At 44.7% G+C, this 144179-nt stretch overlaps 1 protein-coding gene across 2 annotated transcripts; it reads left to right on the top strand.

Annotated features, from left to right (window-relative positions):
• Window positions 1-30769: 30769 nt before the first annotated feature.
• E2F7 (E2F transcription factor 7) lies at window positions 30770-90374 on the top strand. 2 transcript variants are annotated; one of them, XM_078674254.1, is made up of 13 exons: window positions 30770-30865; window positions 33232-33324; window positions 35947-36219; window positions 39141-39312; window positions 39963-40247; window positions 41087-41245; window positions 55517-55654; window positions 56855-57046; window positions 57266-57350; window positions 76358-76838; window positions 78591-78852; window positions 79073-79479; window positions 85988-90374. In XM_078674254.1, exons 2-13 carry the CDS (start codon window positions 33232-33234, stop codon window positions 86156-86158), a joined length of 2718 nt encoding a protein of 905 aa, XP_078530380.1. In that variant the 5' UTR covers window positions 30770-30865; the 3' UTR covers window positions 86159-90374. The 2 variants fall into 2 exon arrangements, with proteins under 2 accessions (XP_078530380.1, XP_078530378.1); XM_078674252.1 differs by lacking the exon at window positions 30770-30865 and adding an exon at window positions 32753-32861 and having other exon boundaries at window positions 85988-86288.
• Window positions 90375-144179: the final 53805 nt, after the last annotated feature.

The following is a 144179-nucleotide window of genomic DNA, read 5'->3' on the forward strand; positions in this document are numbered from 1 at the left end:
CACTGTACAAACACCTTTCTTGTATATCTTTTAACTGACTATAGTGCTGTTCTACCTAAAACAACATCCGAGGCCACACATAGGAAACACATGACAACTAATTTACTACCTGCACCGTCGCCAGAGCGGTGGTAGAGGCGAATGAATGTTGCAAAGTTCATGTTTGAAGCTATTGCTTCTGTTAATTTCCGCTGAATGCAGCGATATAATCGAATGTACTAAATTGAGACGCTTCTGCATTTTAAATAAATACACTTCATGAACTTTGAAGCGTCTGACGTTTGTTGCATGATTACTTTCCAAATATGTTGATGGCTTAACTCGTCACGGCGACCTATAGCGAAACTCTGGCGCGGCTCACTCTATTACTTGGCTGGCTCGCCCACCTCTACCAGACTATCACCTGTTCTCACTACTGAGTGGACCCTAGTTAGACCACTTAACTGAGTGTCAGAAGAGGGAGCAGTCGTTGTTGTATGACGATGGTTAAACAGGTACATTCGACCCGGAGTACCCAACCAGGGCCGCCCTAGAGGGGCTTCCGAAGATAGTGGCATGCAAAGTCGGCTACACATTGAGTGTGGGTACAAGGCTCGCCACTCTCGAATGCCCCTAACATACATCTGAGAAAGGAGACTTCCTCAAGTTTCACAGAATCCTCAAGCCTCGTTTCTTTAGCTGGGTCTATGACTAATTGATACAATAGCCGTTCTTGATGCTTCCAGTCATCTGCGGCACAGGCAATATTCAGGCCCCTCCATAACTATGCATAGTGAATACTGAATTTTTCCTAAAACGATTAGTTGGCTCACGCCAGTTTATTTGAGCAACACAATATGGCACGATATTCATACTACCTATGCTTTATCATCAGACTAATCTTACTCGCACTAACCTCACTGTTGATGTGTAAACTTTACAAAATCCATGTACTTTACCTTGACCCATGCGATCACGTGCTTGCATCCCCCTCACCTCCACCCCCCCGTATACGGCCACTTTAAGCACGACCCTAATTGACACCTGACTCTGTTTTGACCTACATATTGCAACCTTCAGAAGTCCTGTGCAATTTCACCTCCTACAAGTCCATGTGATGTAGCTACCATCTACGGTCAAAGGTGTACACGAAAATAAATAAATCATTTGAGAATGGCATCTGGACTAGACAAAACAAACCTTTTTCTTGTTCGTAATAGATATTAAAGGAATGTCATTTTTTGTAGATGTTCAATATATTAAATGTTCTCTGTTGCGCTAAACTTACTGGTCTCTAGTAAGAAAAACGTAAGACTCCACTTAAAGCCAGAAATGTATTTGGTGAAAAGATGTCACTGTAGGAAGGTTCCTTGTGTTATCAGCTATAAACGTGTGTGTTGAGAAGTCGTGGTACGAGATCCTGTCTGTAAAAGTCCCTCCAGTGTGTAATACTCAGCGGGAACGTCATGAGTCCAAATCAACGAAGAGACAGTCTTACACCTTTCAGTCTCAGTGTACTTTCAAGATGGGCCTTGCCTTTCACTCGTTTTAATTGGATCTCTTTCATTGTCCTGTCTGGTAGTAGCTGTCCCGCCCCTCAAATTATTTGTATCTCTGCCCGGGCACGGCATGTGCGAACTTCACATCATTCTTATAAATCACGGGAACTCTCAAACAAGAATATTTACTGATTTTTCCAGAGTGGATAACAAAGCAACAATTCCTATTATTAACTGTAGCTTTGGAATCCAGGTAATCACGTAAACTTCACATTGATATGTTCGGGTCAATGTCCCTTTTGAGTGTTGTTAGGAGGGCACCAGAGGACATTTTTCAGACTGTCACCCCATCCAAAATGTTAGGGTTTTATATCCTAACGTGCTTTTTAGGGCTCGCCTGCTGATGCGCTTCAGCGCATAGCTGGCGAAGCTCTATAGGGGCTTATCCAGTGTTTATCCACTGGCGATTCCACTGGCGATTCCTTCAAGTGCATGTGCTTTTTAGGTCATTGCGCTTGCGCAAGCCCTAAAAAGCGCGTGCACAATGCCACCAGCCGCCTGCCTGCCTGCCTTGCATTACCACATCAAAGGCAGCCCTCCGAGCGCATTTCTCACCCCCTAATTATTCACGGCCGGCCGGCAGGCACATCAAAGGCTGCTGCTGCCGTGACTCGCATTTCTCCTCCCTCCTCCCCTATCACTGCCCAGGCCGGCCGTACTTTCTCTTTACAAGGGCGCCCATTCCTGAATCACTTGAAATCTCTCCACATTATTTGCATTTTGTTAATTAAAAAAATTAACTTCAACACAGCGTTGCACATTTTTCTCGACTTCGGAAGGATGAGTCCCAATCTCATTTGTACAAAGTGTTGTAATGGGATTATTGGAGAGTTAGAGAAACGTGCTCACAAGTTACATTTTTATGCAAATCATCTGAGTAAATAAACAATAGCATGGTGCCGTTTGCGTCCTTGACTTGATCTGGTTTTTATTTTTATTTTGCTATTATTCTCACAAAGGCTAAGAAGGTCTGCCTACTTTAGTATTAAGTGCTATACGTCGCATAAGCAACAGCTAACCATTCACTCACCCACGCAACGCCACTCACCCATGCAACGCCACTCACCCACGCAACGCCACTCACCCACGCAACGCCACTCACCCACGCAACGCCACTCACCCACGCAACACCACTCACACACGCAACGCCACTCACACACGCAACGCCACTCACACACGCAACGCCACTCACACACGCAACGCCACACACGCAACGCCACACACACACGCAACGCCACACACACATGCAACGCCACACACACATGCAACGCCACTCACACATGCAACGCCACTCACACATGCAACGCCACTCACACATGCAACGCCACTCAACCACGCAACGCCACTCACACACGCAACGCCACTCAACCACGCAACGCCACTCACCCACGCAACGCCACTCAGCCACGCAACGCCACTCAGCCACGCAACGCCACTCAGCCACGCAACGCCACTCAGCCACGCAACGCCACTCAGCCACGCAACGCCACTCAGCCACGCAACGCCACTCACACACGCAACGCCACTCACACACGCAACGCCACACACACACGCAACGCCACACACACACGCAACGCCACACACACACGCAACGCCACACACACATGCAACGCCACTCACACATGCAACGCCACTCACACATGCAACGCCACTCACACATGCAACGCCACTCACACACGCAACGCCACTCAACCACGCAACGCCACTCAACCACGCAACGCCACTCACCCACGCAACGCCACTCACCCACGCAACGCCACTCACCCACGCAACGCCACTCACCCACGCAACGCCACTCACCCACGCAACGCCACACACACACGCAACGCCACACACACACGCAACGCCACACACACACGCAACGCCACACACACACGCAACGCCACTCACACACGCAACGCCACTCACACATGCAACGCCACTCACACACGCAACGCCACTCACACACGCAACGCCACTCACACACGCAACGCCACTCACACACGCAACGCCACTCACACACGCAACGCCACTCACCCACGCAACGCCACTCACCCACGCAACGCCACTCACCCACGCAACGCCACTCACCCACGCAACGCCACTCACCCACGCAACGCCACTCACCCACGCAACGCCACTCACCCACGCAACGCCACTCACCCACGCAACGCCACTCACCCACGCAACGCCACACACCCACGCAACGCCACACACACACGCAACGCCACACACACACGCAACGCCACACACACACGCAACGCCACACACACACGCAACGCCACACACACACGCAACGCCACACACACACGCAACGCCACTCACCCACGCAACGCCACTCACCCACGCAACGCCACTCACCCACGCAACGCCACTCACCCACGCAACGCCACTCAGCCACGCAACGCCACTCAGCCACGCAACGCCACTCAGCCACGCAACGCCGCTCAGCCACGCAACGCCGCTCAGCCACGCAACGCCGCTCAGCCACGCAACGCCGCTCAGCCACGCAACGCCGCTCATCCACGCAACGCCGCTCACCCACGCAACGCCACTCACCCACGCAACGCCACTCACCCACGCAACGCCACTCATCCACGCAACGCCACTCATCCACGCAACGCCACTCATCTATATGCAAAACGAAAAATGTCAAACTCTTCTATTGCGAGACCTATTGCATTTTCAATGCTTGTTTCATATGGGGGCGGGGTGTGTATGTGTCTTTTGATCTTACGGTAATCTTTCATGTATTTTAATGCAAAATGGAGCTACCATCTTTAAAATGTTAACTTGAAAATCATTTTAACTGAGAAAATGTTGACAATGTATGTAACCAGGCTGAAGTGAGAACAATGGCATTCATATTTTAGAAAGCAGAAGTGCTAATGTGAATTGAAATAGAGTGATTCTGTATACAAGAAACATGTATAAACACACACTGTAATATGTGAGCCAGATGGATTTGCATGTTGTTAGAAACGGGGTTTCTGGTTGGCTAGGGTATGCACCTAAGCCAGGCAGAACCCATTACTCTAGTCAGGGTAAGGGAGTTACACACCCAAGATAACCCCTGCTCACCCCCTTGGTAGCTTGGAAGAGCAATCAGGCTTATCCCAGAGGCAACGCATAAAACATTTGCACAACACACACACACACACACACACACACACACACCAGTGACACACTATGCACACCACAAAAGAGACTCCACACAAGGTTATATCAAAATATCTTTTGTATTATACATAAAACATTAGACCACCATCACATAAATTACTTTGCCAACTAGGCAATTGTCATAAACATAACATAGATTATAAATCACATTAATCAATTCAATTAAATTTCGTCTTTATTCAATCATATTCAATCATAAAAGACACATATAGACAGTACAATATAATAAATGGCGTAAAATGACTTTAAAAAGTTTTAAAAGGCATGTCATATTGAAATTCCATTAAAATGTAAAAACATACCAATACTATAAAAAATAGTTATGATTTAAAAAAAAGGAAAAGTTCATGGTAAAAAAATGTTTTAATCCATAATAACACAAGGTTTTGTTAGACACTTCATTATTTTAAGCAAATTTGCTTAGAGGAGAATAAAAAAAAAAACAACACACAGTGTAATCAGGTTACATAATACCGTGCAGATTAGTCCTTCTAAGGGCCCACGTCCAGCTGAAGAATTTAGCCATAGCAATGCGACTTCAGTAGTATCTGTTTTTAGAATACGTAAAGCTGTTTGGCAAGATCTTGTTCCAATTTTTTGGCAAACCGGCTTGAGCCATTTGTGACGAGGGCCCTTATATGCAGGGAACACAAACAGGACATGCGGTAGGGTCTCTTCCTGACTTGGGCAGATGTGACATTTTGTATCTTGATTGTCCCCCCACTTTTTCGTAAAGGATTTTAGGGGAAGTGTGCCCACTCTGAATTGGTGAAAAAGTTTTTTGTCCCCAGGACACGTAATAATGTCCCAATAGGCCTCCAGCCTCCAGCGCCAAAGGAGACCTACGTTACCACGCCTGTCAGCTTCCTATCAAGGAACTTCTGACTGGCCGTTGAGCGAAGAACCTTTTTTCCGACAATTGTCACCCTCAACCTCTGTAATTGCTGTGGAATGGGGTGATTTAAAGGACACCGCACATCTGCGGTGCTACACGCACCTATATCTGCAAGGTATCGTCCAACATTTGGAACCCTTGAAGAGCAATTCTAACATTTCTTTTACAAATGCGTGGGACGATCAATCTTTCTTTCATCATTTTGCTCAAGAATTCCCTAGGATCATGATTGCTCTTCAGGTTTGATGTTTATCTTGGTATTTGCATACGGACGCATACTGTACTCGGGTCGACTTTGAAAGCCCAGATATACTCTTCAAGCCCTGACGAAGTTCGAAACAAGTTGGCTGTGTGCCGCTGTTGTTTTCCAAAGAAATTGAATACTAAGGAAGAATCTCCAAATAATTTAAATTTTTCTTGATTTATGTATTTAGTGCAACTTCATTTTGTCTTTATGCCTCCAACTTATATTCACTCTTATGGTCTAAAAAGAGGCCTGTTAGGGAAGCACTATTGACCAAAGACAGAGACTTTTGACAAACCATGTCCCTATAAAAGGCTTTAAAATCTTTTTTTGATGGGAAAGAGTTCCCTTCTGGGTCCTCCCACAGATGGTTGAGGCCCATATCTGATAATGTAGCCTTAATCTTTAGTAACCATATGATTTTATTGGATTGATCAGCTTCTCTAATATACTTAACAGCTTTTGCGTAAGGTGCTAACTCCGGGGTAGTCCAAAGTCTTTGCCAATAGGCAAGCGGTCTAAAACCCGCAGCCTTCTCAAAAGAAGTACAACCTAGATCTAGGAGTAAGGGTCTAAGAGGTGATGATTGAGGAAGGTCGGTCAGTGCCCTCAGAAACTTGTTCTGGGCTAGGACTAATGGAGCTAAGTTTTCGAACCCCATAGTTCCGCCCCATAAATTATTGAAGCTTTAACCTTCCCTTGGTAAATAGTAAGGCCAGTCCAACTGGTTTGGTTTGGGATAACCGGTGTTCTTTTAAAAGGGCCCTTGCTAATTGGTTGTGCCTTAAGACTAATAAATCAATCTTTGGCTTCCAATTCATCCTTTTGCCCATAGTAACGCCCAGATATGTAAAGGAGTCAGTTTGCTCCAAGGACGCATTATTAATTTCTACTCTGGCTTTCACTATTTTATGTTTGTGCAAGACCATGAACTTCGTCTTGTCAACATTGACTATTAGATTATGGTCATTGCAAAATAAACTAAATCTATCGAGGGCTTGTTGCAGACCAGATTGTGTCTTAGACAAAATGAAAGTGTCGTCTGCAAACATTAAAAGCAGAACCCTCGATCCAGCGCGAGTAGGGGCGTCCGTAGGATATTCAGGATAGTATGAGATAACATTATTTATGAACAATGGGAAGAGGGTAAGGGCCAAAACACACCCCTGCCGTACTCTCCTGTTCACAGGGAAATGTTTTGTTACCTCACCCTGTTGTCCCCATCGGACTTAGGCATATGTAGACTCATGTAATTTTATAATAAATGATAAGATCTCGGCGGGCATTCCTGCTTCCCTAAGTGTGTCCCACATCTTAAGGCGGGGCACTAAATCAAATGCAGAATTAAGGTCTATAAATGCAGCATAGAGTGACCCCCCTGCTAAGACCACTGTATTCCACTATATCAACATGAATCTAAAAACTTGGTCGATAGTGCTAACGTGAGAACGAAATCCTGCTTGGTAAGTGGATACGATTTTGTTATCATCTATCCACCTATTTACCCTACTTAGCACTAATCTAGCCACAATTTTTTGTAAAGTGTCTGTAAGGCTTATGGGCCGGTAATTAGTTGGGCTGGCACAATCCCCCTTTTTATAGATGGGGATGATTTCAGCCCCACATCAGGATTCCGGAATGGGGGCACCTCTAGCCAAACCATTGGCAAGAATAAGAATATATTTAAGTCAATTCTCCCGGCCAGATTTAAATATATCCGCCTGGATACAATCTAGGCCCGGGGCCCTGCCTGCTGGTACACCATCAAGAGCCCTCTCAATTTCCACTAGGTTAAAGGCTAGACTGAATCCGGCACTACACATGGCTGATACCTAGTGCTATCTTTGGACGATGAAAATTGAGTCTGATAATGTGCAACCCAGACTTCCAGAGGGACATTATTAACTGGTACTGGGCTGGCATTACCACTACCCCATTTGATTAATTGCCAGAACCAGCACCAGTTTTTCCCATTGCTTGCATCTAGCAAGTCCCTCCATCTGTTTTCATCATAGGCCTTCTTTGCCCTTTGTTGGGTTACCTTATATTCAGACCTTAATTTCCTAACCTCCTGCGTGGATCTCACCCTTATGGCCTGCGACAAATGCCTGTAGGCTATCCTACATGCCCCATCATACCATTTTGCTGATTTGTGGATAGGGTGCATATTGGATCTTTTTATGTTTTTTGTAAAGTAGTTTTTAAGCATAGCAAACAGTGCCTCATGAGCCATTGTAAGAGCTGTGAGACTGGCCTCATTAGAGTCAAGATGAGAGAGGGCTAAAAGGGCATTTTCAAGGATTGACTTTATCTGGATCATACTTCCCTCATCCTCAGAGACCTGTGCCCATTTTAATCTTCGGCAGTCGTGAGACATGATTACGTCTGCCGTTACAATATTTGTACTACCCCTTGACATTGAGTGACCCTTCACCTCCAATGTCAGTATCAGGGGATCGTGATCACTCTCTGATCTTTTCAGAACCTCCATATCCTTAACCGTAACCAGAATTCTAAGTTAATAAAAAAGTAGTTAATCCTTCTACTTCTTAGCCCATTATTAAAAGTGGGGTTGCCTTTACTATCTGATTTAGATTTTCCATTAACAGCCCGGAGCCCCCTCCCCAGTGTTGAGCTTTTTAATTGTTGGAATGCCTCTGTCCATTTATTAATTGGGGGGGGCGTTAAGGACGGAACACCCCAGATCGCATCCTCGTCACTAGTAAGGCTTCGGTCTTCTAAGCCGATTGGCTCGAACGTGCAGTTGCAGTCCCCCGCAATAACCCGGTAACTTGTCCCTTTTAATGATTTAATATATGAGTCCAAGCTAGAGATGGTTGGTGAGGCTTCCCACCCACCATCCCTCTTGCATAGACATTAATCAATATAAGCTCGGGCTCGTATTTTGATTGCCTGGATATCTGGGTTGTCAATCCCTAGTTCTTCTACCTGAAAACCCGCCTGCTGTCTCACCCAAATAGTTAGTCCTCCTGAGGGTCGCCCTTTAGAACTTGCAATTGCTGGTTTGCCAAGAGCCAAATAGCCTGGATGAAAAATCGTGCTCAGGGACCAGGTCTCCTGAAAGGCGATGATATCATAGGTCTCTATGAAAGTAGACCAATCAGAAGAGATAGTCTTCGATAATAAACCAGCAATATTCCATGATAATATACTTAATGTACTAAGATCTATACCTTCTCGCTGTTATATCGGTATCAGGACCTCAGTGTGCTCAGACCCACTAGTTGTAACTAACTGAGGGCTTGAGTCAAGCACAGGGGAAACAGCGGGTTGGGTAAAAGGGTTCTCTATCACAGGTAGAGCTGCAGATAGCAGTCAATCGCAAGCATCTAAGCCGGACAAAGGGGCACATCTGTTAGCTAGGTTTAGGTCAAAGGGGCTGCCTATAAGCTTGTAGGGTGCACATCGACCCCCCCCCCTCCCTAATGGGGAAAAGTAACTGGGTCTGTAAAAAAATCCTAGAGGCAGGAGGGAGATTTTCCCAGAATGGTACCCTTGATTTCTACTCCCTAGGTGCTCCAGTAAGAGTCTAACAACATGCTCGTTGTTGAAATTGGCAACTACACAATCGCCCCACCCGTCCTTCGTGGAGTGTCCAACCCATAATGGGCGTCTTGCCATTATCATTTGATTACAAATAGCCCAACCCCATACCCTGACTTCCTTCAATTGTACAGTAAGCCAGTGCATTGTTTTGGCCATTAACTGATCAGTAGATTCTATCTGCCCAGCTTGTAAGGTTGGTGCATTCCTCGAGACCACCACCAGAGGGGCGGCGGCCGGTGGGAGATGTAAGACTCCAGGACCACTTTTGGCTGAGCTATGGACTAAACCATTATGCACGGCTAAGGGGTCTCGACCAGTAGGCCTATGAACAGAAATAGATTGATTACCTAAACCACAGTTAGAGTGGTTTTGTATGGTATTACTTGCTGTTCTAACCTATGGTCTACTTCCCTCCCCCCTTGGGGTTCTCGGAATGTGCTGAGCGAATTCACTAGACGTATTCCCTATCTCACCCGCATAGCCACCCGAAGCTACTAAACCAACATCAGGATCTGTGCCCACCCCGCCATTCCTGCTGGATGGTAAAAGCATTAAATTAGATGTTGAGGGAATGGCGGGTGGAGGATTAGGGATTACAGGGTTACATAACACATTTGTTAAAGTTTCGGAGGGCTGGTTAATTTTTGCCAGAGATTCCTCAATGGTACAAAGATTGGACACAACATGCAGTTCAAAATTAGTTAATCTTTCCTCTATCCATGTCAGTCTATCGAGGATTGGGGAAAAGGATGCCGAAATTAAAGCCCCCCACTTTGACCCATAAAACCTCGTAAGCTTTGGGCAGGGGAACACCCAGTGAGTATGGATTTAAAGCACCAGAGGTAAAAGTAGCGGACTGAGGCTCAGTTATCATGGGGATGTCAAAGTTGCTGTCCCACCATTCCTATTTGTCTTTTGCATTTTTCTGCCTTAAGGGCCCCCTCCCCTCTTCCTCTTTGTTGATGGCTCCGGAGTTGGTTCCATAGTTTGAGTTTTGGGTTTGGGCACAGACCTTGTAGTAATGCGTGGAGTATACCACAAGCTGTGCCCTCTTGGACCAGCTCAACAGGCGGAGGGCTATTTGGAACCTCCACTATTGTAGAAATATCCAGAGGCACATGCGGGAACTGGCTAGCACCTCCTACCAGGTCATGGGGATCAGTGCCTGCGGCCAAACAACGTTCAGGTGTGCGTGCAGACTTCAAACAGCCCAGTGATGATCGTTTGGTTTGCAAGGGATCTAGAGATAGGTGTCACTCAGTCAATGCAATCTCATAGGCTAGGACCGAGCTGTCTCTGATTAAAAATTGGTCCAGAGTACCTACCACGCTACCGCCAGTTAGTGCGGTTCTACACTTTTCCTCGCGAGTATTAATTTCAATCTGGGCACGATAACAACAAGAAACCCAAAATATTAGTGACCCCAAGGAGCCAACAATAGGCAGGAACTGGCTAACCTGAAGAACCGCAGTGTTTGGAGGGGGGGCCCAGCCCGGTCTCTAACAGGCTCAAGCGGGCCCGCCCTTGGCCCGGGCTTCGCCCGGCGCGCGCCTCTGCACGTCCCGTGAAGCGGAAGCGGCGAGCAGTTATGTAGTGGTGTCAGGCAGGCTCAGGTGCGGGCAGTGACCAGTAGGCACCCTGGGACTTGCAGTTCCTCTCGATACGGCGTCCTCCTTAGCACACGAAGCGGCTCCCACGAAGGGGGAGCGGCGAGCAGTTAAGTAGTGGTGTCAGGCAGGCTCAGGTGCGGGCAGTGACCAGTAGGCTCCCTGGGGCTTGCAGTCCCTATTGATACGGCGTCCTCCTTAGCACACGAAGCGGCTCCCGCGAAGCGAGAGCGGCGAGCAGTTAAGTAATGGTGTCAGGGAGGCTCAGGTGTGGGCAGTGACCAGCAGGCTCCCTGGGACTTGCAGTCCCTCTCGATAAGGCGTCCTCCTTAGCACACGAAGCGGCTCACATTAATCACTTTGCCACTAGACAATTGTCATAATAATACATGGATCATAAATCACATCGATCATAAATCACTTTGCCAACTAGGCAGGGGTCATGATACATTTAGTGCAATAAAGCAATACTTATAAATTGCACATATCGTATGACTATCATGATAAACACCACCTTACACCATCCCTGTACTTATCACGCAGTGTCTACAAGTGATACTTTTCACCTTGTCACCAGGCATAGAGTGCCACTGATTATAATTTCAGGGCATGAAATGCCACATATCACCTCATTAGGGTATCAAGCAAAATTCCATAGTTTGTAAAATACTTTGATTACCCCATTTCTCCCTAAGCATACCCGGTGCAGCAGTCTTGCACTCCTATTAAGTATCATACGGTATGGTTGTACTCGTTACCAGGGATAAGGACCTCTGTCGAGGTTCCACCCATCCCTACAGTTAAATCACTGTTTCCCCGGGTATGTTACTACATGAAGAAAAGCAATGCTGCCTGAGGTTGGGGTCAGCCACTCCATGCCGTCGTCGGTGAGGATACCTCGCTGGGTTGCCCGCAGACAGAATGGCCCCCAATTACAGCTGCCTGTAACTGCGGTGCAGCTGTGACGTAAAGAATGTAGCCTCGATCCTGCCTGGGCCTCACACCGACCAGGCGGCACACGGAGCACTCCCTGCTTTCTCGGGTGGGTGGTGCTGCTCCTCTCGGCGGTGTGTGGCCATTTTGGTCTTTTGCAGCTGGGGTGGCTAATAATGCCTTTGCGTTGCCGTCTTCTTCTTGTCGGTGGCGTCAGGAACTCTGGGCAGCCACGTTGGTCGCCTGGCAATGCAGCTGACTCCTCTCTGACGAGTGGCCATGCCATCCTCTTCCCTCCTGGACAGTGAGGGCTCGTGCTATGGGAAATCAGGCAGTGCCGCACTCGGCTTAGCCAGTTGCTAGGCAACGCCTGGCCTTCCTGCGGTGCTTATTTTGCAGACGAATGGCCGCTTTCAGCTTTTTCTCCTCTCTTGGGCTCTTTCCACAGCGGTTAGGAGCTCAGCCCAGAACTCGGGTACGGGCAGTGAGCTGGATTTCGGAAGCGCCGCAAATTACACTGGGCCTTCAGCAATTAAGGCCTCATGTGATCCTTTTTGCCCCAGGAACAGGCACACTGGAAACTTACAATAAAATAAAAGCCCCAGGAAGTTGCAAATACACACAATCTTCCATGTGCTAGATCTCTTTTCAGGAGGAAAACACAGCGCTCACCACAAGCTGTTTTGCCACTTGGTGAAAGGACAGTCCAGACCTTTGTCCTGCTCCATACAGGAGCAGCAACTGCAGGCTGTCCTACCCCACACACCTTGGGGGCAGCGCTCCTCATACAGCTCCCAGCCCTCCTTCCAAGCAGGGTCCTTTTCGACACAACAAGGATGTTTACTGAACTCTTTTATATCCGGGAGACTTCCAACAGGAGGCCAGCACACACATGCCCTTGGAGATTTCTCACAAGCAGGATACCACAGCAGGGCAAAAATAGTCAGTCCTTTTCCTCCACCACAGACAGAAGCAGCAACTGCAGACCGACCCTCCACTCACACGGAAAAGGCAGTGCTACTCACAGAGTTCTTCTGCTCTTCTTCTTGGCAAGGGTCTCTGAGCCCAGTCCAATCCACTCCATTCCTCCCTGGTCCACCATGATCATAGGGGTGGAGACTGCATTGTGAAAAGGAGGCAAAGCCTATTCAGGTGCTAGCAAAAACTCCTCCCACGACCCTAAATGCAGACCAGCTCTATTCAGCCAAGTGATGAGCCACCCAGGCAAAGTAGGACACATCCCAATCCCTGTTGTGACTGTCTAGAGTGAATGCACATCCCCAGCTCCTGTCACTCCAAAACCAGACGCTGAATACACAAGCGCGATTACTTACCCATAAAGTTCTCAAGGCACGGGGGGGGGTGGAAGGGTGGAACAGATGGTCCACCGGAGGCGCCGTGGTTCAGTCAAGGAGCCAGGTCTTAAGGTCCTTCCTGAATTGAGGCAGTGACGGTATTTGCCTGAGGTGGAGAAGCAGGGTGTTCCAGGTCTCTGCTGCGAGGTAGGAGAAGGATCCTCCTCTGACCATGGTCTTGCGGATATGTGAGATAGTAGCCAGGGCCAGTTGGGCGGCGCAGAGGTCTCTGGTGAGTGTGTGGATTGCGAGGCGGTGGTTAAGGTACACAGGTCCCGAGTCATGTAGAGCTTTGTAGGTGTGCATGAGGAACTTGAAGGCGACTCTTTTGTTGACTGGAAGCCAGTAGAGGTATCCCAGGTGGCCGGTGATGGGGCTGCGGCGGGGGATATTGAGAATGAGTTTGGCAGAGGCGTTCAGAATGTTCTGCAGTTTCTTGAGGCATTTCTGGGTGATGCCGGCATAGAAAGCATTGGCAAAGTCAATTTTGCTGCTTATGAGTGCGTGAGTAACCATCTTTTTTGACTCACGGGGATCCACATAAAGAGCAGGCATAGCGTGGTGAAGCAGGGTGATGAGACAGTATTGATCTGGTGGTTCATGGTGAGCAAGGAGTCTAGGATGATGCCATGGTTTCGTGCATGCTCTACGGGGGGTCCAAGTGCTGCGGACCACCAGGAGTCGTCCCAGGTGGATGGGGGTGGAGCCCATGATGAGGACTTCGGCTTTCTCTGAGTTTAGCTTAATCTGTTTTTCATTTAGGTGACGACAGACTTCATCCCGTTGTAGAAGTTGGTCGTGGCGGGGTTAGTTGGTGAAGGAGAGAATCAGTTGGGTGTGGTTGGAGACAATGTTGATTCCGTAGTTTCTGGCTAGGAGCATGGCCATGTAGATGTTGAAGAGAGTGGGGCTCAGGTGGGAGTCCTGAGGCACACTGTAATTGATCTCTGTGGGTTCGGAGAGGAACGGTGGTAGTCTGACTCTCTGTGTTCGGACGGTGAGGAAGGAGCGGATTCATTTCAGGGCTTTGTGAACTTTCTAAAAGCAGCATTTTCCAACACACAATTTAAAAACCATGTCTACCAAAAGGTGTGTTAATAAATTCTGAGTTTAGAGAGCCTACTCAAATTGTCTATTTTGTCTCTATTGAAAGTTGTGCATGTAAAATGGTTACAGTGCAGCCCCAATTGTAGCCTATAGAACAGACAGCCTTTCAACAGGGAAAAATTAAATGCACAGTATTTTGCTATCAGCACATGTCACATGCATGTCCTACCTTTCACATACACTGCAACCTGCCCACTGGATTACTTTGGGCCTACCTTAGGGGTGCCTTACATGTAAGAAAAGGGAAGGTTTGGGCTTGGCAAGGTGGTGCACGTGCCAGGGCAACATGGCATTTTTTCAACTGTGCGCACATACACTCTATTAGGAGGTCTGATGTACATTTACAGGGCTACTCATGTGGGTGGCACAACCAGTCCTGCAAGTCGGCTAGTAGCATTTGATATAGGCCCTGGCACACAACGTGCAATTTAATAGGGAGGTATCAGTAAATGAAATATGCCATTCATGGATAACCAATCATATTCAGAATTTACACAGAGAGCATATGCACTTTAACACTGACAAGCAGTGGTGAAGAGCCCAGAATCGTATAGCCAACAAAAACAGGGTCAGAAAAATAGGAGGCAAAGGGTAAATAGTTTGGGGATAAACTGGTCCAAAAACCAGGTTTAATACATGTAAACAAACTGTCAGCATTTTAGATTTTAACAAAACTATTTTGCTACCTTTTGTTATGAGTTTTAATACAATGTTGTCTGGTAAATAATCGTGTAATGTGTTCTACGGGTGTGCACCCTGACTATCGACAGCAGAAAAACGATGTGACACAATATTGAAGACAAAATATCAACAAAAAGGAAATGAAAGGCAGGTAAGTCTACATTTTCTATACCTAACTGTGAGAATCTGGCCTGGTATATGATATCCACTTATGTAAGTGGGTACCCTGCACCCGCCCAGACAACCCTTATAGTGATTTAAGAGGTCTTAGGCAACCTTAGAAAGCTCTCTAAGTAATAGCTGTGGAGAGCAGCCTTCAGGCTTAGTCCAGAAGGAGTGTAAAGTAGCTTGTTTTACCAGAATGCAATCTTATATGTATATATTAAGTGAAAAAGAACCATACAAGGTATTTATAAAAAGATGTATTTATGATATAACACTCTCTAACACATACAAATATCTCCTACCCGGAGAGATGCACAATGCACACAATACTTTGCAAAGAAATCAAGTAAAGAACACAGAAAACACAGTGGACCCCTGGGGGGGACCAAACAGTATACTAAGAAAGCAGAATAAGAACCACAAATTGGGTCAGGACATTGTCAAAAGGACGTAGAAATGCTAGGGACCCAAGGAATCACCCAAGGTGAGTGACTAGGAATCCCTCGGAGAGCTTGTACAGTGTGGGAACACTTCTGCGTACTCCGCACAAATCAACGTGTAAGTCGCGGTTGGAACTTTAAGACTGAAGGACCCTACCAAGTGGACCCTGAAGGATCCCCATAGAGGACAGAAAGTTAGAGAGTCACCCCACCTGTGGATACCCTAGTATCCACGTTACCTACACCAGGGAAGCCGGGCACATAGGTGTGAAGTGGTGTCGGGTACCGCCGTCAAACCCAATGGAAGACTTCAGGGAAGTGTCGCTGCTGAAGATGGAGAAAGTGTCCGGTGGAATCTGTAGGTGGATTCTAGTTGTGATATACCTGCAAGCAGAGGCGACAGAGTCTATGTCACTCAGGAGTGACCAGGAGATCTGGATGACGAATGCCCACCAATGTCGAGAGTTGCAGGAGAGTTGACAATAACCTTGACTCTGCAGCTGTGAGGACCAGGTGACACTGAGGAAGAACAGGAGCCGTGTACAAGCTGTCCCACGTCAGATGCCGGGGGCTGAGGGACGGTGTCTAGCAAGAGCACTAACAAGCCTTGACAAATGCAACCAACACAGAAGTCAAAGAAGGTGCAATGTCAGGACCAGCAAGGTCCAGGGGACTCACCACAAGTAGGGGAGTCAGGGAAGGCTCCAGCCAATCAGGTGAGCCCAGAAGAAGCAATGATGACCCTCAGGCCAGAGGCACTGGAGTCGCAAGAGGACCTCGAGCAGCTCAACAAAAGATGCAGCCACGGTGCAGACGATGCGATGTGGATGAAGGCTTTGGTCTCTGGAGGTGCTTGAGGTTAGGGCTACATGGAGCCCGAAGATCTTGGTGGAAGGAAACCAACATGCCTTTGCAACTGCAAGTTGATGTGGTGCACAGGGGTTCGGTTCATGCGGCTCCCGCAAGGGATACTGGCCTCAAACTTGGTGAGAGGGCAGGGCAGACTTTGAGAGCTGTGGAGAACCACCACCTATGCTGCAGAACCTTTCGTAGTCCGGAGGAGCTCAGGATCAGCAGACCGGTCAGCTTAGTTGTGGTGCCTGCAAATGCAGGGAAGTGACTCCTTCACTTCAAGGGAGATTCCTTCAGGTGTCTTTGATGCCCACAGGCCTTGGAAGGTTCCTGTATGATGTACAGGCACAGACGATGCAGCAGACTGGAAGGTAGACCCAAAAGAAGTCCAGCGAAGTCCAGATTGCCCAGACGGTAGAAGAAGTGGTGTCTGAATTGAATCTTGTCCCACGATGAATCTAGGGGCCTACATCCAGGTAAGCCCTAAGTACCCTAAGGAAAGAGTTGGGACGATTCAGGGGGCCCTCCCAGTGGAGGGTCTGGTCTGGAGGGAGGTTACTCTCATGTCCTTTGTCCAGCTATGCGCCAGAACGGGAGCCAATGGCTCCCAGAGCTGGTTTTAACTGGACTATGCACAAAGGCACCAAATGTGCCCCTCGTGTAGACTAAATGGTGCTGGCATACGCACCCACCCGGTCCCAATACACTAAATCCTGTCTGAGAGGTGGTCACACCTCCCTGTAACAGGATGCCTATTGATCTGCCTTCCACTGTTCGAGCTTGGCTCAGCAGCAGGAGAGCAAAATTGTGTCTCTGGTTGGCAGCAACCATTTTGTGCTGTCCAGGTCTAGAAGACTGGAACCCGGGAACACTGAGAGCCTAACGCAGGGCTCTTCCAGTGCTTGGAATCCTAACTCCCGCACCGTTTATGGTGTGGGAGGTATGATCCCAACATATTTGATGCCAAACATGATAGGATTCCTTGCAGCCCAATTCGAGATGATCATCGTGAAATTACGCTGTGCCCCTCTATATGGTATGTGGCTGCTTCACTTACAACCCAGGAGAATGTACTCCCTAGGTTGTACAGTGTGTCCTGCTCATACAGGGGGACCCTCACTCTTAGAACAAAGCACCCTGCCTTCAGGATTGCAAAGGCCTGCTATAGGGGGTGACTAATAAGTTTTAAGTGCAGTGACCCCATTTATAGGAAATCTATATCTTTCGTAAGTGGTGCTAGCACAAGCTTACACAGGTTGCAATGGCAGGCCTGTAGTTGCAGTTCGAATGGTCTCCCATGGGTGGCATAATACATGTTTCAGCCCCTGGGGGACCTCTGGGGTACCTATGCCCTGGGTACCTTAGTACCATATTCTAGGGACTGACAAGGGACCCTCAATATCCAATCTGCGATGTACTCTTTAAGGGATAAAGCAGAGACACTGGGGTCCTAATTAGCAGGATCCCAGTCAGACTAGTCAAAAACAGCTTATTAAAAAGTGGGGGTAACCATGCAGAAGGATCCTACAGGCACACTACAGTTGATCTCTGTGGGTTTGGAGAGGAACGGTGATAGTCTGACCCTCTGTGTTCGGTTGGTGAGGATGGAACAGATCCATTCCAGGGCTTTGTGAACTTTCTAAAAGCAGCATTTTCAAACACACAATTTAAAAACCACCTCTACCAAAAGGTGCGTTAATAAATTCTGAGTCCAGAGAGCTTAAACTACATTTTTCTATCTTGTCCCTATTGAAATTTGTGCATGTCTAATGGTTATAGTGCAGCCCAAATGGTAGCCTATGGGACAGACAGCCTTTCAACAGTGAAAAACGATAAACACAGTATTTCGCTATCAGCACATGTCACACATACCAGTACATGTCCTACTATTCACATACCCTGCAACCTGCCCACTGGGTTACCTTGGTCATACCTTAGGGGTGCCTTACCTATAAGGAAAGGGAAGGTTTGGGATAACCAATCATATTCACAATTTACACAGACAGCATATCTACTTGAACACTGACCAGCAGTGGTGACGAGCCCAGAATCCTATAGCCAACAAAAACAGGGTCAGACAAATAGAAGGCAAATGGTAAATAGTTTTGGGATAAACTGGTCAAAAGAACCAGGTCTAATACATGTAAACAAACTGTCAGCATTTTAGATTTTAATAAAACAGTTGTGCTACCTTTTGTTATGTGTTTTAATCAAATGTCTAATAAATAATTGTGTAATGTGTTCTATGGGTGTGGACCCTGAATATTGACTGCAGAACATCGATATGACACAATACTGAAGACAAAATATCACCAAAAAGGAAAATAAAGACAGGTAAGTCTATATTTCTATACCTTACTCCACATACATGTACCCAGGAGTTTAAGCAGGTCAGCTCCTGCCGGTGCCCAGCACTGGCTGTTCTAAAAACCAAGTACTGAGTTTGGTCCACACCGAGCCTTTTGTTTTTGCCCTCCCCCACAGTGTGAAAAAAATCTGCCCTTGGTAGCAGTACCATTCATCCCCGGCCTTCACTGTACGTTTGAAAAGACTGCTTTGTTCTGCCTGTTGCCAAGATCAGTAGCTAATTCAAAGATGTGATCACCTGATAGTGATCTGAAAGGGCATGCCACTAAATCCGCAGGGGTGCAAGAGGCGTAGGCGTGGTGGGCAGAGCTCAGACTCTAAATGTGATATGCATACAATGATTAGATCCTGAAGACTGATAATAACAACTGCAAAAAAAACTATTGATGGACAGAATGCATAACAATGTCATACATTCACCCCAGTACAGAGATCTGGGCCTAAATCTATTGTTTTTTTGCTCACCATGCCATTCCAGTTTGGACCCAGCCACATGCAAATCAGTCCTGACCCTGCGCCCAATGGGAACAGTTCAGCCCGAACTGCCAGGCCAGGTCCTCCCTGGACTGGAAACAAGCATCCTAGGACCGATTTCGGGGTTTCACCTCTCTTCAGCCAGGATAGCTTGATTCCAGTGGCATGGAGAGCACGTGACTCACGTCTGAGCATACCCATCCCACTCAGGGTGACAAATGCAAAAAGAACTATTAATGGACAGAATGCAGAACAATGTCTTACATTCACCCCAGTACAGAGATCTGGGCCTAAATCCATCTTTTTTTTGCTCACCATGCCATTCCAGTTTGGACCCAGCCATATGCAAATCAGTCTTGACCCTGCGCCCAATGAGAACAGTTCAGCCCGAACTGCCAGACCAGGTCCTCCCCGGACTGGAAACAAGCATCCGAGGACCAGTTTCGGGGTTTCACCCCTCTTCAGCCAGGATAGTTTGATTCCAGTGGCATGGAGAGCACGGGACTCACGTCTGAGCAACCCGTCCCACTCGGGTGACAAATGCAAAAAGAACTATTGATGGACAGAATGCAGAACAATGTCATACATTTACCCCAGTACAGGGATCTGGGCCTAAATCCATCGTTTTTTTGCTCACCATGCCATTCCAGTTTAGACCCAGCCATATGTAAATCAGTCTTGACCCTGCGCCCAATGGGAACAGTTCAGCCCGAACTGCCAGGCCAGGTCCTCCTTGGACTGGAAACAAGCATCCTAGGACCGGTTTCGGGGTTTCACCCCTTTTCAGCCATGATAGCTTGATTCCAGTGGCATGGAGAGCACGGGACTCACGTCTGAGCATACCCGTCCATCATCTTGTGTGTTTTGCTGTTCACCCTATGTGGGAAGGGTATGCCCAAACGTGGATCCTGTGCTCACTAGGCCACTGGAGTCAAGCTATCCTGGCTGATGACGGCTGATAGCCAGAAACCGGTCATAGGATGCTTGATTCCGGTCCAGGGAAGACATGGCTTGGCAGTTCGGGCTGGACTGTTCCCATGAGGCACAGGGTCAAGACTGATTTGCAAATGGCCATGTCTGAACTGGGGTGGCTTGGTGAGCAAAATAACGATAGATTAAACCCAGATCTGTGACTGGAGGTGAATGTTTTGCCATTGTGCAACATTCCATCCATCATCTTGTGTGTTTTGCTGTTCACCCTATGTGGGAAGGGTATGCCCAGACATGGGTCCTGTGTTCACTATGCCACTGGAGTCAAGCTATCCTGGCTGATGATGGCTGATAGCCAGAAACAGGTCCTAGGATGCTTGATTCCAGTCCAGGGAAGACATGGCTTGGCAGTTCGGGCTGGACTGTTCCCATGAGGCACAGGGTCAAGACTGATTTGCATATGGCCATGTATGAACTGGGGTGGCTTGCTGAGCAAAATAACGATGGATTAAACCCAGATCTGTGACTGGGGGTGAATGTTTTGCCATTGTGCAACATTCCGTCCAACATCTTGTGTGTTTTGCTGAAGACTGATAATAAAGCATTAATTTTATTTTAAACACATTTCCATCTCTGCAGTTACTGGGATAAAGGGTTCACTGCAACTGATGAAAAGTCTAGTAAGTGGACTTTCTTTTCTTCAAGTTACTGGCACTCTCACTGTGATCAACATTTTGCTTTAACAGCCTACTTTAGTGAAGCAGAGAGCAATGGGACTTTGTCAGCACACGTGCATTAATTAACCTTGCTAGCCATCCACACTCTTCCCTTTCTCTGGCTGCCATGGAGGCTGGGTAACCATTGCCATTGCTGCTCGCTCATCGCTGAGTTTTTTACAAGTTCATACAGTATTACTGTAAATGTGTCAGCTGTTTAAAAATACTGAGTATTTTTCCCCAAAATGTATTTTCGGGCCTACTACTTCTAATCGTATTGTTGCTAGCGGTTTTCAGTTTATGGTTTGTAAAAGAGCTTGTTTATGAACTTGTGCAGTGCAGGATTGTAGTTCCCTCTATTAGACCACACCTTTTGTTAGATAGGCCACAACCATTTTGAGTCCCCCCACCCCCACTTTTTCAATCTCACTTAAAGAACTGAATGTATCTTTCTGGTACATATATCTTCAATGTGTGTGGATGTGGATTTACAAATAGTAAATAAATACTTCCCTACATGCAAGTACCTTTCAATATTTTGTTCCTTGATATTCTTGTACGACAACATTATGGTGTCAATATTCAATAGCACAAGAGATACTTAAGGGCCAGCTGATCAAAGGGAAGTCTGCCCCCCGGGCAGATTGGGAGTGTGTGATGCAGTCCAACGACTGCCATTTTGTGTTGGGCTATATATTCACCCAAAATTAGCCAAAACTTATATTTAGGGGTACAGCTTGGGCTACCAGACACCATTTTAGGTTCAGGTGACCTGGTGGCTGGTAGTCCTTGTCAGTGGTAATCTTTGTCAAGGTGCTATTGTGCTTACTTAGCAAATTTTGTCTGGTGGCGATTTGTAAGGTTTTGCACTTACCATGGCCGATAGCGATATGATGGTGGCGGAGGAGATTCGCCTTTTGAAAGAGGCGGGCAGGATGGACCTGGTGGTGGGGGAGGCGTTCCCCTGCACGCCTCGCCGCCTCTGCAGGGGTGGAGGCGGCAGTGTTTGCTTGTTCCCCGCTGCAATCTGTGCGGGTGCAGTGGCGTAACGGACACCCCCGCAGAGCGGGGGGCCCCCATTCTTCTATATATGAAGGGGGACTCCTCAGCTTGTTTTTCCAGGGTGTTTGTCTCCTGTAAAGCAGATGCAGTTTTCAGCCTGCTTTGAGCTGCTCTGTGCTGAAACGGGCTGACTCAGAAGTGAAGAGAAACAAAATAACAACTTTTGTTTCTCTTTCACTCCGAACCTGCCAGGCATCTTACAAGAGCTATACCCTCCTCCCCCCATTCCTCCTCACAGAAAGTGTCTTCCTTAGAGCACTGCTTGTCTGAGAGTTGAAGAAGCTGCACAGAACTTATTGGGGCAGAGATAAGGTTGCTACCTTTAATTGTAATAGACAAATATCTCCATCTGTTCACAATTTAACTTTCTGCAAAAAGGCCCCAATATGGTTCTGAAATAGAACTTTATAAGAAATCATTGTTATTAATTTGAATATGACCATTCTGTCTTTGTCAGTCAGGGATCACCAGGGCAGCTGTAGAGCACACTTAATGTGTTTTCTTCTTACATTGCCTGTGTAAACTATGAACTAATAAGGGGAAAAAATACCAATCTAACTTTTCTAACTGTCCTGGCCGAGACATTAAAATACAGCTCATGACCATATAAAACCAGTCAGGTGGTAACCATTGGAAGAGGATGTGTGCAACTGCAGAAACATAACCAGGACTCTACTTAGGGGCAATGAAGGGACAAAATATAGCTGGAATGTTGAACGAGTGGTGAAGGATTTGGAAGGGTGATTGCATATGAGTGATTGTGGTAGGTGAGCGCTAATTAAGTGGACCCCCTCCTATAAAAGGCTCTCCTACAACACCAGCCTTTTTTTCTCAATGTCAAGCACAGTTGGTCCTTGCACAGGTATCTTGTTTTGTTAATGGTCGGCTGTAAGGGGACAAGGATAGCATTTTTTTTAAATAGTCAAATGCAGGCATGGTGTTCTCTGCACCCAAGGGGAGTTGGTGTGTGCAGAGCTTAATTTGTCAAATATTAAGTGCCAGGGCCCTGACCAGGAGGCCACTGCAACTTGCACCACCCATCGCTCCTGTCATCGCTGCCAAAACAACTAATAGTGATCTCTCTTGCCAGCAAGTGCTACAGTTCAGATCATTCGAGGTCCCCAAAGCTAAAGGAATTACTATGGCGGCAGATATTAGTCATTTTTAATGTATATTGTATTTATAAACAACCGTTGTTCTGCTCATCTCTAAATCATGTGGCAGTCTGTCCTAAGTGTGGTGTTAACAATTAAGGGCCAGTGCGGAGCACCGGAAACAAATTAAGATCCAGTGTTGAGCACCAGAAACCACTGGCTCAAATAAGCACTGGTTTTGTGGGGACATAATATACTTCAATCCAAGCAGGTAAATTGAAAAGGTAATTCAATTACAAGTATTTTAAATGTATTACCCAAATCAGCAATTACCCATGCCAGTGTGGACTATCACAAACGTCTGCACTATTTTCTCTATGCGTTTTTTATTGTATGCATTGTCTAGAATATCACTAGTGGGACTATCTGTAGTGTCCTTGGAAGCAAATTGTAGGGGGGGCATATATTACGCCATAGTTAAACTGGTGGCTGTACTTTATGAGATGAAGTAGCGTCTGCCATACATTATAAGCATTTTGCAACTCACTGAGGAGTTCCGTGACCATATAGCGGAACGAGGCCGAAGGTGACTTACAATATCATTATCATCTATGGCAACAGGTACTTTATTCCATGTAATACATGGTCACACCATCACCTTTCCCACAAGCCACTTAACTCCTTGGTGTGTAGCTAGTGGTGTAACAATAGCCCCCGCAGCACCCATGGTGCGTAGGGCCCCTGGGCTCCAGGGTGCCCCCTCCTTCACTGTGCACGGGCGGCGATGTCCCTGTCCTTAAAGCTCCTGACTGGGTCCATGGTGTGGGGGGCCCCCCTCCGTGAAATTTTCAGGGGGTCCCCCTTATGTTTTGTTACGCCACTGGGCGGTTGTCGGGGGTAGTGCCCCAGGAGGGGAGCTCTTGCGGACGCTCTGGATGCAAGGAAGCAGCCACATTGAGGGCAGGAGCTGGGCCTCTTGTAGCGCTGTCTTCCATGGTGTCCGGGCGGCATCTGTGAGGACAGCAAGGGTTGCGTAAGGAGGGCGTGCTTCGTGGGACCGGCTGACGTGCTTCTGGAGGAGGCAACCAAGTTCGGGGGGAGAAACAGAGAGAGGCAGCCCCGTCACATTTTAGGTGCGTCTGTGGTGCCACAGGCACGAGCAAAAGCAGAAAGCAGCTGCCTCAGAGGAGCCATCCACCTTCGAAACAGACATGGAAGTGAGGGGCTCACGGAGGTGCGCGTCCTTGGTGGACCACCAGATGAGAGTGTTGTCACCGGGAGAGGGGAGGGCCAGGTGGGGAGAGTGGTTGGGGGAGGGAGGAACGGACTCCTCACACTACGGGAGAGGGAGGGGGATGACTCAGACTGGACTGGGAGGTAGGAAGTACAGGGGCAAGAGGGGACAGCCCAGATTGAGCAGGTTTAGATATTTTTGGCCACTGGGGAGGCACCGGCAGGGAGGGAGGGAGACTTGGTATCTTGCTTGGACGATTATTTGGGTACGGGTGGATATGGGAGGGCAAAGGCTGTCTCTGCCTTAGTGGCGGCCATGATGGAATGGAGAGATGGGGAGGAGGACCTGAAGGAAGAGGCTTTGGTGTATGAGGACTTTAGCGTGGTGAGGAGAACCCCCATCAGGGGTTGGACCCTTGGGGGAGGGAGCAAGGTGGGGGTGCCCCCTGGTCGTTTCCAGCTGAAAGGATGGGGGAGTAAGTTGTGGGGCTCTGGAGTGGCAGAGAAGAGGGTCCAGGTGAGGGGCACCAAAGCGGACTCCGTAGAGCTGGGGTGGCTCCACAACACCAAGGTGAAGAGAGGGCTGGCCCTGGGCGTGGTTTGCCCAAAATTGGCAAGGGATCCCGACGCGAAGGTCCGGAAAGACCTTGTTGACCCCAGCTGCCGGTAGGTCACAAACGGCCTCTGGTACACGAGATTCGGAAAAGGTGAATGGAGAAGTGAGAACCAACAGGGCAGGGTCGCTTTGGTCCCCCTGGACGCTAGGCGTTGCGGTCCCACAGCAAAGTTTGGAGAGTGTACGGCACTGAAGGTGCAGGGTGATGAATGGGAGTGTTTGGGTGACACGTTAGGAGGGGTTACGTTGGACTATGACAAGAATAGTTTGGAAGAGGGTGAGCTCCGAGAGGAGGAGCTTGAAGTCTGTGGGTGGGCGGGGCCTTCTAACGAGGAATCATGTATTACAGGTGCGCATGACCAACGCAGGAGGGAAAGAAGGGACAGAACTGGCCAGTCGGATGGCATCAGCACGGGCACTGACCTTGGCCCCAGGTAAGGTCACAAATAAGGCTCCTGCTCTTAAAATGGTCTCTGTCACATAGGTTGAAGGAAAAGAGAGGCAAAGACTTTACTGACATGGGAGTGCACATGAACAAGCAGGCGGGTACTGGAGGCATGGGAGGGGGCACAAGCAAAATGGCAGACTCAGGGTGAGGGGAGGAAGTAAAGACAGACCAAACAGCAAGGAATTTAAGTTTTAAAAATTGCCTTATATGGGTGTGACAAAACCGTTGGGTGCGCATTTGATGTTGGCCATGAAGGAGGACATTTGTAAAAGGGGACTATAGGGAGATGGTAAAACTCCTGCATACAGAGGTGCAGTTGAGGGAAGGTTCGAAGGAGGAGGAATATGAGCTGGCCAAGCGGCTGAAAGTTCCTCGTACAATAGAAAATTGGACGGTGGCATTCTTAATATTTGCCAGTGTTTATTGCAAGAAATATTTAGACCACTGCTTGGCCTTGTTTAAGTACATGGACGTGATTCGGAAGGCCCAGATTACAGGGAGTATACATGGGCGCAATACAAGGAGTTTTGGGCGCGATTGGCGTGGGACCTAGAAGCGAAATGGGGCGATTGGATTCAGATTTATGGCAGCACACTATGGGGGCTGCTATGAGGGGGGGGAACAATATTTACAGAGAGTGGTCTGCCTATTGAGTATTGTCCCTTCAGGAGTGTCCCAATTCGGATTCTGCTGGGTCATCTCAATTTCTTATGCAGGGTCGTATGGGCAGGAAAGTCCTTCTACAGGCGGTTGGGGAGGTCATTATCAAAGGAACTCTCTTCCTTATGGAATTGCAGTGGGGTCTAAGTGGCGGGTTAAAGGATCTCAGTGGGGGTTAAAGTGTATTTGAGGATGTGGTGCGCTTTCTTGCAGGACTTCAATGGGATTCCTTTGGCGAGACAGGAGGATCTTGATTAGGATTTCCAGATTTTTTTGATGAGGCAGAAGACCTGGGTTTTGGCATGTATTGGCAGAGCAGATGGTGTGTTGAGCAATGGCCAGAGGCATGGGTTCAATGAGGGAGGAGCATTACCTTTCTGGAACTCTTCACATTGGTGGCAGAGGTAACCCTCTGCGGCGCAGAGTTGACATATAGACAGTGGACAACATGGCTGTGGTACAGATGGTGAACAGACAATCAGCAAGGTACACGCAGGTGCTGAAATTACTGCGGTTTTCATGCTGGATGGCTTGCACTATGACTTAACTTTCAGAGCGTGCCACGTTCCAGGTGTGTACAATGACACTGCGAATGCTTTGTATCTTTTACATTGGGGAAGAATCTGTGGGTTAGCCAGGGACGCAGACAGAGACCCGACACACATGCCGGAGAAGTTGTGGTTCGTAGGCAAAGCCAGATGGTACAACTGGTGGTAAGATCATTTGCGGATTCAATGTGCAAGGCATATGTACAGGCTTTGAAGGAGTTATTGGCGTTGGACGTATGGCGCAGGGTGATGGGACGGGCATGCAGCGAGGATGTACTACAATACATTTTGGAGCTGATCGAAAAAGACTTGTCAAGGGTGACTATTGCTAGGAAGTTGGCAGGTTTAGTTTTAATGGGGAAATAGTTTTGGGGATATCCCCGTTGGTGAGGAATTTGGGGAGTAGAATCAAGGAAGGTTGGGCAAGGAAGCGGGCCAGCGGGGTGGATTAGGAAACCTCTGTCCAGGAATATGTTGCTAAGGGTGTTGGAACAATTACCAGCAGTTCGCCAAGACCCAGTGTAAACCTACCTGTTTTCAACGATAACGGTCTGGATGTCCTACAGGGCTTTCAGAGTATCAGAGTTCCTGGGGGGCAGAGATAGGAGAGGGCTTTTCTGGGAGGAAGTGACTCAAGCGCCAAGGAGATGGGAGGTGTGGATTCGGCAATTCCAGACGGATCAGAGGGCCAAAGGAAAGCTGGGCAGTTTGAGCGCTATGGGTACCCCAGGACTGTAGCCAGTGGCATGGGGTAGGCGCTGGGCGGAGTGCTGCGGAAGGGATATTGGGGTGGTTTTCCTTCATATACAGGGAGGTAGGGTGACAGCATACCAGTTACTGACGATGCCGCAGTCTGCGCTGGGTGCAGGCTGCGGATTATGGCACACTCTTTCCGCATCGGGTGGCCTCAGAGGCAGCATCCGGTGGTTGGGCACGGGAGGATATCATGTGTTGGAACGTTGGTCATCAGGATGCTTTAGGTGCTATGTGCGGGGACTAGTGAAGGAGGCTAGCACGTTGGAAGCGGCCCTGTGAAACGCTTACTGCTTCTTTGTTTCTTTCCAGGTGCTGTACAGGGCCATGCGTCTGAGGAGGTGGTGATTTGGATAGTGGACCATTCTTTTGTAAAATGGGCAACAATTTAAGCAGGACATAGGGGGTGGGCGCTACTTTGGGTTTTGATGAATGCTTGTTTCAAATTACCTGGAAAATAAAAGGGGGTATGCCATGGAGAGATTTGTTACACACATTACATGGGATGATGGTCGGGTCTCGGCACCCGGATGTATTGCTCATTCATTTGGGGGAGAATTATTTAGTCAGGGTAAAATTAGTTGCTTTGATGAGAACCATGAAGAGAGATTTGATGCAAATTAAGGACCAGTGGTCCTGTGTGCTTTTGTTATGGACAGAATTTGTGCTGTGGCGTTCTTGGAGAGGGGTTTCTAAACTGGAGGCAATAGACAGGGATAGAAGGAAAATTAACAGGGAGATGGTGTGTTTTTTGCAGGGAGATTGGACTTGGTAGGATTTGTCACTCTGACATTAGATTTGAGGCCTAGGACTTTTTTAGAGGAGACGGAGTACATTTGTCTCGCATAGGCATGGATTTGTATTTGTTGGAGATCAGGGAGGTTTTAGGTAAACTTTTGAACGTGAAACATTAGAGACAGGGCCCGACTGTGTGTCTTTTTCTTTCTCGCCCTAAGTGTGCCGGTTATGCCCTGACGTAGGTCCTGGGCTCACTGTGCCACTGGATTCAAGCTAGCCTGGATGATGAGGAGTGATGCCCCAAAACTGGTTCCAGGATGCTTGTTTCCGGTCCAAGGAGGATCTGACTTGGCAGTTCGGGCTGGACTGTTCCCATGAGGCACAGGGTCCAGAATGATTTGCATATGGCTTGGTCTAAACTGGGGTGGCATGGTAACCAAAAGAATGATGGAATTAACCCAGATCTATTGACTGGGGTGAATTTTTAGTTTGCTCTGCATTCCGTCCATCATTGTGCTTCTTTTGCTTTCTCGTCCTGGATTCAAGCTAGCTTGGCTGATGAGGGGTGATGCTCTGAAACTGGTCTCAGAATGATTGTTTCCTGTCCAGGGAAGACCTGGCTTGGCAGTTCATGCTGGATTGTTCCCCAAAGGCACAGGGCCAAGACTGATTTGCATATGGCTGGGTCTAAACTGGGGTGGCATGGTGAGCAAAAGAATGTTTGCTTTCTCGCCCTAAGTGTGCCGGGCATGCCTAGTCATGGGTCCTGCGCTCACTGTGTCACTGGATTCAAGCTAGCCTGCCTGATGAGAGGTGATGCCCCGAAACCGGTCCCAGGATGCTTGTTTCCGATCCAGGGAGGACCTGGCTTGGCAATTCGGGCTGGACTATTCCCAAGAGGCACAGGTCAAGACTGATTTGCATATGGCTGCGTCTAAACTGGAGAGGCATGGTGAGCAAAATGAATGATGGATTTAACCCAGATCTATAGACTGGGGGTGAATGTTTGATTTGCCCTGCATTCCGCCCATCATCTGTGTGTCTTTGATACCGGGGGGCTGAAAAGGGGAGCCGTTTCACAATCCCCCTTGTCTGGGTGGCAGTGGGCATGTAAAGTTTGGCAGGAGTTTGCAGAAGTTGCTTGGCATTGCCAGTTGGGGATCCATGTGCATGAGGAGGGTAGGCAGGTAGTTAAAGGTTCACTTTAGGACATTTGGTTACTTACAGGTTCATATAGATACTCATAGGATGTTGGGGTAATTTAATTTGGAAATGATAAACTGCAATAAAGTGAATGCGTTAGCTGCAGCGTGGGCTTGTTTGGGGGGATCGTTGGGGTTGCGGTGGGATAGGAGCTAGTTTTCTGGATGTATAGCGAGGTTTTAGTTTTGTAAGCCGTTTGACCAGGAAATGTGATGTGCATCTGTTTCAATAAAGCAGCCTTTTTCACACACAAAAGTGGTCAGTGCTTGTCTGCACCCCTTCCTCCCAATCGTCCTACGACAGCTTCCAAAGCAGTTATTCCTTCAAAAACAAGGTTGCATCCATTAAGTAACTAGGAATTGTAATCATGCATTACATTAAAAACTGTATCAATCCATGGGATTGAATGAAATGCCAAGTTATATTGGATAGGTGCAGTGTTACTATACAAAGCATCCAAAAAGTCAACAAGCCTAGCTATGTGTATTTGAAAAGCCATCCACTATATTGCATAGTTATCTGCAATAAGTAAAATATGTGTTGTGGTGCATTCACTATTCAATTTTCTTTGATTAGCCTTTAAACTTCAAATGTGCAGCACAGCCAAGGAGTCAATAAAGACAGTTATTGGGCATTATGTTTGCCTTATATACTAAAGACTATTAAAATATCAGGTGCGTTGCATGAGCAGCAAAACTGATTAAAAGTTAAAAGGGGACCGTGCATGCCAAAGCTTGATAACAACACAAGGGGGATGTTGTAAAAAAAAATTGCAATCACCCGTTAATTTGTCCTTGAGAGAGAAATATTTGAGGGGTACTAAAGAAACAACAACAATTTAAGATATCAACACTTTTCTTTGAACACTTGTCACGGATGTAAACAAATAAGTTGCACAAAGTGTTTGTCGTGTGAGAAAGGAAAGACAGAGGTTTCAACAGCTGGCCCCTATTATCACTCAGGCTGGTAAACCCCTCAGACACGGCTCCCGCCCTCCTCCCCCCAATATGTTCCTGAAAGGTAGAAGCTGTTGCTGGCTGCACCTCCATCTGCTCGATTATTTCTTCCCTCCTCACTTAAAGTGAGACGGCCAGTTAGAGCGGTAACAAAGGCCGCGGCCCCCCGAGGCGGCAGGATCACGCACCGCTCTGAGCCCGCCCGCTAGCACCGCGTCCTGTGCTCCCAACAGCCGCGTCCCCAGGTAGGAGGTGCGGGGGAGGGCAGGGAGCGCGGGGATCCGGCCGGGAAAGAGCCCGAGAGCGCGCGGGCTGTAGAAGCGGAGTAGGCGTGGCCTCGCCAATGCCAGCCCAAATGCTGATTGGCCGGTCACCCAACTGCAGCCCTCTCCTCATTGGCCGGATCTGAAAATCTCTATTAGGGCGCCAGAAGAGAGACTTTAGCGGGAGGTTTGGATGTCCCGAGCTGTCCGGGGACTCGTTAGCGACTGTCACAGAACTGGCGACTCGTCCGGACGCAGGCGGTGAGTTTGAACTGCTGCGAACGCCTCCACAGCTCATGGGACCTGGTATTCCTGCTGCTGAGCCCTCCTGAAGGGATGTGCCAGGGCAGCCCCTCTGCTGTCCAGGGAACTGCTTAGGCTGTACCAGGTCTCTGGTAATACAAGAAAGTTCGCTCAGGCTGCCCCAGGGTCCGCTTCGCTAGAGTGAAACAGAATCAAGTACAAGGCTGTCGCAGGGTCGAACACTCATGTGCTCTCGGCTTCATTTGTGCCTGAGACGCGTTTTACTGAGGTTCATGTTTCAGGACTGCAGCAACGGTGACAGACTAACTTCTGCCAATATTTGCTTTGTACACAGTTCGGTGTGTCGGTCTGAAAGAGCTAGAATCCTGTTGTGCCAGGGTGCTCCAGGACTGCCGCACTGCACGAGTGACTAACTGCTCAGGGTCACACATTAGAAGTACAGACTGGCACCAGAGCTGAGGCTGTGTCAGAGTTCGCACAGTACAGGGATCTGGCTGTGCCAGGACATGTTAGTTTAGAGTCAGAGGAGGGTGCTGGTCGGGTGTGCCTCTGACAGGTTCCAGAGTTAGGCTTTACCATGAGTGAGTCTGTGCCTGTATCAAGACTATAATGGGTCTGTGTCTGAATCAGGGCCAGACTGTGCCAAGGTATGACTTTCGCAGCGCTAGACCAAAGGGCTGGTTGGGCTGTATATTATGCGCGGGTTGCAAGAGTTCGACAGAAAAGTGTGAGCCCACTTGCAAAAACGTTTCCCCCTGCCAAGACTCGGGGTACTGCCAAGGCCATATGTTACCAGTGTTAGGTTTGGCATGATTAGGGTTGTGTTAGGGCTAGGGCTGTGCCAGTTTATGACGGACTCCTGTTGTACCAGGTTGGGAGGGAGGTCGGGTCACACTGAATTATACTGTTACAAATGTGGCCTCTACTGAGATCCCCTCTGCATGAATTCGTACTATCCCAGGTTCAGGTTTAGCAGGTTGCTTTAGTTGTTTCTTACTTAGACATGCCTATGCCACCGTCAGACAGTGCAAGGGCCAGGCAGTACTAGACTCAGGCTAAAACAGGGGTAAGACTTCCGCGCCTTAACTGCCAAGGCTGATGTGCAATAACTTGGATTGTGGTGTCAGCACTTTTTCAGGCTTTACTAGGCTCAGGTAGGTGCGTTTGCCAGGAGTCGCCGTGGCATTGCTCAGACACTGGCCGAAACCCATTGCTTCAGAAAATGTGAAGTGTCAACATCGAAGTGCAGCAGCACTCGTTCTGCACCATCACTATCAGGTTCTAATTTTATCAGAACTTGGTAGCAGACAGTAGAGGATGTCACACGATTGTAATATATTGAATATATAGCGGGTCATATCCCTGACGTGGAACTATCAAGGTTCATGTTGGACCAGGTTAGAACTCTGACAGTACCGATCTCAGGTCCTGCAGGGAGCTCCAGTTGCTCTTAGATTGAACTCAAGATTCACCTTTCCCCTGGCACTGTCAACGTCTCCTCCAGTCGCTGCTGAATTTCTTCCCCGTGACTGTTTTGGGGAGGTCCAAGAGTTTCCCTCGGTGTCCTATTACAGTGGCGCCTTGGAAGACCGGCAAAGCTGCAAACTTTTGTTCTTAGCGCCAAAACTAACCCCCTCCCTTCCAACCCGAGGTCAGAAGGAATGGGCAACGCAGCGCCTACACTGCCCGAGGGATGGGCAGCGTCTGCATGCCCCACCCCCTTCATCAGACTGCAGGTCACTTCCCCGCCACAACTCACTCTGCAGGTCGTCCTCCACGCCCCACACAGCCCGCACCCTTTCCCGCGCCAGACAGCCCTGCACTACAGGGTCATATTAGGTGGAGGCTGCTTTCTATGGGGTTTTTTTTCCTACTCGATTTGGGCGCCACCCCTTGGACATTTTCAACGAGTGAGAATTGTACAAGTCACGCAGGCCGAAGCGGGATAAAAAGTTTCTGAAGCGGGCCGTTGCTGGTACTTAGGATGGCTGCGGTAAGGGGTCGAATTGTCGTTAACTTCCTTAAAGAAGGGGGTGGGATCTGGCCATTTAACAGGAAACAACTTCGCTAAAAACGAAGTGTGTACAAATAACTACCTATTTCACCCGCTACCTTGTACAGTTTTAAGGGAAAACGAAAATTGCGGTGTGACATTGTGGCTACAGACGACGCAGGACAGATTTTTATGTTAATTGCAACTCGACTTGTTTTAGTTGTAGAAAACTTTATTAGCCATCTTTGTTATGCCTTAGTTCTTCAAGCTACATAATGCATATACTACCATTAAAATATCTTTAAAAATATTTGTTTTAGTTCCCGCAATCTCACAGGCTCCTGATGTTTATCACTTGGTTTCTTTGCAGATGGAGGTGATGAATTGCTTAACCCTGAAAGACCTAGTCAGCTCAAAAAAGGTGAAAACGGACATTGCCACGCACGGAAAGCATGCCCACAAGGTTAGCAAATTATGAAAAAGACATGTTTCTGTTAATGAGGGCACGATGTAAACTTTTTTCACATCATAGTATTGTATTTTTATAACTCATATTTTTGCCTCTTGTCAAATATTTAATGTCCTAGGTCGCCAGTTGTTTCAGATAGCTACGTATTTGTTCCAAAATGTTTTATCTTAAGGTTGCAAATGTAAACTCCAGTGTCAACTAGGCTCTAGTTTTTTCTACCCTAGGGCGCTTATACAGTAAAAAGTTCGACTGTAGTACTTCCTTGGCATTCACTTGAACGCAACTTTGAAGCGTACTTGTACAATAAAAACAACCTTTATGTTGCCTGGCCATCTTTTCGTGTCATCTCTGCCTTCTGTTGTGTCTGGTTTCAGACCAGATTACAATACCATTCTTCTCCATTAGGAGATAGCTGCCCTGCTGGCGAGACTTGTGTGTCAGGGTAAACAGATGCCTAACTCCACACTAGAGTGACACAATCTGATAACGCATCTTATGCAGAACAACTATGTTGACTTTATTTTACGGCTTTTAAAGTCACGTGTTTAGTAATCTCCAATTGTAAATACAACCGAGCCTCACCCTCTGATATATTTCTGAATGCTACCAAAAAGTTTATTTGGAAGTACAGATGAGCAACTTTGATCTTTGCCGCAAATGTTCTGGGGAGTGTTCATATTGACCCGCGCAGTTTCTCTGGTGACCAAGTGTCAAGAAAGTTTGTAGGTGCCATTTTTTTAAGCGCTGCCATTTTGAAGCAGAATGTGGCACACGTTTCCATTTCTTAAGCCATCTGCCTCAGGGTGTCCCAGGAATGGTTACATCTGGAAGATAACTCACCAGCAGAGTTTCCTTCACCACAGCTTTCCTACTGTAACAGAAATTCCACTTATTCTTTGGATTTTAAACCATGGGAATTTCTCTGACCAGCCAGTTCTAAAAAAAGACCATAAGCTGTGAATTAGATTTATATCTTACAGTAAAGCAGTCCCAATAATTTGTATTTTATTTCTATCTTTCAACATGCCTCAAAGTTCTGCAAAACACTGGCCATACTCGATGGTTACATGGCAAGGTTTCACTCATTGAGTTGCAGGTGTTTGATTGAGTTTAAAGGCTTGAGGATCATACCAATTTTCCTTCCCATTTCATAGGTAATTGCCTGGCTGTTAGACTGTGCAAGGTAGTACAATAAAAACATAAATAAATGGGAATGAATAGCTTCTTGGCTCATCTGGCTGCATAAATCGATTACAAAAATAAGATGTCTTTATCAGTTATTGAATGTTCCTAATAAAAGATGATATCGTAGGATGCATATGTCACTTATTAATTAGCTGTCTATTGTGTCCAATTGTGTAATGAATAGATGTGTGTAGGATATCCTCTTTTTTATTTTTATTTTTTTAGAGTTTTATATAGCGCAAACTAGACCTGAGACATCGGGTATCAGAGTGCTTTACGTGAGCACCAGTTTCGTTACAAATGGACACATTCATTTTTGTTAGGGACGGGGAGATTAAGTTATTTGCCCAGAATCATAGGATGTTGAGCTTCGTTGCAGAGACTAGAACCCGGTTCCTCAGCTTCGACGTCGACAACTCTAGCCGTTAGGCTACATCCTCTCCCCATCCTCTCTGATGTGCTTTGTTGTTTGTTTGCCATCTATAGTGTGTTTTGCCATAGTAACTTCTTTTGTCTTTCCCGTCTCAAACTAGTGTGATGTTGATGACAACAATCTCCATTTGTGTGTCTCAGTAGCATAGCAATAGGGTTATTAATAGAATCATAATATAGCACCAAAATAAATCAATGTCCGATAAGCACCATATCCAATAATGTCCCAAAATGATAAATTGTAAGGTGGTGTAGTGCCCCTTGTTCGTTCGAGTCACCATCTCATATTGAAATAAGAGCTCCTTTGTTAAGGATTCCACTAATAACCCAATCCTGATGAAGTCCGCAAGGACGAAACACGTTGGTTGCGCTGAGGTGCTATTGTTACAACTAATAAAACTTCAATAAAGTGAACTGAAACTTACGCACAAGACACTTGATGCATAAGATTGGATATTTAATCTTCAACATTTAATGATAGAATATTTCTTTCAAATGTGACATATTGCTGTAAATAGAGCAAAACTTGACTATAATTACATGCTCCTTGTCATTTGTGTTTGATTCAGAATTTTCTGTGACCTCATAGAAGTGGGGTCACGATAAGTAGAGCACTGGCAAAATACATTATAACACTATTATACACTAGTGTGACATTCGATCGCCCACACTGCTAGTGCTTCTCAACTATAGCATAGCAATAGCCTTCTGCAGTGCTCATCCCATGAACACAGAAATAACTGCAAGCTTGGGTATCTGATAGTCCATTATATTGTTGTTGAGCTGGGAATTGATGCATCAAGCCAGTGGATCTCCACACTTTGCCACATTTGTCACTATGCCCCTTTGCCAACGTTATTGTCAAAAACTAGAACCCCCCCATCTAATTTCTGTAAGGTCTACGGTGTGTTATGATTATAGGTATTGTTGCGAATTATCATTAAGTGGAATTTTCTATCCATCTAAGTATTTTTGAAATTATTTATTTCTTTTATTCAGGAAAACATGTTTGTTGATCGATCGCGATCAACGCCGATGAAAAATGAGCCAATTGATTTGTCAAAACAGAGGGGTTTCACCCCTGACAGAAGTCCAATCACACCCATTAAGCTCGCTGATAAGACCCAGTCAGAGCCGTGGACCCCCACAGCAAACTTGAAGATGCTTATTAGTGCTGCCAGCCCTGACATTCGTGACCGAGAGAAAAAGAAAGAGCTGTTCCGGCCAATTGAGAACAACGAGCAGGATGATGAAGCCCCCGAGGCAGGGCAGGTAAGCTAATGCTACTGTGCAGTGAGCCTGGTTTGTAACTATGCAAGGTGATAGCTGTTTCCTATGGCCAAATATGACAGCCTCTCATAAAGGTGAAAGCGCCCTCTTTGAGTGCTCAGGTAAAATTGCTGGCAATAGTCCTGGGCAAACATGCAAGTGGATATCTTCAATCAGGGGTGTTGTGAACCCCTTGCTTTAGCAGCTGTAGCAATGTTGCGGTTCTTTATGTTCCTCATCTGTCTGCAACTCGGCAGAAAAATAAGTACTAATCAATGATAAAAAGGAATACCAGTGACAATAGACGAGCAGGTGGCAGTAAGGAGGAAAGAAAGCAGGGTAGATAGAAAAAGTAAAGGAGTAAAGAATATTGAATGGAAGGAAGGGTGAAAGAAAGGTGGGATGGTCGACAGGAATGACGGATGAGTCTATGGATGAATCAGCGGGCAGATGGATTAGTGAGTGAAAGGATGAGTGAATAGATAGGTGGATGGACAGGCAAAAGGAATGCCGAGTAAGGGGTTAATCAGAGCAGATGATTGATGGATGGGTAAGTCAAAGGATGAATGCATGGATGTGATCAGTATGGATGGGTCGATTGATGGAAGGGGGAGAATGAATGAATGTAACAATTAATGAGTGACTGAATGTAATGGTGAAATAGTGGATATCAGCAATGGATGGGAGGCTGGGGCTCACTTGCTTGGTGCCATCAGACCTTTGGTTCAAAGTGATGGTATTTTAGTTTTCTGGTTACTCCCTTTTCTTCAATGCTGTTTTGTATACAATAGTGCTGTTAATTTCCAGTACACACACACAGATTGAGCTTGGCTTCCTGTACTTTAGTGGTTGCCTAGTTTCCTCTTTGTTAATTTGTAGTTGGCATGTTCTGGCTTGCCCCGTCGTCTGTTGCAATTTTGCAGGTCCTTTGTCTACACTCAGGACTCTCGCTTTAAAACACCAAGTCTTAGTTAAGTTGGTGTTTGCTTTTGTTTCTACTATATTAGTGATCATCATTGTTGGTGAGGATTGGCTCTTGCACAGTAGAATTGCGGCAGAGTTTCAAAAATATTCATAGCGTTCAAACTCAAATCATTAATTCATCAGTAGGTGATTGTACTTTTTATTTGGAATTGCTCTGAATATCAGATCAGGGTGTTTTATCAATCAAGTTTTGAAAACAACGAACTGTCAGTGAATGCTTTCCTATTGTTTTACAAAGTGTAATTCACGAATACAATAGATCCAGAGTTTTCCATAATATTTTTCACATAGCCCCATAAAGAACCACTGAAAACTTTTAATATTTTCAAAGGAAATCAAATTGAAAGGATCCTAGTGTTCAAGGTCAAGCAGGCCGTGTGAAATGTTTATTTTTGTGGATGAGTGGTACCCAACTTACCATCCGGACATTCAAACAGGATGTGTTCCCTTTGGGTGACATTGAGAAGTTCACATATTATGTCTTATTTGAAGACTGAAGTGGCGTGTGTCCAGACAATGCAAAGATATGCATCTTTGACCCAATCTTAGGGCCCTATTAGGATGGCGGACGGACCTGCGTCCGTCCGCCACCCCAGAGGTGGAGGGACCGTCCGCAAGGGCAGCGGCGTTCCCTCTGTGCGAATTAGGATGTGACCGCCACCCTGGCGGTCACATCCTGTATTTTTAACATTACGGCGGGTGCTGCTTGAAGCAGCGCCCGCCGCAATGTTAAAACTGCATGCAGTGCATGGTACCATAGGTACCCCCCATGTGCACCCCACACCCCCTTCACCCTGGGGGCCCGCAATGGGCCCCCAAAGAAAAGACCGTATGCCGCCGCGAAAAGGCATATCCCAATGCAAATCCTAATATGGCAGACGGTGTCTGATAGACACCGCCACCATGTTAGAGCTTTTCCGCCGCGGTCTCGCGACGGAAAAGCGGCGGACGGTCTCCCCGTCCGCGGATGACCCCCCTGCCATCCTAATCTGGCGGGGGGTCTTTTCACTCACCGCAGCGGTGAATCCGCATCCTCCGGGCCGGCGGTGGCTTCCGCCGGCCCGGAGGATGCGGATTCACCGCAATCCTTATCGGGCCCATAGTGACGCCCTGTGTGGTGCTCCTTTGTCTGTACATGTATGTTTGAAGTGAAATTTATTGTAGTCACCGTTTCCTTTTGAAAATAGCTTTTCTTCAATCAGAACAAAGGAATACATTTCCTAATGTTGCATTGTAAAATCAACTTTTCAAAAACATTAAATCCATATGAAAATGACCCATCTTTATCCACTAATTGTGCAATAGTCATACCTGCAAAGGAGCCTGGACTCAATTAGAGGGTAGTTGCATTTTTTTTTAATCCCCCAAAACCAGTAGCAGCACATTTTGAGTATACTTTACTGTCGTGCTACCTTACACTGTAGTTTTTGCATTATTCTTGTTACACCAAATGGGCTAAGAATCACGTCTCATGCATGAAGTACAAATAGTTTGTAAATTCTAAAGGGTCCAGGAAGAAATACATTGGATGACCTTGTATATCCAAGGTTCTGCGCTTTTACTCTCCCACTTTATAGCGCTTGCAAATGCCAGCCCCAAGTCGTAGATGAGATAAATAGATACAATTAGAGACCGACTGACCTTAAAACAAAAGCTCATCATCTTGATGAATTTAAAAGAAATCTGTTTGGAAATCAGTTATGCAGCATTGCGATTAGCTGATTTGTAGAGCACACACCACAACCGCAATGTGGCTCGTGATAAATATCAGTTGTTATTTCTCTTTAGGCTATGATTTACCCTAAGGTGTGGATCTCTCAATATTGAATTCATTTGCATAAAAAGTATGACAGTAAAAAAATGGAAAACAGGGCTTTAAATAACAAATGTTCTTTAGGCGCATCTGCAAGGTGCAACATTTTTCTACTTTTCTTTTGTAGGTGGAGGCAGATGCAGCAGATGATGGCAGCGTAGATGATTATGAAAAACGCCCCAGTAGAAAGCAAAAGAGTTTGGGGCTTTTGTGCCAAAAATTCCTAGCCCGCTATCCAAGTTATCCTCTATCAACAGAAAAGACTACTATTTCTTTGGATGAAGTGGCTGCAACTCTTGGTAAGTATGCCTGCAGTTTTCTCTTGCTAAATTTCGAGATTTTTTTAATTTTTCTATCACAGTCTCTAGAAAGTTAAAAATTAGATAGGTTGTTTACTGTGTTCACAACAATATGTTTTTTGTTTCAGTTTTTAAAGTTACGGTTCTATAACATTATCATGTTTTCACTACTTTGGCATCTCTACAAAATGAAATGGATTTGTTATTGTGAGATGAGGTCTTGGCATGTGCCTTCTGGCAATATTCCATATTTTTGATTGGTACAGAGCTAATTCATATTTGTTTTAACCTGTTGGTTGCAAAGTTCTTAAGCATGCAATACAATGTAAAGCTGATGACAAGCTCTAAAATGGGCAGAAGAATATGTGTGGTGCTTTACTAAACTGAATTATATTTTGCGTGTGGTACACTTAGAGCCGCAGAACAATCAATTAGTTTGACAAATGTAGTGTCATCATCTCTAATTTTGGGGGTGGAGTTGGACTTCTTGCTAAAGTACCAATCTTACCTCAAACACACTGCCTATGTTATTTGTAAATGGGAAGTACTTTCCAATAAATCCCTATTACTGTTGGTAATTGGGAAACTTATGAACCTAACTTTGGTTTAAATTCTTAACTTGCTTGTTTTTCCTTTTCTTTTTTAAATAGGAGTTGAAAGACGACGAATATATGACATTGTGAATGTGCTGGAGTCTTTAAATCTCGTTAGCCGTGTGGCAAAAAATCAGTACTGCTGGCACGGGCTTCATGGATTGAAACAAACTCTGAAAAACTTGCATTGCCTAGGCACCCTGCAGAAGTACGAAGAACAGATTGCTTATTTTCAGCACAAGGATGGGGACACAGAGCACAGGGTCGGCGAACGAAAAAAAGACAACATGACCTTTCAGAGTAGACACGTTCCTGACTTTGCAGAAGCAGATTACCATTCTGGTGAGTTAGCCTAATTTATTTCGTTAATCTATAAAACGCTTTTTTCTCTTTATTAATTCTCATTATTTTCTTTTGTATTATTAAAGCAATATGAACCGTTATTTTTCTAAAGAATATTATATTATTTTACCATAAGACACAGGTAAATACTATCGCTATTTAGTGCTAAACCAATTTGCCTTTTGTGTATATTCAACATTTTCAATTCATTTTAGATATATAGCCAAATAATGTCTTAACATTTGCATTTGGATCTACTCAGGGGTTGACAATTAAGTTCAAACTTTCTGTAGCCAAGTAGCTACTCAGAAATTGAGCACTTGTATGTTAGATTTATAAGTTATACAACATATTATGGTAAAGCTTGCACACAACATTTAATACTAGAGAATATGCCCATGTTGTTATTTGGATGAGCAGACCCCTTACTCTAGTCAAACTGAGGAAATCTGCTATTGGTGTTTAGTTGTTTGTGAAAGGAACACACTTTCCTAAGAGCAAAGGCAACCATGTGTTGTGCCATGCCATGAACATGTTAAGAGTGCATTCGTTTAGATTTGATGGAGAATATCTCATTTAGAAACTTGCCTCTGAACATCAACCTTATTTTGAAAAATAAAACTCGGAATGCTTGTGCAATAGATTTCCATGACCTAACTTGGGGAGGAGAATAAAGATTGGGGCACCACTTTCAATATATTTGAAGTAGATTTCCATCACTCTCTTTTAATTGTGTGTTCACAATAGTTTCTTTTTAACAATTTATGTTTTCATTTATACGTCTCAAACTTTTTTTTATGACTGCTATTGCTAATTTAGTGTCCATTTTTACATACCAGCATCTGCAAACAGCAGGAAGGACAAATCGTTACGGATCATGAGTCAAAAGTTTGTTATGCTGTTCCTCGTCTCCACCACGAACGTTGTCACTCTCGAAATAGCAGCCAAAATACTGATTGAAGAAAGCCAAGATGTGTCTGACCAAGGCAAATTTAAAAGTAAGATCATATTCAATTAACTGCAAGAGCAGAACCGATGACCAATTGTTTTGGCAGAAGGCTTTGTATTTTTTTCTCTCCATGGGTGTAGTACTCGGCAGTGACAGTTTGTAATGACTGCTTGATACGGAATGAACATTTAGTTGATCATATTGTATGACTATGAACTTGCTCACTTCAATACAGCCGCTATGCATTATCGTGATTATCGCTCTGGTCTGTGTTCCAAGATCAGATCAGAAGGTTTACTCGTATGTTGTATACAATCTAATGCCTAAGAACAATTATATATAAAAACAAGCATTTACAATGCAACGGTTTCGCCTTTGGAAAAGTTTGAGCTATTGGCATTGTAAATGACAACATTTGTATTTATGTGTTGGTTTTGAAAACAGATAAATAAATGGCATTGTCATTTACATTGCCAATAGCTCTAACTTTTCCAAAGGCGAAACCGTTGCATTGTAAATGCTTGTTTATCTATTTTATGCGTTTTTATATAGCGCGGACTTTACCCGAACGTACATTCAAGACACTGGAGAGTTTGACTGTTGAGACTGGTAGTTAAGGGTCTGAGGAAATGTTCCAAAAATAAGAAAAACGTGTTATCCATACCAGAAGGATATACTGGAGATAAACCATGCATAAAGCAAGCACTCCCACGTCATTGGGTGTAGTAGCGCACAAGACTGGAGGGTAGGCAGAATGAGGGGATGCGGTGCCAACATGGGAAAAGGGGATAGGAGGCCCATCAAGTGAATGGACAGCGCCTAAGGCACAACGTGGTAGCCACCAGAAATCCGTGCAATGATAGTGACTGGAGGACAACTGAGCACAGTCACAATGAAGGTAACGGGACTCAAGGGCACAACAGGTCGTGAGGGCACAGAGAAAGCAGGGACTAGGAGCACAATTGGACTTGAAAGGGCACCAGCCTTCTGGGCAGGAAGTAACCAGAAAAGAATATAGTATTGCAAAACAGAGATGAGTGTAGAGAACCGGGCACAACAGCATGGGGGAAGCAGCAACTGGGCCCGTAGAGCCAAAGACTCTAGCCAGGCTCATAAATCATGGGGCTTGGCGGGGCCGAGGAGCTTAGAATACAACACCGCAGAGAACCACCCCACATATCACTGCACCCGCAGTGTTATCTCTCGGTCGGAGAGGGAGGCCGCGGCTTCCCGTTTCCAGGGACTGTGCGTGGGACTCGCTGGGGACGCCTGGTCCTCCCCCAATGACAGAAGAGCTTCTGGCACATTATGTACCTGATGCGCGCCCCGCCTTCCGTCTGCTGGCGAGCTCCTCCTGACTCTTCACCGGGTGGCTTCAGCCTATCCGTCCAGAGAACGGCGTCCAAGCCCGAGGCAGCCGCAAGACCCCTGAGATCAGGACCAGAGATGGCGAGCAGGCTGACTTCCGTCGACGAGCGCCACCCGGTCTGTACGCAGTGTCACCACCGCGTCGCTTCCTGTGCCCCCCTCCTAGTGCTTAAGTGGGATGAAAAGGTGGGGGACTACAAGGGGGTGTGGCCATGGAACGTAACTAAGAATCTTAGAAAAAGGGGTGGGGCCATGTAGCTAAGGGCGGGGCCTAATACACGTGGACTGCGCGCTATACCGGAGGAAATCTTAAATTGACATTTTGTTTATCAAATCAATAATTAAAATGGACAAGCAGCAAGCTATTTGTTAAATGGTTAACACAGGACTATTTTTCGGTGCCAATACCAATAATAATTCTTGCAAGTTTTATTTTTTTGGGGGGACAAACGCTGGCGTTTTAAACATTGATCCGGTGGAAGAGGCAAACCATTAACGGGAACGAACAGCTGAGTCAGCGCCAATCTACTGGTCTGGCGTGGCTCTCTACAGACGCAGAGGAGCCGATCCATGAAAATATTTGGCTTGCAAATCTTGCAACACACAGCACACAAAATATGACAGTCTTCAGAATTAAAACCTGTTAAACATGCAACGCTTTTCACCATGGGTACTGTACATCAGATTATATCCTTAAATTACATATAATTGAGTTGAAGGGTATTTATTAAAAGTGTTCGTTTTTACACATGAATTTAGAAACATTTGTGCCACCTAAAACGGTAGCACAATAATAATTCATGCTGTCAGATAAGATCATACACATATATGCCAACATTTACAAGCACAAAGTGGGAGATATCTAAACAAGTCAGGTCCCGGCCGTGCTGTGATTGGCTGACGTCACGGGGGTGTCCCGGGCCGGCAGCCAATCACAGCGCGGCCCGGGAAATGACGTCACTGGGGTGTCCCGGGCCTGCAGCCAATCACAGCGCGGCCCGGGACACACGGCAACAAGGGGCGGGGCTTAAAAAAGACCCAGAAACGCCCCCGAATCGCGTTTTCTCTGGAAAACGTGATTGACGGCCAATCTCTTCCAATGGCTAGCCTCCATTTATGGAGCTAGCCAATGGAAGAAGGGGCGGTTTCAAGTCGCCACTATAGAGCTAACATTAGATTTTGCCCTTGGGCGGAGCAACTGCTACGCAGTTGCAACGCCAGGGCGAAACCTAAAAATGATGGCATGTAAAAACCTATAATTGTTATTTTGCTGGTCAAAGCTATAATCACAGTGTCCATCAGATGGTTAAAGGAAAACAAATGAGTCCTTGTTAAACATAAGATGGCTATCCACCCCAAGCCTTGAACCTAATCTAATGCTCCAAGTGTTTGTATGTGTTTAATTTATGTAACAAAAATATAGAATTGGGGCACAGGGAATTAGCGAAGTTACAGGGTGGTAGCAGCATAAGTGGCAGAATTGAGGGGCCAAGGTTTATTATAACAGATTGGGCAGCAACAGGGAAGATGTGGAAATGTTCTACAACTAAAATATCTAGTTGGGGAAGTGGAGATCCTATGGGAATTTTAGCAACTGGATGGTCACAGAACAACAAAGTGTTTGAAGAGATGTGCCATCCGCTACAACGGTAGAATGAAAGGAGCCTGCAAGATCTGCTAACCTTAAGCACAATCACCACTAAATTGAATGAGATGTCCCTCAATATCATTAGGTTGAACTGGGAATACTATAGCCTTATATCCAGCTGACAAGGTCTATATGAGTTATGTGCACGAGCCACAGACGAGGGCCTTTAACAACTGGTATAGCCCAAGGCAGAAGGGCTATAAGGCCATTCTCCCTCTGAGGGTAGAATGTTATACATTTAAAAGAGAGTAACAGAAAGATAAATATTGGAAAGTTGAAGCAGAAGTCTTATAACAGCCATTATGAGGCCTGAACAACTCCATTCTCTTCAGTAGAGCTTCAAACATTACAATGGGCTAATATTTGAGAACAACAGGAAGGTATATTATCGAGTTTTTGGAAAGATGGGGCAGCCCACTTTGTGGGCATTACCCTGTTCTAAAGAAGCCCTGTTGCATCCCAATCTCCTTAGTACATTTCAGTGTTCTTTGCTTGATCCACAGGAGCTTCCTTGACTGGATGTCTACATCAAAAAGATTCACTGCATAGCAGCTGTCAGAGCTCAGTAGCTCTTTTTGAAGGCTCCACATTTTAACAGTAATCACTTAATCACTCTTCTGGCTCTTGCCACGAGGAACAATCTCTTGCTAGACTTTAGACTAGAGAATAATTAAAAATGTTGTCTAATCTCAATATCTTTGCCAGATTCTAAACAACCTTGTAAGGCACCAGGCCTTTAGACTCTGTTCTGTTTAGTCTTCATACAGATCATGCATTCTTAGTCTCTTAACAAATGACAATAGCAACTAGAAGACTACAGTAATTTTATAATTTGAGGTTATATCATTAAAATGGCGTACTGTAACACACTTGGTACAATTATGAATCTACTAACATAATGATTATGTGGTGGTATGCTACCTGGATACCATTGGCATACTGTTGTCTGATTTAAATATCAAGCCGTAAGTATTGTTTGAAAATATAGTGCCCTGTTGGAGATTGTAAGAAATTGGATTATTATTTGGGGTGGGTGATACCCACTTCAAGGAGAAATCAAACCGCTTGTCGGGGTGAACCCTCAAAGCCACTAAATTAATCTGCGCTCAACCTCCTGGTAGCTATGGCACAGAGCAGACAGGCTCAACGTAATTCAATGTGTAAAGTGTTTGTGCAGTACCAAAACAGTAATAGAGTCAAAATGCGAAACAATAAAAGCCCAAAACGAATTAGAGAAATGTAATTTAAAAAACAAAATGACAAAAAATCAATAAGGGAAACCAGAGACTTGAGTGTTTCAAGATTTAAGGTAAATTAGCACCAAAACACAAAGCACCAATGATAATAATAATAATAATACTCCACATTTGTATAGCGCACAATCACCCGTTAGGGTCTCTAGGCGCTGGGGGCCGTCGGGTAGATTAAGCAAGCTATTGCCCAGAGTCACATGGTGCTGGGCTATCCTGCCGCCGGAGCCGGGGATCGAACCCTGATCCCCAGATTCCAGCGTCAGTCGCCCTGGCCGCGGCGCCACACCTCTCCCATAGATAGTTTATGGTTGCAGTAAACTAGGACCTAAGAACAATTTGAGACTGACCGCGATGGATCACGAGTCAGATTCACCAATGAGGTTCGTCCTGGTCAAAGATTTTACTTTCTGACTTGGTTCTTTAAGTCCCAAGCCACCACAGGAGTACAGTTCTAAATCCTCACTAGGACTTCATAGGAGGCACTTGGAGACTCACAGGGTGTCGGGCAGAGGCCAACTATATGGGCCACTCGAGGTATAGTTGCCACTGTGTAGATGGGTAATTCCAGGAAAAATCCTTTGTAGTTTGATGTATCCCTGTGGAAACAATCTTTACAACAAAGTCTTCACCACACAACCTTTACCACACAGGTATGTATTTGTATCTTTACCATATAAGTAAGTCTTTTTATTTTTATTAATAACATTATGTTATTTGAAAGAAGCATTGGCAAAGCCAATAGGTCACACCTACGCAAGAGCTATTGGATTTGCTAGTGTGTTTTAGCCCTGTTGTACGCCAGTGTTGCTGATGTTGAACATGGCTAAAAGTTTGTGGAGCGTCTTTGCGTGTAGTGTTGGGCGTGGAGTGATATTGAGTGGCATAGAGTGCCGTTGGGTGGAATGGCATAGTGTGTCGTGTAGTGGCGTCAAGTGGAGTGTTTTAGAGTGGGGAGTGTTGTTGAGTGGAGGGTCATGGTGTGGCATAGACTGTCGTGTTGTGGAGTGGCATAGAATGGTGTAGGGTGGAGATGCGTAGAATGGATGGAGTTGTGTATAATGGAGTAGAGTGGCATAGAGTGGCGTGACTTTAAGTGGGGGAGTGTAGCGTGGCAAAACATACAGTGGAGTAAAGTATGGCAAAGTGGAGTAGAGTGCCTAGAGTGGAATGGCACAAAGAGGCGAGGAGTGGCACAGAGTAGAGCAGAGTATACTTGAGTGGCATGGCATAGAGTGGTTTGGAGTGCTTGGAGTAGAGTATGTAGGAGTGGAGTAAAGTGGACTGAAGTGGAGTGGTGTAAAGTTTAGTGGCATAGAGTGCATTGGAGTAGAATGGTGCAGAGTAGAGTGCAGCAGAATGCAGTCGCGTAGAGCAGAGTGGCGCAGAGAAGAGAAGAGTGGCGTAGAGTAGATTGGAGTGGTGCAGAGCAGAGTGATGTAGAGTAGAGTGTAGTGGCATAGAGGTCAGTGGTGCAGAAATAGAATGTCGTAGAGTTCAGTGTCATAGAGTGTTGCAGAGTAGAATAGAGAGGTGTAGAGTGCAGTGGCATAAAGTGCATTGGTGTACAGTGTCATAGAGTTCAGTGGTGTACAGTGGCATAGAGAGCCGTGGTGCATAGTAGATTGGTGTAAAGTGCATTGATTTTGAGTAGAGTGGCAGTCAGAGCAGTGGCATAGAGTAGATTGTTTCAGAGTAGAGTGACGTGCCTCAGAGTTGTGTGGTGCAGGGTAGAGTGCAGTGATGCAGAGTAGATTGACAGAGTGCACTGGCATAGGGTATAGTTGTACAGAGTAGAGCCGCGTAGAGTGCTGTGGTGCAGAATAGAGTGGAGAGGTGCAGAGTAGAATGCAGTAGAGTTGCGTAGAGTGTAGTGGCATAGAGTATTGTGGCGCAGAGGTAGAGTTTCATAGAGTTCAGTGTCATAGAAGACAATGGTATAGAGTGGTGTAGAGTAGAATAGCATGGTATAGTGCGCAGCGACATACAGTGCAAAAGTGTAGAGTGTCAGAGTTCAGTGGTGTAGAGTAGAGTGGCGTAGAGCTCAGAGGTGCAGAGTAGATTGGCGAAGAGCGCATTGGTTTTGGGTAGAGTGGTGGAGAGCACAGTGGCATAGAGTAGATTGGTTCAGAGTAGAATGAAGCTGCGCAGAGTCGTGTGTTGCAGGGTAGAGTGCAGTGATGCAGAGTAGATTGATGTAGAGTGCATTGCCACAGAGTATAGTTGTGCAGAGTAGAGCGGCTTAGAGTGGAGTGGCTTATAGTGGAGTGGTGCAGAGTAGAGTGGAATATACATGGTTTGGTAGCACCCTGCCATTGCAGACAACACATTTCCAATTGAAATGACCATTGCATTTGCACAGACGTACATTTTTACTGATAAAAGTATACAGCGCACAAAGGGTAATATGTAGAAATGTCATCACCTAGTGTATTAATTTTGCTTTGATTGTATTAAAATATTTGTTTCCACCACACTTCAGAATTAAATAAAAAAGGTTTTCAATGTACTCTCCGAAGTTTTATACATTTAGAAATATCTGCACAGTTCATTTACAGGTATTTAAATTTTGATGCGTACTAGACAAAAGGCATTCCTTTCACAACAAGATACTCACATAAATCCTCTCACTTTGAAGTCAGAGAAAGGAAAGTAAACTCACGCTCCCTCTGAAAACAAAGCCTGACATTTGACCTCTGTGAATGGAAGCAAATGTGCCAAGTTAAGAACAAGATTTAAAGGCTTGTTTACAGAAAGCAATTACTTGTTAAAGGGTACAATAAAAAGGTATGCTCCTTGGGAGAGACTAAGCAAGCTGGACAGCCTAAAACATAGAATGCAAGAAAATGTGAGCCAATAGTAAGCAATGGGCAATATGGATTCCCACGGAAGCTTTGCAAATGTGCCCAAGATGTCTTTAGCAAACCAGATAGCTTCCATGTCTGGAAGGCTTCGACCTAAAAAGGGTTTAGGTGTGGCTAGTGGTTAAGTGAGATAAGGATAATCTTAGGATCTTGGCGTGGACAGTGATAAAGAAAGGTAAGTGTTTTTTTAGGGTTTTTACTTGACATATATTTACCATGTGAGGTAATGGCATGTGCGCAGTGCTTTATTTGTAAAATAAGAGCTGCTGGTGCTCAAAGCGATGCTCAGACATCCGCGGCTCACACTGTAAAAGGTCAGAGCACGAATAGCAAGGTTGCCCAGTCCTCCAACTCAGGCCTCTTTAATGTACTGTCAGTCACTCCCGCCACGTTATCCCACTCTTAAAGGTGTATGCTTTCTTTCTCGGTGACAGATTTTCTGTGTTTTCTTTTTCTCCATCTTTTCGTTTGTTTTTCCCTCTGATGGCCTTGGGAAATGTCTGATGTGGCGAAAGAACTGCCGATCCTCAAAAATAGGTGCTAGTGCCCCGCACCGTCAAGCACCAGCTTAAATTAAGCTTTGCATCTCTGTGGAAAAGGAATGCTTAATAATGCCATACATTCTATTTGAAGAAATTAGGATCAGCCGTGAGTAATCTAGCATTACCTTCTAATTGAGCCATCCTTTTTACAATTCTTATTTTATGTATGAACACAAACACACATTTTAATGCAATTCTACCCACAACCACTCCCACCATTTCGGTAAACCGACTTTTGTTCATTCAGGCTTGTCATTACTGGGAATAACACAGTTTCTAAAAACAGAACATCTGTGTCAGAAGAAACTTCACACCCAAATAATAGTGATGAAAAAATTGTAACACTACTTATTCCTGACATTAAAATGGCCTTTGCTTCTGATCAAGAGGCAGCCATATCTCTAGTTCCTCTGTCCATAATCCATAACTAAAAGGAGACCAATGCCTCTAACAAGCCCAAGTTCTTGTTATGTAATGCAGCAGCTGTGAGTGTAGCCAAACCTAGGGCCTAGTGGAACCACTCAAAGTCAGGTCTTAAGCTTTTCTGCCTAATTCAAGAAATGAGGAGGGAACTTTTAAGTGTATCAGCAGGGTGTTCCATGCTTTAGCAGTCCTCGCTATGGTGAGTCAGATTTTTTCAGGGCAAGCTATATGTAGGGCCTACTTGCCCCTTCGGGTGAGCTGACAAACAACAGGTGTTTTGTTCACTCTCAAAGTGAAAGAGCATTAAATATTACTTTAAATCTTGTCATATTTATACTGTTTTCAGAGACTGAGGTCAAAAGTCAGTTTACATCTACAATTACTTTTCTTACTTTGACTGCAAAGTTCGAGGATTTTGTAAAGTTAACTGTATGACAAACGTGCTGTACAAAAAGTGTGAAATGAAAGGCTGTAGGATGTCATGTTTTATTCCAACACATGTTTAAATACTTAGAAAATGAACTGTACAGACATTTCAAAATCCATTTCACTAGTTATGGAAGCCCTTGTTTTGTAGTTCTGTGTAAAAAAATATTTTAAATGGATGAAAACAAATCGGAAGACTTTATTTGGTGATGTGCAAATGATAAATATGTTTGCTGAAACATAATTTCCACAGATTCTTGTTTATTCACTATATAGTTTTATAAGTTAAAACTGCTGTTAGTGGCAACGTTTTTGCCCATTTCAATGGAAAAATGTGCTGTCTGTAAATGGCAGTGCACTACCACCTCATGCTTTAGTAATATATTTATTAAAGTGAGTTTTTAAAGATGAATTAAGGAACATTCCAGACCCTGCCCTGATGGCAGTGCTATTGGTAAATTCCGAGGTAAGAGCCATGTGTACCCTGTAAGTGGGCTAGATTCCTGTTATGTATGGAGCAAACGTTTAGTCTATTGAATCAAACCAAATAGTTTTTTTTGTACAGCAGGTATGCTGGACTCACTTCCAGGAATCTCTCATATGTGATCATGAAGAAAAAGGTGGCTCTGCCAAATAACATTGTTGCTTAGGATGGCATAATGAGACAAGTGAATAATTCAAGTACATTACAGTTAAGTAGTGTAGATTATTCAAGTTACTAGACCTGCAGGTCTAGTTATATTTTTATGATTTTTTGAAGCCTGTTTAGGAGTGATGTAAGAGAAGGCTTGAGCACCAAATCTGGTTTTCCCTATACATGGGATGTGTAAAAGTAGTAAGCTTGGGTGTAGTTCGCAGAGTTCTGCTAGTCGGATCTCCGTGAAGGGACAGAAAAACTCTGCCAATCTACACTGAGTGCCGCGAAAAGCAGAGTGGGTTATATCGTGCTGTTTGCACTGATTTTTAGTGCTGGATATTTGCCCCGCGCTTTAAAATCTGCACGAACGGCATTTCACGCAGTGAAAGAGGACACTGCTTCTTTCTGCCACTCGAGTAGAAGGTCTACTCAAGCAGCAGGTTCCTCAACGCAAACAGAAGTTTTCTCAACGCGAGTGAGTGACCATCCATGACTGCCCGCGTAGAGAAATCTCGCTGGGAAGTGGTCTAGCGTTGAGTTTTCCTAGCTGGCGCTCGTCAACTTACCGTTGGCGAGCAAGGAAAAAACTACACTCAGCTACACTGGGCGGAGTTTTTCGGAACTCCGCTAGCTCCGAAGAGCACAAAAAACTCTGCAAACTGAGCGAGTTCACTGCCCAGGCTTAACGCGTAGGAGTCTGGATGAGTGAAGGTGACTGAAAGGTTTGTGAAAGCAGATACGATTGTTGAGGCATGCTGGGCCAGTGTTACGCATTACCCGGAAAGGGTAGAAGAGGATTTTGAATTGTGCTACTTTATGTAAGGGAAGCCAGTGGAGCTTCTTCAGGTTTAGTGTGATGGGATAATGGTGTGGGAGGTTGAGAGTGATTCTGGCCACTCCGTTGAGTGGTCTTGAGCCTTCGGTGAGTTTTTTTTGTTGATTCTGACATAGAGGGCATTCCTGTAGTCTAGTTTGGTTGTGACGAGGGCGCATTTGTGACGGTTCTCTGGATGCTGATTAAGAACCATTTGAAAATCTTCCTTTGCATCTTCAGGTGACGCGAGCAGTGGACGGAGACATCGTTGACTCGTGTGGTCATGTCAAGTTGCAATGACTATCTCTGTGTTCTTGACGTTGGTGGTGAGGGTGGGGGCTAGCTCTGAAGCCACCAGGTGGAGCACCATGGTGAAGTGCTCTTCCCGAAGATCATAATTTCAGTCTTGTCGATGTTCAGCTTCAGACAGTTGGTCTTCATCCAGTGCACGAAGTCATGCAGGCATTGATCTTGATCCAGGTATTGGGCATCTTGTCTGTGAGGGAGAGAATGTGATGTGAGTCCTTGGCATTGGAGAGGACGTTGATGTTGTGAGAACAGACGATGCTGGCTGAGGTGATCAACTATGCGTTAAAGAGGGTCGGGCTAAGGGAGGACCCTAGTCGAACCCCACAAATAAGCTTGCTGGTTTCCAAGGTGTATGGTGACAGGCTAAATGACTAGGTCTTTCAAATTAGGAAGGAGCAGTTCCATGGAAGTCCCTGTCCCTGGATTCCGAGGTCATGTAGGCATTGGATGAGGAAAGGTTGGGAGCCTGAGTCAAACGCTGTGGAGAGGTCCAGAAGGATGAAGGCCACCGTGTCGCCTCCACCAAGAGTCATAAGATAGTAATTCATAGAGGCAGTGAGGGCGGTTTCCATGCTGTGATCCGGTCTGAAACCAGACTGAGTGGTGTTGACGAGTTGGTGGTCATTGAAGTATTCAGTGAGATGTCTGTTGGTAATTTTCCCTAAGACCATGGCCTTGAACAATAGCAAGGAGATCGGTCTGTAGTTGGTGAGGGTTGAAGGGCTTCTTCAGCAATGGAAGTATACTTGTATGTTCACAAGCATCTGGGAAGGTCGCGGAAGACCTGGAGACATACAGAATGGATGCGAGCAAGGCGCTTATGGGTTACGGTCCTCTGGAGTGGCCGTGGTGAGTGCAAGGGTCCGATAGCGCCCATGATGGGGTGGACTTCAGCGTGGTGGCAGCAGTTTCCTCAGGGGTGATGACGGGGCAATGTGGTTAGCATTAGTTCTTTAGCTAAGATCATGTGGTGTTTAGCAATGTCTGTTGGTTCTGGCTGCTGGTTGAAGTTGCTATAAAAGCAGTGGTTTTGTTGCTGAAGATTTGAGAATGTTTAGTGCAGAGGTCCTGCGAGGGGTGCTCGAGTTTGAGTCAGCCGCTGTGAGGTAAAGTACTTCACAATGTCAAAGATTTCACTGCTTCTGTTTTTGCTGGCATTGATGCGGTCTGCCACAGCAGAGTGTTTGGTGGTCTGTATCATTTGGTGGTAGCATCTCAGAACAGATTTGAATGTATTCCTGTCTGGATTGTCCTGGCTCATTGTCCATTTGTGCTCAAGTTGTCTACATTGGTGATTCATCAGTCTGAGTTCCATCGTGTACAAACTGACCTGAGGTCTCAATCTTTTTGTATTATTGTATCTAAGGAGGGCTAGGGAGTCGTCGTAGGAGGTGATTCAGTTGTTGAAATTCTTAATGACTTTGGGGAGACTGTGTTCAGGTCAGTAGGTGTTGAGAGCGGTGTTTCGGTCATTTTCACTGATGATGCTCTAGTTTTGGTAGTCTGGTCTGACTGGTGTACATGAGTTTGACCGGGATGGGGATGCCGATCTTGTCATGTGTGTGGACTGTCCTGGAGATTGGTGTGGGCTCTTCGACTCGGATGTTATTGAAGGTGGGGAAAATAGGGTCCAGGAGGTGTCCGGCGAGGTGGGTGGATCCCTTTATTTGCTGGTTGAGGCTCAGACTCAAGGTTTTCGATAAGTTCTTTTGAGTTGGGGTAGACATGGTTGTTCAGATCAAATTTCAGGTTTCCAAGTAGGACGTAATCACTCGTGTTGAGGGCGAGTGGTCAATGGAGTCCGTGATGGTATTGGTGAAGTTGGTTTGTGGTTCAGGTGGTCTGTAGATGAGAGTGCTTCTTAGGGTGAAGTAGGCTGTGATGTGCAGCTTGAACGACAGGTAGTCAAAGTTTATTTATTTAATTTTATTTATTTATTTATTTGAAAGGTTTCATATAGCGCTGGCTAGACCCGAAGGTATCGCTTTACATGAGTATCAGACCATAGTTGCAGGTTATATCATTAAAAGATTACACAGTTTCAGAGCATAGTTACAAGTTACATGTTAGGTCGAAAAAAACAATAGACATATAAGTAAGGGAAAGAGCAGGCATGGGGAGATTCAGGAGAGAGTGGGTAGGAGCAGGGGAAGGAGACATAATGAAGGAGGGAAAGAGGTGGGGAGGGAGAGAGACAGAGTATGAAAGAGGAGGGGATGGTGAAGGGGGCACAAACCAGAGGACAAGTACAAGCTGCACCCTAAGTCTGGTAAGCTGTGATCCCAGGGGAAGTGGAATCATTCCCACATCTCCGTTGCATGAGGCTCCCTTGACGCACTGGACTCTCTCAGAGACTCCAAGGCCTTACTACTGGATCCTTCCCCAACAAGGGGAGAGCGAGTGCTTTGGCAAGGGGGGCCATACCATCACCTCAACTGTGAGTGGCTCCCTTGTCGCTGTGGACTCTCTCAGAGGGGTAACTGAGACTCCCGAGTAGGAATATTGGATCTTTCCCCAGCAAGGGAAGAAGGAGTGCTTAGACAAAGGGCACAAGGGACAGGGGGCTAGGCGGCGAGATTCAGGGGAGAAGGGGCTAGGAGCAGGGGAAGTGGACAAAGAATGAAAGAGGGAAAGAGGTAGGGGAGGATGAGAGACAAAGCATGAAAGAGGATGGGGACGGTGGAGGGGACACAAACCGGTAGACGAGTAAAAGCCGCGTCCAAGGTCCGGTAAGGTTTGATCCCAGGGGAAATGGTACCAAACCCACATCACCGTTGCGAGAGGCTCCCTTTACGCAGTTGACTCTCAGAGGGGTCTCTGAGACTCCAAGGCCTACTTACTGGATCCTTCCCCAACAAGGGGAGAGGGAGTGCTTTGGCAAGGGGTACCATACCAAACCTCAACTGTGAGTGGCTCCCTTGGCGCTGTGGACTCTCTCAGAGGGGTCACTGAGACTCCAGGGTATGAATATTGGATCTATCACCAACAAGGGGAGAAGGAGTGCTTAGTCTAAGGGCACAAGGGATGGGGGTTAGGAGGAGGGTCGGAACTGGCAGGTCAACAGAGGGGGAACATAAGACAGAAAAAAGACAGAAGTTAGAGGACGACTTGTCCGTGAAGGTGGTGCAGCTGATTACTTTCTTGTGGATGTGGTGATTCTGCCTCCGGGCTGGTGGGGGGTTTTGACTGGCGATTTTAGGTTCAGATGCGCTGTCAGCCAGGATTCTGTGAGGAACATTAGTTCTGGAGCATTGTTGTGCAGCAGGTACCAGATCTCTGGTTTGCTTGAGTGGGCAGGTGTTGAGAAGCATGCATGTGAGTGCAGGGTGTTGTGTAGGTGGTTGCAGGACTATGTGAGTGTGAGACAGCGGGCTGTTGGCTTCTGTCGGTAGGGTTGCAGTGAGGGTTGGGCGTGGGTAAGTGTACAGAAACGTACAGGAGAGCACTCCCTCGGTTTTCTGTGGTGGAGCAGCAGTAGGTGTTTAGGGCATGAAAGGTCGCAACGGGGTGGCAGTGGGAGGGAGGACCAGGGTCTCTGCTCTCCTCACATCTAAAAAAGAGGATGGATTTTGAAAATTATGTCCTGTTGCAAAGGAAATTTCGAACATACTTTGGTCTAAAAAAGAGGACCTGGCTTTAGAATAAATTAATTCTAATGGAATTTAGCTGTAAAGCTTCCCACTTGTCAAGTCTTTCAGCTGAGGTAAACACTAATGAAAAGGCTAAGTTAGCTGGCACATGGCAAAACAAGCATATGTAATGTTTCAAATGGAGCATTCTGTAGACTCCTAAGAACTAAAAGAAAATCCCAGGATGAAATCTGGGAACAAACAATCGACCTATGTTGTTTCATAAGTTTTAAGCAATCTCCCTGCTAAATTTTCAATTTTAGAGAGGTTGCATAAGACAGTTAAGTATACAAAATATTTATTGAAAACCAATGATTTCCCTGCTGAGCTCTTTTCTGGAAATGTTAGGATAATTGATTATGCTTTTGTTCTTTTGTAGCATCCATTTTTAATCCTTTTTTTTTTTTCAGCGAAGGTACGTAGGCTGTACGATATTGCCAATGTTCTTACCAGTCTGGGTCTCATAAAAAAAGTACATGTCACAGAGGAGAGAGGTCGCAAGCCGGCATTTAAGTGGATTGGCCCTACTGACTTCAATGCCCTTTGCAGTAAGTGGGGTTTTATTTCATCATCACTTAGAAACGTTGTAAAAAATGATATGCATCATAGAAACAAAATAAGGGGGCAGCTAGGTATAACTTACTGCACCACCCAGTATAGTCACATACAAATTTTCTCAGGTGTATTGCCTACCTCAAATGACCAGCTGCGACATGGCTATAGACCAGAAATAATTTAAATAAACCAATAAGAGGCAATAAAACTCTAATCCATGGGACTAAGTATATGATATCAATATCAGCAGTTGGAGTCCACAGCTCCCAGTTATGACAAGATAGTTCTTAATATTCTTATTCAGATTCACAATCTGTAACCAGGCATATAGCAGCAGCCAACGCGTTTCGCCCAAACACAAGGGCTTCTTCGGGACAGCGTCGCAAATAGAAGAAAATCAATCACAATAGAATATTACAAATATTTGCCATAGCTCCACACGTTCTCTGCAACTTCAATTTCAGAACATACTTCTGTTATTCTGCACATAAGACATCCTCAAGGTTATAAAAGGCAGTCGGGCCAAGTATTCAAACGTAATACCGTGTGAAACATCGCTTAGAGGAGGCGCGACAGGCCTTATATCGCACTGAGCCAGCGAGGGAACTAATAGAACTCCTACAATTTTTCGAAGTAGGAACTATGACTGCTCCGTGACTTATAAAGATATATTACGTTTGAGTACTTGGCCCGACTGCTTTTTATACCCATGAGGATGCCTTAAGTGCAGAATAACAAAAGGTTGTTCTGGAATTAAAGTTGTGGAAATCGTATGAAGCTACCGCAAATACTCGTAATATTCTATTTTGATTGATTTTCTTCAATTTGCGACTCTGTCCTGTAGAAAACCTTGTGTTTGGGTGAAACTCTTTGGTTGCTTCTATATGCCTGGTTACAGATTGTGAATCTGAATAAGAAAATAAAGAACTATCTTGTCATAACTGGGAGCTGCGGACTCATTTAGCTGATATTGATATCATATACCTAGTCTCATGGAATAGAGTTTTATTGCCTCTCGTTATTTTGTTATTATATGACATGCATCATGGACACACCCTGCTTTTATATTTTTTCTTGGACTGTAAAAAAAGAGTTACCCTACACGCATTGTATTAAACATTCTAGAAATTACAGCTACTGCAATGGGAAGGAAATATATTTTATTAATGTGTAGAATTCTGTTTGTCATTTAGGTGACCAAAGGATTGAAGTCACACCTACCACATTGTTTCAAGGAATTCATAATGACCCCAGCTCCCAAAGTCAGACCTCAAATCTAATGCAGACGTTTTCGCGCCACACCTCCTTTAATGATGTTCATGTTCCCGAAGAGGGAAAGAGGAAGGTCAGCTCAGAGCCCAATAGCCCCGACAGAGACATCAGAGGTAAACACATACAGGAATGTGTATGTCCTTGCATTGCATTTTAAAAATATAATTAACATCTAGTGTTACTAAAGCCCAATTTACCAAAGTGCTATTTATCCAAAATGCCACAGAAATATTCACTGAGCGGGAACTGGGTAGCTCGTTGTGGACTGTCAATGTCTGTGTTGTTTGACACTTTACAGCAACGTTATTCTTCTCTTGTTCATGCTTTTTTAGACAATGGTGTAAGTTTGGAGGACCTCCCAACCAAAAAAGAACGCCTTGTGGCTGTCTGCAGGAAGGAAAATGAAGAAAATGCAAAGTAAGCTTGTGTATTCCCATCATTATTTTTAATTGTTCATTTGGCGCTATGAATGTTTGTTTAATTATTCTTTAATACTGTTGCGTTTGGTAATATTTGAATTGGTTCCATACATCTGAGCAGAGTCAGTGATTGTGGCTGCTGTAGGAAGCTAGCAGATTCCTGCTGTGGCTCTTGTTTTCTGCTTCCTGCTGATGTCCTAGATTTATATTTTTATTATTATTTTTACCTTCTCCAAGTATCCCCTGAAGGTCTCATGAATTTTCGTGTTGTTTTTTATCACCTGCTCAGCTCATTTAATTTGGGTGTGTATATAATGCATCTCAGTAAAGTTAATAATTTCAATGTACTTGTGTAAACTACTTCTAAAGAGGCCGCTGGACTGGATCTAGTTTTGGTATCAGAAGACATATTTTTGTAGCAGCTTAGGGATTTGTCGGTGAACTACTGCGCATTACCTACCACGTAGAATCTACAATAGCAGACTCTTCAACAGTGCAAGTGGAGTAGTTCAGGTCTCGGTGTGTACATATTTTTACTTTTTAGCGGAGAGTGCTGCACCAACGACACAGTGACTCGGAGAACCATTTTATTTGCTATCATGTTAAGCGTGATATTTTGTGCCCAAGTTACTACATCATTTATGTCATGTTAACAATTGTTTATAATAATAGAAAAAATAGAAACCCATCTCATCATCATGGCTCCTTCTTTTCTTTGCTCTGTAGCACAGTTGTAAGGAGTGTTAACAGGCCCAAGTCACTTGAGTACCAGCTTACATTTTTCTTTCAATGTTTTTCCCCGTAAGCTGCAGCCTGTCTCTTGGTGTACAATTTTTTTTTTTTAACCGAGTTTTATATAGCACAAACTTTACCCAGTATCGGGTATCAGAGCGCTTTTGTATAGCACCCGTTGCGTTACATAAGGACACATTCATTTTTGTTCGGCACAGGGAGATTAAGTGATTTGCCCAGAATCACAGGATGTTCAGCGTCATTGCTGAGTCTCAAACCCTGTTCCCCAGATTCGAGGTCGACCGCCCTAGCCGTTAGGCCAAATCCTCTCCCAATACCTCATCCCAATAACTCCTAATCCCATACCTCATTTGTGACAGCATGTCTTAAATCCAGAGGCAGGTCTTCGTTTGTCAAAACTGGGAACAACTCAACACTCAAATTTTCTGAACCAACTTTAATATCTGAATCCTCTTGTATTTCAAATGAGAGATTAACTGGTGTACAATAAATTACACTATTCATTTTACAAAGTAAATATCTTCATAATAATCATATAAAATAAATTGATGCTTATTCTACATCGGACCCATTTTAGCTAGAACATGTGCTGTAACCTGGTTAACAATTTGTTACTGCTGATCCTTAAAACGTTTGCCTCTCTTCCTGAGAAAGGGAATGTTTGGGACTTCCACAGAACAAACTATAGAACGGAAATTCCCAGTATCAATCAAAAATGAAACAGGATGGCTGCTGGCTTTTGCGTCAGTGTATGAGCTACTTTGTTATATCTCTAGGACTGCTCCAAGCATGCAATCCGAATCCCCCTAAGGCATCGTCGTTATGAACTATTCCCTGCCATCTCATCATTCTGTATCAAAGGATATTGTTGGTACCCAGCACTATAGAACATTTTGTTTCTCATATTTTGCTGTATCACTGGAGCTGTTGGTATTCAAAATTGTGAGAAAGTGCCATGTTTCTTGCCTTGGTATGCCCCCACTTTTTTTCTGAACTGCTGATGTGCTTTGACTGAGTGTGCCCTGGGTTCCTGCCAACCAGGTACCCAGGGCCTGTGTTCCTTCCCTAAAACTGTGTTGATACTAAAACCCAATTGGCATCTCTGGCTGGCCACCTATCAGCCCCTAGTAAATGGTCCCATAGGTAACAGGGCCTGGCGACCAGAGAAGACCCCTGAGGACTGCAGCACTTATTGTGCCACCCTCAGGGGCCTTGTACCCTGACACCCACACACTGCCTTTGCAGGCTGAGTGTCGAAGTTCAGAACGAAACAAAGAGGTGACATGGCACACATCCCTGTGTGCCATGCCCACAGAACCCACTGCCCTGGCATACTTCAGTCACCCCTCTAGCTGGGTGCCCTACGCCAGAGGTGTGGCCACAGGTGCATGAGCCCTGTGCCCCTTCAGTACCCAGGGCCATTCCTGGGCACTGTAAGTGCTGTGATGCCATTGAGAGTATATGGTGCTGAGAGGTTGTCATAACGAGATCCACAGCACCATAAAGGCTACACTGATGACTGACAAGTTTGGTACCAAACTTCTCAGCACATTAAACCTGCACTGATGCCAGTGTGGGATTTAATGTAAAATGCATCAGAGGGCATCTTAGAGATATACCCTGAAAACCTAACCTACAATCCACATCTGGGCTGAGAGGCTGCCACACAGCAGACATGTTGCTGGACCCCTGGGTGGAGAGCCCCCCCTCCCCTGGGCCTGCAACAATGCACATCCTGGGCGAGGTGCTAGGTCTCCTCCCCCAGGATGGGCAGGGGGAAGCTTCAAAGGCATGCCGCCTCTGTGAGCTTCTCCAGACCATTTGCTGTACCCAGCAACTGGCCCCACCAGTTCTGACCCCCACTCTGGCGGGGAAAACTACGTCCGGAAGGGGTGTGTGCCAGCCTATGCCAACCCCACCCCTCAGGTGGGGGAGACGAGGTGAAGCACGACCCCGGGCTCCGGCCATCTTTAAGATGGGGAGCCCTGCCCAATCACAGCTAGGATCCTGCCCCCCTCCCACAGGAGAGGGGCAGGCTAGGTGGTGTACCCACCCCAGGACAGGGACCTATTGGTCCCTGCCCTACCTGTAACACCTCTAATTCGGTATTTAGGGGCTCTATGAACCTTCCTTCCTCAGATCCAGATTACGAAACAAGAAAGAAGTTCAAGGAACACAAAGACCTGCCGTGCAGCTGCTAAAAAGAGGAAGACACCAACTGATTTGGCCCCAGCCCTACCGGCCTGTCGACCCTCGAACTTGCTCCTGTTAAACCCCGGCATCTCCAGTGGCCAGCAACCTTAAAAACCCCGGAGGACCTGACTGCCTTGTGACTCTGACTACCTGGGTCTCCCACGAGCAGTGGTACTGCTCAAAGCAAGTAACCAGCCCTGGCATCAGCCCGGAACCGCAAACCCTGCACCCTCTGCACCCGCCAAGCCTGGCCTGTGACGGAGTGAATCAAGACCCCGAGGACGTCCCCCCGGCGATTCTGACTTGGAATCCAGTGCCCAAGGACCCTCCTCAACGAAGCCTGCAGCCTCAAGACAAAGGACCCCTCCGACCGTGACCAGCAGGGGGTAAGATTTCCCGACCTCAAAAGACACCCCTGCACCCGGCACCCCACGGCCCCCTTTGTCCAACTCCTGGGTGCCTACCTATCCTCCAAGATGCCAACTTACCCCTCGAAGTGTTGGTCGCTCCAGAAGATCCACTGTCCCCGAGCCTGCAGCCTTTGTTCCCTTTTCAAGATCCTCGTTGAATAACATTGAGCGCCCGACGGCTCAAAAGCACTCTGCACCCTGCCGCCTGAGTGCCCCTGGCAGTGCAACCGTTGCCCTATCCTACTTCCCCATTTGCCCTGAGCAAGTGACCAGGAGCCCAGCTCCCACAGCCGCGTGGCCTGCTAGCCAGCAGCCACCAACCGAAGGCCCCCTGCCTCTCATTGGATAACATTGGGCCTAACTACCTCTGCACCCTCCCGCCCCTGTGCCGCTGAGGGTGTACCAACTGTACTTATCTGACCCTGGGGGACCCCTGAGTCTATGCCCAGAACCACAACTTCACCAGTCCAGTACTCACCAGGAAACCGGTAACTCACTTACCTGCCATTGAATAACATTGACTGGTTTGACTCGAAAAATCTTCTAAGTGTCTACTTTTGAAAACGTAAAATATTCAAATAAATCATCTGAATTCCGAAATACTCACTTGTGATCAGGAGAGGGGCCAGTACTGTACCCTGTAGCCCAGTACTGAACCGCAAAAGTAATCCCTAGCGGGTTTACTAGTAACTTGTATTTTCTCCATAGGAATCCATTGTCTGCTTTTCTATGAAATTCACTAGTAACTTGTATTTTCTCCATAGGATTCCATTGTCTGCTTTTCTATTAAATTTCTTCCAAGTGTCTACTTTTGAAAACTAGAAATATTCTTTAAAAATCATACGAAATACTGAAACGTAATTACTTACCTGTTTTAAGTTGAGACCCCAGTGCTGGCCCCAGGAGCCCAGTACTGGATTACAAAAGTAACGAGATCGTACTTTACCTGCAACCTGAATTTTCTCCCATTGGATAACATTGCCAGGTTTCTGTTGAAAAGTGTGAACTTTTAAAATAGCTTTTTATTCCTGAAAAATCACTACAATACCTAAAACGTTTTTGCTAAGCTGTTCTCAGCTTAGACCCCAGGACTGAACCTAGAAGCCAGTCCTGGAATTACCAAAGTAATCTACAAAGTACTCACCTGTGGTTATATAAGGAAATCCATTGAGCTCAATGCTAAATTGTGTGTAGAATTGTGTTGCCTACTGCAACCCCTGTACCTATGGTATTTACAAAGTTAATTGCCTTTCTGCAAAGTACTCATCTGAGACCTCTCATATGGAGAACAGTACATTTTGATACCTGTTGGTTCTAGAAATAAAACAACTATATCTCTTGATATTTGGCCTGAAGTTCAGTCTTTGAGTGTGTGAAACCTATTGCTGACTGAGTGTGTGCAACAAATGCTTTACACTGTCCTCTGGTGCTGCCTTACTGCTCGACCAAGCTACCACTTTAGAGATAAGGTCACACCTGGCTTTAACCTCTATTATATCTCTGGGGTTTGTGGACTCTATACACTTATTCCAATATATATCTTTCTCATTGTGTAAATTTTTCAAAAAACTCTATCACAGCCATATATATCAGCCATATCACCTCTCAAGAAGATGGCCGCCTGGTAGGAGCTCCTGTGAAGAGCTCCCAGTGCTTGGGATCCCTTGCGGGCTTCATCCCTGTTAGCACCCACCAGGTCACCAGTCCGACGGAACGGAACGAAACGTAACGGAACCGGAATGGAATCAAAAAAGCATCAAACCCGAACTGCATGACTATTGGCTCGACTGGGGTCTGGAGCCTGTGGAGCTGCTGCTGGACACTCGACCGATTCTGTAATGGTGAAGCACCGGGAAGACGGCGAAGGACGCGGGATGTGGGGCCTAGACTAAACGGCACTGAAGCGGTTCGTGGTGGACCCCCCCCCCCTCCAGCGCTGCCCTCTCTCTCTACAGCACCGGAGAGCACTTCGGAGGACGCTGGGTTTGGGGCCAGGACTGAAACGGCTCTGAAGCGGGTCGTGGCGGACCCCCCACCCCCTGCATGGAGAGCGGCGTCTGAGATCTGTTGCTGAAATAGCCTGGAGGCTTGGCGGACCCCCCCCCCCCTCAACCCCTGCATGGAAAGCGGCGTCGGAGATCTTTACCTGCAATAGCCTGGAGGCTTTGGCAGTCTGAGGCGCCTGGCACGCCTGGAGGCACCCCCACTGGCACAGCGGTGAAGTCCGGAATCCTGCTGCAGGTCCGCGGTGAGCCTCACTTATCTGAGAGGCTCACTCGGCTGAACCTGTCCCTCTCTACATCGGACCCTCGGAAGCTGGAGGTGAGAGGGAGGGTGGAGACGCTGCCCAGGGAGCCACCAGAGTGGAGTCCCTAGTCTAACAGCGAGACCAGAGGGAAACACACAGCGCCGTCAGGTGTGACGGAAGGGGCTGCAGCACTAAGGCTCAGAGCGCCCTGCAGGCAAGAGCGGGGATTCCTCCTCTGGGGATGTGACACCCTGCGGTCCCCCCCCAACGGCTGCCGCCGGGACCTTGGGAGCAGCTCTCCGGTTCCTACAGTCACAATTACCCCCCACCCCACATCAGAGGATTCCTACAGTCTTGAGGGCAGTGGAGGGCTCGGGGACGCTCTTTAATTCACCAGGAAACCTGCAAACCCCCCCCCTAACTCACAGGCTTCACGACAAAAAAAAAAGGTATTTCTTTTGACCATCGCTTGTACTTTTGCAAAACCCTTTGTTCAAAATGGCGGGGTGCTAAAAAGAAAGGCAATAAATCACCTGTGCCTTCAGATGCCCACGAGGCCCCTTCAAGATAAGACTCCCTCACAGCAACTCTGGAACTGGGCTAGCTTGAAAACGAAACTGCCCTCCCTGCTCACAAAGCCACAAAAATAAAAAGAGGACTACTGTCTCTTCTCCTCATATGGGGCGGCCATCTTTGCCCAGTCTCTCTCTCGGGTGGCTAGCTTGGGTTTACACCCTTGTGTTTACTCCACTTCCTTGATAGAGGGTCTACCTCATCACTACCTCAACACTATATTTTTACTTGTATTATGTTCACTAGTGACAGAATGTCTGTTCTCTCCTGCAGTATTATACCTCTACCTGTCTTTTTGACATTTTTGCAGTATTATACATTTACCGGTATGTTAGACATTTTTGTAACTGGCGCTCTGTTCACTTTCACGTGTAACACACAGTCTGCTACCTCTTTATTTGGGTTCATACTATGTGTATCCACTACCTCTTGTGTTAGAGACAGTGTTTTTGCCTCTGTTAATGTTTAGACAATGTTTTATCTATATTATATTTTTACTTGTATCTTGTACACCTTATAACCTGCACCCAGTTCACTTTCTCTTTGTGACGCACCGATTGCTACCTCATGTACTCTGATTGCTCACTAATGTAAATGCTACCTCGTATATCACTATTATATTTTTACTTGTATTTTATACACTTGTGTAACCTGCACCCAGTTCACTTTCTCTTGTGACGTACCGATTGCTACCTCATATATTTTGATTGCTCACTAATGTCACTAATTTCATTTTTGATTCTGACTGCTACCTCATATACTCAGTCTGCTCACCATTGTCACTATCGTTACATGTAATTTGTTGTTTGCACTTGTTTTTTGCTCCTGTTATCATTATTGTACACCCTCCTACGCCTACCTCTACCCAACATGGATCTCATCGGCAAACACACATATAAAATCATCTACCCACCATTACCCAACAAAAAAGCCGCTAAGCGCTTTAAACATAACTTCCTTAGGACCCACCCTGAAACCCCCTTTGTCGACACCTATTTCTCACCGGTGAATGGATCCATGAATATTGACATCATCTTCCACACCACACGAAGAGTCCAATGGAGAAAAGTGTTCTGCACCTTACTCACCGTCTCCTCTACCAGGAAATCCGCTCATGGCTCAACACTCTCCATCACACCATCTCAACTCTTCCCAGGCAGAACCACCATCACTATCTACAATAACGGGATTGTCCTAATTCAATCCACAGACAGGAACCTGGAACTACTAGACAACATGTTCCCCACCTTCAAACAGCACCTCTCCAACCCACGGACCCCCACTCACAGCACCCCCAGTCCTCACATCCCTAACCGCACAGCCTCCAATCACAACCCAGCTAACATAGCTCAGCCCCAAAACGACACGCACCTCTCCGCTACCCCCAGCACCTTAATCACCCACCCACCTTCTGTAGCTACCCCACACTCCTTAATCACAGACATAGATCTCTCCCCCTCTACCCCCTGCACCTTAATCACCCACCGACCTAGTGTAGCTGCCCCACACCTCTCAATCACAGACATAGAGAGCCCCCATATACACCAACCGCACCCCATCACAGCTGAGAAACATCTCACAGCTCTCCCCTCCCCAATCCGCGGTAATCAGTCACCCTCCTGATCATACTTCCCATTTCATACCACCCGCTCATATCCCCCAAATTCCTCCATGCACTAGCGAAGATCACCCCCCTTTGCTCACTCCCGTTATCCCCACCCTCCTCACCCCCCACCACACAACCTCTGCGAACGTCGCAGATGCTGCTGTAATCGATCACCCATCCGATCTCACTTCCCCACACCCCTCATGCATTGGTGATTATCATCCCCCATCACACATCCCCAATACCCCCACCCTCCTTACTCCCCACCCCACTCCTCACACAACTCGCGCAGAACCCACCTCCACCACCTTGAGCATACCTCCCGCGCCCCGCGACATGACCAACCCTCACCCCCATTCCCCCCCCCACTCTCACTCCCCACTACCCCACCCCATCGGCCAGACTCACGGAACACACCACCTCCCTCAACCTAACCCCTTATCCTTTATCCCCTCCCATTCTTAGCCCTCACCCCCCTATTGTCACTCCTTCCTTCTCCAGTCTACATTCATCCCCCAACTCACCCACACCGCCTTCCACAAGCGCCATCACTCACGCTATCAACCGCCCCCTGTCCTCATCCCCGCCCCCTGTTCACAAACTCTCTCTTCCTCCGAACGCTACCCCACCTACTCGGACCGCAGAGCCCTGCTCCATCGCGCGCACATCCCGTCACATTCGATCCAGTTCCCACCCCATTACCCGACTCAAACACTCACCCACTGCTCTCACTTCCAATTCCATCCCCAATCCAACACTGGACATGATCATCTCCACCCTCCTACAAGTCAAGGAAGAGCTCCACACCATCAAAGAACTTCTTCTCACACACCCCAGGCACCCACTACCCTACACTTTCCCGCCCAACAAGGACTCCATTCGCCCCTCAAACCGTTCCACCCTGCTCTCCCCGCGCTGGCCCTCTATCCCTGATCGCAAGGCCACTGGCCGTCCCCGTCGCACCCTAAACACCCTCTCGGGCCGAGACTTACACAATCTACTCTGCTCTTATGGCCCAGGTCCCACAAAACGCTCACCCACAACACACCTCCCCATACCCACGATTCTCACAAATCCCCTCAGGCCACCCACACTGAGCGACAGAAGTTCTGTCCCCTGTAATCTCAAAAATATCCCCCTCTCCTTAGAACATTCTCCCACCCTCCTCACCCCTAGACTAAAGTGTTTCCTGCTCAACTGCAGATCGGCCCGGAGACACTCCTCTGGCATCGCGGAGCTCATCTTATCAAGGGGCATTGATCTAGCCATTCTGACTGAAACGTGGTTAACTGAAACATCCACACCTATAATGGACATACTAGTCCCCCCCAACTATCTCATTATTAGACTCGACAGGAATGGCAAGACGGGCGGGGGAATCGCATGCATCTACAGGAGCAACCTAGCTGTCACTGAAGGCCCCTCCCCCTCCCTCTCCTCCTGCGAACTCATCTGCCTTGATATTACTAGTGAGGGCAAACCTGTGTGCTCCCTTCATGTTATTTACCACCCACCCGGTGACAACTTCATCTTCTCCCAACAACTAATGGACACGATATCCACCAACGCCGGTCGACAGCTCAATCAAATTTACCTGGGAGACTTCAACCTCCACTGGAATCACCAGAAAGACACTGTGGTGAAGAGCCTTAAGACTTTCCTCGACACGCTTGACCTCACCCAAATCTGCAACGGTCCGACACATGAAAAAGGCTCTATCATTGACCTTATCATCGCCAAAGAAGACTCTACCCAACTAGTCGCAATCGAACCATGCGACTGGTCAGACCACCACATCATCACCTTCTTCATCAACGAAAAGGTCAAACTTAACCCGGCGCAACCTGCCAAAACCAAGATTTGGAAGAGGGACCTGAAGAACCTTAACCCAAAGTCCTTGCCTGCCCACACAGGCAGTCTCCTTCTTCCCCCGACGGACGTCTCTGATGTGCATTCATTGACCAACCTCTACCTAGACTCCATGTCTACAATAATCAACGAAGCCGCACCCTTGCAATTGAAGAGAGTCTCCACCAAGAACTCGAACCCATGGTACGATGGCAGACTCAATGAAGACAGACGTGTGATGCGCTTAGCTGAGCGCGCGTGGAGATCTGACCCCTCAGCACTGAACCTTAGAACGCTTAAGAATAAGAGAAACGCTTACTTCAGAAAAATCAAACGCTCGAAATCAATATTCTTTAGCCAACAGCTGGATCAAGCTAAAAACCGACCAAAAAAACTGTTCGAGTTAGTCAAAACCCAAACCAAAACGCAACCTCCACAACCCAACAACTTAACAAAGGCTATCCCAAGTTGCGAAGACTTCTCTGCTTTCTTCAAGCAAAAGAACAACACTATAAGAAGCGATCTCATCAAGGATGTAAGTCGATTCGCCGGCTCCATATGCATAACTAACACTCATGCTAAAAACAACGCTTCATGGACGTCCTTCGACACCTATTCCGAAGAATCAATTCACAAGCTGCTGGTCACCTTGAAACCCGCCAATCATCACACAGACCCCCTACCTGCCAATGCTGTTAAAGTCCTCACCCCCCTGTTCCTCCCACTCTGGACTAAAATCATCAACTGTTCCCTGCAACAAGGGCTCATCCCAGACTCCCTCAAGATTGGGCAAGTCACGCCTATACTCAAGAAACCCACAGCTGACCCGGCCGACCTAAACAACTATCGTCCTATCACCAATATCACCACTCTAGCAAAACTGTTAGAAAAATGCGTACAACTCCAACTGACAAAACACATTGAGCAGTTTGACCTCCTCAACTCTCACCAATCCGGATTCAGAGCAAAGCATAGCACGGAAACGGCCATGACACACATAATAGATGATGCCCTCCAAATCCTTGATCACAATGAGTCTTGCCTCCTCATCCTTCTTGACCTCTCTTCAGCATTTGATACGGTCAAACACGAGAATCTACTGGAGCTCCTAAATTTCAGAATGGGCATATCCGGGACGGTTCTCAAATGGTTCACGTCCTTTCTGCACAACCGTTCTCAGAGGTTCAAGATCAACAACGCACTGTCCTCGCCTGTGCCAGTAACACTGGGCGTCCCGCAAGGTTCCTCCCTATCCCCCACATTGTTCAACCTCGTCATGGAACCACTCACCACCTTGCTTCAATCTTCTAAGGTACATTTCCATATGTACGCCGATGACACTCAGCTCTACCTCAAGCTTCAATCCCTTGAAGACATCAAACTGTTGAATGCCACACTAAGAAACACCCATGCTTGGCTGGCCGACAATCACCTCAAACTAAATGCTCTGAAAACTGAGTTCCTTCTGATCTCTCCTCCTGCGAAAAAGGCCATCACCCAAACCTGGCTCAATCATCTAACCGCACTCAATGTCCAACCCACCATCGTGGACTCAGCGAAATCCCTTGGCATCACACTGGACTGCAATCTCGACATGCAGCAGCATATAAGCATAGCAACTAAAGGAGCCAACTTCCAAATCAACACGCTGAGAAAACTCAAACCCTTCCTTCCACCCAAGGACTTCCAAACTGTGGTACAAGCCTTAGTCATTCCTCGCATAGACTACGGAATTGTGGCTCTCAGCGGGCTCCCCCTGACCACAACGGCTCCCCTAAGAGCCTCCCTGAACGCGGCCGCGAGACTCATCACTGGCTCAAGAAAACACTCGCATATATCCCCTGACTTAAAAACCCTGAACTGGCTGCCTATTGAAGCCAGAATTCAGTTGAAAATTGCCTGTATGACACACTCGGCCGTACACCACAAGGCACCCAACTACCTCTCTCATAAGCTGACCATATCAGGAGGCTCAAGATCCAACAGAAGCACAAACACTCTCCTCCTGAAACCACGGAGATTCCGGAAGGAAAAAACATACAAACGCTCCTTCTCTGGAATGGCACCTAGGATCTGGAATGCACTCCCACCAGAAACCAGGCTTATCCCGTCCACTATACTCTTCAAGAAAGAGGTGAAGGCCATCCTTATGGCTAAATACACCTGAACACTATTGATACTGGAACAATGACAGTATTTGGCTCCCACATTATCGGCTGTCTGAATACTTATCTATGTCAGTCCATTTTTTGTCTGCTTCTGGATCTAATTCATTGCACGGATGCTATACTATTGATTTCCAACTTGTTTATTGGGTTGTACACTAGGTCTTGAGTGCCTCAATAACCTGCAACGCACCCACTACTGACTACTACTTTGCTTTCAACATTGTGTTTACTCACCCTCTGGGGTGCTATAATCTTATCCGTTTAGACATTGTACTGCTTCCATATTATTGTTTCTTGATTGTTATTACTCTGTATACTCTTGTATGATTGATACCCTATTTTTGCATCTCACTGTCTACGGAATCTCATATTGATTTAAGAGTCTTGTTTATCCTACCTACTGTTTCTGTAAAGCGCTCTGATATCTGCAAAGATCTTGTTCGCGCTATATAAAACTTTAAAAATAAATAAATAAATATATATGTCTGCTATTTCTGTAGCTGGTGCATTATTAGGACCAACTGTAGCTGGTTCATGTGTTGGCCATACTACCACAAACGTACACTCCAACCATAAATCTCCAGTAACCACAATTTGAAACACTGAATTCAAATCCATTCATAACATCGGCTAAATGTGTGCAAACTTGTGTATTTCATCATACCACTTCGCTGGATGCTCTTGCAAATTTGTAAAATTATGTGTAAATGCATACAAATCAGCTAGTGTCCATGACACATGCACAAAATTCCCTCCATTAATCTATCTCAAAGGACACTCCAAAACTGAACCTGCTACAAATTCAGAATTACTTGCAACACCTCTTGCCTTACTCTCAGTCCCTTTCATTCCCATTTTATTTGCTGTCCCTACCTTCCATCTTTCTCAATACTTCTTCGAATCATTCCGATCTTGAGTTCTTTAATATGAGCTCTTAACGTAATCAAGCCTATTGCCTTAATTTCACAGTGCGTCAGATATTCATTGTGTGTCAAATCCATTTTATAATTTAGTTTCACATTGTTCATCTTGTGGATGTCAACCTCTAATAAATCACCTAATTACACTAATCTATCATGTGCCGCATTTGCATATCTGGCTGCTTCCTTTACCAAGTATCTAATTTCATCAGCATTGTAAGTCAAAAGTATATTTTAATCTTCATTGGCCTGTAACATTTTGCTGAATTCAATTTTCAGAATTCCAAGGCTAATCTCGCTCCTCTGCCACCACTGTTCTCACAGGTGTGACAGCCTGAGTCTGAGATGGTAAATCTTTACTTGTACTCCGCACTGCACTACCGCTGTCATCACCAACTCTGTCAGTGCAGTTGGTACAGCTCCAGTAGGGGTTTGCACCACGACGCAATCCCCCAGCACCTGTGTCCATCCCTGCAACATTAGAGGTTGTATCAACTGCTCAGTCTGAATATGGAGGAGGTCTAGAATGCAAAAGCTTACTTATGTATTGATTATCTCTATCAGTCTCATCTGCTTGCTCCTCTTTCTTTTTCGTTTTAGATTTATCTTGCTCCTCCTTCTCAGTGACTATGCACAGAATGTTTTCACACACTGAATTATTTCCACCCTCCATCTTTTCTCCTGCTGATCCTACTTATTCTAAAGCCAATGTCTTAATGATCTCTTCACCTCCTTTGCTGCTTTCTTTCTCCGTAGCCATGTTATCCCATTTACGAAGCGCCTCAAACTGTCTAGGTCTGGGCGTCGGCTTCATTTCATACATGGTCTGTCTCAAGAAATCTAAATGACTAGCATTACGGGTAGCCATTAACTGAAACTGTCAATCTTAATCATGTGCAGTATATTTGTTTCCATTCTAAATTCCTAGCACATGTATACTACCCGATCTCCTTCATCATCTAATTGTTCTATCATTAACACGCGTCACTGCTTACTACTGCCTTGTATTGGTAGATGGCTCTTGTTACTGGATGGTTAGGGTAATGTAGGCACAGGAAAAAAACAGCTTTTTCTATGAAAGAAAAAAATGTATGCACTGTGACATTTTGTGGACAATCAAATGACCTCATTATCCCCTCCCTCGCTTCTTTCCCTCCCTCGATCTTCCTGTTTTTTCTTTGTGTTACCAGGCGCGTGTTCCATTTGCCAGCTGTGTGCGGTGCAGCGGTTACTTAATGGTTTTCTTCCGCGTTATTGTGGATGAATTTTGGCACTGTGAATAATATAGTTTGTATATTGCTGATCGGGCACTACGGAGCTGGCCCGATCAGCGTGTCAGCTGGTATACCCTGTGGCGGTGGGAGCCGTGGTGCGGTTCTCGCCAGCATGTCTGTTCCGAGCCAGGAAGACAGTGTGTGGTGACTCACAATGGCAGAGGCTGCGCTTCAGGGATGGCGGCCAGATGGAAATCTGCAGCGAGTGGGGGAAGGCGTGGCTCCCCTGCTGGCTGATTTTCTGAATTCTAGTTAGGGATTCGCGTGAGGTCGTTTTTACTTGCTTTTCCTGATGTAGTGTACATTGGAGATTGGTTGAATGTCATACAGCTAGTATTATTGGTAAATCTGGCATGGCGATATGTTACAGTATTTGGGATTAGTTCCTTGTAGTTTTTTCTCCCTATGTAGAGGGGGCAGCCTTTGCCGTATGCGTTTTGATGGCAGGGAAACTAACATCTAAGAAAAGGCATGTCTTGTCTTCATCTGAGGAGGATGAGCCAATTACAGCTCGGTGGAGCAGGTCTAGGGGTTTGGCTGAAACGCTGGTTTTGATCTCAAAATCAGAGGTCCAAGCAATGCTAGAAGGGACAGTGACCAGGGTGTTGGATGACAGAGCTAAGCCCAAAGGCAAACATCCGGGTGGGGGTGTTGCGGTTTCTCCCTCTGGGGATTCAGAGGCTGACCTCCTGTCCACCTCTACTGGGAAGTTTATGCGTAGAGAGGAGGTTCCATAAATTATGCAGCACATCCAGGAAAAGTTTGACTTTTCCTTCTCAAGGAGCGGCAGAGTGCATGTTTCCCTAATATATCAAGCCTCCTGTCTTTACAATGCTGTTTCATGTCAGGATTAAGGACTTGATTACTGGAGAATGGTGGGACTTTGAACGATCCTCGCTTCCCAGGTTTTTGCAGAAGCTGTATTCGCTGAAGGAAGGCGAGGAATCTCTTCAGCATAATGTTATGGTGGATGCCATTCTGCCACTCTGATTGGTGATAAATCAAGAAGATTGTTCTTCTGATGCTACTGACAAGAAGTTGGAAAGGGTACTTAAGAAGGTGTTTTCCACTGAGAATCCGACTCTGAAAGCTGGTATTTATTCTGCTTATACTGCACAGTTGCTTGTTTCAGACTTTTAAAGTTGCCCATTGCAATTCAGGAGGAGACAGATTTTTCAAAGTAGCTTGTGAATATTGACTAAGAGCAATCGTCTGATATCTTTAGACCTTCGTCCGTGGCAGTAGGTTCAGTGGTTTTGGCTAGAAAAAATTTGTGGATGAGGGATTGGAAGGCAGACTATTCTGTGAAATCTACTCTGCTAAAAATTCCTTTTCAAGGAAAAATGCTGTTCGGTGATCAGTTGGACAATTGAGTACGAAGGCATTCAAGGATTGTAAGCATGCCATGTTGTACAAAAGGAAGCCATATTCCTCTCAATGCGTCTGGTATCAGCCTTCTTCTTCTTCCTTTCATTCATCCGGGAAGACTCTGAGGCTATTTTCTCAGCGTAGGATGAAGTTTCAGCCCAATAAGTCATCTGACTCAGCGAGAGCCAAAGGGCAGCAAGGTTCCTCCAAGCGGGAGTCCTGACAACTATGGCACAGGGACATTCCAGTGCGAGGCAGGCTTTTGTTTTTTTAGGAGGCCTGGGAAAAGGATGTGAAGGATTGATGGGCCTTGAATATTGTCAGGAACAGCTATCTGAGAGACTTTGCCAGTCAGCCTCACGAATGGGGCACCATCGGTATGCCTGTCCCCAAGGATCCATAAAAGATACAAGCTCTTTTGGAAGGGGTTCAGGCCCTTCTGGTAAAAATGACAATAGTTACTGTACCCATGGCAGAGTGGTCCAAGGGATGTTATTCAATTTTGTTTCTCGTACAGTAGGTGTCTAGAGATTTCAGACCAGTTCTGGATCTAAAACGGGTAAATGGGTGGATCAGGATGGTTTATTTTAAGATGGGCAATTTTCAGTCCATAATTCCATTATTAAGAGTCAACGACTTTATGACTTCCATAGATCTTCAGGACGCTTACTTGCATGTTCCTATGGCACAGGCACATCAACGATTTCTGCGATTTGCAATAAGGGAAAATCACTTTCAATTTGCATTCGGCCTGAAGTTCACCCCCATGATGTTGCTTTAGCTCACCATCGAGGAATCTTTCTTCATCCCTACCTAGATGATTGACTGGTTCACGTTCACACCATGTTGTTGGCTCTCAAACACACAGGGTTTGTTCTTGCCATTTTGCAGGGGTACAGTTTTCTTATAAATCAGGTGAAATCCAACCATGTGTCAGAACAAGACTGTCCGTTTATTGGGGCAAGGCTTTGTACCGGTTTGGGCGTGTCACCTTACCAGACGTGAGAGTGGCCAAAATGTGAGCATACATTTTGGATCTTTTGGCCCAGCCCATTCAGGAGGCGGCTAGTTGGCTGCAGGTTTAGGGGTATTTGGCAGCAAGCGTGTTTCTGGTTCCCTAGGCTCGTATCATTTGCACAAGGTGATGGCTCACATCCTGGCCTATTGGTCTCCCATTTGTCGACCCTTGTCTTTTCAGATTCCGTTCTCTCCTCAAGTCAGGAGGGACCTGACTTGGTGGCTAGACAAGGAACATATCCTGAAAGGAATCCCTCTCTCTCTTCCCACTCCCAGGATTGTGTCAACTGATGCCAGTGTGTCAGGTTGATGGGCCTGGATGGGGGGATGTCAGATTAGGGTGTCTTGTTACCCGTCTCAGGGCAGGAGGTCTTCAAATTAGAGAGAACTGGAAGCAGTCTGTCTCTGAAGACTTTCTCTCAGTATCTGAAGGGGCATTTCTCACCAGACAGACAATGTCAGCAATGGTGTATGTGAACAGGTGGGGCAGGTCTCTTTCTCTAGCAAGGGTTGTGGTCAAGTTGTTTAATTGACTTTTGTCAGTGTCTGTAATTCACATTCTGGGGATGTCCGATACTCTGGCAGACAATCTCAGCAGGGCGATTACGTTGTCAGTGGATTTTTTTGTCTCCAATAGGAACTTTTTGTGGAGATTACAGATCATTGGGGAGTCCAGGTGATAGATATCTTTATGAGCTCTCTCAGTGGCAAAATGCTGATGTTTTGCTCATAGGCCAGGGAGTGTCTGGTTTGGGCGCTGGATGCTTTCGCTTGCAGGTGGCCTCAGAGTCTGCCTTACGCCTTCCCTCCCTTTCCGCTCATTCACAGGTTTCTTCTCTGGGTGCGGAGGGAGAGTCAGTCATTCACTCCTTAATTTCCTATTCTAGTGGAGATGAGGCAGGAGGAGTAGTGGATGTTGCCACTGAATCCCTCTCTCCTGTTGTTCCCAGTGTTGCAGCAGGATGTTCTGTCTAGGATGAGGTTAGTGGCCTGGAGGTTGAAAGGTTAGGCTTGCTGGATAAGGGTATTCCGGCTAGTATGACTCCGACTCTGCAGGCTGCTAGGCACTCGTCTACTTATACATTTTATTTTTGACACTGGCGTGCCTTCAGTGAGTGCTGTCAGTATAAGGGTTTGGACCCTACTTCGTTTGACTTATTGAGGTGATGATATTTCTTCAGGATGGGGCGTCTTTGGGGTTTGAAGCTTCAGTGGGCAGCTATTAAAGCTTTTAGGAGTTCTTGGAACAATCTGTCAGATTCAGAAGGTTTAGTGGGTCCTCTGTTCAAGGGTTTGAAGAATGGTCTTCCTTCTCCTAGTAAGCACTTCCCTTCTTGGGATCTAGCTTTGGTTTTGGAGCCTATGATGGCTCCGCAGTTTGAGCTCCTGCATTCCGTTGATATAAAGTTATTACCGCTTAGAATTGCTTTTTGTGGACTGTTTCTTTGGCTAGGAGTTTGAGAGTACTGGGTGCCTTATCTTTCAAGAATCCTTTTTGTCTGATTTTTGATTGTAGTCATTTTGAGGGCCTCTCATTTCATCCTAAGGTTGATTCCCAGTTTAATAAGGACCAGGAGTTGATTTTGCCCTCCTTTTTTGAGTTTCTTTCTTCTTCTGAGGAAATGAGGCTGCATTGTCTGGATGTCAAGAGGGCTCTTCTTATATATTTGGATAGTATTGCTCCTGTCCAGCGTTCCGATTCACTGTTTGTGTGAATTTTGGACCTGTGAATAAGGGGTTGAAGCCTTTCACTTCCTCGTTCAGCTGGTGGGTTCGGACATTGATTTCTGTGGCCTACAAGGCTTTGGGGGTTCAGGGTAGATGTACATGGTCTATGTCTACCTCATGGGCTGAGGTACAGGGGGCTTCCATTGCTGAGATCTGCAGCGCAGCCACCTGGGTGTCTCCTTTGACTTTTGCTACTCATTATAGGATTGTTCAGGAGGCTGAACTATCTGAAGTGTTTGGGTTTAAGATGTTGGCCACTATGACATCTAAATAGTGGTTCATTACTGTAGGCCTCATTTAGATCGAGATGGGTTACCCTATCACAGTGGTGACTGGTATCTTGTCCACTGAAATATAAATTACACTAAATCCTATGGGATTTATATTTTGCGGACGAGATATCCGCCACCGTTGTAACAGAGTAACCTGTCAACCAAGATCTGACTCGGGCCTTTTGTCTTTTGTGTCTAATAAACATGAGTTTGTGCAGTACCTTTTTGGTCGTCCTGTTTGGCTTTGCACATTTCAATGTAGAAATGAAGGGAAGCAAGGGATGGGACGTTGAGGTAATGCTTCAATTACTTACTGGCCAACCAAAATTGGACTTGTCGGGTTACCTGATATTTACAGGAGGATTGGAGGACAAGGTTCATTTTTATTCGTGAAAGAACCATGTGGTATTGATGTCTAGTGAGGCAGGATTGCCTCAATGTAGTAATGAATAGAAGCGAGGGAAGAGGACTCAGAGTAATGTAATTACCGGTAAGTAATTGAAGGATTAAAAACTGCTAACCTCATTCTGCAGTAGCATGTCTTAAAAATGAATATGTGATTTTGTTTTTTCTGAAAGTCCTTAAGCTGATATACAATAAATTACTTTTTTGTTTTGCTATTTCTAGGAGTAGAAAGCCTTCCCCTGAAAGGAGCCGTTTTGCAGGAAACAGTGCTACTACGCCTTTCTCTGTTGGGCTCCCTGCGCCGAGGGAGTCAGAACATTGCCTCAAATCTACACAAATAACATCAACTGCATCCCAGTCAAATAATTCTCAGATATCTCTGCAGAATTGCATGCTTGGACATACCACTGCCACAGCTGACAACAGGAACCCTGCGCTGCTCACAAGCCAGCCATTTGTCTGCCTTCCTTCTGCTTCAGTGTACATGTTGTACCACAACCTCAGGGACAGTTCTACAACAGAAAACCTTACTAATGCAGGAGACTTTTGCAGGAGCCATTACGATAGTTGGGCATCCCCAGATAGATCATCATTGGCCTCCTCTGCAGTGTCCCCATGTTCAGCTGGCGAAGAGGAGGAACCAGCTAATAAAATCCGAAAGACTGATATGCAAGAAGATGCACTCTCACTCGTTTTACCGAAGGTACATGGTATTTTTATGTACATAAGGATTTCAAATGTGAGAAAGCAAGTATAAAATGTTTGATCCAACACACCAAACACGCTAAGATTCCACGTAAAACTCCTGTATGTGCATGTTACATGATGCAATTGGTCTCCGTCTTCAAAAATGAACATTTTCAAATTCTAGTGCTCTTCTTGTGCACACAGAAGCAGGCAGAAAAAATTGTTGCATAATGCCTTATTGATGCAATAGATGCGTTTGAGAAAATGAATACCAAACATGTGTTCCCAATCCTTCATATTATCCATTTAAGATTGATGGTGTTATCACCACTGAAATTTTGAGGACTGATCACGTTAGCAAATTATCTCTTCAGGACTTGGAATAATACTTTACTCAGAGTATGTTACCATTTGTCCTGAATGTGCATACAAACTAATGTAATAGTATTCAAAGTATTTGAGAAATGGCTTTCAGTTGAAATATCATGGGAAGATAACTTTTTGTAGGAGTTGACTAAGCTGATCAGGAAGGATGAGTGCATTGTCATTGCTACTGGAGGCAGCTCCCCTGTTTGAGTCAAAGTCCCTTCCCACCTGTATCAAAATAAGAATGTGTGGTAGAACCTTCAGGTGAAAATTAGATCCCATAGCATACATGACAGATCTGGGTTATCAGGATAGTTTTGTACAGAAAATGTTTCTGAAATAGTGTATGTCAAAGCAGTACTGTTTTTGAAAGAAAACCTTGATTTTTGCCCAGGAGGGATTACACATGAGGTATTCTACAACCAAAAAACAATCTTCTCAACACTATTGCAGAAGCAGGGCCTCTTAGATAGTGGTTACTTTAAGGTGAGCACGTGAAGTACAAAATCTCTAATTTTCATAAATGTGTTATACTGCGTTGTTTTTTTAGTTTCAAAAGCACGTTTATTGAAAAAATTGAACAAACATCAATACTTCGTACAATCAAACATTAAAGATTACATAGGAAATAGCATTGATATATCAAATTCTGTCTAGAGGAGACAAATAAAACATTTTAAGAAATACGGAGAGCTGGTTTGTCAAACCCACAATAAAAGAAGAAGAAAGACTTAATATGGTAGGAATATGTAATAGCAAGGATAATCTAAAAAAAAAGCATTCTAAACATTGTTATTATCAATAGAAGGGAAGTCAGGGAGGCTGAACAACTTCTTATAGCAGGGGGACATTCTTATAGCAGGGGGACAGAAGCAAAATACTTTTTTGCGCTATTATCTAAAAATAGTGTGACAGGAGACCATAGCTGTAAACGTTTCTTAGCAAGAGGTAGGGGATATACAAAGGTTGTATCTAGTCTGTGGCTATGACCTACAGCGTACCACCATGTTAAATATGACCGTTTAGATGTATCCTTTCTATTCTTTGTTATCTGTTGAAAAGCAACAAGTCTACGATTTGTACTTGTGATTTAACCAAATTCCAATCTTCAGATAAGCTTCCCAGAAAAAAAGTTATTGACTGAGAAAGAGGGTGTGGTATGAAAAACAGCATTAAGCTGAGTCCAGATTTGTTTATTAAAAATTTTGAGTTCTGAGTTATTTTTTAAAGAACTGTAGGTGATTAGCATTTGATATTTGTCTGATGCCAATGCACATGGGTGGTAATTGTTCTGTATTCCCTCTATCATTTTAAATAATGCTTGCTTTTTTTTTTTTGAATGTGCAGGGGAAGTGCATCTTGTTCACATATCAACACAGCATTTTGTTTATTTTCTTTCTAGAAACACCTAAAGCCAACTGAGCTAAAATATCTCCAGAGAGACAGCTGCTTGCCAGCGGATCAGGGAGATGATCACTGTCAAACAAGATGTCACAGCCCGGGTATTGCAGAGGAACAAGAGTTAAATAAGTCCTATGCTTTTAATGGACAGAAGAATATGACTTTGCAAATGGACCACAGTGAACTTGTACACCCCAAAGGAACATTTATTCAAGAAAATATGGCTTCCGTACCACAGTATCTCTATGTGCCTTCCTCTGCTTGTAAGTGACTTTTACATAAAAATGCTCTTTTATTAGATTTACAAAAAAGGTGTGCCTTACATGTATGTTATATTTTTCGTAACATGTTCATGGTATACTGTATGGCTTTCTAGGCAAACAAAGACAAATTAAGTTGTGCTTGAACATAAATTTGTTAGTTTCTAAGTTAACTCAAAAATGATTTTCTGCCTATTTATGTCTCATGTGTTCTTTTCCTTAGGTTTAAATGGGTTCAATTTCTTGTTATCTGCAAATCAAGCCACCGGTGCTGTTGCACTTTCTACCAGTCATTTACCCCCAGTGAATGTTCCATGTGTGATGGTGCCATCTTCTTCATTGGCTCAGTTCCCCTTTCTCTGCTCGCCCTCCATCGCCGGTCAGCTGCCTACAGCTCCGTCTACCTCCGCTACAAATGTTGGGTCAATGAATTTTAATGCACCTGGCATGGCGTCAGCGACTCACCTTCTAATTGGAGCTGCATCAATGGTTGCATCAAAGGCTGACGAGTCACCTTCTTTGGAGTCCCTTCAGGTCTATTCTCCAGTGGTAGGAAGCGCAGAAAGCTCAGTTAGGACGGACTCAGCTGTTTGCAGAGGACAACCACTGGCGATGAAAAATCCTCAACAGGTAAGCAATTGAAATAAGTATTTCTAGTTAAAAGAACACAATTAAAAAAGATAAGATCATTTTAATTTCGCCATACAAACAATTTTGTTTTTTAACTGCTGGCCACACGTTCTTAGTTTCATATTGCTGGTACCTCTACTTTACCTTAAGTTTGTTTTAGACTCTGTAGTCGTGTTAATGAGCCGAACAACAATGGGGATAAAGTAATATTCGAAACTGTGACTCACTTCACATTGCATCAGTTCCTCTCTCCATGTTTGTGACTATAAACACCACCGCTCCTTTCTATGGTTTTGTCATGTATATTTGATGGCGAATTATAAAATCATAGGGCAAGCATTTCATGCACAAATGCAAGTTTGTAACACATTTTGTGCTAGACATTGTAAGTGAATATAAACGAGTGCGTTAGAATGCTGAAGCATTTGGAAAAAAATCACATAATTCAGCTAGGTAATGATCTTAAATCAGGATAACCACAGTTAATTCCATTCTGTCTTTTTGGCTACAGCTCAGATTAAACTACCACCTCAAATATATTATAGTCACATAATTTTAGTTTCTAGCCTCTCTTCCTTGGCTGCTTGAGAGGTCCGCCTCCTGGTGTTACTACTACCGAACCTTCTATCATAACACTGAGAAATGTCCTCCATATGTACTATACTGTATCTACTGAATGCATCATTTATCCAGTAATTCTTTTACATGTCTTCGACCGACACACAGTTCTTTTAAAGTGAGATTTCACGCTACCTTGATTTCTTTTGGATCTTCTTGGCTTCACTTTTTATTCTTAAACTGTTGGTTTTCAGGTATTCTTGTTACATTGATGTGCAGCTCCCCCTTTAATTATCAAACGTGTGATGTCTGTGGTGTTAAGGTCCTTATCACCTGATTCCTAACTGCAATATTTTCATTTCACTTTCAAGAAGAGTTCTTAACAAGCAGCTTAATCTATTGAAATGTTGCATACCAGAAAATTGTTAGGAACTTATTGCCTGATTGGGTTTAGACTTTTTATTATTAACTCCAAAGTGGGGATATTTTGGTAAGTAATTTTGAGAACGCATATTTGCTCAGATGATATTCGTGTACCATTGCATGGAATAACCAGATTTTAATGAATCTTTGTTAAAAAAAAATAGTTTTTCTCAAGCTCCAACCTGAGGGAACTTGGTTTTTCCAGATATTTATTGTTGACTGAGCTATTGTAAAAGAACATCAGGAGCACTTTAGTGAGCAACTCTCCAGGTCTCAAATGTTCACTTATAATTGCAGTGATGCTCTGTTTGTAGAGGTGACACAGTAGACCATGCCTCATTTTCCGGAAGGCAACCTTGAGGTGTCCATGCCTAATAGTGCGTTTCTCATACGCTGCTGTTGCAGGATAATGCCGCAAATACCTAGAACTCTAATACAGCATTTGCTGGTTTGTACATTCAGGATACTGCAGTATATCAGTAATACTGTAGCAGAGAGGTCTAACACCTCCAGTCCACACCTGTTCCACACATCTCCGATCCAATCTCAGGGCGCAAGTCCCTCCACAGTTCAGAATTTGTTTCTGAATGTCTTTAGTGGCAAGGTAAACATTGTACCAGCTTCTCTCTGGCTTCTAGGGTATCTGTTGGCAGTAGTTTAACCCACTCCGACACCAGCTCCCCTGTATCCTCGAGCACTGCCAGCAGCAGTCCATTTCTACTTTTCAGGTCCATTGCTGAATATGCCAGCAGGCTGTTTAAGGCTCCAGTTAATTCATATTCTGTCCTCCCTGAAAGAGCTGAGGTATGGGAGGTGGCTATAAAGGTACAACAGCAAGCATGTGGTTCTGGTATCTGGTGAGTACAATGGTAAATCCACTCTCCAGGAGGTAAAATGTAATCCTAGCCAATTCCCTTGCAAGACTTCCATCAAGAGATTGACACCATGCCCGAGAATCAGGATATCAAAGTTTTTGTGGGAGCCACAGCTCCTGCACCAAATACAGCAGTTAATATTAAGACCAAGGCCCCCAAACTGGCTCAAAACTGCTGATAATTTGGGACTTCATTAACATCCCCAAAAGTTTATGAACATCAAACTATTCATGCACAGACTTGGCCAACCTCTCTGGTTCTAGAACAGGAGGCCCAGGAAAAAGTAATTGGCTTCTATTCTGAACGAAAGAGCCAATTTGACTGTTACCATTGAGTTTCTGCACAAGTACAAGCTGAACAAAGCCACTGGCAAATTGTGAAGGACGATCTAAATATTACTGTCCAAGCCACAGTCTCCTTTTTCCAGCCTCTTCTTTGCAGTCCTTTCAGTCATCGCTTTGTTCGCTCTAGACTTAAGTGACTGCCTTCTCTTTCTAAGGCCTGGTTCATGTAATCTCTGTTTGAGAAATACTGCAAAGTGGGGACCCATCAAAAGTAAAGATCCTAATGTTGGCTCTACATCTTGCATCTGTACATAACAATGACTAGCAACACTTAATGGACTTGAAAGATGCTTGCATGTACCCATGATACAGAAATACACTGGAAAACCAACAGTACAGATACAGAGTGCTGCACTATGGTCGAAACATGTCTACCCTCCCTAAAAATCTGCACCAAGATCCTGGTCCTGATCGCTGCCCTTCTGTATCTTCAGAAGGGTCCACTCTTCAATAGCCTGCCTCACCCTGAGCCTCCCGTCATGCCCTACGTGAGGATCCAATTCTGTGGGCTCATTCTGTAATTCGGATTAGCAAAGGCCTTCCCCTAGGCCTTACCCAAGTATTGACCTCTACTAGGTAACATGCATCTTGCATCATGGTGGCCATTCAATGCTAAGCTCTGCTCCGCATGCATTCTCTCCTGCTGTACAGTTTCGAGCACTTAGATCAAGTGCTGGGCAGGCAGTCTAATTCTGTCCCCATCCACACAACCAGTGCATACATTGAGCCATAGAGCTCATGCTTCTGCCTTTTTTGGTGAAGTGCCTGTATGATAACCACAAATTATTGTAACTTACAGAATTTTGGTGGAGGGAAGGTGGTGGGTCACCGAAAGGTAATCTCCACCAGTGCTTTGCATAAATGTGGTGGTATGGAAGTGGTTTTCATGGTTGTATAAAAAGCCTTCTTTCCAGAGGATTAGCCCAGAATGTGAATGGCTGATATGGACAAGAACACAGCCCTATTCTACCAGCAAGGCAAGAAGTGTTCACTCTTTGCAATTCTGCCAACTAACAGCAAAAGTGTGGGAAAGAGCCGTCATCTTGAACTAGCCTCTTACATTGCTGGGAACCTAAAACCAGAAAGCAGACAACCTGAATAGGTGTCCCCATTTGCTGTATGGGTATGAAATCCATTAAGAAACCCTCTACTCCATCTGATAGGCTTTGTTGCACCCAGCCACTGACACGTTTTATGCCAGTAAGAACTCTACCTCATGCTCAGTTGGAGAGAGAAGTTCCTGTTTGTCCTCCTTTTGACCCCTGGGGTACCATTTACTAGGGACATGCAGGGGTTCTAAAGTTCTTAGCCAATTGTGAAACAATTGGACATCACCTTGTTTTAAGGAAGGAGCACTGGCACTGAGGTTTAGTTAGTAGCCTCAGTGCACTGTCTGAGTCAAAAATCAGCATCTAGTAGCTAATACGGGTGGGACAACTACAACAAAAACCCAATTTCCTACAGAAGGGCATATCCCACTTAGTATAGCCTGCAGCTAGTTGCCAGTGTAGCTTGAGGTGTGACATTTCATCAGGCACATTGTGCAAGGCTCATAGCCGTTTTGGCAAAACTACCGCTTTTCAGCGCCAGGGAGTCTGGCCACCTCATGAATTCAGACACTGTTTCTACTCATGAAATCTCAAATTGGAGACAAAAACGTATCATACTGTTTCTCAGTTGAGAAGAACCCACAGACGTGTTCTTTGTGCCTGATAAAGTTGTTTTGAACAGGTCAGTATTTTGTCAAGAAAATTCAAGTCAAGCCAAGCTTGGTAAAAATTATTTGTTAAAGCGGTCAAATTGGTTGGTTATAAAGATCTGGATGCAATTCATTCCAAAGCTGAACGATTGGTGTGATTTTTTATTGAATTGGACCTGAGTGAGCAGTTTGACTTTGTGTGTTTGGTTTGGGAAGGATCTGATCCTTTGGCCATGACTGTAAGAAAGTAGCTCTTTTTGCCATGGTCACCCCCACTTTTTACCTGGTAACTGATGTTATTTCGACTGGAAGCGCCCTGGGTTCATGCATACCAGGCCTCCAGTGCCAGAGCTCTTTCCTAAAACTGTACAATTGTGTCCCCAATTGGCAAAACCTTTAGCACCCTCTGTAAGTCCCTAGTAAATGACACCCCTGGTATCTAGGGCCTGAGGTACTAAAGAAGGTCACTAAGGGCAGCAGCACGAATTGTGCCACCCAAAGGGACTCCTCACCATGCACATGCAAGGCTGCTTTTGTAGTATACGTGTCTTGGTGCATGTCCCCTAGCACTACATGCGATATTTGTAAGTCACTCCTAAAGCAGGCCTGACCACCCTAAGGCAGGATGCTGAATGTTACATGTGAGGGGACACTGGTGAACATTAGTTCCCCAGCTACATGATGGCTTCACTGAAAATAGGGATATTTGGTATCAAACATCTCTTATTGATAAACCCACACTGATTCCATTGATGGATTCCTCAATACATGCACCCTGAGGGCACCTTAGAGGCACCCCCATAAAACCTACCATCTGCTGATGAGCTTGTTGGCTGGTTTCTGCCATATAGCATATAGCCGATAGGATAACATTGCATTCTCCAGAAAGTTCGACTTTTTGAACTGAAAATAATTCATATTTATAAACGTACTCACCTGAACAATTTTCTTCTGATGCCTAAACATATATATAGATACATTTTTATAAATTTGTGTGGATCTTCTTTTTGAGTCGCATGTCTCATTATTGATGTCTTGCACTCATCTGTGTTAAGCCTAAGACTGCTCAACCTCACTACCCCCTAACAGAGCACTTTGGGATTGCCATAGTTAGCCCCTGTCCACTCATAAGAGAACTCCTGGACTCTTTACACAATATATCAAATTTTTGATACACCACATTAATAGCCAGCTTCCTACAATTACTTTCCCATGTTTGTAAAATATACATAGTTTCTAAAAGGCTAGCCTTCACAAGGTAAACTATAATACAACTTTTGACTTAATGAATTCAAACTGCTGTAAGTCTCTTCTGCCCTTGGCAGAGTGATGCATGCATCATCAGTCATAACAGGCTCTTCTGCTATTTGTTCTGTTGTCACTAATTTTAAATGTATGATTTGGAAATGACCAAGAAAATGCATATTGGTGCCCTGTGGTGTAATAATTCTTTTATCCCTATTGGAAATCTTTTTTATCTTTGAGCAATCATGTAGCTATAAACTGGTAGTTACTATTCTGCCCTGCCTGAGAGGCAATAGTTTACCATATTCTTTCTTACTATTTCTCTTAGGGCAATCTTTAGCACTTGGGTCTTTATTCAAGTTAGCCTCTTTGCATTCTCCTGTGAACCCTGAAACTTGCACAGCTGTCTTTTTTTGTGTGGAGTTTTATATATCGCGAACTAGACCTGAAGGTATCAGAGCACTTTACATGAGCACCAGTTATGTTACAGATTACTTTTGTTAGGCATGGGGAGATTAATTGATTTGCCCAGAATCACAGAATGTTGAGCTTCCCTGCCGAGACTCGAACCTAGTTCCCCAGTTCCGAGGTCGACCGTCCTAGCCGTTAGACCACATTCTCTCCCCACGTTACTGTCGACATTTGGAATTGCACTTTGTGTGTGTGCAAAAGTATAATCCAACCAAGATAGAGAGTGGCAATAAAGATTCAATGCTCTTGAATGTTCTCAGTACTTGATAGGAGGGTAGATAAATACTCGTGTACAAATGTACCGTGCTTGCTTTCAAATAACTCCAAACCTGACACCTCTCCAGAGTTGCCCATACCTTCCCCTTTTGTGCCACCGATTCTGCCCTTAAACCTAACAGTATTTGACCACCACAAGGACACTTGTACTACTTCCAGGTTGTGCATTTTCCTCCTTGTATCCTTCCATAGGAGAACTCTTTTTCTATACCTTAGGATCTAGTCTTCCAACGCAGTTTTAAAGCAACTGTTAAGAGGCTTTCCTTCCTACATAAAGATGCCTTATAGCTTTTCAGTTGCTCTAGCATGGTCAAATATATACATGTTCATGGATGTGTTGACGATCTTGAACTGCATTGTCTCTATTTTTGGCACTTTTATGTTAGTATTTATTAAGGAGCTGTTGTACCAGTTTTCAGTGCAAATGTTGGTTTTATGGTTTTACATTATCAACTGGTTTCCCAAAGTATACAAGCAATGCACTTTTACAGAATACTAAATAAACTGCTGTTCACTGGAGTAGTCTGTTGAATACAAAATGATGCAAAACTGTGTTAAGTTCATCTTTCCTGGTGTGAATTAGAAAAAGAATGATGTTTTTATATCTTTCTCTGCAGTCGTCAACCCCACAAACTCCCAAGAATATTCACCGGACACAACATGAAACCTTTTTCAAAACCCCAGGAAGCCTTGGAAGCCCCATCACTTGGCGAAGAAGTGAAGGAGCACTGAGAACCAGCAGCTCTGCTCAGAGGAGGCTGCAGATTTCAAGTGGTGGTACTGAGTGAGAGAGTGAATTGATCATCGCAAGAGGTGTCACTAGAGACCACAAGGTTACTTCTACAAAATGATCAGTCCATCAAGAATGGAACTCGACACACCTGAATACCACGCTGTGCTCCTTGCCCGGCTGTCGTGATTCAGTGAGTCCATTGAGCCTGCTCCTCCGTGTATCTTCCAACCGCTGAAAGTGCGCTTTATTAATAGTAAAATGATTACATTTTTCCAAAAGTTGAACGGTGCACCTATAAAAATATCACATTTTTGCTTGTTATTTAAAAAAAACATTTTACTACTGTGAGTCTAACTGAATTTGCGGTTCGGGTACCATAATTTTGAAAGTGATGGAGCTCTTAACCAAATGTAGCTGTTTTTGGTCAACTTCATGTGGATCCTCTTTAAGTCTGGCCATATGGGTCATGTTATGCATCCGTGCACCAACTTCCCATACCAGGACCTGTACTCTCTCTTCAGCTAATGTTTGACATCAAATCCTGTTCTGGTGCCTTGGCTAGTTATACTTGAAATCATTCTGGACTGTTTGCTCAGTCCTTTGGCAAAACATTGATACAGTGCAGCACTGTTGTGGTGCACGGTGCAATGCATCTGCAATATCTGTGAAGAAAAAGATGCAGTTTTGTTGCAAGTGTTTACAGCCTGGAAGCGGATGTGTTTTTCAGGTTATTGCTCCACTTGAATGTACTCACTGTTAATGTTTGCCTGCACTTACTTCCCAGAGTCTACAGTCCTCTGATGATTGTATGTGGGAAAAGGAACTGTTGGACCTAAATAACTGTGAAATATAAGTTTGTGAATACCAGTGTTGATGAGTGAAATGCATTAGAGCCTTCCCAATTGTTCTAATTACAAAATGTCTTGTATTTAATGAAGGTCTCGGGCAGACCTAAAGCAGCAAATCAAAATGTCTTATCACAAGTAAATAACATTTGTACCAGCTTTTAAAATATACTATTTAGCTACCAAGTAGCTGCCAAACAAAAGATAATGCCTTCTCGCTTTTTCCCGTGATGTTCATGTTATTTCTGAAATTCCTGCTATAGTCTCTGTCTGTACGTTAATTTGGCAATCTATGTAAACTTGAAATTTATAGGTGAAGTGGAGAGTAACTCATGTCTTCTCTATGTTTTGTGATTTACAGTTACCGAAATTAGTGCGGAATGTGTGATTTAATTATTATTAGTGCAGATAAAACAAAAAGCCAATGTGCCTGAATTATTTCTGGTCTCGAGCTTTGAGAACAGTCCCAGTCTACTGTAGTCACGGGTCATTGCATGTATCACTACCATGCATGAACGCTGGCAGGAGCTGCACAAGGATTCGAGAGATAAGTCCTCAGAAGCATTGTTCAGCCACATGATCGCAAGTGATCTTAATCCAGAATAACACAACAATTGCAAGAAGCAAGGATGTGTGACGTGCACAGGTAGCACATCTCTCAGTAAAAGGAAAGCATGGTCATTGGGCCATACCATGCCAACTCCCGCCCTGTTGTCTTGTAAATGCTCATTCTAGACAGTACATCGTGCATTAGTAAACATGTTTTGTGCACTTGCAAAGCTTCAATAAATCAGTAGAGTAAGTAATATTTTTTGTACATACAGGTCCCACAATCTACATCTATCCATAGAAGCCGTTATTGCTGAAAGAAAATTCGTGGGGTCTTTTTTACGGCCCACGTGAAAGCATTGATTTTTCACCTGTGGCTGTGTACTCTGTAAGAGCACATTTTATGTCTGGGATTAATCATTGACTTTAAGCAAGAATAGTAAGATTGGCTTTTGCATTGGATGAAAACAAATCTGAAGAATAAGCTGGGCATTTAAGAACCCCCATTTCGGTGACTGATATCTTCGGCCATCAACATAAAGCTCACAATAGGAATATTTGGGAACGAATTTGAGCTTAAATTTGTGATTTGTGTTAATAGCAGTTACAGTATACATTTTTGCGTTTCTGTAATATAAGACATTTGATATGTTTTCAATCCTGTACTGTAACACCATGGTTTCCTTCTATGTATGATAGGTTTTCCTACAGTTACTACTGTAGTATTTTTGTGCAAACAGAGACTGGTTCATTAATGATGTGGATGCTATTTTACAGGTTATGTGAGCCATATCTACCTCTGCTAACCTCCAGCACAGAGGTTTCAGGGGTCACTTGTTCATAAGACAAAGCAGACCTAGATATTATCAGTCTACTTCAAGTTAGTAGAGCAACTATAACAGATTATGGGCCAGATGTACGACCATTCACTTTTGCGAGTCAAAATTTGCGTTAAATTGTGGCTTGCAAAAGTGAATGTACACCAGTGTCTGAGACACTATTTGCGATTCCCAATTGGGTCGCAAATTGCATGCCTCATTAATATTCATGAGGCAAGCGTAATTTGCGACCCCATTGGGAATGGCTAGCACACACAGGGATGGTGGCCTGCTGGGGTCAGCAGACCACCATGTCTGTGACTGCTTTTCAAATAAAGCTCTTTTTTTCTTGCAGCCCAATTTCCTTAAAGGGAAACGGGATGCATTTAAAAAAGAAAAATGAAACTTGGGACCACTGCCTGCTCTTAACAAATATTTTTGCACACACTCACAAAGGGGAATGGGTCCCCTTTGAACCCCTTCCCGTTTGCGAGTGGATTACCACCTACATCAAGTAGGTGGTAAACTGCGAGTTTTGCGACTGCAAATGTGGTCGCAAAACAATGGTACATGCCGTTTAGACTCGCTATTAGGAAGGGACGCCCTTGGCATGCCCCTTCCTAACAGCGAGTCGCAAACTCTATTTTGCAAGTCAGTGACTCGCAAAATAGCATATGTGCATACCACCATCATGTTTTTACGATCGCAAATGGGTTGATTTCCCTTTTGCGACAGCAAAAAACGGTCGTACATCTGGCCCTAAGGCCCTTATTTCAGGTGGCCTCCTAATTGTAATGGAGAGGATACAAGCAACAATGGGTCCCTAAGAATTGAGAGATCTGCAGGAACACTTTGGTTCTCTTTACTTCCAAACAGATATCGGCTGCTCACAACAGTCATTATCCACATGTGAGAGTCTAAGGAAAAAAGAGTAATTACTAAAAAATCTTATTTGGAATTACCACAGGGAAATCAGTAATTCCTCTTTTCTTTGTGGACCTTTAGAGTCCAACTCATGGGTCGGATTCCCCAATTAACAATTGTACTTAGAATGGCAAACCACAAAGAAGTAAACTACTCTAGTTGTTAAATCTTTGCTTGCTGACTCTGTACCTTAATTAAAAACCTAGCATCTCACATTAATAAAAGGTGAGACACGGATGGTGTTGTAAAAACAACTGAGCTTCCTTGTTCGGGTTTGAGCCAAGTGATAAAGCTCATTAAATCCTTGCAGCCCAAAGAATGAGCTAACACTTGGTGAACACGGCCATCAACTTGTACGGCATAATTGAAACTCTTAAAATGCACACAGTTGCTTAGAGTATGCAAGGAAAGAACTGTTCTGGTAAACTGTTGCTTTAAAAAAAAAATTTTTTAGTAGAGAACTAGTTAATTTAATCAAGTTTATAGTTTTTTTGTCATCGGTATTTCAATATTTTTATAAGAGCAAGGTTTTGGGAGAATGCAGCAGAAAAACACAGTGAATGCTTGCACTACACATTCCACAATTAAGGTATTTGAATTTCCCTGCGTTTGTGACTCTTGTAGGGTAAGTTGACGTAAATAAATTGAAGATGTGGCAATCCAAAATGTTGACCAATGTGATTGCCAATGATAATACGAGGATAACACAAGCTTTTATTTTGCACTGAGAAGTGCCCATATGTACTATGTTGTGCAGGGTTTGTAAAACCTAATGTTCTGGTACAAATATTTTTATTTTTTTGGTCTGGGTAAGGGTGTATTGCATATATACTTGAATCTACTTATCACGTTTACATTTCTAAATGTCATCTTAAAAGATGGTGCTATTCTGTATTTAAAAGCTGTATTTTGTGATATAAAGCTGCTTACTTTTGTATCATTGCACTGCTAGTTTTATATAGATATTAATTTTATTGCTGCTTGTAAGTATATACTGTTTAGGTATTACTACCTTTTTTTTACTTAGCTATGTTTTTATAGCTATTTACATGTAACTTAATTACAAGCACACTCTTTGTTTTCCCTTATGAACATTGGAAACTACAAAATAGGAATAAAGATACAACATACAAATTAACAAGTGTGTACTCCTTTTCTTTCATGTAAATTGTACTATTATGATGGACACATCTAAATGCAGATTCCCTGCCTTAGAATATTCCCCAGGTGCTACCTGGATCTGTGAGAATTTTGTAGTAGCGCTTCTGTGTGCTGCTAGGTGGCATCATGTGGCTTTGCGTTGGCTCTAAACCACCCTGACGGAGTGCAACCACATATAAGTACCACCAGCGTGTGACATCAGTGACTTACTTCCCCACCTCCTAACATAAATGAGTTAAGTATCCACATTTGTCATTCTTCAGACGACTTCTGCTACAGAAGGATGTCACTCACAAAACCAACAGGATTCAAGCTGCGATGTGACTGCAGCAAGCAGATTTCAGTTCCTCATGACCCTCATAATGTGTACCTTTTGTGTACCTTTTGTGCCTGGGCTTTGGGCACAGCTCAAAGTCATGGGACAAGTGTGCCAAATGTACCCGAAGGCAATAATAGTGCGGAAGGAGAATTTGTATATCACAAACACAACAACCCACACAAAGTACTACAATAAGTACAAGTCTTAGCTCAAACATAAGTAAGCAAAGTGGGACTGGCTCCAGTCTGACTTCAGAGAAAAGTTGTGAAGGCATCAAGATGCAAGTTGCTCGCCATTGAGGTCACCGTCTAATTCCTCAGTTGGTCTCAATGTGCTCTAATTTTTCTGGGTTGTAGATGATCCACAACAGATTGATACCTTCAAAGAGGCCACACTGCAAATTCTCGCTTCTTGCTCTCTCTGACGTACCTTTGGGTATTCTGGAACCGCAGGGGCCTCTAGTCTGGTTGCCTCAACGGGTCTCTCCCAGGCAACATGGGATTTGTTATTGGGCCCGTACGAACTCCAGTACAGATTCCCACTCCTGCCCCATGATCCACTCAGGATCCCGCTTCCCCAATGTCTGTCCCAAATACACCAATGCCAGAGATTGTTCCAATGCCAACTGGGTGAATCTCTACAGCTATCAGTGGTTTGCAAGCTACTCTCTGGATAAACCAGTTTTAAACTCATTGTGGACAGCTGTAATTCTAGTAGTTTGACTTCCCTCCTAACCACCACTGCAAACGTGACACTTTCTTCCATTGGTTGCCTGTGTGGCAAATCAAGCTCTGTCTCAGAGAAGCTTTGGTTTGCTGAAATAAAAGATGTATACCAAATTTTAAAAAATGAATTTCCTAAATGTTATTATATTTCGGTGATAAATTATGCTGCAATGGGGAGACTTATTAGTAATATGACTACCTGGGTGCTAGGAGCATTGCAGCTATGAGTTTTTTGTTTACCCACAGAGGCATTCCACATAAGGGCTTTTTAACATCGCTGTTGACAACAGTGACTGATGCACTGAGGTGATTATGGTCAGTAGTCTTGTATATGATGGCTACTAATGCAATCTTGTCTGGTGTGGTCACTATTACAACACTAGTAATGTTAGCAGCTTGGGCTGATTTTTATTGAACATAAGTACCTCTTATTACAGAAAAGGTTGGAGACCCCTCGTTTAAAACATAATACTGACGGAAATTATACAGCCTGGGCCAGCAGTGTCCGAGTCATTACTTCCTTTAAAAGATGCCCTCACATATACCTTAGTGGCTACCTGGTCGAAACCATCTTCAGGCATCCCTGTTAGCCGGCAAGTAGGTCAGAGTCATAGTTAGGCACCTGGTAATCCACACCTTTGCAGCATGAATCCTTTTTTGGATTCACATGCTGTGCATCATTCCACCATCTAGTGGTTGGGTCCGGAATAATCACAGTTTTATGTTTTTCTTTTGTGGGGCATCGATTATCATTTGGTGCTAGGGATCACAAGGATAAGGAATGCAAGGGCTGCGCTGTATTTGCGTAGAAGACTCTCAAGGCCCGTTGAAGCAGAGGGAGTACCATCACGCAGCTATGCTTGTAGGTGAAAAACAACAGGTATCATTGAGGGACTTGGGCCTCTCAAGCAACTAAGCGAGCATGCGGTGACTGCAGAATCGACATACAGAGGGTCAGACATCAAGATCCTCGAAGGGAACGCTGAGAGGAGGCATACTGCAAAGAAGAAAAGAGAAGATAACAAAAACACCTCACTCACCTGATACCAATGGCCTTGAAAAGAAGGCGCTAAAGGAATCTCAGGTGTCGAAGAAAATGATGACCGAGTGTCAGCCGCCGGCAAAAGAACACAACGGATCCCATTCCAGGGACACTGATGAGGGAAAAATGTCAAAATCAATGCTGGACAAGGGGCCGCGAAGGTCAAGACCATACCTTCGGAGGCAGAATCCACCACACCCAAGAAGAGGATCTCCCAGGCTTCAGATGCCAAAAGGGCCCTTGAGGTGGAGAAGAAGAAAAGATGCCTGGAGGCAGAAATGGTGGCACTCCTTCAATGAAAGAAGGTAGTTTGAGGCGCTAAAGGAGTTCATGATTCCCGATAGGTCCTCCACTTCCACAGAGGAAGAAGAGGATACCCTCAAAGTTCTGGCAACCCCCGAACCTTACGAAGAAGACATCGAGGAGTAACTCAACATTCCAGAAGAGGAGGAAGCGACTGGAATTTTAGAGGAAGAGTGGAACAACCTCGACACCGAAGCCTTGAAGAAGACATCTGTAGCTATCTCTCGAAGGCTTCACTACCAAACTACATAGCCTTAAACAAGAGCCTCATCAAGATAGCAGATGATACCTTTGGGGTCCCCTTAAAGGAGGAGAAAGGAGACTCATCTTTCCTCCTAGAAACATTAGCACCATCCAGGACAGGGTACATTAGCACCATCCAGGACAGGGTACACAATATCTTCCAATGCTGCCAAGCATTCTGGACAGGGCAAGGAGGCTTTCAAGGAGCCTGCTGCTGCAAAGGGAGTAACACCACGGGTTGAGAAAAAATACAAACCCTCCACAAGGGACCCTTTATATATTCAAGGGAACACAGTAGCTGACTCCATCATTGTTACCATTGCAAGGAGGAGGAGCAACGCGCATTCCTCCACTGGCCCACCTCCAGAGAGGGAAAGTAAGAGAAAGTACATGGTGGGGAAAAAGATGGAGAAGGAGGCAGCAGCGCATTGTCGCATTGTGAACTCTAATGCCCTCCTCAATAGGTATGGCCACCAACAAAGGGACAACGTTGAGTAACTAATGAACAATCTTCTAGAGGAAGATAAAAAGCAAAAAACTTAGCAAACACCTATCTGAAATCAGTTCTAGACGCAGCCGATTCAGCCATCAGACCAATGTGCACAGGTACAACACTAAGAAGGCACACCTGGCTCAAAATTTCAGGCTTCAAACAGGTAAAAACTCCCAAAATCAATAAATCCTTCACAAGAGACACCCTGTTTGGAAATGAGCTAGATGAGTCCCTACAACAAATAAAAAAGGACAATGAGACGGCCAGTGTATGGGAAGCCCTGCAACAGAGGGGAACCTTCAAAAGAGGAGGATTTAACCTGAGAACACCCACAGAAAGGGAGTGGTCTTCTCAACAGGGCGACATCAAGATCCACCACAAGGCAACAAACACCAGTCGAACCAGCAGTCCGGATACAAATCTTGGTAGCAGAAACCAAAGCAGTTCTTTCGTGGCAGAGGAAGAGCTAGGGGCCAACCCTCAAGAGGGGAAGGAGCAAACTCCAAGTGACTTGCCCACAAAAGAGGACCCTCACACAACACCAGTGGGAGACGGAAAGCACTTTACCCACTTGAACGGGATAAAATAACTACAGACAGTTGGATTTTAAATTCGGTACACCACAGCTATTGTATAGAAAATACAAAGAAACCTCCACCGGATCTTCCAAAGAACAGAACTTTTACAATTAAGAGAGGAAATAAAGGAACTCCTAGAAAAACAAGCAATAGAGAGAGTACCAACAAGGGAAACTACTCACCCTATTTCTTGGTGCCAAAGCAAGATTTCAAGATGTGAACACTACAAAAAGTAATCCCAAAACTACAAAAAGGGGACTTCATGACAACAATAGATCTAAAGGACGCCTATCTGCACATGCCCATGAACCAAGCACACAAGAGATGCCTCATGTTTATCCACGAGGACACACTACCAATTCAAGGTCTTGCCCTTCAGAATAAAATCAGAACCAAGAGTTTTCACAAAGTGCCTAGCAGCAGTAGCAGCGTCCTTAAGAAGGAGAAGAATCCACGTCTATCCTTATATAGATGACTGGCTGGTGAGGGCAAGTTCAAAGCAAAGATGTTACACAAATGTTTATCATGTGAACACAACGCAGCAAGGATTGGGGTTTTCCATAAACCACAAGAAATCCTCAACAAGAACAGAAGGCAGAAGATTAAACTCCGAGTTAGCATGGGCATACCCAACCCAAAGGAGTATACAAGCTATCAAGCTATCAAACAGCAAACTCGCCTCTACTAGAAGCGACAGGGAGGACATTTATGAAATTTATGGGCATGATAGCATCATGCATTTCCCTCGTTACCCATGCACATCTACACATTCACCCTCTACAGGAATGGAATGGCTGTACAATAGTTGGTCACAAACCACAGGAAGCTGGGAGGATCTAGTGATATTGACAGGAAAGGTACAGTAGGAGATAAAATGGTGGGCATCTAAGAACCTAACACTAGACAGAACTTTCAAATTACCAACTCCCTCAGTGACTATCAAAACAGATGTGTTCCACAAAGGTTGAGGAGCACATTCAGGAAACATGAGGGTACGGGGTCAATGGAACGATGCAGGCTCCATAAAACATGTCACCTTCTTAGAGATGAAGACTGTGGGGCCGATTCACAGAACTATTCTGAGATAAAATCCTAAACGTACTACTTTTGGTATTCACAGAAGGCATTTAGTAGTAGTAAAGTTAGGAATCCTAACTTTACTACTACTAAATGCCTTTGAGGGACACTAGAAATAGACCTATTCACAACAGTGGAGAACAAGAAATGCCAATTCTTCGCCTCCAGGTTTCAACTTCACCTATCAAAAGGAAATACCCTGTCGCTAAACTGGTACTCAAGTCTGCTCGAAATATCTAAGGGACAGATTATCAAATTCAAGGCAGAGAAGGACCTTCTCACAATGCTGGGGGGTCATATATTTCACCCGGGAACCAGCTACACTCAGCCTAGCAGCTTGGCGCCTGAGTACATAGAGTTTGGGCATTTAAACTTGCCACAAGCAACAATGGAGATACTAAAGCAGGCTAGAAAAAAACCACAGACAATGCTATGCAGCTAAGTGGAAATGGTACATCATATGGTGTACGGATAATAATACCCTAAATTCAATATCCACTGTAGGAGAGTAGGGTCTGCTATCCTATGGTCACCCCAAATTTTTGCTTTTTGCTTCACTGGTTTTCGACTACTGAGGCTGTGGGCCTGCTGATCAGACCCCCAGCCTGCTGTTCTCTCACTAAATTAATGACACATGTGCTATAGGCACATACCAATTGGAAATGGACTCCTTGTCAGCCCCTGTAGAATGCACTATAGGTGCACAGGGCACAGGAGCCACTAAGGCCTACCAGGGGCTGCAGCATATCTTTTGCCACCCCTGGCTGGTTCTTAAATTGACACAACTGGCTGATCACTCAGCTGGGGTAAGGTGGTGTACACACCCCTTGCTTAGATATAGTATACCTATGTCTAAACCTATATCTGGACACATGTAAACCTGTGAGCCACTCCTATAGACAGGCCTCACCAATCCTGGAGGCTGGGTGCATGGTTTTTATGTGAGATGGAGCTCTAGCATGAGCTGAGCCTGTCTGCAGCCGTCGGGAACAAATCCCTAAGCTGTTTCAGGATAATGCCATACCATATACTATTAAGTGCCTTATAATCCTCGCGGTTATTTAGCAACTCTGGTTTGGCTTTATCAAAACATGTCGTGTAAGGTGTCATACGCTTTGGAATACCATCCCCTCGCCAGTTCTGGCGACGGGGATGGCATTCCACCCCTCTAGAGGGGTAAGACATGTTACTTCACTTTAATGCGGTTGATTTCTCCAAAGGCCTTAAGATCCACAAAATGGATGCCTCTGCCACAGACAAATGTCTGGACCCCTGGAGCTGGCCGAAACCCAGTCAAGGGGGTCCTGGACAAAGGGTTTCCTGTCACAGGAGGGTGTCACCGCCCTCCAGACAGGAGATAGTGTATTGTAGCAGGGAGGTTTGAAAGAAACCAGACACTGCCTGGGGCGCACAAGGCTGCCCCTTGCATAATCCGGCCAAACCGGTTCTGGGGCACTCCAGCCCTCGTGCCAGGGCGGCCTGGATCAAAGGAAGGGGGTGTATCCACCCACTTCCTGGGTCCCACCCATAGGAGGGGACCTAGCAGGTAATCACGCCCACCAGATTCGAATAAGAGTGGGAGCAGTGCCAATGCACATCAGATTTCCTGGAAGAAACATTTGAAACGATATTCTGGACCCTTCGCCCTCCATCTCAACGTGGAAGCCCGAAGAATCTCCCTTGTGGTCAAGGAGTGACCACCCTGCAGCAGCAGGCACCATCCAGCCCTCGACGTCTACTTGGTTGCAGTTCCCGCCGGAACTCGAGCGACTGAGATCGACGAGATCAAGCCTGCCCAGCTTCTAACAGCCCGATCCACAGTCCCTGCAAAGCTGAGACCCGTGGAGGCGACCGGAAGCGTGGGGCACGCCATCTTGAAGTGACCACGAGACGCTGACCGTGCAGCCCACGAGTGACCCTCGAAGCTGTACACCGGGGTTTGAGAAGCCCCCACCCTGAGCTACTCCTGAGCCGAAGTTCAGCCCTCCACACTCGACGAGTGCTGCGTGGGGCCCTTTGGCACGATTTGGCTCAACGCGTTGGCCCGGTCACTTGCCAGCTGGCTTGTGGTCCCTGTGCCGACGAACTACCAAAGAAGACTCGTGATTCTGGTTGCTCCAGATCCACACCAGCTCCCCTGAAAGGGAGCCCCGACTCTGACCTTCCTGGTCCGAGTGAGACGCCATCTTCCAATCCCGCGTGGATTGCTCTTACCAAGGCTTGTTTGCTCCAAACCGGAAGCCGACTGCACCGACGGTGAGAGCCTGCGTGGGACAGATCGTGACCTGCTCCTGGACGTCGCAGATGCCCCAGAGCCCACGTGACAGCGAAGAGAAGCGCCTCGACGACCACCTGATTGCGCCCGACATTGCCTGGTTCCGTCCTGGTTCCACCCTGGTCACTGCTGAGTGACCCAGACTCTGTCCCCTCTGCTTTCAGGTACTCTACAACTTGAGTCCACCCTTGGACTCCACCGGACACTTCGTCTTCACCCTGCCTGCAGCCCTTTCAGCTTCAAGCACCAAGAGCCTGCGTGTCAAAACCCGACGCCACTTCGACCCTGTGCACCCACTTCCTGTGGGTGAGGTAACTTTGCTCCGCCGGTGTTCCCACACTGGTGCACACCTCTAGGGTCTGTGTGTTAAGTTTTGTTCCTCTAGGTTCAGCGGAAGTGTCCTTAAACTTTAACTATTTGACTTTTACGCACCATTGGTTAACATTGGTGCATGCGTGCGCTTTCCGCACATCTCCCGAATCCCGAGGGCCATTCCCGACTTCAGCATTGCTTGTCCTGACTGCTCCCAGCGATTCCCTAGGCCCTAGGCCTAACCACTGTTCGAGTGGCCTCTCTTATACCACTTGTTTAGTATATGGTTTGAGTGGCCCCCTGCCCTCATCCATAATTGTGCAACTTTGTATGTTTAAACAGTGCTTTTGATTTAACGCTTGTGCCCCTTTATTCATAAAGAATACTGGGGATTGTTTTTAGTAATAAACACATATATTTTTATAATATATACTTGTGTGGTGTCCTTTCATTTGGTATTACAGGATTGTATGTGGTAAAACAGCTCGCTTAACACGACCTCTTAAGTTAAGCCTTTAGGCTGCTTAGTCCATGCTACCACTAGGATAGCTTGTCTAATAAGGTTGACTTACAACCAGACACCATAAGGGGATTGTTTGGTCAGGTAGTAGGTGGTTCCAGAATTGGAAACATCCCCTACCAGGCCAACTTCTCACATTGGTGAGCAGCGGTGCGGATTTGAGCTTGCTGTTGTTTTACCATTGCAATCTTTATATCAAATTGAAAGATCACATCAAGTACCTCTAGGTACATATAAAATCAAAAGCTTAGCATATTAAGTTCTACTGAACTTAGTAGTTGTAGGTTGAAGGGAGTAGCACACCCCTGACTACAACTCACTAGCAAGGTCCAGTAGGAAAACACTTAGTGTAGGTAAGTGCACCACTTACACCTCACTAGTAACCATGTCCGACACAGGAAAGGCCTCAGGGTCTAGTCCTGTGACAGTTGACCCTACCCAGGCAACTTCTGGATATGACAAACTAACCCGCAGAGACTTGATTGTCTTGTGCAAAGCAAGAGGGTTAAAAAGGGGCAGAAGCCCCACCTGCCTAATCCTGATAGGACTCCTAGAACAGGATGACTTAGAGAGGGCAAAAGCAGCTTCCCTAGATACAGGAACTGGAGGGAACCCCCCTGCAGTTGATCCCCCTGAAGAGGAGGATGATGATGACTTGGATGAGGACTCAGATGCTGGGGACTTAGAAGTACAGGATCAGGGTAGCCAGGTTCCAGTTGGTAGGCTTAGCCAGGCCAACTTGGACCTACTGGGAAATGGAGAGGGCCAGCACCTCCCCAGATCCCAACAAATGATTCTCCCAGGCAACAGAAGAGTGAGATCTCCCTCAGGGGACTCTCATCTTTCTAGTGCCTCCAGAGAATCACAGAGAGGCATGAATGCTTCTCAAAAGTTAGAGCATAGGGCCAGAATGAGGGCTGTCAAACTCCAGATAGAGAGGGAGGAGGTAGCCTTGGCTCAAGCTAGACTTGCCTTGGCAAGAGAGCAGAAATTAAGTGGCTTAGATGTCACTGGTGGCAACAATTTTCCAAGAGAAAAAGACAGGGCCTATGATAATAGAAACCTGACCAAAATTGTGCCCCCCTTTAAAGAAGGGGATGACATCCACAAATGGATGACTGCTCTTGAGAGAGCCTGCATGGTACAGCAGGTTCCTGAGAACCAGTGGGCTGCAATTTTGTGGTACTCCTTTTCTGAGAAAGGGAGAGACAGGCTCCTCACAGTTAGACCTGAGGATGCCAAAAACTACTCTGTTTTGAAGAGTGCTCTCATTGAAGGGTATGGCCTAACCACTGAGCAATACAGGTTGTTGTTCAGAGACACCCAGAAAGCACAGACTCAAGACTGGACTGATTTTGTGGAGTGTGCCACTAAGGCTTTGGAGGGTTGGTTACAGGGAAGTAAAGTTTCAGACTATACAGGATTGTACAATCTTATGATGAGAGAACAGATCCTTAATAACTGTACAAACCAGCTGTTGCATCAATACCTTATTGACTCTGATCTGACCTCTCCCCAAGAATTGGGAAAGAAGGCAGACAAATGGGTCAGAACAAGGATTAAGCAGAAACCCCAGAACCAAGGTGGTGACCAGAAGAAAACAGACCAGAAGGGTGGTAATCAGAATCAGAAAGATAAAGAAAAAGACCAGAAGTCTTCAGGCCCCCAAACTAATAGTAAGGAGGGTGGTTCCCAAAATGGTAACAAGAAGAAGAAGAACAAAGGTCCAAAGACACCTTGGTGTAATACCTGCAAATCAGTTTCACACTGGGGCAGTGAGTGCACCAAGGCAAATCCAGTTCCCACCACTACAGCTCCTAAAGCAACTGCAACCCCAAGTACAGTAAGCAGTGGTGGAACACAGTCCAAGGGTGTAGCTGGGTTGACCCTGGGTATTGAAGTAGGATCTGGCCTAGTCAGAGTCCCTACACAGGCAGTTCTCCTGTATGATGTGGACATTGAGTTGCCCACTGCAGTAAGCCCCACCAACCTGGGCAAATACAGGCAGACTCCCTTAATAAATGAGAAACTGGCTCAAGCTTACAGGGACACATGTGCTAGTGTCACCATGGTGACCCCTGGCTTTGTGGACCCTGGACAGATTGTACTAGGAGAGAGCTACCTAGTAACCAATGCAAGCAACTCCACTACCTCCCATAGTGTGGCAGTTGTGAACTTCTCCTGGGGAGGGGTTGATGGCCTAAAGAAAGTTGTGGTGAGTGCAGACCTACCAGTAGACTGTCTGTTAGGCAATGACCTTGAAAGCTCAGCATGGTCAGAAGTGGAGTACAGGACTCATGCAGAAATGCTAGGGATTTCAGAGCATGTCCTTGCCATGACAAGGGCTCAGGCTAAGAAGTGCCTTCCTGAACCAGTGGTGGATCTTGAGACAATAGACCAGCCACAACCCAAGAGAAGGAGCAAGAGAGGAAAGGCCTCGCCTTCCACCTTGCCCCAGGTTGAGGATCAGGTTTCAGAGGAAACTGATTCTGCAGTCCAAGAGGAGACTGTCTCTGAGGAGCTTGAACCTGACCAGGTTGAGTTTCTGGGGACAGGGGGACCCTCAAGGGCAGACCTGAGGCAGGCTCAATTAGATTGCCCTTCCCTTGAACCCCTCAGACAGCAGGCTGCTGCTGAGGCTGCTGGGGATGCCCAAGGTACCCATACTGTGTATTGGGATGAGGGACTCCTTTACTCAGAGGCTAGAACCCCCAAGCCTGGCATGACCAGGAGGTTGGTGATACCTCTGCAGTTTAGGGGATTCCTCCTTACCTTGGCCCATGATATTCCCCTTGCAGGACACTTAGGCCAGAACAAGACGTGGGACAGGCTTGTTCCACACTTTCACTGGCCTCACATGTCAGAGGATGTCAAGGAGTTTTGTCGCTCCTGTGTCACTTGCCAAGCCAGTGGTAAGTCAGGTGGCACAACAAAGGCCCCCCTAATACCACTACCTGTGGTGGGGGTCCCCTTTGAGAGAGTTGGAATTGATATTGTGGGTCCAATGGACCCCCAAACAGCATCTGGGAACAGATTCATACTGGTGGTAGTGGATCATGCCACCAGGTACCCAGAGGCTATTCCCCTAAGGACCACCACAGCACCTGTGGTGGCAAAAGCCCTCATTGCAGTTTTCTCAAGAGTGGGCTTTCCTAAGGAGGTACTATCAGATAGAGGGACAAATTTTATGTCCAGCTATCTAAAAGCAATGTGGAAGGAATGTGGAGTAAACTATAAGTTTACCACCCCATATCATCCACAATGCAATGGGCTTGTGGAGAGATTTAACAAGACCCTTAAAGGCATGATAAAAGGATTACCAGAGAAGCTCAGGCGGAAATGGGACATTCTTTTACCCTGCCTGCTCTTTGCTTACAGAGAGGTCCCACAGAAGGGGGTTGGCTACAGCCCTTTTGAACTTTTGTTTGGCCACCCTGTGAGAGGTCCATTGTGTTTGGTGAAGGAAGGATGGGAGTTACCTCTCAAAAAGCCCAAACTAGACATAGTGGACTATGTACTTGGTCTCCGCTCCAGGATGGCTGAGTACATGGAAAGAGCATCCAAAAACCTGGAGGCCAGCCAAGAATTGCAGAAAGCTTGGCATGACCAAAAGGCTGTACTGGTAGAGTTCCAACCAGGACAGAAGGTATGGGTACTGGAGCCAGTGGCTCCAGCAGCACTCCAAGACAAATGGAGTGGACCCTATCCTATTATTGAGAAGAAAGGGGAAGTCACCTACTTGGTAGACTTTGGAACACCCAGGAGCCCTCACAGGGTAATCCATGTGAATCGCTTGAAAGCATTTGTAGACAGGGAGGACATGAGCTTGCTCATGGCCACAGATGGGGAACAGGAGGAAGAGAGTGACCCTCTCCCAGACCTGCTTTCCCAGAACCCTGATGATGGTTCAGTTGATGGAGTAGCCTTGGCAGGCAGCCTCACTGACCAGCAACAGAGGGACTGCAGACAAGTTTTGCAGGCTCACAGGCAAATGTTTTCACTCACACCCAGCCAAACTGACTGGTGTACCCATGTTGTGGACACTGGTGACAGTCTGCCTGTCAAGAATAAGATCTACAGGCAACCTGATCATGTCAGGGATTGCATCAAGGCTGAGGTGCAAAAGATGTTGGAGCTTGGAGTGATTGAGCCATCAGAGAGCCCATGGGCCAGCCCAGTAGTCCTGGTGCCAAAACCTCATACCCAAGATGGTAAGAGAGAAATGAGGTTTTGCGTGGATTACAGGGGTCTCAATGCTGTCACTAGGACAGATGCTCACCCCATTCCAAGAGCAGATGAGCTCATTGACAGATTGGCTTCTGCCAAGTTTCTGAGCACATTTGATCTGACAGCTGGCTACTGGCAAATCAGACTAGCTGAGGAGTCAAAAGCCAAAACAGCATTCTCTACCCCTAGTGGACATTATCAGTTTGTGGTAATGCCCTTTGGTTTGAAGAATGCACCTGCCACTTTTCAAAGGTTGGTGAACCAAGTCCTTACTGGGTTGGATGACTTTTGTGCAGCTTATCTGGATGATATTGCTGTCTTTAGCTCCACCTGGGAGGATCACCTGATCCACCTGAAGAAAGTTTTGGAGGCCCTGCGAAAGGCAGGCCTAACTATCAAGGCCACAAAGTGCCAGATAGGGCAGAGTAAGGTTGTATACCTGGGCCACCTAGTAGGTGGAGGCCAGGTTCAGCCACTGGAAAGCAAAATCCAGGCCATACAGGACTGGGCTCCTCCAGTTACCCAGACACAAGTCAGAGCCTTCTTAGGCCTGACTGGGTATTACAGAAAGTTTGTGAAAAACTATGGGTCTATAGTGACACCATTAAATGACTTGACATCCAAGAAGATGCCAAAAAAGGTTCAGTGGACAGTTAGCTGTCAGAAGGCATTTGAAGACCTGAAGAAGGCCATGTGCTCTGCACCTATCCTAAAGAGTCCTGACTACTCCAAACAGTTCATTGTTCAGACAGATGCTTCTGAGTTGGGGGTGGGAGCTGTACTCTCACAACTTAATCAAGATGGTCAAGACCAGCCAATTGCTTTCATTAGCAGGAGGCTAACCCCAAGAGAAAAACGTTGGTCAGCCATTGAGAGGGAGGCCTTTGCTGTGGTTTGGGCATTAAAGAAGTTGAGGTCCTACTTGTTTGGAACTCACTTCCTAGTGCAAACAGACCATAAGCCCCTCTTATGGCTTAATCAGATGAAGGGTGAAAATCCCAAACTGCTCAGGTGGTCCATTTCCCTACAGGGGATGGACTTTACAGTGGAGCACCGCCCAGGGACTGACCATGGTAATGCAGATGGTCTCTCCAGGTACTTCCACTTAGAACATGAAGACTTATCTGGTCAAGGTTAGTTTAATGTCCCTGCGTTTGGGGGGGGGTTGTGTAGGAGAGTAGGGTCTGCTATCCTATGGTCACCCCAAATTTTTGCTTTTTGCTTCACTGGTTTTCGACTACTGAGGCTGTGGGCCTGCTGATCAGACCCCCAGCCTGCTGTTCTCTCACTAAATTAATGACACATGTGCTATAGGCACATACCAATTGGAAATGGACTCCTTGTCAGCCCCTGTAGAATGCACTATAGGTGCACAGGGCACAGGAGCCACTAAGGCCTACCAGGGGCTGCAGCATATCTTTTGCCACCCCTGGCTGGTTCTTAAATTGACACAACTGGCTGATCACTCAGCTGGGGTAAGGTGGTGTACACACCCCTTGCTTAGATATAGTATACCTATGTCTAAACCTATATCTGGACACATGTAAACCTGTGAGCCACTCCTATAGACAGGCCTCACCAATCCTGGAGGCTGGGTGCATGGTTTTTATGTGAGATGGAGCTCTAGCATGAGCTGAGCCTGTCTGCAGCCGTCGGGAACAAATCCCTAAGCTGTTTCAGGATAATGCCATACCATATACTATTAAGTGCCTTATAATCCTCGCGGTTATTTAGCAACTCTGGTTTGGCTTTATCAAAACATGTCGTGTAAGGTGTCATACGCTTTGGAATACCATCCCCTCGCCAGTTCTGGCGACGGGGATGGCATTCCACCCCTCTAGAGGGGTAAGACATGTTACTTCACTTTAATGCGGTTGATTTCTCCAAAGGCCTTAAGATCCACAAAATGGATGCCTCTGCCACAGACAAATGTCTGGACCCCTGGAGCTGGCCGAAACCCAGTCAAGGGGGTCCTGGACAAAGGGTTTCCTGTCACAGGAGGGTGTCACCGCCCTCCAGACAGGAGATAGTGTATTGTAGCAGGGAGGTTTGAAAGAAACCAGACACTGCCTGGGGCGCACAAGGCTGCCCCTTGCATAATCCGGCCAAACCGGTTCTGGGGCACTCCAGCCCTCGTGCCAGGGCGGCCTGGATCAAAGGAAGGGGGTGTATCCACCCACTTCCTGGGTCCCACCCATAGGAGGGGACCTAGCAGGTAATCACGCCCACCAGATTCGAATAAGAGTGGGAGCAGTGCCAATGCACATCAGATTTCCTGGAAGAAACATTTGAAACGATATTCTGGACCCTTCGCCCTCCATCTCAACGTGGAAGCCCGAAGAATCTCCCTTGTGGTCAAGGAGTGACCACCCTGCAGCAGCAGGCACCATCCAGCCCTCGACGTCTACTTGGTTGCAGTTCCCGCCGGAACTCGAGCGACTGAGATCGACGAGATCAAGCCTGCCCAGCTTCTAACAGCCCGATCCACAGTCCCTGCAAAGCTGAGACCCGTGGAGGCGACCGGAAGCGTGGGGCACGCCATCTTGAAGTGACCACGAGACGCTGACCGTGCAGCCCACGAGTGACCCTCGAAGCTGTACACCGGGGTTTGAGAAGCCCCCACCCTGAGCTACTCCTGAGCCGAAGTTCAGCCCTCCACACTCGACGAGTGCTGCGTGGGGCCCTTTGGCACGATTTGGCTCAACGCGTTGGCCCGGTCACTTGCCAGCTGGCTTGTGGTCCCTGTGCCGACGAACTACCAAAGAAGACTCGTGATTCTGGTTGCTCCAGATCCACACCAGCTCCCCTGAAAGGGAGCCCCGACTCTGACCTTCCTGGTCCGAGTGAGACGCCATCTTCCAATCCCGCGTGGATTGCTCTTACCAAGGCTTGTTTGCTCCAAACCGGAAGCCGACTGCACCGACGGTGAGAGCCTGCGTGGGACAGATCGTGACCTGCTCCTGGACGTCGCAGATGCCCCAGAGCCCACGTGACAGCGAAGAGAAGCGCCTCGACGACCACCTGATTGCGCCCGACATTGCCTGGTTCCGTCCTGGTTCCACCCTGGTCACTGCTGAGTGACCCAGACTCTGTCCCCTCTGCTTTCAGGTACTCTACAACTTGAGTCCACCCTTGGACTCCACCGGACACTTCGTCTTCACCCTGCCTGCAGCCCTTTCAGCTTCAAGCACCAAGAGCCTGCGTGTCAAAACCCGACGCCACTTCGACCCTGTGCACCCACTTCCTGTGGGTGAGGTAACTTTGCTCCGCCGGTGTTCCCACACTGGTGCACACCTCTAGGGTCTGTGTGTTAAGTTTTGTTCCTCTAGGTTCAGCGGAAGTGTCCTTAAACTTTAACTATTTGACTTTTACGCACCATTGGTTAACATTGGTGCATGCGTGCGCTTTCCGCACATCTCCCGAATCCCGAGGGCCATTCCCGACTTCAGCATTGCTTGTCCTGACTGCTCCCAGCGATTCCCTAGGCCCTAGGCCTAACCACTGTTCGAGTGGCCTCTCTTATACCACTTGTTTAGTATATGGTTTGAGTGGCCCCCTGCCCTCATCCATAATTGTGCAACTTTGTATGTTTAAACAGTGCTTTTGATTTAACGCTTGTGCCCCTTTATTCATAAAGAATACTGGGGATTGTTTTTAGTAATAAACACATATATTTTTATAATATATACTTGTGTGGTGTCCTTTCATTTGGTATTACAGGATTGTATGTGGTAAAACAGCTCGCTTAACACGACCTCTTAAGTTAAGCCTTTAGGCTGCTTAGTCCATGCTACCACTAGGATAGCTTGTCTAATAAGGTTGACTTACAACCAGACACCATAAGGGGATTGTTTGGTCAGGTAGTAGGTGGTTCCAGAATTGGAAACATCCCCTACCAGGCCAACTTCTCACATCCACACAGGAAACACAGTACTGATATATCTTATGCACTTGCTAGCCAGCAAGATCAACTACTCAAGCCTCAAGGTGCACTTGGCAGTGATTGTAGCTTACACCAGGGGAGCTTGATGTAAACGATTTTTCACATCACCAGTCATCATAATAATTCTGGAAGGTTCAAAGAGAAAAGCACTCCCAAGGAAGGCTCCCGCCCCTATTTGGAGCTTAAACACAGTTCTAACACAGCTAATGACAGAACCATTCTAACCGATGCACAAAGCAGAACTCTGATACAGCATGATAAAGACTGCCTTCTTAATAGCTATAACATCTCTATGGAGAGTAAGTGAACTACAGGCATTAACTATTGAGGAACCATACATGCAAATCCACAAGTACAAGATTATCCTAAGGACCAACCCTCAATTCCTACCTAAGGTAGTAAGCAAATTCTTCATGAATCAAAGCATTGAGCTAGCAGTTTTCTTCAAAATCCCACAAACATGGCTAGAATGTAGCCTTCATACCCTGGATGTAAGAAGGGCTTTACTATACTATCTACAGGAGACAAAACAATTCCATAAGGGGGATCAATTGCTTATCTTTTCCAACAAAGGAGTACCTGTGACAAAGGGGATAATCGCACGTTAGATTGTAGAGGCAATTCAGGTATGCTATTCCTCAATGGGAAAAAGACTAAACTTCCGGCTAAAAGCCCACTCAACAAGGAAAAAAGGGGCAACCCTGGTCTCCAGTGCCAATAGACACTATGGCCCTAATTACGATGCTGGGTGGACCGTTTCAGTATGGGAACAGACCAACCGTATGTGTGCGGTTCGAACACCCTTTTATTATCCCATTTCCCTATGGGAGCTTGCACAGCCGTCGGAAACCTGCCACAGCACAAGCTCCCATAGAGAAATGTGACTTCCTGTAAATCCCTGCACAGGGTGGGAGGCACACGCAGTACAGGAATTTACAGGGGGGCCCAACTGGAGGTTGCAAAGGCATAGGGGACCCCCTTTCCGACAGGCTTTTTGTGTTGGAAAGCTCTACATGAAAAGCCTGTCGGAAACCGACATCATAATCCAGACGGCCGACACGCCATTCTTAGGGGATTATGTGCAGCCTCTAACTGGTCAATGGGCTCCTTGAGCCCGTCGGAAGCCAGTCGGTCAGACCAGCAAGTTTAAACTGACTGCCTACATTGTAATTAACCAAAACAACAAACAAGGGCTTTGACTCACCTACAGTAAAGCAGAGTCCAATACTAGAATAAACAAAGAGGGTGCCAATACTGTATCTATTTCAAAAAGTGCCAACCCAATTGTATTCAAAACTAACAAAGACTCAATTGTTAGTCGAATGTTGAAGTATATCCAATATATTTATTTCTTTTTAGTATAAAATATTTTTTAAAGTAACACAACCACAAATAACAAAAACTTTTTCCTATATATATGTGAGAGACGAAAAGCAAGAGGAATGAGTTTAGGGGTAAGACGTACCATCCGTGCGATGGACAAATAATACAACAAATCATTCAAAAAACATCCGTTCTACATTCAGACACACACTCCTTACACTACACGAAAAAACTGTGCATGTAACACAAAAGACACACAAGGGGGGTGGTGGAAAAGGTCAAAGGCTAAGTCAACAAAAAATTCACAGACAACTGAAAACTGTTATTGAAAATACTTAATATCAAACAGTTCTAAAACGATGCAAATATATACATTTCTTTTGACCATAAACCTAACAAAGAAGGTACACAAGGTCGACGCGTTTCGAATCGGACCCTTTGTCCGATTCTCATCAGGACCAGAAAGTCTGTGTGTATTCAAAGTTGTAGCAAAAGCAAAGGAGGACAGATGTCTGCACGCAGTCTTTACTAAAAACGTGTCTCCAAGCTGAAGTAGGTTGTGCGCAAAGTTGCGAAGGGCCAACGAGGTGAAGTAATCACTGTTGGGGCTGTGAAACAGCCAGGCGGAGGTTGTGTTCAGACCCGAGTTTAGTATGGAGGCTGGAAATGGAACGGGAGGTCCGCGGAGGATCACCGCAGGCTTGTTTCAGTCTCTCCCGCAGCGTGGACCAGGGCACCGCTCAAGGTTCAAGCACGCCGACATTCAGTCGCTCACTGCCCCAACAGTGATTACTTCACCTCGTTGGCCCTTCGCAACTTTGCGCACAACCTACTTCAGCTTGGAGACACGTTTTTAGTAAAGACTTGCTAAGTGCTCTCAAAGATTATTTGTTGCCCTATTCAGCCTTTCTACATTTGCTGAGGCAACCATCCTTGTTCAAATGATCGTATGTATGTAAGTGATTTCTGGAGCGCAACTGTAACTCCAAGGAGTGTCCTGGCGCCAAATCACCTGTTGTGATGAGATTTATTAAAGGTATGACTTGTTTTCTGCCAAGCCGTTTGTGATGCCACAGTGGGGCCTTAATTTGGTTTTGACTTTCCCCATGTGTACTCCCTCCCTTCAAGCCTATGCAACTGATGTCTACCGCTACTGAGGGCATCTCCCTTGATGTGTAAGTCCAAACATTCATTACCATTAGTTGTGCTGCCTAGTAGTAACCTCTTCCCTTCGGCAGTGGTATTTCCCCTTCAAATACAGGATGTTGCAGTTTGACTAGGGCTATTCGAGGCACCTCATTGCTCCATAACAGTTTTCTCAATATGGAATCTGCTTTTAGGAAAAGGAATCCAGATTCTAGTATGGTGTGTTCTTCACTAGGTATTAGAATTTCGGCAAGAAGATTATTTTAAATATGGCTTGCCGGCCAAGGAATGAGAGTGGTAATGTGCCTCGGTGGTCTACATCATTTCTGAATAGTTATAATAGGCTTTGAAGGTTATGGTCATTAAATCAGCAAATCAAAAGGGAGAGAGAGGACTAGGTAAGCTAGTCCGGGTCCCCTGGTTATATGTAGAAATATCAATATAGGACTAGCTAGGTTGTGTTATTGAGACTCAGAAGGTACATCTGTGGGCAAACCCTTAGGTTTGGTCATGAAGCCCTCACACACCAACCTAGTTGGTGTCATGCTTCATCATCGGGCCCACCACAGTGACACCGAATGTGTCCCGGTGTGCTGCGACTCCAGATTACTGAGGAGCTGGTATGCTTACTGAGTGTGCAGTGATAGGTGAGTATGAACGTGAAAAGTTAAAAGCTATACAGGTGGTCCCAGTTCCCAAGGATGAAAGGTAAATTTTAATATCTGGGCCCCTGTTAGCAAGATAAAAAGGCTTGTGGACGATGTGGAGTGTATTAAGAGCTCCTACATCCTATGTGGTCTACATGTTTCAGCCAGGCCTTTTGGTTAAAACTGGCTTTCCTCAGGACCAATGAGTATGTGTGGGTGACAATAAATTATATTAAGTGACTTGTTGTGTGGTAAAAAAGTGTCGCACTCGCTAAGGTGCTGTACGTGTTAGAGGGGGGTTCCCTCTGCTTTAACTTGCTACTTGCTGTTAAAGCCTCATGGGTCACTTGGCAGGGAGGGGAAGAAGACCGGTAATTCCGATCAGCGTGCTCCTGCCACCTATCGTCCTGCTCCAGTGTCCCGGGACAAGTAGCAAGTTAAAGCAGAGGGAACCCCCCTCTAACACGTACAGCACCTTAGCGAGTGCGACACTTTTTTACCACACAACAAGTCACTTAATATAATTTATTGTCACCCACACATACTCATTGGTCCTGAGGAAAGCCAGTTTTAACCAAAAGGCCTGGCTGAAACATGTAGACCACATAGGACGTAGGAGCTCTTAATACACTCCACATCGTCCACAAGCGTTTTTATCTTGCTAACAGGGGCCCAGATATTAAAATTTACCTTTCATCCTTGGGAACTGGGACCACCTGTATAGCTTTTAACTTTTCACGTTCATACTCACCTATCACTGCACACTCAGTAAGCATACCAGCTCCTCAGTAATCTGGAGTCGCAGCACACCCGGGACACATTCGGTGTCACTGTGGTGGGCCCGATGATGAAGCATGACACCAACTAGGTTGGTGTGTGAGGGCTTCATGACCAAACCTAAGGGTTTGCCCACAGATGTACCTTCTGAGTCTCAATAACACAACCTAGCTAGTCCTATATTGATATTTCTATGGTCATTAAATGTCTTCTTGCCGTAAGTCACGTCCATACAGAGTACAGTTTTCTCAGTTAATTGTGAAGTCAGAGTATGCCTTGTTTTTACTAAACTTCTCCAGCACCTTGGGAACAGAGATGTTGGGATTTTCAATAAACAGTAGTCAGTGGATAACAAGACGTGGTTTTCTGTCCCAATACTCCAGCGGAAGCCCCTTAGAGGGTCTTCATTCTCATTCAACAAACCAGAGGCTCCATTGCCTATGCAAAAAGGAGTGAGGATTGTGGGCATTCCTTAAGGGTAGGCCAGTGTATATATGCAATTCTGCAGCCACAGCCTTTTCCATATTTATAGATTTAGTGCATTTTTCACATTATCCATCCTCCGCTGCATAATCTGTAGATTTCAACAATGCTAAATTGTATCAAAAGTTACTGAAAACACATATTCCGGCGCTGTGGAAGGCCCTCTGCAAAAGTGAACTAGCTACCCTTTAGTTGTTTATTGCTGTATTTTGTTGTTAAATTGATTCTAATGAGATGAGATCTTTGCCCAGTGTTACAAAGTATAAAAACGGCAAAATAATAAGCAATCCTATCACAAAATGTGCCACATTATGCTGCATAATTTGGCTTTACTTGCCATATTATTTGGTTTTCCCTGACGTATAATTTGGTTCTTGCTTGCCAAGTTATCCTAGTGGCGCTGATTATAACTTCTATGGCTTATTCCTTCTGTTTGATTCTTGATGCCTGCTCTGCAGTTGCTCCATCTCCTTCTCTACTCCAGTTTCTGCTACTGCCCCTGCTTTGCACCAGCCCTGTCTGTTCCAGCTCTGCGGCAGATCTGTTTCTGGCCTGCTGGCTCCAGTGCTCGTCTTCTCCATGTCTGCTTTAGAACTGTCAGCCTCTGCTTTGCTCCAATTCTGGGCTTGATACTGCTCTGTCCCTGTTTCTGCTCCAGCTTTTCTCCAGCCTTGCCTGCTCCAGTGCAGCTATAGATCTGCTCCAAGCCTGCCAGCTCTAGACAAACAAAAACTGCTCCTTCCCATAGTAATTTGATATTACGTATTATAACTCCAGAAAATGTGTGGGCGAACCTCCTGTGAAAACTAGTAAAGCCCAAATGTACAATAGCCATAACTGGAGTTGGCATGGACCACTGTTTACTTTTCATCCACTTGAGTGTCCTCTGGTGTAATTATGTATCCTGAAAACACTACAGTAGTAGTGTGGGAAATACATTTATCCTTCTTAGCAAAAATATGATTATCTCTCAATTATTGTAGAACTCCTTAACATGTAGTATGTGATTTTCAAAGGAGCCTAAATAAATCAAAATATCAGAAAGACAATACAGAACACATCCAGAAATCCTGTCAATATTTCATAAAAATATATAAACCCTCTAGGAGCATCGCAGAGTCTGAGAGGCACACCCTGGTATTAGAACAGCTGAAACATAGCTTGGAATGCTGTACTTATCAGCCTCCTGACTAGGAGGTAGGCACCTATAGATCCAGCCCCAGAATACTTTTGTTTGTGACACATTTTATACTTATATTAATAGCAGAGAATAACCATTGTTTACTGTGGTTCCACAGAGTGTTTCATAGTTTGGACACGTTTTCAATTCACCTCCCTCTTAAGGGCCTTTAAGGCCGTCAGAGTGATGTATGACATTACCTTTGCCATCCTGAAAGAGTATCATCTGTCAGAATTAGAGATGACCGCAGGCCCTGCAGTCATGTCTGTACATTGAAAGGAACCACCGTAAAAGTTTGGTGTTTTGATGACCGTTCACTAAACGTTCTCCACCTGCCCCCTAGAAATAAGCACCCCAAGTGGGAACTGTTTCTGAAAACTAATGACCCACTACACGGAGGGGGTTGTCTCCCCAGGGTGGAGGGGTTATTATTTTTGTTCCAGTTCCTCACTGCTAGATCTTTCCTGGTTTTGACAGACAAGAAAAAAAGACATTACACCTTTAACCTGAAATAGGGCAGGTGGTGTAATGCCCTTCCTCCGACAGCCCCTACTTCTTCAGACTGTTAGATTACCTTGTTCAGTCATTTTCTCTGTTGCTTGACTGCTCAAATTTGTCTCATTGTCAATTAAATATGACAAAATAAAGGCTGCTTACGTTTTATCATCAGGGAAAGCCATATGCACAAGTGTAACTGAAACTAATTGGGAAAAAAATGCAGTCACCATAAAACAGCAATGTGCAGAAAACTTGGTGTTTCATATGGAAACTGGTAGTGCCCCTAAGTCAGTGTTTTTGGAATCTGCAGACAAAGGCTCTGGACACTATATTTAACATACTACCTATCTCTTGTTTTACTGCAATTAATTCTGACTTTAAGCCTTATTCTCACATTTCCCTGAACTGGCATTGTGCTGTAACTTAGTCCCAGTAACTAGGGGCAGATTTACAAGCCTCTTGTGACATGTTTACGACACCGTTGCGTCACTTCTGTGACGCAGCGTCATCGTAATCCATGCGCCACATGCAACAGATTTACAACGTGGCACATCTAGTGAGATGCGTCACGTTGTAAAGCCCTGCGCTACATTTGACCTGCATCAGGTATAATGTATGGAGGGTGGGCGTTCCGTTGCAAGGAAGACCCGTAAAAGTGATGCAGTGAAATATACAAGAGTTTAATGAGTCATTTTTACGCCCATTCTGCGTCAAAACCTTACGCCTACTTGAAGCAGGTGTAAGGAGTGATGCAGCATGTTAGGTATAGGGTGCCCCTGATCATTGCTATTAGTTGCGTCACGCTTACGACACGACTCCAGCAATGCGCTGCCCTTACAACATAAGATGCAACAAACATCTGACTATCCTTGCGTCACGAAGCGTCGCATTGTAAATGCAATTCATCCGTGGTGGCGCAAGGGTATTCCTGCGTGTCACATCTTTACTGGCGCATCCCTGCTTAGATGCAGGGATGTGCCGGTCCTTGTTAATATGCCCCCCAAGTACCTAAAACAGATTTGCGCCTGAACCCATTGCTCAGATTGGATGACAATGTGGTTTAGGCAATATGTCAGAAAGGAATATACTGTATGCTTACCAGAACAGGAGTAATGCGCTCTTCCATTTTTCACAGCTTCCACTAATGACCACATACAACAATATGAATACCAGTAGTAGAAACAATGAAAGGACAGTGGGATAAAAAAAAAAAACACCAGACACAACCACTCTTACTTGTCACTTGTTTTGGGCGCTGATGTCTGCACCTCACTGTGAGTATTTAAAACTGTGAGATATAGCTTAGTAATATTCTGTTAAAATGTTGCATCTAATTGTAACAGTTATAGATGTATCTCCGTGTTAGGAAACGTGTTATTCCTGAAACAAAAACATACAAGAGATGAGTACCTCGAATATATGCTCAACGACACTTCTCTCAATTCATAAAATAATTAACAAAAGCTTAGTAACTATGCATTTTCTGTTAAAGATGAGCTTTGGTCATGCTTGACTCTTTGTGCCGCTGAAAAAGTAATTAACAGGCATTATTATTCTGTGGTTCATTTAAAAAAAAAAACTTCATATATTCCTTATTAAAACTCTGAATACATTAAGCATAATCAAATATACATTTCATGTGAAACTGTACCGTCAAGTAAATTCTTCCTATTCCATCACAGAACCCAAACCAAGTTAAATGCAACGGTATTGGCAGTCTTTTAAAGTTCAGTTATATGCTAACAAAAATAGTGAAAAGTTTGCTTTCTCAGCACAACTTTAATCTCAGAATACTTATTTGTATTCCTCAAAATCGCGAATCACATAGAAAGGTCCTGCAGCAACATTGTATCACGACTGCCTAGCAAAGACATCATGAAAGATTGGGAAAGTTATACTCGATAATCCAAGATGGCTGCTGCTGTCTCCAAACATGAACATTCAGGAACTCATGGAAAACATACTTTGTCATTGGGGAATCATTGCCAAGTGCATTCTCTACGCATTTGAAGCCTCCTCAGACAGCACTTGCATTCTGTGAGCATCGCCAGCCTTTCCTTCTCTGAGATGGAGATTACCAGAGATCCAGAACTCTTTCAACATCTTATTTATGGGATCCATCTGCAATGCCATGTTTTATGTGCCATGTGAGCCCCTTTAGTGCAGTTCATGCGATCTATTGAAAAATAATTAGCACCATCAGAAAGAAATACATCACCACTAAATACGGAATGATGTGTGGTAATACTAGGGGTGGGCGGACATCTCCGTTCCGCCCATGGAATGTGTGGAGATTTGCCCCTTCCACCTTTCGCAAAGAAGGCGGAGAAACTGGGCAAATCTCCGCACACTCAGGGGCGGAACAGAAGTTGGCCACCCGCCTCCAGCCCGCAATAATAAACAACAGTAAAGCCTAAAATAACCATTTTAAAAACTTACCTTATCGCGGGGTCATCTTCCTTGTCTATCTAGCCTTCTTCTTGAAACTGCGCATGCGCGGGAGCCTGCGCATGCGCATTCCTGGCGAGGAATGCGCATATGCAGGCAGCTGTGAACTCGCGCTGCCCTTGGGGCAGCGCATTCATTTGAAAAACGGAACAGCTGCTTTTAAGCCACTTCGTTCTTTCACCATGCAGGTGGCATCCACCTGCACTTTTAAAGGTGATTAGAGATCCTCTTGCATACAGGTGCAATGAGTGACTGCACACGCCTGCACGGAGATGTCTGGGTGTCCATGGGACCTCATTTCCCCCGCCAATGGGCTGCATTCAGGGGGCGCACTGGCAGTGGGCCACCTTTGGGTGGCCCACTGTCAGTGCGACTCCTGAGAGTTTCTTTGAATCTACGCCCGCGTCTGTAATAACGCGCATGCACAGAGGAAGAAGGATTCCCTCATTTACATTGGGTTATGACCCCATGCAAATGAGGGAGCACCCTCTAGAGGAAGCACTGGCGCTGTATGAGCGCCAGTGCATTCTGCATTACAGAAAGGGACGAACAAGAGTGTTCTGTAACACTAAAGTACCCCGGGGCATGCAAAGTGGGTGCAAATGCCCATGGCACCCCCAGAACACCTTTATAATACAGCCCCTGGTGTATTATTTATGCCAATGCATGTTTCTTTTGGTTTCATATTTATTATTTAACACGTTGACCGGGGTGCAAATTCCGCTGCAGTGCAGGTATATTAATGAGTGGGTGTGTTTCAGAAGGCCCCCGGCCGCCTCCGCACATGCCCACTGTGATTACGGACGGCCCTAGGTCATCCGACGCATGCAACGGGTTATAGGTCAGTTTGAAGTGGACTTCTGTCTAAGGATGGTTACATGTTCTATACTTTTGCAAAAGCTGCACATGGTTATTTGTTGGTTTGATATATTTTGTAACAAGATATGAGGTGTGGATTTGACCTTTAGGTCTGGGAAATTGTCTCATGAAAGGTGAATGAAGCCGATACAGCAGAGTTTAGTCATACAATGACATTTTTGCATAATTCCAATACTGTCATTTTGTGACAATGTTTAAGAACAAACTTTTTTAAATTAGTAGCAGTGCTGGAAACTAGATTTAGATGGTGAATGACGATGAACAGAGAATTATTGTATGCAATTATTAACAACAGTCGCAGCCGGTGCAGGTAAGAGTGGTGGTGCAGGGTGAGGCAGATGGGTTAGTCGACAGACGATGAAGAGGAAATTTAAATAAAAAATAAATAAAGACACTAACCCTGCGCTTACCGCATCGGGGATTCAGCAAAGCGGCGAGCACAAGGTAAGTGTATTTTATGTTTAATTTTATTCCCCCTAATCGTCGTCTGTCGACTTAAACACTCCCACCCACCCCACTGCTCTTACCTGCACTAGCTACGTCTGATTAACAGTCATTGTCTCTCAGCCAGTAACTACCTTGGATTGAACAGTAGTTAGCCAATTGCTGCTTTCAGACACACACTATTGTGTTCCTATGTACAGACCACTACATGATGGGCATTCTCTTTTTTGTTCAACACGTCCACACTGGGCCTATATATTATTGCATTATTTTTACTAAATGTAACCAGAACCACTCCTATTATAAGTTTTATACTTCATAAATGTAACCATGACCACTCCTACTATACATTTCATACTACTTGTTATGCCCCTGCCTGTAATGTGTCTAATGTGGAGGTGTATCTAACAATGTTATCCAAGGGGGAGAGCACTCCTGGGTATTTATTGACCAGATTGGAGTCAGATGGACAGAGGCGCAGCTGAGGGCCCTACTCTATCCCTGTCAATAACTACTCATCGGAAGTCCCCTCCATTTTTTCATAATATTGCTATTGTAAATCAGACTCTTACAATTTAGGGTGAAAATCACAATATTTTTGATAGAGGGTGTGCTTTTTCAGGAGATTATTTAGATATAAATGGAATGTTACCAGACGCTTACCTGTTGGATTTCTTTTGTGGTAGGCTCCAACATTTTTGTACCAGTAAAATGGACTGTAATGAACATTTTGTTTTGAAAGTTACAAAAAAGAATGTGTAGGAATGGTAATAACAGGTTTTAGTCACAATCTTAATCATTTATTTGCAGTGCTGTACTAATGATAGGAATGTAGTGCGTTCTAAGGTGATTTCTACCAGAAAAAGTGCTAATCCTGCATTGGGATTTGATGAACCAACTTTCAGAGGAAATGGATAGCTCTCATTATTTTGTTATGGAAACTGAATACCCAGTGCTGTATTGCAGTTTAACCACAGAGTTCTAATGAACAACTAGAGCCCTGATGTTCTATATCCAAGACAGATGCGAAGAGCTCCTGAACAGCTTTGCTCTGATTTATCAAGGGATTGCATTGCCAAACAAGGTAAGGCAAGGCAATGTGAACCCTTAAGTCAGATCTATTATGCCACACAGAGCCATCTTGCCTGGCTCTGCATGGCATAGTAAATCTGGAGTAACGTGAGGCAGCGTAAGTTGCTGCGTCGTGTCACTATGCATGCAGGAGACGTTCCATGGGTGGAGTCTGGGTGTTCCCACACATCCATCCTTGACTTTTGACGCATTCCCAGATTACTAAGACTAGTAAACTTGGGAATGTATCAAAATGCTACGCCTATCCAGGTGAGTCATACTGAGGAGAAATATTAGTTTTCCTCTTTCTAGGTGTGTTGCATTTTGCATTGTGATTCTAGAATTCGCTTTCTATTCTATTATATTGCATTCTATTCTATTCAATGGTTTTTGTAAAGCGTATGGCTACCCGTAGGCCTCCCAGCACTTTTGCAGCTACTGTAGAACGGCCCGGGTATGACAATATTCCTTAAATAGCCAGGTCTTCAAGGCTTTGCGGAACGGGACTTCTTGCTCAAGGGGAAGAGAATTCCAGAACTAGGATGACAGGAGAGACATGGAGTGTCCACCCTAGCGTGATCTCCGAATCCTAGGGACCTTGAGTAAGTGGGAAGAAACTGATCTAAGAGGCCTACTGGGTACATAGAGGAGTTAGTGAGCGTGGCAGTGGGGGACCTCTGCTATTTATCACCCTGTGAATGATGCAGAGAGACATAAACTGCACCTGCGCTCCACCGGGAGTCAGTGGAGATCCTTGAAGGCTTTGGTGGCTGACTTATATTTGGGTGGTCTGTGAGCAGAATGGAATCTGGGAGATAATAAGCAGTGCTTTCTTAAGTACTTTATGTTCCATTCTGGTAGTAACATGGAATTTGACGTTTGCAATTTAGCAATAAATGGGTGAATGCTTGCTTAATGGTACACTTCTTACAAATAAATAGTTGACAATAGGTAGTTATGATTGGGATCTTATTTCCTTAGGGAGAGTGTTTTTTCTTTTACCAATAACTTTGGTGCCGTTTGACGAATCCTCACGAAATATTCAAAATCAGAACAACGCTCACTTCAGCTGCTGTCTTGAAAGTTTTTGGGTGGTCCGTCCAGCAGGCCGGGAAAAAGGGGGGTTCCCAAAATGTGTTTTCCCCAGGAAAATTCCCATAGGGATTACAGCTATGATTACAGCCTGCTGAACGGAATTACACCAAAGTTGGAAGAAATGTAGCTGTTGGTTCAGAAAACAACCTTTTTGTGGAGTGGTGTAAATGCAGTTAATAGTTTTTGAGATATTAAAAGAAATCCAAATGTAATATAGAGGGATGCAGATTCTTCAAGGGTGCTGAATTGTCATTGGCTGCTTCAACTTCAACCAGGATGTGTTGGCAGCCATTTTGGGACTCAACTTCAGATTAGTCTCAGAAAAAAACATTAAAACAAGCATTTGCTATGCAATAGGTCTCACATTTCTGAGAGTTAGAATTATTGGTGTTGTAAATGATAATGTCTTTTATCCAGATGTTCAGTTTGGAGTGGAGTGGATGTATGTGGTGTGGAGTAGAAATATGTGGGTTGGATTGTAATTGTTAGTTGTGGAATTGTGTGGTATGGATTGGTTTTGTGTAGTGGAATTATGTGGCATGGTGTGCAGTGGGACTATGTGGATAGTAATTATGTGTTATTGAGTGTACTGGAATTAGGTGGAGTGGGATTGTGTGTTATGTAGTGTAATTAAGTGGAATGGTATTTTGTGGCTTCATGTGGATTTCCGTGTTTTGGATTGGATACCTGAGGTGCAATTGTGGTGTTGAATTATGGGTTTGTATTTGAATTATGTGGTCTGGAATAGAAATGTGTAGAGTAGAATTGTGTAGTGTGGAAGTGTGTGTCATTTAGTGTAATTATGCTGATTGAAATTATGTGGTATAGTGTGAAGTGTATTTGTGTGGATTGTGTTACCAAGTTTGAAAATGATGAAACAATTACAAAGAAAGGCGGCCTTTCATTATGCACACATTCACAAAAAGAAAAACAAAACACATGTTGCACCCACTAAAAAATGTCGCAAAGCCACAACTAATATCTGTGAGATATGGAAGACTGAGAAGGGATCTTCACATTCTGCGAGGTGGAGGAAGGTTCATACATTGCATTACACCTGTGTACATTGAAACTTAAACATTAACGAAAAGTTGACGAGCGCATGAAAGAGGTTTTTTGGGAGGCTAGAGCCTATAATTCATTTCCTCTTTCTTCGTTAATGCTGGTTGATTGTGAAACTGGATGTGCTGCTTTATTGCAAGGTTATTGAACAGTTTTCCTCACAACCATTGAAAGTGCATGGATGTTGGCGATCTGTTTTCTTCACTGCAAAGGTATTTGAGGCTTTACATGGGCACCAGTTACGTTACACAAGGACCGCATCCTGAAACAAAGAATGCAAACCCTTGACGGCTATTTGCACTTTCCAGAGTTTATCATCATAAAAAAATGTTTTTTAGCGCCCTTTCCCCTGCCTTGTGTTTTAATATCACTGCAAAAAAGGATAAGCCAACTAAAGCGGGTTTTGAAGAGGTGTTGTAACCCAACATATGCCACAGATATTTTATACTAATGTAAATGGTATAATTTAATAGTAAAATGTGCCATATATATTCATAAAGGAAGCATTCTAGAAAATGTCATTTGCCTAAGTACGACAGGTCTGAAAATATTTGCCAATTTCAAACTGCATTTGCATTCAGTAAGTGTGATGTGTGAAGTTTACCAAGTCTGGCTTAAACTAAACCACACTGCATTATTGGACTTGTAGTTTTGGCTTCCATTGGTAGGCCCACCCCTCCTAGCCCAAATGGGAGCAGTGCTGCAGTACGCTAAAACATTGGGACTGAATGCAAACTGTCGACGGCATGTGTCCGCTGGGCTTCAGTTTCCAGAGCCTTCTTCCTTTTCAATACCACGGACCTGTGACTTACTTCTTCAAGGCCCTGCCAGTCTTTCAAAGTCAAGCCTCTGCCCTAAACCTGACAGTCTTTCTGAGGAACTGGACTAGCATCACTGACTAGGTCACAGCCCTGCCTGCCTTTATGAGGTGCCAGCCTGCTGCATAATCGTCTTTTCCCTGTAAGCAGATGGCGTCCTGCTCTGGAAGGTCTTGGACGTGTGAAAGTTTATTTAAATAATCATAAAAGCTCATTACAATTCCTTATAGCTTATGGTGAAAGCGAAAGTTTGTTTATCTTCAGGAGGCAAGCAACCATGATATTAAGAAAAAATGCCTGTCCTGACTGAGTGGGTTCCTAGAGACCCGACCCCCACCTGGAGCAGCAGTGTAGCAACGCATTGCTAGCACTGGACACAGGTAGTCATGACAAATGCTTTTTAGAATCCCTCCTGAGTACTGGCGAGCAACCCACAGGTATGCACCGGATAGCGGCCATCAGAGAAAATGCAGCCACAATCAATGTGATTTAGCGACTACTCTCTAGCCACAGAGCAGCAACATACAACATCACACTGGTTACGGGCAACCAGGCAGTGTGCAGCCGTAACTGCTGTCTGTTTAATACACAGACCAGGGTACGAGACCATGTTTGCCTTTCTTTCATGCAAATATCTAATTGGTGGGATGTGTTGCGTGCAACTGCTGTCTGTTAAATGACAGACAAGGGTGCAAGACCATGTTTGCCTTTCTTTGATGCAAATATCTAGTTGGTGGGACTCCAATGTGTTGCGTTTTCAACCACACACCCAAACAACGTTCTTGATTTAAGTCCTGCATTATCACATCCCCTAAAGTGCCCAGAGCATGGTGCCTCACAACATGCGGGCCATATTTTCATTTAACGATGTTCCCTTGGTTTGTTGTCATGTTGAAATAGACGACAAAGAGGTACGCAAAATGACGCGGTTAACAAAAGAAGCATGGTAAAGGTGCCTACATTATTGTCCTGACAGGGTCACACAATGAGGCCCGTGGGTGGGGGTTTGGGAGGCTTCACAGCGCTAACCCCAGAACAGGAGCTGCGTGAACAATGCAGTGCTCACCCGCGCCACACACAAACTTCTGACTTACGTGATGAAGAAGGTGGAGCCTTTCCTTTTAATGATTACCCCATTTGCGGGACACACAGAGCCCGACCCTTCCAGGCGTAGCTCGACCATTTAAAAACAACCTGTTGCGACAATCAAAAAAGCACTGACTGAGTACCTGAGTGTGCCATGCCGCTGTCCGCTCTTCATTCTGTCCTGGGTTGGGCATGTCCACAGGGGTGCTGTGCGCTTCCCTGTGAAATAGATCCAAAAGAGAGCAAGCCCGCGAGTGGTGCGTGCATGCGTGCACCAGCGAGCCATGTGGTTTCAATTATCGCGCCCGTGTCTGGGCATGATAATTGAAACCACATGGCAGCGGTGCACGTAATAGACAACAATAGGCCATGGGCGGAGCAATGCGCCAGTTTTTGGCCAATTGTGTGCTGTCTTTGACAGAAAGACGCACGCAAAGGACAATAGCGTGGGCCAAAAGAAAAGCACATGTACAAGCGTGTGCGATTCATAGGTGAAGAAGTGTGGAGAAGTGTGGCTCAATGGTTAGAGCGGCAGACCCTGATGCAGAGGTCTAACCCGGGACCAGGGTTCAGTTCCCCGCCTCGGCGGGTCTTGGGCTCAAAATTCCACGGACCTGATAATTCTCGCCTCGGTGCCTATTCCAATCATGGAGTCCCACTCTGCAACTCTGGGCAATAGCTTGCTTAATCTCCACAACGGCCCCCACAACGCTAAGGATGCCTGGCCTCCACCTTGGGGGTGCCCAGAAGTGGACACCTCACAGGGAAAGCAGGATGGGTTCCACAGCGGTATTCGTACAAGCGCCTTGAGACCCTTGCGGGTGAGTAGTGCGCTATACAAGTATCAATTTACATAGGTCTGTTTTGAAACCCCCTACAAGAGATCTCTTGCTCCGCGAACAACGCTAGGCGCAAGACCTAAAAAGAAAAGGGGACAGGGTAGGAGTAGCCTGACCATCAAGCATTGGTCTTGGGGTCCCAGAGGGACCCTGCTACAGCAAAAATGCACTTTAAAAAAAGTGCCAGGGAAACACGACGGAGCCGTGAATCTGTGGCAAAAAAAAAAAAACAAGCGTGGTTTCCTGTACTTGTTTTTAATAAAGCCCCTGGGTGGGCTTGGTTCCTTGTGCATTCAGCGTATAGTAAATATAAAAGGAGGGGCTCACGTGTGGCCCCCCTCCAAAGACATTTTTAGGCCCCTGGGGACCACCACCTCCCCGGGCTTTATAAAAAAAAAGGATGGGGAGCCACATAGACCCACCCTCCTTGGACTTTTAGAAGCCCAGAGGACCACCATCTCCCTGGGGTAAACAAACAAAATAACTGATGTCTGCGCTGCCCCCAGCCCCAGGGACCAGCAACTCCCCGGGGCCAAATTAAAAATCTACACATGGAGGAGGCTGCGCAGCCCCCTCCCAGACCACACACAGCCCCTGAGACCACTACCTCCCCAGGGCCGGCCCATGCAGATCGAAGGAGCGTGGCCCCCCTCCTGGAGCATGTGGCCCTGGGGACCACCACCCCCAGGGCCTGCTCCTGCTATGTGTCAGCCCCGGGACATTGCTGTTTGCTTTAGCTTGGGAGGAGCTGTGACAGCTCCCACCACGCAAAAGCAAACACTCTGGTTCCATCAGGCGGGAGCTGTCAAAATGATTCTACCTGCTGTAAGCAGAGGTTTCAAAATTAAAGTATTGCTCAAACACGCAGGGAGTTGCATTTCGAGCAGCTCCCTATGTGCTGCAACAATGCTGGCTCCCGCAGAAGGCAGGGAGCCGGCTGGAACGGTGGAGGCCTTGAGGCTCCCCTCTCAGTCCTGGGGGAAGGTGAGAAGGGAGAAGAAAGTGGTAGAATTAAGGTCAGAAAGAAGCTGGAAGAGGTAGAATAAATGTCAGCAACGAGCATAAAGAGGCAAGATAAAGGTGCTAAACAAGCATAAAGAGGCAAGATAAAGGTGAGAAATTAGCATAAAGAGGAAGAATAAATGTCAGAAAGGTAGAATAAGGGTCAGAAATTAGCAGAAAGAGGCAGAATAAAGATCAGCAATGACCATAAAGAGGCAAAATAAGGGTGAGAAATGATCAGAAAGAGGCAAAATAAAAGTAATCAACGAGCCAAAAGAGTCAAAATAGAGATCAGAAACGAGCAGAAAGAGGCAAAATAAAGGTCAGAAAGGAGCTGAAAGAGGGTAATGAGAAATCAAAAACAAGCAGAAAGAGGCAAAATGTAGTTCAGAAACTAGCAAAAAGAGGCAAAGTAGAGGTCAGAAACTAGCTGAAAGAGGAAAAATAAAGACTAGCAGTGAGCAGAAAGAGGCAAAATAGAAATCAGAAACTAGCAGTAAAAGGCAAAATAAAGGTCAGAAATGAGCAGAAAGAGGCAAAATAGAGATCAGAAATGAGCAGAAAGAATAAAAATAAAGACCAGCAATGAGCAGAAAGAGTCAGAATAGATATCCGGCACAAGCATAAAGGAGCTCATAACAAGATTGTACTCTGGAATGAAACACACTGATTCGGTTCAGACTTCTACTGCGCGGCAGGCACGGGAGAACCAGTTGGACATACTTATTTCTTTGCCCAGTGGAGCTTCTGCTGCACTCAGGCGAGAGCATTACCCCCCCCCCATTATAGGCTTCGCCTGGTGCACTTTAAATTGCTGAGTAGATTTCATAAGACCCCGGAGCGACTGTTTAAACTAGGCTTATTAGATAAGGCACAGTGCGTCCGATGCTCAGAGCCCTGCACAGACTTTATTTATTTGGATTGGGCATGCTCTGGAATAGAACAGCATTGGAAGTCAGTTTTTGATGTCATTGAAGAGAGCACACCCCACTTGTTGCACTACTAGGCTATGTTAAAGATGTTCCCCCAGATTTACGGAAGTTGACTTCACTTTTGCTCCTTTTGGTTAAAAGTCAGTGGCTATATGTTGCGGTCGTCACCCACTCTCTCGACCGAATGACTGTCTCAGAGACGCAGCTTATTTCCAAGACCAGTTAACAGCCTATTTGGACTCAATGCCAGTCTGACAACGCCCTATATATATGTGGTTCCCCCTTGAATCCTATCTGCAGCTGCGAGACGCCACATTAGCTGAGTCCAATTCGCATGATATCAATTTGATTGCTGAGGTCTGCCGCTTCCTCCCAAGTGCGTTGCCTTTTATGAGAGTGGTTCTAAGTGGAAACTTGCTGGCCATCGCCTGGTCCTCAGTGTTGTGCTGCTTGGAATTATTACTGTGAGGGCCTCTGTGTTCCCTCACAGTGGGACTATATTTCTCTGCTTCCTCTCTTTCCGTGCTCTTTCCTTCCTCTCTTTCCCTATTATATTTTTACAGTCTAGTACGGCATATTGCTGTTACAACTAATCAGACATGAGACCCTTATCACTTTCCGTGTAACCTAGCAATCTTGTTTATTGCATACTTTATGGTCTCTTTACAAGCTTTGCATTGCATTTTTGCATCTTCTCTCTATGTAGTTGAATTACAAACTCAGCAACTTGTGGGGCAGATTTTCAAGCCCCTTGCGCCACCAGTACGTCACTGTTCGTGACGTACTGGTGGCATATTTTTCTGCTCAATATTTACAAGGACAGGAAAAGCCACCCTGTGTGGCTTTTCCTGTCCTTGTAAATATGGCCCTTTTACACGCATCACTTTGCGACAAAGGGACGTTCCATGGGTGTTGCTGTGGGTGTTCCCACGCAACACCCATGGAACAAGACACATTTCCAGATTTACGAGGAATCGTAAATCTGAAAATGCGTCTGAGTGCTACGCCACCCTAGAGGTGGCGTAGTGAAGCGCATCCAGGAGAAATATTTTAATTTCTACTTTTTTTTTCCTCTATCAATGCCTGCTGCATTCTACAGCATGTATTGAAAAAGAAAATGCCTGCAGTGATTGTTTTGTGCAGGAAGGTTTCCCTTCCATGGTGCAAGGTTGCCTGTGCCAGCGCATGGCAGCTGTTTGTGCGCCAGCGCAGGGGAGAGCACAGGAATGCGACATGTTATTGTAAATATGTCGCTTTCCAGTGCTATGGAAGTGCCGCAGCGTGGCACAGCCAAAGGGCTTGCGTTGCCACACTGCAGCACTTCCTCGTAAATCTGCCCCAAAATATATAAAACTATAGCGTCTGTAACCTTTGTTTTTGTCAGTGACTATACATACACATTCACTGTCTACTTAAATAAATCTTGAACATTTTCAGTTTAGTGACATCCACCCAGATAAAACGGGGGGAAGTAATGAATAATTCCACAAGATGGCAGTAGAAGCTTTGTAATACATTACCTTATCAAATAACGTTTAAGGTATGAGTTATAATGCCCTTTTATTTATTTTATTTCATTTACTGAGTTAGTTCTTCTATAGATCCTTACTGTTGAATATTTGGTGCAGTGTTTTTTTGTTGCTTTACCAACGTTTGATACAATTAGTCATACAATAATAGTTTTAAAATGTTACAAAAACGCCACTGCATAAGAATAATCAGAATCTGCAATCAGCCAACCTCTCTCACCCACTGCCTTACTTAGGCCCCAACAAAGTGTAGTTACTCAGTACCAACGGCGCCAGTAACTTGAGTTACTCGCGATTTGGAAATGACAAGGTCCTGGGAATGACGTCACGCAGTGGCTTCGGCTGTTTAAACTTGCCTCCGGATAAAACGAGGACGAACCGGGGAAATTGGAATGGGAATTCTCAAGTCCCTCAGAAAATCCCCAATAGCCAGTATGTTGGGATAAAGTTTACTTTGAGATTACCAAGATGCACAGTTTCGAGCGCCCTCTGCTCAGCTGCAATTGACTCCTCTGGAATCGTTTTCATCCCACCGTATTCTACGTCCTGGATTCCTGAGAGAGAGGACGATCTTGCTGAGGAAATCTCATAGATACAACGCATCCTTTTCTGTCCCAGAAACCAAAACAAGGAAATGGCCTTAATAAATACATAATACATCAACAGAATTAACATTCTGCAATACAACTAATTTAGTAAACACTATACCAAATATTATTCTCGCAGATGTAACCAGAGAAATTCGATTCACAATGCAAAACAAAAGCAAAAAGTATTGATGAATTTGTACATTATTCTCACAGTGTATGGTTGATATTTAACTCCTCGAATTACTTCTGATTAATCTCATAATCCTTATGCCAACCAAGGATCTTCCTCACACGTTTTATGAAATCTCTCTCTTCACAGCCCGTCTCCTCTTTGTCTCAATTATCCTTCTTTTTCACGTTGCACCTCACTGCTCTCCTCGCTTTTTTATATGTCAAGGCCAGTAGTCCATTGGCTATTCAGCTACCAGGCAAGTCTGAGCCCTCCTCTCACACCTGCCCAGGGCCCTTAAGGCCTTGCTGGGTGCACCCCAAATCATTCTCCTCCATCTTGTGAGTCGCAGCCTACCTGTGCCCCATGCCGTGAGCAGAGTCCAGGAAGTGGTAAGGAGACAGACTAGTGATGTCTCTTCCCAAAACAAAAGTTTTTAAAAAAACGATTTTCCCTTTCTGTGATTACTGTCTTTGCCTGTGGTTGTTAATGTTTAAAATTGTAGTTTTGACCTGCCTGTGATTGCCTATTTTATCACCTGTTTTGTGTTTTAAGCTTGTGGTTTTAACCTGCCCATGATTTCTCCCATTTAACGTGTTGAATTGTGGGATTTGAAGTCCAACCTCTGTAGTTTATCCCTCTCATTCCTTGCTGACAAATATGTTTTCCCTCCAAATTTCTCCTTTGCTCTGTGCTAAGACCTGTATGTTAAAACAGTGCACCCCCAGCCACCATTTTGTGTTCACTAGCCAGTGAAACCAGCTCCCTTGCCCCTCCCCAGCAACAGGGATACTCTACGTCAGAGGGTGCTTCTGTGAGCAGTTTAAACTGTTTTTGCTAGGGCCTGTGCACTTCGTTTTTTGGCCAGCAGAGGGAGTAAAGTTGTATTCAAACAGCATTGTTAGATTTCAAGTTAGTGAGGCCTTTACCTGAAGTAGTCCAAAGTGTAGATAGAGCCTGTCTGTCTTCTAGGAGATTCTGAACAGGAAAAGCAGCTCCCCAGCCCCCACCCTCAGGCCAGCATCCCATTGGCTATTCAGCTACCAGGCAAGTCTGAGCCCTCCTCTCACACTTGCCCAGGCCCCTTAAGGCCTTGCTGGGTGCACCCCAAATCATTCTCCTCCATCTTGTGAGTTGCAGTCTACTTGTGCCCCAGACTGCAGTGAGCAGAGTACAGGAAGTAATGAGGAGACAGCCTAGTGCTGTCTCTTCCCAAAACAAAAGTGTGGATTGAGCCTGTCTGTCTCCTAGGAGATTCTGAACAGGAGAAGCAGCTTCCAACTCCCTGGCCAGCACACCCTGTCTGAGGTGTCTGGGACATTATATGGTCTGCTAGTGGTTAGTATAATGTACACTGATTGGTGGTTGTATCTCGTGTTTCTATTGGATTAGGGTTAATGTCCTCATTGGTTGGGTATTTGAGGGTTCTTATTGGTTTCTGGGTCTGTGATTCAATCATTGTAGGGTTGGGACTAGGGCTAGGGTTAGGATTTCTATTGGATGTAGGGGCTAGGGCTTCCTATGTTATTGGTTGTTGGGAGTAGGGTGGGACTAGGGCTAGGGTTAGACATTTAATTGGAAGTAGCGACTAGGGCTTCTGGTGTGATTGGCTGCTCGACTAGTTTTGGAAGTAGGTACTAGGGCTACCTGTGGCATTGGTTGCTTGGACCTGGGTTGGGATTACTGATAGGGCTAGGGCCTTTATTGGACGTAGAGATCAGGGGTTTTTAACTGATTGGGTGTATGGACTAGGGCTAAGATTGGCTGTAAGGTCCTGGTCTACTAATGGTCTAGATTTTAGAGCTAGTGTTGTGATTGCATAGTGTTAGGGCTAGGGTTCCCATTGGCTGAAGGGGGTCACCTGATTACTAGGGCTATAAAAGGCCAGGCTTAGGGTGTCTCAGCCCGGGTGTCGAGGCTAAGGGCAGAGAGGGCAAGGGCAGTTACCTGTTTGAGCCTGTTAAGGGCAGCGAGGACAAGGGCAGTTACCTGTTTGAGCCTGTTCGAGAGTGGTCGGGACTAGGGCCAGAAATGCTGCCCATTTTCCCACTCTGCAATACCCAGCCCACACCATCCACAAACAGAGCAACACACTCACACCAAATGTACACCATGCACAACCCTATGCACAGATTAATGTACCGGCATGCACCACAAACCCAACCAAACCACATCTACACACCCTACTATGCCAACTACCACACATATTTACCATCACCTACAAACAGTACACAACTCTATCCTATACCACTAACCAATGCACTCATCACTAACACAACGCCAGTCAACACCATACATAACTACATCCCATTCAGACACACTCTCCCTGCTGTAATTACACCGAACAGACCACCTTTTATCACTAACAAACATATAATCATCAATCCACCAGTTGTCCAACAAACACCCTCCTCTCCCTTCTACCATAATAACACTAACGCACAACACACACACTGCACACCACCACATTTTGTAACTCTTGCAACAAACCAATCTAAGATAAACACTCTCACCTCTACTTCATTCCCTCCTACACACAACATACACTCTACTCATAAACTCATCACCACCCCCTCTACGTCACAACCTCATCTCACAAACAACAGATTACAACCACATCCATTGCATGAAACATATACATCAGCACCCCTTTTCACTACTCCTCAAAAGCAAAACATATCACACACACCAGCACAACAAGATCTTCAAAGCGCAACACCTCATAATACTTACCATCACAAAATACAAACATATACCCACCTTTCAAACCACACAAATGAACAAACTCCAATGCCAAGCTTTCACTCTTCCACAACACCTAACACAGATACAGCAATACAGCACCTAACCGCCTCTCATCCATTGGACAATTTAGAACATTACTACATGACCCACATGCTGCACCACCTCCCCTGACTCGTACACCTTCCACCTTAAACACACACAAAAAATATAAGCAACATGCCACACCTCACAACTTTGCTTCCCCATGTCTACTTCACAACAATGTTACACCACAAAAGCATAAATTCTGTTCAAACTCTATATGAGTGGCTACAGAAAGCTTTTGACGTCCTGATACCACTCAAAACCACACAACAGAACAAAAGAAAAAAAGCGCCTTGGAGAAACATAGAAATAAAAGACATAAAACAACAAATTAGAAAGCTGCAACGTACCTGGCTCAAAACAAACGCCAAACAAGACAAACTTCACCTACAGAAAATTAACAGATTATACAAGTCGGCTATCAAAAAAGCTAAGAAAAGGTACTATTCAGGCAGAATTCAAAATGCTAAATGTGCAAATAAAGAATTCTATAAAATATTCAATGAATTTCGCTAACCAAATTGCCTAGAAGGAACTCATCCTGTTACTCAAGATTTCACAGACAAACTGGCAAATCATTACATGGATAAAGCAGACACATTGGACTCTTACTTAAAACAGAAACAAAGCACCAGCACTAACCCTTGTACAAAACAACAATCCAAGAATGTTCTAATCAAGCCTCTCAGTTCCTTCCAACACATCTCACAAAATGAATTTATGGACCTGGTCAAAGCAAGCAGGCCTGCCGGCAGCCCTTCTGACCCCTGTCTGCCACAAACTTTCAAGACAATTCTTTTAACAACCTCTGCTGCCACTCCAGTAAGAAGAATCATCAACGATTCCTTAAACTACTGGAATATTTTCAGAATAACTCAAAAAGTCATACATACGCCCTTTACTGAAGAAAACAAACTTGGACCCGCTGAACCCTGATAACTACAGAACCATCACAAATGGACCTTTCCTGGGCAAACTGATAGAAAGAGCAGTGTTCACCCAGATGTCACAATTCATTGAAGAGAATGACATACTTTCAGACTTCCCAAAAGGATTCCGTCCGGTAAGAGGCACTGAATCTGCCCTCCTTGCCATCTGGGATGACCTAAAGAATACAGTTGACCGCAATGGGGTTGCTGCGCTTCTTCTCTTGGACCTCTCAGCTGACTTTGACACGGTTGACCATGACTCTCTGAAACAAAGACTTTATGAAGCCGGCATAGAGGGACTGCTCTAGACTAGATTGCGCCCTACCTTCGAAACAGAACTAATGTCATCCATACCCCACCTTTCTCGTCCAAACTGTACTCCACAAAAGCAGAGGTCCCTCAAGGTTCTATCATCTCGCCCATGCTTTTCAACATCTACATGAAGTCATTACCAGTACTGATCAATAAATTTCACCTCACGTGCTATAACTATGCGGATGACACGCAAATACTCCTTCAACTGGAATGCCCCAAAGACATTGGAAAATCACCAATTTTCAGCTGTCTCAGAACCGTGGATCAGTGGATGACTTGGAGCCATCTCAAATCGAATGCTTCAAAAACTGAAATACTTACGTGTGGCGATTGAAAACATTACAACCCGCTTGCAGCATGGCCTGATGAACTGGGATCACTGCCTAAAGTATCGAAGGAAGTAAGAAACCTCGGAATGACCATGGACTCCAAGCTGTCGATGAATGCCCAAGTGGATAAACTAGCAAGATCAAGCTTTGCTACTATAAAAAAGCTGTAACAAATTTTCCCTCATTTGGGAATTCCACACAAGGTCCAAGCTACCATCTCCCTTGTTCTGTCTAAGCTCGATTACGCCAATAGCCTCTACCACAGATCACCTTTAACGACCATGAAAAGACTACAACGGATTCAGAACTCGGCTGCCAGATTACTCTTGCATATCAAACCGCAAGACCAAATCTCCCCTGCCTTGAAAGCCCTGCATTGGTTACCAGTTGCCAGAAGATCCATGTTCAAGCTGCTTTGTATCACCTGCAAAGCAATACATGGAATAGGACCACTCTTCATCAGGAATAAAATCACTAAACACATTCAACAAAACAACCTCCACTCTAAAGGAGCATCTCGCCTCAAAATCTCACCATACAAGAAAAAAACCATGGGTGGCACATACTTCTCTGTTCAAGCAGCCAAACTATGGAACTCTTTACCCCCAACATAAGGTCCACCGACAACCACCTTATCTTCAGAAAACTACTCAAGATTTGGCTCTTCCCCACATAAGCACCATACGCAAACAGAAATTTACAGCATATCCCTCTGTATATAAGCATTTGTTTTCACTATAGATATGTATCTATCTTTGTGTATTACTTTGTATAAACATGTAAAATAATATGTTGTTAAGAGAAAAAATAATAATAAATAAATAAAAATCATATTTGGTCTACATGTACATACTTCCATTGTGCATCTATGTACCTTCCATGTACTTGGATCTGTGTGTCTGTTACTTTTCTCCTGGAAAAGCATATCCAATGCACAACCCTATTTCTCATCCTGTGCCTCTATCAATATCTTTAATCTACATATACTTACCTCCTTTATGTATCTACATACTTTCAATGTACTTATGGATCTATATATTTATCACTGTCTTCTAATTTAGCATTTCCAATGCACTATCCTATTTCTCAGCCTATACTTCGCTCAATATATCTTCTAGCCCAACCTTCTGACTCATCTCAGACTTCTTTCTACTACTCCTTCAAATGCACTACCCTATCTCTTATCCTATACATCTATCAATACATCCTCTACATCCACTCTCTCATTTATCCCAAACCCCATACCACTACTATGATTGCCAAAATAACCCTTTCTAGACTCTCTCCTACTCTACCCCTCCTTGCATCATATGACACCTCTTTTTTACTATACCGATCCCCTAAAACAAACCTTTCTAAACTCTTCCCTCTGACTCCTCCCCTCTAAAACTCCTTTTTACTCATCCAAAAGCCTCCTCCTAATGTTAAGACCTAAAAAAAATCCTTCACTCTTTTTTTCCCTCCACTATCCTTTTCAATCAAAATTAACAGACTAACATGTTCACTACTCAAATTCCATATTCAACTATACTAATATACTACCGAAATAACTAAATAACATATGCATTACTTAAATTACTTCATATTTATTCTATACTAATTTTCAACACTAATCCTTTATGGGTTCCAGAGTGGCGTGCTACTCACCAGAAAAGCGCTGCAACACCCATCAGGGGTAACAAGTGCTATATGAATGCAAATCTTTCTTCTCCTTTTATCCCTCTGCTATTCTTCTCACTCCAAGTAACTGACTAATATCCACCACTGAAATTACTTCATATTTCACCATATTAATTCACCACTAATCCTTTATAGGCTTCCTGAATAGCGTGCATCTCCAAGCTCTATATAAATACATACCTTTGTCCTCCTGTATCCTTCTGCTATCATTTCAAATCCAAATAACTGACTAACTTATCCACCACTTAAAATGTACTTGCATGTTTCACTATACTAATTCATCTCTAATCCTCTATGGGTCCCGAGTAGCGTGCTACTCGCCAAAAAAGCGATTTGACGCCTCGTCAGGGGTAGTAAGCGCTATATATATGCAATTGCAATACAATACAATAAAACAACGGTCTTGGGATGAGCCTTTATTACTGACTCGGAACCTGACCACGTGGACTCACCCTTCCCCCGACCCGCCATTCTACTCACAAGTGCTTAATTTAAGCCAGTGGTTGCAGGTGCGGCGCACCGGAACTCATTTTGGGTATAGAGAGTTATTTTTTATTATCATCTTTTAACCTGGAGCAAGAGAGAGGGTAAAAGAATGAGAAAATAAAATATAGCAAAACAGTTACAAATGGAGAACGCAGCGGTGAAAGACAACCTTCTAGAGTGAAATAAACGGACAGAGATGTTATGGTGGCGGAAGAAATAGGAATGAGGTTAAACCAGGGCTATATAGGCGTGGTATTTATAACCCTCACATTTAGCAGTTCTGGCGACCAGCTTCTGAGAAAGAAAAACTTTAGTCTATAGCACTTATTCTTTTACAAATTAATCACCGCATGTACACAATCATTCAGTTTAAATCATTTTGATTTGTATGTAACCTGTTTTCATTGCATGTCTCTATCGAAATTTCTCCTACTAGGACTGTACATTACTTTTGAGTCCTTTATCATCATTTACTTTGGTACAACTTCTCCCCATCCATGACCCACAAGAGTATGTGGCATTCTACCTCTCAACAAACAAAAAAAGGTGTTTCATTCGTACTCGAAGGGTGAGTTGCTCTTTAACTCCAAAACAGCTTTCTAATCCCCTCTCTCCACTCTAAACTGCTGCTTATAATAAACTTCACTCATTCCCACAATGCTTGTAATTGTAAATGGTATTTAAATAGCGCTTCCTACCCCATACGAGGCGTTGAAGCGATTTGCGGTGAGTAGGGTGCTAATCCTCAAACCAAGACTGGAGGTTAAAAGTTCGTTTATAAGTAAAATATTTTTCTTGATTTAGTTCTGTTCAGTTTATGCTCTTGACCTTCTTGTGTGTTTAGTGAAGTTCAGAGTAGGAATAGGGTGATGGAAATTGATTTGAAAGGGGAAATAGTAGTAAAAGTCTGAGAAGGATGTTTGGGATTCACAGCAGTCAGAAAGGTTTGGAATGAGTTAGAGAGAGGAGCAATGGGACAACTGTTGAAAGGTTGAAAGGAGGTTTTTCTTGAATAGCAAAAAACTGAAATTATCTAATATACATCTTCTTGCACGTGAAACTTGGTAACGGTTGTATTGGCTGGAGAGAACCCCTCTTTATCAATACCTACATGTGCATAGAAGCAGCAATATTTACATGGTTGGATGTGCACATTTATCTTCTGGTGAAGTATGCAGATTTTCCACAACATTTCTTAAGGTTTTGGTAGCTTGCATAAACTCCTCAATATATGCACCTATATGTACAAAGAAGCAGCAATTTGACATTGTCTTGTATACACATGTATCTTGTGGCACAATATACATTTTCCCCTTATATATATATGTATCTGCTTATAACAGAAAGCATAGTTCAATGTGCAGTGGCACATGTATAACCATAACTCCATCTTTATGCTGTGAGAAGCATAGTTTGTCATGTCTCTGAAAACTGTTGTGATACACTGTTGTGTTGTTAAATAGTTGACAGGTGGGGAGGAGCCAGCTCTTGGCTAATCTTCTGATGGTAGGATGGTTGTCAGTGGATCTAATGTGTTGGTGGTAAATTCCATAATGTGAATGTTTGAACAGAGAAAGACCTATGTTTTTTCATGTGTTTAATAACTTTGAGGCAGGGAGCCATTCTTGAGCATAGGTTCCTTTGTTGTATATATTTGTGATTTTCTTCTTGATAAAGAGTGGTCCTTTGCCATGTATTGCTTCTTGTGTGAAACAAAGCAGCTTGAAGGTTGATCTTTTGGCAAGTGGTAACTAGTATGGGTCCTCAAAGCAGGGGAGATGACTGCTTTTGACCTTAAATGTAAGAAGAGTCTAGCTGCAGCATTCTGAATTATCTGTAATATTCTTATAGTTGACAAAGGGGAGCCCTGATAAACATCAATAGCGTAATCCAGTTTAGATAGGGCAAGAGAGATAGAAGTTTGAACCTTGTGAGGGAATCCTCAATGCAGAAAGAGCGTCACAGTGTTTTCATTGTGAGAAAGCTAGGCAGAGTTCACAGAGTTCTACTCAGCAAAGTGACAAAAAAACTCTGCTGTGCTACATGGAATTCTGCAAGCAGCGGAGTGCGTTACGTTGTGCCGTTTGCGTGGATTTTTAGTGCTGGGTGTTTGTCATGTGCTGTAAAATCAGCATGAATGACACCATGCGCAGCGCAAGAGGACACTGCTTCTTTCTGCCCCTTGAGTATATGTTCTACTCAAGCGACAGCTTCCTCAACGTGAATGGAAGTTTTTTAAATGCGAGCGGTAGCGACCATCCCGACCGCTCTCGTTGAGAATTCTCACCAGGAGGTGGTCTGGAGTAAGATTTTCCTCACTCACCAACTTAACGTTGGTGAGCGGGAGCGAGGAAAAATCTTTGCTCTGCAAAGTTTTTCAGAACTCCGTGTGCTACGCGGAGTAGGAAAAACTCTGCAAACTCCGCGAGCAGAGTGGAATTTCAATCCCAGGCCTAGAGAAAGCTTAACTTGGCTGCCTTATCCACTTGTGTGTTCAGCTTGGCGTCCTCGATAATTCCGAGGTCTCTTACCTCCTTAGATATTTTTGGCAGTGGTCCTAGATCATCAGGCTAGGTGCAGAAAGAGTCATAGCTTTTCCAATCACCACAGGTGAGTATTTCGGTTTCGGAGGCATTCAATTTGAGTTGGCTCCGTGTCATCCATTGATCAAAGGCCCAAAGGCAACTGCAGGTTTTGAATGTTCCAGTGTCATTTGGGTTTTCCACTTTCAGAAGTATCTGCTTGCCACCTGCGTAGTCATAGCAGGTGACATCAATGCCATTGATCAGATCTGATAATGATTTCATATAGATGTTGAAAAACATTGGTGAGATGATTCAGGCTTGAGGCTCTCCTGCTTTAATGCTGTATGGTTTAGAAGAGATTGGAGGAGTATGTATAATATTTGTTCTATTGTGTTGGTACAATGGGATTTAAGGAAGAACTTTACCCTCTATTCCAGCTTTTTTAGGTCTTTTGATTAGTGTGTCATGATCTATTGTGTCAAAAGCTGCTGACAGGTCCAAGAGAAGAAGGGCAACATCCCTCATTCCAATCTATTTTGTTTTTAAAAAGGTCATCCCACATAGACAGATTCCATTTTGGAAGTCAGAAAGTATGGAACTGTCTTCAATAAATTATGACATCTGGACAAAATCTGCTTTTTCTATACATTTGCCCAAGAATAATCTATTTGCTATCGATCTGTATGTATCTGGGTGTTGATTGTCCAGGTTAGATTTTTTTAAACATTGGGCGTATACATGCCTTTTAAAACTCTTCGGGGAAAACTCCTATGCTTAAGGAGTTCTTGATGAGTGGTCTCATTGGGATGGCTGCAAATGTTGATAGTAGAATGATTTTGAAGATTTGAGGTGGATAAGGTTTAGAGGGGCAGGCTGCTGTCTTGCTTGCTGTGACAAGATCAACAAATTCAGTTGGTGATAGTTCTTTGAAGGAGCATAGAGGCTGCACTTACCTTTCCCTGGACGGTTTTAGAGAAAATGTATTGGGGTTGTTGGCCTTTTTGTTGTTTAAATGTAGTTGGGAAGTTGTTTACCAGTTTGCTATAAAATTCTTGAAAAATCAGGTAGGTAGCTTCTGTTCATTTTTGCTAGGAAATTCTATTAGTACTTTATAAAACATGTAATTAGCATACTTTGCATTATCGATTTGGTTGGAATAGTATAATGTTTGTTTGCCTTCTTGATTGATGACTTTCATATTATGTTGGGTCTGTGAGGGCATATCTTGTTTTCAGGGTTGTTTATTTCGAGCCAGTTGCGTTAAGTTTAGCAATTTGTTTTTTGATCTTTTTTAATCCTGCATTTATCCAAGGGGTTGTTTACTTTTGTTTCGCGTAGACGTTTTCAGAGGAATTAGAGATCAAAAGCTTTCTGGAGCCATCTGTAGAGTGTTTTTACTGAATTTATTGGGACCAGGTCTGTGTTGGAGGTAAGCAGGTTTTCTAGTTCCTCTAACTTCAGCTTGTTCCAAGGTCAATATGTAATTGAAGGGAATATGATTTTATTTGGGATGAGTTTTGGTGTATTTGATTGAAATGCTTCACCAGACAATTTGCATGATGCAGTGCTGTTATCTGACATTCAGTTCCACATTTAAGAAAAATTACTCCATCACATTGGAAACAGGGCAATATCTGTCATGACCTTCTCAAGACAATACTTGTGCACAAAAACATCCACCATGTATTCTAATAATACTTCAGTCTATTTGTTATGTTACAATTATAACCCTCACCTCTGGGCCACTTTCAATAATAATCAAGCATTACCAAGAAATTTACCTTGCACACCCATGAGTAACTAATTTGTCTCTTTTGACTGGGTGTGAGTGTTTGATTGGCTCAGATGCTCCGTCCATCACCACCCCCTTTTGTACCGCTTTGGCCGCCATAAGTGTGGCAGGGTATGCTCATACGTGAGTTCCTTGCTCACTTTGCCACTGGATTCAAGCAATCCGGGCTGAAGACGGCTGGAATGCCAGAAACCGGTCCTCGGAAGCTTGTTTCCGGCCCAGGGAAGACATGGCTTGGCAGTTCGGGCTGGACTGTTCCCATGAGGCACAGGGTCAGACTGATTTGCATATAGCCATGTCTGAACTGGGGTGGCAAAGTGGGCTAAAGAACGGTGATGGATCAAACCCAGATCTTTTGACTGGGTGTGAGTGTTTGATTGGCTCAGATGCTCTGTCCATCACCACCCACTTTTATACCGCTTTGGCAGCCATAAGTGTGGCAGGGTATGCTCAGATGTGAGTCCCTTGCTCACTTTGCCACTGGATTCAAGCAAGCCGGGCTGAAGACGGCTGGAATGCCAGAAACCGGTCCTCGGATGCTTATTTCCGGTCCAGGGAAGACATGGCTTGGCAGTGCGGGCTGGACTGTTCCCATGAGGCACAGGGTCAGACTGATTTGCATATAGCCATGTCTGAACTGGGGTAGCAGAGTGGGCTAAAGAACAGTGATGGATCAAACCCAGATCGTTTGACTGGGTGTGAGTGTTTGATTGGCTCAGATGCTCCTTCCATCACCACCCCCTTTTGTACCACCTAATTTGTCTCTTACAGCACGTTAAATGCTATTCCTCCAATTCTCTCAATTCATCTATCAATTCCCGGCTACCAAACATCAGTTTTAGCCTTTCTTTTCATGAATGTAATTCCAATATGCCTTTTATGCAGCAAATCTAACAATGGACTTCTTAATCCACAACCTCAACTAATTTCTCATTCCTACTCACCAATCCATCAACAAGATTCAGTTTAGCCCACATCAATGTATACTACTAATTCCATTGCTCATTTATCTTCCAAGACAATTCACCACCCCTTTTAACTCTACAGTTTGCTCTATTTCATTCATTTTCACAAATGGCACCTCCACTGTAAACATGTATTCTGCTACCAGTTGCTACTCCCCATTGCCCCGGTTCCACTTCAGTATTATTCAATGGCATCCTTGGCAGACAATTGGCACTGATGTTGCGACAACCTCGTATGTATTTTGTCACGGATCACTGACATAATATAGAATGACAAAATATAGACTTACCAAAATATAGTCACCAAAATATAGAATGCCAAAATATCGAATTCCTATCCACAAACAGGTAAGTACAAAAATATCGAATCCACAATATAGTCTGTAAAAAATATAGTCAGTCTAAATATCGAATTTTTTTAAATGTCTTAAAAGTAATTTAAAATTAATGAAATAATAAATATAATTAACTAAAACATACTTAAAAATACTCAACCTTAAAATTAAGATATAATTAATTTAAGTTATTAATAAAAAATGTACAATATTTTACCGTAGGATAGCAGGAGGGTAACATTTAATATTACCACTCCAGTGAGTGCCACAGTAGGGAAAGCGTTGGATAGCGTAGGGGTAAAAAATACTATTCCCACTCCAGTGAGTGCAACAGTAGGGAAAGCGTTGGATAGCGTAGGGGTAAAAAATACTATTCCCACTCCAGAGAGTGCAACAGTAGGGAAAGCTTTGGATAGCGTAGGGGTAAAAATTACTATTCCCACTCCAGAGAGTGCAACAGTAGGGAAAGCGTTGGATAGCATAGGGGTAAAAAATACTATTACCACTCCAGTGAGTGCAACAGTAGGGAAAGCGTTGGATAGCGTAAGGGTAAAAATTACTATTCCCACTCCAGAGAGTGCAACAGTAGGGAAAGCGTTGGATAGCGGGAGGGTAAAAAATACTATTCCCACTCCAGTGAGTGCAACAGTAGGGAAAGCGTTGGATAGCGTAGGGGTAAAAAAATACTATTCCCACTCCAGAGAGTGCAACAGTAGGGAAAGCGTTGGATAGCGTAGGGGTAAACATTACTATTCCCACTCCAGAGAGTGCAACAGTAGGGAAAGTGTTGGATAGCGTAGGGGTAAAAAATACTATTTCCACTCCAGTGAGTTCAACAGTAGGGAAAGCGTTGGATAGCATAAGGGTAAAAATTACTATTCCCACTCCAGAGAGTGCAACAGTAGGGAAAGCGTTGGATAGCGGGAGGGTAAAAATTACTATTCCAACTCCAGAGCGTGCAACAGTAGGGAAAGCTTTGGATAGCGTAGGGGTAAAAATTACTATTCCCACTCCAGAGAGTGCAACAGTAGGGAAAGCGTTGGATATTGGAAGGGTAAAAATTACTATTTCCACTCCAGAGAGTACAACAGTAGGGAAAGCATTGGATAGCGTAGAGGTAAAAATTACTATTCCCACTCCAGAGAGTGCAACAGTAGGGAAAGCGTTGGATAGCGTAGGGATAAAAAATACTATTCCCACTCCAGAGAGTGCAACAGTAGGGAAAGCGTTGGATAGCGGGAGTGTGAAAATTACTATTCCCACTCCAGATAGTGCAACAGAAGGGAAAGTTTTGGATAGCGTAGGGGTAAAAATTACTATTCCCACTCCAGAGAGTGCAACAGTAGGGAAAGCGTTGGATAGCGTAGGGGTAAAAAATACTATTTCCACTCCAGAGAGTGCAACAGTAGGGAAAGCGTTGGATAGCGGGAGGGTGAAAATTACTATTCCCACTCCAGTGAGTTTAACAGTAGGGAAAGTAATGATTTAATATATTATTAAAAATAAATTAAATATCAATACCAATAAAACTTTAATTGAAATTAATAACCAATTTAATATTATGTAATAATTAATTAGAAATACAACTACATATTACTTATTAAAAAGTAATAACCTATTCCTAATTATTTAACAACTAATTAATTTTCAATAACAAAAACTAATTAATAATAAAAATTAATACCAATTAAAAATTAACAGTAAATTATCAATACACAAAAAGTATTTTTAATATGTAATTAATTACAATTACATTACTTCCCACCCTATTCCCCTATAAACCCACATCCCACTACAGAAAATACATTAATACAATTATCATAATTATCAAATATTTAATTAATACAAAATAATTACCAATTAATAAAAATGAATTGCCAATTAATAGAAATTAATTACCAATTAAAAATTAATTAACAATAAATTTAAAATCAATACCAATAAATGAAAAAAATTATTTACTTGATTACAATGAAATTACTTCCCACCCTATTCCCCTATAAACCCACAACCCGCTACAGAAAATAAATTTAGAAAATTAACCTAATTAACAATTATTCAATTAATACAAATTAATTGGCAATTAATAAAAATTAATTACCAATTAAAAAATAACAATGAATTCAAAATGAATACCAATAAATAAATAAAAATATTTAATTAATTACAATTAAATTACTTCCCACCCTATTCCCCTATAAACCCACAACCCGCTACAGAACTAGAAAGCAAAATGTAATTAAAAATTATTAATAATTGCTAAAAATTAATATTTAATTTAATATAATTAAATTACTTCCCACCCTATTCCCTTATAAACCCACAACCCGCTACAGAATTAAATTACGCAAAAATTAAATAACATAAAATTCATTACTTAAAATACATTAAACATACATTACAAAAATTAATATACACTTTTCACACATATACTAACATACAAAACATTCTAAAAAAATTGATATTATTAAAAAATCGATATATTTAATGCCTATATTGTATACTTCGATATTTTGACTTCTATATTTTGAAAATCGATATTACTTACCTTAAATTCGATATTTTTAACCACTATATTGTGTCCATTCGATATTTTGTCCATTCTATATTTTTACTTCGATATTATGTCCATTCTATATTTTGGAATCGATATTATGACTGTTTACCTTTTGTCACATAAGTAAATTCTTCTAAATAGTAAATCCATTTTGCTAAATGAGGTGTGGCCTTACCAAAACCTTTTGTAGCGCATACCTCCCCTATACATGTGTAGTCTATCCTTAAATCAATATCGGTGCACCAAATGATTGTTATAGAATGTTTTATTCCCCACCAACTGGCCAGTGTGTCTTTTTCAATGAACGTACATAATATTCAGCCCCTCTCAAAGTTTGAAAGGCAAATACTACTGCTCTCTCATGCACATTTTTCTTCTGCTCAATATGCGTAAACTGTCATCAGTAACAATGATAGAGTAGTCAGGTGGAACCAATGGTTTCAACTCCACTGCCTCTGTAGTTCATTTCTTTATAATATGAACCACTTCTTCACACCAGTTTGTCCACATGACTTTGGCATATTTTCCTCAGCAATCTTATAATCTGTTTGAAAAATAATCAACAAACTTTGCATAAAACATGGACATGTCTAAAAATTATCTAAGCTCGTCTTTATTTTCTCCATTCAGAGCTTCTTCTGTAGCTCTCACTAATTTTTATTTAAGTTTATGCCCCAAATACTCTACCTCATCACTGGAAAGGTGCATTTGCCAGATCCAATTATCAAAAAAGTTTCATTCAAAATCTTTAATACTTTTTTGCAGTCTCATCATGCTCATTCTTGTTCTTTCTCCAAATCTAGATGTCATCCTGAAGAAAAAAAATCACACCCCAAAGCAACTTCAGCATCACTTTCTGAAACATTGAGAATTGTGAGGCCAGGCCAAACAGCATTCATAGAAACCTTTTATGCTTCTTCCTGCATTATGAGGCCTGGAAGTTGCTTTATCTGTGGGTATGCCTTTGAAACAACTAGTGTTGTAAATACACTTGCTTCCTCTTTGGTCATTATTAGGTCATGTACATGCGGTAAGGGATGTCTGTTCATCCAAATACACTTATTAAGATCACTTAAAGTGATGCACATTCTAATCTTACCATTGAATTTAAGTACTAGCATCACAGGACTGACCAATTTAGACACTTATACAGCTTCTATGATGCTATCACTGTATAACATTTCCAGATTCTTATGTAGTAACTATCTCAAGGACATTAGCACAGTTGTCACCTTGTGCACACATGGTGTCCTATTCTCTTTTAAAAATATGCACCATACAAAACCTTTTCAAACATCTTAGCTTTCTCCTATCAAACTGGAAACCACTCCTTCCATTTGTTCATTTCATCCAGACAAGCTAACAATACAATTGAGCAGGAATATTGGGATCAGTACTGTAGGAAAGTGCCCTTTTGTATGGCCACCATTGATCCATGTAAGCTGCGCGAACACGCGTGCGCACCCAGGGCCTCTCCCTAGCACACACAGCATGCACGTCTCTGCTTCACAAGAGATTTAGGGGGATATTCTCAAGAACGTGTGATAATCATCGCCAAAATAGGTTAACGCAAATTTTCATAACGCCGTCTATCGCGGGAAAATAACTCAGTGTTAACATTGTATTCACAACACGGCGGTAACATACAATAGTTTCCCGATAACACATCAAATGTCCGTGATAAAATCACTGAGACGGCGATAAAAATCTAAACCAGAACGTGAAAAAATTTGCGATGGGTCCAACTGCGTTAAAAAAATTCAGCGATAAGCAGTGCCACGCCTCCAAGTCCCTCAAGCCAGGCGGGAAAAATCACTATAAAAGCGGTAAGAATGAAGTGGTAGCATTCATCTCCGCCATAGAGCCGGTTTCAACTTGGTTCTGCCTTCTGCATCATGCCCTGGAATAACACATTCCACTGTCCACCGATACACTCAGCGGCACTCACCTTGGACCTCGACATGGACTGCCATATTTTGTCTGGTTATCAATGACACTGCAATCACACTGCGGACTGAAGTCTTTGACTTCCGATGAACTTGTCAATCCCTAAAGGACTCTGGCTGGCCCTCCACTGGGCAACAATGTAAAGTGGGGTTTGCATGGCTCTGTACGGTCCAGCTTCAACACTCCACTGAATGTGAATAAAACATTCTAATTCACACAGATGTGTCATGGCTATGATCAATCATGTATGTAAGTATGGATGAATGTAGGGACAGTGATTCAACAAAAAGGCACTCCCTGGGTAATGCTATCAATGCGCATGTATGGCCGTGACCCAGATAAGGCAGTGAGACACACATTGTCATTCAAATCAACACTCATCACAGTCGAATACAAGTGAAGGTGTGTAGACTTTATTAGCATATGCATGTCTATACGGGCAAGATAAGTACCACAACATGCAGACCAATGCAGCAATATGTCAGAATGAGGAACGTTGCCAAGCAAGGCTGTCCACTCCGGGGGACTGCCTCACCTTTTACAGGTTGTGTTAACCCGCCAATGTTGTTCACTCATGTATTTGGAGTCCAGGCAAATGCAGCTACGTCCACTGTTGTCGTGGGATATGTGACCAGATCTCTAAGATGCAACAAGGTGTTGGAACATGTGCAATGGGTTCCAATCAGTTGTGGCTGCAGTTACGTAGTTACTCTTCCATGAAAGTGATTGCAGCTTCGTATGCCATCATTTCCAACATGAGGTCGTTGTCGACTTCATTAAACAGGACGGCGAGTCGATCCATTAGCAGGTCCAGACAGACGTGCTGCGTCCACCCCCTTTCACGAATTAGCACTACAGCCCAATAGGGGAGCGGTTCAATGTGGTCACTGCACACTAGGATTTGTGCAATATCCCAGGTCCAGCTGCCAGCATATATGCCAAGTATCAAGACATGCAATAAACAGGGATTACGGTGACATTCCTGGTCGTGTTTCAATAGGGGGCGCACACACAT

The sequence above is a fragment of the Lissotriton helveticus genome, chromosome 1_1 (genome assembly GCF_964261635.1).
Source record: "Lissotriton helveticus chromosome 1_1, aLisHel1.1, whole genome shotgun sequence".
NCBI lineage: Eukaryota > Metazoa > Chordata > Amphibia > Caudata > Salamandridae > Lissotriton > Lissotriton helveticus.

Bases quoted from the DNA above. Each gene is read 5' to 3' on its own strand.
- E2F7 (XM_078674252.1), top strand. The intron at 39,313-39,962 runs GTAAGTATGCCT...TTTTTTAAATAG, and splicing joins TGAAGTGGCTGCAACTCTTG to GAGTTGAAAGACGACGAATA. The intron at 79,480-85,987 runs GTAAGCAATTGA...CTTTCTCTGCAG, and splicing joins CGATGAAAAATCCTCAACAG to TCGTCAACCCCACAAACTCC.